General features: G+C 44.9%; 2 protein-coding genes across 2 annotated transcripts; both read right to left on the bottom strand.

Moving 5' to 3' along the window:
• Positions 1-11,224: 11,224 nt before the first annotated feature.
• LOC137520727 (cytochrome P450 4B1-like) lies at positions 11,225-54,844 on the bottom strand. Its single transcript, XM_068239025.1, has 12 exons — positions 54,618-54,844; positions 45,511-45,655; positions 43,960-44,004; positions 38,237-38,364; positions 36,732-36,856; positions 33,536-33,687; positions 30,067-30,173; positions 28,534-28,724; positions 24,044-24,177; positions 20,471-20,535; positions 15,986-16,068; positions 11,225-11,494 (listed from the first exon to the last, which is right to left on the bottom strand). Exons 1-12 carry the CDS (start codon positions 54,807-54,809, stop codon positions 11,317-11,319), a joined length of 1,545 nt encoding a protein of 514 aa, XP_068095126.1. The 5' UTR covers positions 54,810-54,844; the 3' UTR covers positions 11,225-11,316.
• Positions 54,845-65,573: 10,729 nt separating this feature from the next.
• Positions 65,574-87,766, bottom strand: LOC137522376 (cytochrome P450 4B1-like). Its single transcript, XM_068242422.1, has 12 exons — positions 87,572-87,766; positions 85,478-85,622; positions 81,853-81,897; positions 80,581-80,708; positions 79,928-80,052; positions 78,126-78,277; positions 76,812-76,918; positions 74,971-75,161; positions 72,371-72,504; positions 70,110-70,174; positions 67,852-67,934; positions 65,574-66,026 (listed from the first exon to the last, which is right to left on the bottom strand). Exons 1-12 carry the CDS (start codon positions 87,764-87,766, stop codon positions 65,849-65,851), a joined length of 1,548 nt encoding a protein of 515 aa, XP_068098523.1. The 3' UTR covers positions 65,574-65,848.
• Positions 87,767-101,821: the final 14,055 nt, after the last annotated feature.

Below are 101,821 nucleotides of genomic sequence, written 5' to 3'. Positions count from 1 at the left end.
TAAATTCTGTCACTATCACAATGTATGGCGACAATATACAGTGGTGTGAAAAACTATTTGCCCCCTTCCTGATTTCTTATTCTTTTGCATGTTTGTCACACTTAAATGTTTCTGCTCATCAAAAACCGTTAACTATTAGTCAAAGATAACATAATTGAACACAAAATGCAGTTTTAAATGATGGTTTTTATTATTTAGTGAGAAAAAAAAAACTTAAAACCTACATGGAGCTGTGTGAAAAAGAAATTGCCCCCTGAACCTAATAACTGGATGGGCCACCCTTAGCAGCAATAACTGCAATCAAGCGTTTGCGATAACTTGAGTCTTTTACAGCTCTCTGGAGGAATTTTGGCCCACTCATCTTTGCAGAATTGTTGTAATTCAGCTTTATTTGAGGGTTTTCTAGCATGAACCGCCTTTTTAAGGTCATGCCACAACATCTCAATAGGATTCAGGTCAGGACTTTGACTAGGCCACTCCAAGGTCTTCATTTTGTTTTTCTTCAGCCATTCAGAGGTGGATTTGCTGGTGTGTTTTGGGTCATTGTCCTGCTGCAGCACCCAAGATCGCTTCAGCTTGAGTTGACGAACAGATGGCCGGACATTCTCCTTCAGGATTTTTTGGTAGACAGTAGAATTCATGGTTTCATCTATCACAGCAAGCCTTCCAGGTCCTGAAGCAGCAAAACAACCCCAGACCATCACACTACCACCACCATATTTTACTGTTGGTATGATGTTCTTTTGCTGAAATGCTGTGTTACTTCTACGCCAGATGTAACGGGACACGCACCTTCCAAAAACTTCAACTTTTTGTCTCGTCGGTCCATAAGGTATTTTCCCAAAAGTCTTGGCAATCATTGAGATGTTTTTTTAGCAAAATTGAGACGAGCCTTGATGTTCTTTTTGCTTAAAAGTGGTTTGCACCTTGGATATCTGTCATGCAGGCCGTTTTTGCCCAGTCTCTTTCTTATGGTGGAGTCGTGAACACTGACCTTAATTGAGGCAAGTGAGGCCTGCAGTTCTTTAGATCAGTGCTGGTCGTAATGGAGAAAGCTACGCTTACGGATCATTACGCGTAATTTTACGCTATTACGCATTACGAAATTACGCTTACGGCATAGACATTAAATTTCGGTACATGTCTATAATTACGCATAGCACTTACGCAATTACGCGTAAGTATACCGTAATTCAGGTTATTACGTTATAGGGTTACGCGTAAAATTCTACTAGCAATGAATGCGTAAGGTCATGCTGCCAAGCGGAAAAGTTGACGCATGGATCAATGTTAGGTAGCCGCCGACTTTAAGGGTTAATAGCAAAGCCCCCTTAAGTGCTAAGAGCCTCAAATTTGGAGAATATATTAAGGAGATCAGAAGGAATAAGAGGAAAAATTTTTTTTTCAAAAAGACCTTATAGTTTTTGAGAAAATCGATGTTGAAGTTTCAAAGGAAAAATATATACATTTAAAAACCCGCCGACTTTAACGGTTAATAGCAAAGCCTGCTTAAAATTTAGGAACACCAAATTCACAGGGTATATTAAGGGGATCAGTGGGAATAAGAGGAAAAACATTTTTTTCAAAAAGACCTTATAGTTTTTGAGAAAATCGATTTTTAAGTTTCAAGGGCGAAAATGTCTTTTAAATGCGGAAAATGTCAGTTTTTTTTGCACAGGTAACAATAGTGTTTTATTTTCATAGATTCCCCCAAGTGGGAAGAGTTTTACTTACTTCGTTCTGAGTGTGGGAAATATAAAAAAAAACGACGTGGGGTCCCCCCTCCCAGACCTCTTTAACCCCTTGTCCCCCATGCAGACTGGGATAGCCAGAATGCGGAGCACCGGCCGCGTGGGGCTCCGCACCCTGACTATACCAGCCCGCATGGTCCATGGATTGGGGGGTCTCGGAAGGGGAGGGGCAGTCAAGCTTTCCCCTCCCCCTCCGAGCCCTTGTCCAATCCAATCCGATGGGCGGTGGAGGTGGAGGCCGCGATTTCCTGGGGAGGGGTTCATGGTGGCATCTGGGAGTCCCCTTTAAAAAGGGGTCCCCCAGATGCCCACCCCCCTCCCAGGAGAAATGAGTATAGAGGTACTTGTAGTACCCCTTACCCATTTCCTTTAAGAGTTAAAAGTAAATAAACACACAAACACATAGAAAAAGTATTTTAATTGAACAAAAAACATAACCACGAAAAAAGTCCTTTAATATTCTTAATTAACCATTAATACTTACCTGTCCCTTTAAAAGCCAGTTCCCACGCAATATCCTCGGAAATATACTAATCAGTTACAATGTAACAAAGTTATTACAATGTAACAACTTTGTTACTTTGTAACACCACCGCACCCGACGTCACTCGCCGCTCACCCGCCGGCCGCCGCATACACGCTAGTCCCCGCCGGCTCCCGCCGTCCACTCCGCCCACACCTGTCACTCATATACATGCTGGCACCCATGGGTGCCAGCATGTATATAGGTGACATGTGGGAGAGGCGGGGAGGGCAGCGGAGCCGGCGGGGACTTAGCGTCCCTTCACCCGACAGAGCTCTGAGCTATATTAGCTCAGAGCTCTCGAAAGCATCTTTGTATTTGGGCTCCAAGGAGCCCCATTGGTCCTTAGCAGACCAATGGGGTTCCTTCAAATCAGAAGGAACCCCATTGGTCTGCTAAGGACCAATGGGGCTCCTTGGAGCCCAAATACAAAGATGCTTAGAGAGCTCTGAGCTATAGCTCAGAGCTCTGTCGGGTCCTGCAGCACAGACGCGGTGGCGGCAGCGGCGGTGAGTGACGTTGGGTGCGGCGTAGTTACAATGTAACAAAGTTGTTACATTGTAATAACTTTGTTACATTGTAACTGATTAGTATATTTCCGAGGATATTGCGTGGGAACTGGCTTTTAAAGGGACAGGTAAGTATTAATGGTTAATTAAGAATATTAAAGGACTTTTTTCGTGGTTATGTTTTTTGTTCAATTAAAATACTTTTTCTATGTGTTTGTGTATTTATTTACTTTTAACTGTTAAAGGAAATGGGTAAGGGGTACTACAAGTACCTCTATACTCATTTCTCCTGGGAGGGGGGTGGGCATCTGGGGGACCCCTTTTTAAAGGGGACTCCCAGATGCCACCATGAACCCCTCCCCAGGAAATCACGGCCTCCACCTCCACCGCCCATCGGAGGTGGAGAAGAGCCCCTTGTCCTTGGATTGGACAAGGGCTCGGAGGGGGAGGGGAAAGCTTGGCTGCCCCTCCCCTTCCGAGACCCCCCAATCCATGGACCATGCGGGCTGGTATAGTCAGGGTGCGGAGCCCCACGCGGCCGGTGCGGAGCATTCTGGCTATCCCAGTCTGCATGGGGGACAAGGGGTTAAAGAGGTCTGGGAGGGGGGACCCCACGTCGTTTTTTTTTATATTTCCCACACTCAGAACGAAGTAAGTAAAACTCTTCCCACTTGGGGGAATCTATGAAAATAAAACACTATTGTTACCTGTGCAAAAAAAACTGACATTTTCCGCATTTAAAAGACATTTTCGCCCTTGAAACTTAAAAATCGATTTTCTCAAAAACTATAAGGTCTTTTTGAAAAAAAATGTTTTCCTCTTATTCCCACTGATCCCCTTAATATACCCTGTGAATTTGGTGTTCCTAAATTTTAAGCAGGCTTTGCTATTAACCGTTAAAGTCGGCGGGTTTTTAAATGTATATATTTTTCCTTTGAAACTTTAACATCGATTTTCTCAAAAACTATAAGGTCTTTTTGCAAAAAAAATTTTTTCCTCTTATTCCTTCTGATCTCCTTAATATATTCTCCAAATTTGAGGCTCTTAGCACTTAAGGGGGCTTTGCTATTAACCCTTAAAGTCGGCGGCTTTTTTATATTATACGGGAGCGTAATATTACGCGATTACGGCAGACTGTGTAATTTCAATGGGAGTTTACTGTCTTACGCGTAATTTGTTACGTGTAAAACGTAACCCTACGGTCTACGCGTAATTAATTACGCGTAATACCGTAACCTTACACGTAACGCTTACGGTGCATTTGTAGTGAATTACGATGCGTAATTACGCTAATGCGTAATTTCGGCCCAGCACTGCTTTAGATGTTGTCCTGGGGTCTTTTGTGGCCTCTTGGATAAGTTTTCTCTGCGCTCTTGGGGTAATATTGGTCAGCCGGCCACTCCTGGGAAGGTTTATCACTGTTCCATGTTTTTGCCATTTGCGGATAATGGCTCTCACTGTGGTTCGCTGGAGTCCCAAAGCTTTAGAAATGGCTTTATAACCTTTACCAGACTGATAGATCTCAATTACAGTACTTTTGTTCTCATTTGTTCCTGAATTCCTTTGGATCTTGGCATGATGTCTAGCTTTTGAGGTGCTTTTGGTCTACTTCTCTGTGTCAGATAGCTCCTACTTAAGTTATTTCTTGTTTGAAACAGGTGTGTCAGTAATCAGGCCTGGGGGTGACTACAGAAATTGAACTCAGATGTGATAAACCACAGTTAAGTTATTTTTTAACAAGGGGGGCAATTTCTTTTTCACACAGCTCTGTAGGTTTTAAGTTTTTTTTCTCACTTAATAATAAAAACCATCATTTAAAACTGCATTTTGTGTTCAATTATGTTATCTTTAACTAATAGTTAACGTTTTTTGATGAGCAGAAACATTTAAGTGTGACAAACATGCAAAAGAATAAGAAATCAGGAAGGGGGCAAATAGTTTTTCACACCACTGTATTATTTGGGACTATAGGTGTAATTTTTTCTGTCTGGAAGTGTTTTGAAGGAACGGGGGCCTTTGGAAGGGATTCATTTTATATTTATTTAGTGTGAGTGCATGTGTGTGTAATATTTAACTTTTCTACACTAGATAGTGCTAGAAACACTATTCTGATTTCCAGGAAGTGTTCACTTTTTTTTCTTTACACAAACTCACGCATTTACTACTTCCTGTCATTATGAATGGACATGTCCCTTGATTGGGGTCATGTCCATTCATATCTATTCATTCCAGGCATTGTGATTAGTTATGCTGGATACACGTCGACTTGATTATTTCCGAGCATTTCCGAGCGCATTTCGATAATTGTTAGGCCAATTCACATGTAAAGTATGCCAAACTGACCTAACGATCCATCAAAACACGCATCGGACATGTTGAAAATAATTGAGTCGATGCGAATCGAGCAGTGCATCGAGTGCGGGAACGCACCTTGTGTATCCAGCATTAGGGGAACCCCAATCGCAGATCTCCGTGTTCCAGCGGGTAGAATGGTGGGCGGGCAAGAGCGATGCATTAAAACATCCTGGAGCCATTAACAGGCTCCAGCAGGACTTTTTAATGCGGCAGCTTACCGCTACGTGGTTAACTGAGTTTAAAAACTTTTTTCTATAATTTTTTTCAAATCAATTTTCTCAAAAACTACAGAACAAAGTTTCACATTTTCACATAATTAGGCATAATCGATAAATTAAGTTTATGCATGATATTCATTAAGAATTTAACAAAAGTTTTGCATCACAATTTTGCATCATAATTAGGAAATTTTAATGCAAAAGTATGATCATGCAAAATTCAGACTCAAAACAGAAGATGGGGTGGAGTTATTAATTATACAGTGGATAGGGAGCAGTGATGGGCTGACGAGTCCCTAAGGACTCGTCCAATTGGATGCTTGCAAGCTGTTTGGAGCGCAGGGAGGACGACGGACTTATGGGTAACTAACCCCTTGTCATCCAGCCGCACAGCTAAGGCAATTAAGCTTCACTTAAATCACGAATTCGAGTCCTTAGGGACTTGTGGCTACTCGTGAGCCTATTACTGATAGGGAGTTCAACAGAGAATAGGGAGTTCATTATTGGAGATGGAAAGTTCACTTGTGGGTTAAAGGGATTCACTACCATGGAATGGGGGTTTACCAGCCCGGATTAGAATTCCCTAAAGGGGGTACTCTTTAATTACAACTTGTTCTCATCATTTGAAATAGGTACTTCATAGTGGAAGTTGTTTTGTTATGACAGCCATGACAGTCTGATATAAGACCTACTACATTCAGCTGCAACACAAACTGAAGTATAGAGTGCCCAGATACTTCATAATGACCAAGAATCACTATGCAGAGGCGTATCTACAGGGTTGCAGACATGGCTTGTGCCATGGGTGCCACAGCACCATGGGCACCATGCTTGCCTCCTTCTCCAACATGCTCCACCACCATACTGAGGGATGCCTCTCAGGCATCTGTACCTGCTCTTATACTGGAGGACGTCTCTCACTACCTATACTGGGGGGTCTACTTATACTGGTGGACACCTGCCAAACCTATACTGGGGGGGTTGCTTATACTGAGGGGAACATCTCATTACACTATACTGGTGGACTACTTATACTGGGGGAATACCTCTTACCACTTTCTTTGGGTGGTACATTTTGCTAAGAATTATTTTTTTTCTAAATGCATTTTAATGGGAATATTAAGGAAAAAAAAGTGAAAAAAAAAAAAAAAAAGATTTCTCAGTGTTCAGCCATTATAGTTTTAAAAAAAAACATGCTACCATAATTAAAACCCATGTATTTTATTTGCCCATTTGTCCCGGTTATTACACCATTTAAATCATGTCCCTATCACAATGTATGATGCCAATATTTTATTTGGAAATAAAGGTGCATTTTTTTCAGTTTTGCATCCATCGCTATTTGCAAGTTTATAATTTAAAAAATAATAGTAATATACCCTTGACATGTATATTAAAAAAAAAGTTCAGACCCTTAGGTAACTATTTATGTTTTTTTTATTATTATTATTGTAATTTAAAAAAAATAAACATTTTATTTGGGAATTTTTAAGTGTGGGTGGTAAAGAGTTAATTTTAAATGTAAGTGTGGCTCTGTTTCTTAAAAAAAATAAATAAATGTAGATGTAGTTTTACTATTTGGCCATAAGATGGCCTTAGTTTTTTATTTTTTTTTAAGCGTCTGGTTACAGGAAGTGAAGGGGGGATGTGCAACTTAGAATGATCGCGGCTTCTCATAGAAGCCAGCGATCATTCTAACGGGGACTTAGTTCAAGGTGTTTAATGTGTTCCCATTCATTGATTGATCTCCGAGCTAACGGGTGGTGACGCTGAAGCACGCAGCAGCGGGGCAGAAGCCTTTTGGACGTAGCAGCTATGTCCAAAAGGCTTAAAGAGAACCAGAGACGGAGCACCCTCATGTATTTTACTACATTTATCAGTGGGAACATGACAGTAAACACCTACCCTGCTTTTAGTTTCATTCTTCTCTGCTCAATCTGCCTGTTATCAGCTGTGATAAGAATCCCTGACTGAGCATTCAGTCTAGGTTTGACCTGGAATCATTATAGCTGAGTCAGTCTTCTGTGGAGTCTTTTCAAGCCCAAGCCTGCCCCCTCCTGGCTCAGCTTTCCTGCTTTTGCATACTTAGAGCTGATGACATGGGAGGGGCTGCTCTGCTGAGAAAGAAGCTCTGAAACAGACAAGTGTGGCTGTGTGATCGGTGTGCACTGTGAAGTCATAATTATCTGTGCAGTTTCATTCCTATAAGAGACACTTCCTACAGGCAGCTACACAGCATACCAGAATAATAACGTGGAAAGCACACATATGAAAGGCTGCAGCAGCAGCCCTGCTTGTCTATAGTTTCATAGAGCCTAGACAGCACATCCAGAACAGCTCATAACCTGGAAGCAGAAGGGATACGAGACGGCGGCCATATTGGATTTTTCCTAGAGCAATAATGGATAAAAAACACTCAAAAAGGCACACCAGAGTGGCGAAATTATCAGGTAGAACATTTATTCTTTACAAGGTATCGACTGATATGTTTATTTTGTGTGAAACGTTCATCTCTGGTTCCCTTTAATTGGTTCATTTTAAAATACCTGTTTTTTTATGCAGCAAGCTGCTTCAGCATTACAATCCAAACTGATTTGCCGCATCCCCGCAGCAGAACGAGGTCTTTATCCCCATGAAATGCCGGGGCAAAATTTCACGACTTGTCCAGGTCGTGGATTTTGCTGCTCAGGGCAGGCAGAGCTTTGCACTGTATCTCTGCCTCCAGTCCAATCAATCCCCACTGATCTCCACCCCTCTCAGTGAAAGAAGACAGAGGGGCAGGGAGAGGCGGAGATTGAAGCAAGCAGAGGCAGAGCTACTGTGCAAAGCTCTGCCTTTACCTGGAAGGATCCCCAAATTTTGCCCAGGGGTTTTCGGGGGGTTTAAGACCTCATTCATTGGTGTGCCATATCAATTGTTATGTATAGAGTGCTTGTGGGGCCCCATTGTAAAACTTGCATTGGGGCCCACAACTCCTTAGCTACGCCACTGCCAACTGCTAAAAAAAAAAGTGCAGCAAGCAGGGAGGCTGGCCAGCATCTTTATATAAATCCTTTTTAAGTACTGTCTTCATAAGTAATAAAGGTCATGCTGAGTGTGCTGTCACAACAGCCTCCTTTAATGTTATTTAACATTATTTATATTCTTTGTAATAGTATATTCCAGTCCCCCTGCAAGATTTAGTTATTTAGCATTTCCCAACTGTAACTCCCTGCTCAACAGCCTTGTCTAGATGTTTCTGCAACAGTTGAGTTCAGTTAGTGAGGCGATCCTGCTGTGCTTGTAGTCGCATCGTATTTTTACCTATGAATATGCTCTAAAAAACATCTTTGTATGCTTTCAACGCAAGTAAAGATACTACAGATTATACTTGGAGTCATTATTTCATCGAGTAAACTGCCTGTGGAGGTTTCTAAATCAGTGTGGAGTTATACTGCTATACAGACTGGGTCTTCTGGAGTATGCCTCACACATAAAGCGGGAATTTGAAACAGAACACTGAGAATCCCCCATGAAGAGATGGACTAGACCAAAACCTGTCAGTTCTGTCAAGTTTCTACTGCCTACTGTAAGTGACAGCAACATAGGAAAAAAGTAATTTATGGATCATTTTAGTCAGGAAGAAACCTTTTTTTTTGTATGTATTTACATGTATTTCATGTATTTTAAATTTTACAATTTTTCACGATAGTTCTTTAAAGAGGAGCTGTCAGCCATACTATCTCAGAAAAAAAAAACATATATAAGTAGATAAATACTTGCTCTTCTTACATAACATTTGTATTGCACTGTCCAAGTTTTGATTTTAGTGATTTTTCTACAGTAAAAAAAGAAAATCCTTCCCATATAAACTGTGGCTATTTTGAAGCCAATCTTGATGTAATTTCCTCCCTTAATCTCCTCTGCCTGATTTGCCCGCCCTTCACTATAGAAAGCGCATTGTCTCAGCATAATAAATATTGGCCAATCAGAGAGGAACAGAGGTGTGGGAGGGGAATACAGGAGGGAAAGAGGCTTCAGTCAATCAGGCTGCGTTAGTGAAGTCTGAGGGGAACTAGAGAAGCAAAAAAGGACAACCCAGCATGCCCTGCAACTTCCTTTTGTGTGTACCAAATAAGGGAGCTGGGAAAAAAGGGCGCAGGCCGCTAGTGGACAAAAAGGGCGCCGCCATTCACTCCCATAATAAATAGCGTTTAATGGGCGCCGAGTAGGAAAAAAGGGCGCCGGAGCTAAATAAAGTTTACAAACGGCGCCAGGAGCTAAATAAAGTTTACAAACGGCGCCCGGAGATGTTTAATGATTTATAACTGAACTTGTGGTGATTTACGTTTATAAAATGCACCCGTGCCGAATAACGTTTATGAAAATTCTAAACATATTTATCTTATTTAAATAATTAAAACATTATTTAAAGTTTTATCCCTTACTGTTTGTAAAACATTATTATTCACAAAATAAAGCGATCAGTACGTAACGTAAATTGCAAAATATTTTTTGCATGCACAATTAGTAAAACATTATTATCCACATAATAAACTGGGTCTTAGGTTTAGGCACCAACAGGGGGGTCCTAGGTTTAGGCACCAACAGGGGGGTCTTAGGTTTAGGCACCAACAGGGGGGTCTTAGGTTTAGGCACCTATAGGGGGGTCTAGGGGTTAGGGGTAGGTACAGGGAGGGGTACTTATTCAACAACAGGGGGGGTCTTAGGTTTAGGCACCAATAGGGGAGTCTTAGGTTTAGGCACCAATAGGGGGGTCTTAGGTTTAGGCACCAACAGGGGGGTCTTAGGTTTAGGCACCAACAGGGGGGTCTTAGGTTTAGGCACCAACAGGGGGGTCTTAGGTTTAGGCACCAACAGGGGGTCTAGGGGTTAGGGGTAGGTACAGGGAGGTTTACTTAGGCACCAACAGGGGGGTCTTAGGTTTAGGCACCAACAGGGGGGTCTTAGGTTTAGGCACCAACAGGGGGGTCTTAGGTTTAGGCACCAACAGGGGGGTCTTAGGTTTAGGCACCAACAGGGGGGTCTTAGGTTTAGGCACCAACAGGGGGGTCTTAGGTTTAGGCACCAACAGGGGGGTCTTAGGTTTAGGCACCAACAGGGGAGTCTAGGGGTTAGGGATAGGTACAGGGAGGGTTCTGTGTAAGAGTAGGCATAGTTTTAGTAAAATTTTTGTAATAATTACTAATGTATTACAACACTTATTACGAACGTAGTTATATTTATATCATCTTATAAACAATATTTTCAGATTTTATTATAAGAACAAACCATAAATGAAGGTTATTCACAATAATATACAATTATAACAATTAAACATATATTATTGTTTTTTTTATAAACGTAATTATAAGTTTAACTTTTGAAACAGGGAAGATTAACGTTTTCACAATTTCCGATTTCATAAACATTATTCAATGATTTATAATTTTGTTAAACATTATTTGTAAACGAAATATAGCACACTATTTTTATAAACCCTATTAATGATTAATTATTATTTAGAGTTTACACCCCGCGCCCTTTTTGTCCAGGCGCCCTTTTTGTACGTACGCCCAAATAAGAGTCAGGTAAACTGGGGAATGATCATTTAGCAACGAAAAAAGTAATAGTGATTTTAACTTTTGGATTGCCTGGTTAGCATCCGTATTACTTGTTTACCAGATAAAAATAAAGAATTGAGTTTTAAATTTTATGCCCGCCAGTTACACTTTAAGAGTCAAAATCAGGGTGAGGAAAGATTTTACAATGGGCAAACTGACTAAATCATTTATAAATAACTAGTGTAAAATGTAAGTAATTTTATTCATTAAGTTACATTCAATAAAAGTTCCTCTTTAAACAAAATGAGACCACCAAATACTTGAATAGGGTACAAATCACACAGAAGGATTTAGTTGTACATAAAAACACTTCAGGAGTATCACACAAATGACATTCTTGACGTATCTTATAACATCTTATTTTTTCTGAGGTATTTTCTTCAAATATATGTTAACGCCATTCACAGAACGCAGAACTAGCTGAGGGACTTTCTTGGGCTCCTTGGTGGGGTCTGAGCGGAGGTCAAATCTCTTTAGCGTCAGCGCCAGGGCGACTTTCATCTCGTTCATGGCGAAGTTCTGTCCGATGCAGTTTCTGGGGAGTTACAGGAATGGGTTATTTTATGGGTTACACTTTTTATATTGCACTATTCACAGTCTAGAATACAATGCAGACAACAGGAGGATGCCACAAATACATTAAAGTAGACCTGAACTCTTGCAAGGGACAGAAGGAAAACGTAGAGAAATGCAACCTGTTTGTATTTATAGAGTTAAGCCTGTTTACTTCCCCCTCATTTGTGTCTAATCACATGTTGTAATTTGAGCCTCCCCTTGTGTCACATGACTGCCATGGCAGATAAGCAGATAAGTAGAAACTGCTAATTTATTTTAGGATTTGTATCAGCTGTAACAAATACATGTTGTTGTTTTTTGTTTAAAGCAGGAGGATTAGCCATACTATGCTAGGGAAAAAAAACACATATATAAGTAGATAAATACTTCATCTACTTAGGGCCCGTTTCCACTATCGCGAATCCGCATGCGTTGCCCGCATGCGGATTCGCACAGTCAGTACAAGTGGATGGGACTGTTTCCACTTGTGCGTTTCCCCGCACGTTTTTCTGTGCAGAAAAAATCTGCAGGGTAGGGCCCTCAGAATTCGCCTGCGTGTGGAATGCAGGCGAATCGCACGCAATGTATTTAATAGGGAAATCGCATGCGTTTTCCCCATGCGTTTTTTGCCGCGATTTCGCATGCGATTTCGCATAGGTATTAATGTTAATTTACACAGGCAGTGACATGGTTAAATTCGCATACAGCCTTACCTATGCGAAATCGCATGCGAAATCGCGGCAAAAAACGCATGCGGAATCGCACCCGCATGCGATTTGCCTGCGGTGATTCGCCGGCGATTCCGCAACGCTATAGTGGAAACGGGCCCTTACATAACATATGTATTGTACAGTCCACGTTTTGATTTCAGTGAATGTTATATAGTAAATAAAGATAATTCTGTTATTTTGCCCACAGTTTAGGCTAAATCCTGATGTCATTTCTGCCCTTTACTTTTTTTCTTTTCTCCTCCAATCGCTGAGTCACCTCGGCCTTGCCTGTAAACACGAGTGAGCAGGGGATCGTGTTTCAGATAAGCAGCTAGGCAGGGAAATAAATGGAAGAGGAAGAATATATTATAGATAAAAAGAACCCCCAGCATGCAACTGTTTGGCACTGACTACTAAAGGGCCAGTGCTCCTTAAATGGAATCTAAACTGAGAGGGAAATGGATGTTTCCTTTTAAACAATACCAGTTGCCTGGCAGTCCTGCTGAACTCTTTAGCTGCAGTAGTGGCTGAATCACACACCTGAAACAAGCATGCAGCTAATGCAGTCTGATTTCAGTCAGAGCACCTGATCTGCATGCTTGTTGAGGGGCTGTGGCTAAAAGTGTTAGAGACACAAGATCAGAAGGAGAGTCAGGCAACTGGTATTTTAAAAGGAAAAATCCATAGCCTTCTCAAGTTTAGGTTCCCTTTAAGTATGTGATAACTCCAAATCATAACATCAGAAAAAGTTTTGAAAGTTTTGAATGCAGGATTAGCATCTTTATCACTTAATACACTCAGACCAGTTGCTGTTGAAATTTGAATTTTATGGTGACAATCCCGCTTTAAATGTTTTAATGCTGTTATGTAGCTTGCAGAGCAGAGCAGAGTTCTGAGCTCAGGTCCACTTTAATTAATAGTACTTGCACAGTACAGCTGGAATAACCAGCAACATGAGTATAAAATGCATCCAAAGTTCGTGCATGGTATGATAACATTCAACAATACAGGTATCACTGATAAATGTTCTGACTTCATTCACTAATTACTAACCAGCAGAGATCACTCATTTTTTTGTAATCAACGATCATTGAGCGTGTGTACGGGCCGTAAGTGAAGGACCCTGCCCTTGTGAGCTTACAATCTAGAGGGGAGTGGTGAAAAGATGCTACATAACAATGAAGAATTTAGCAGATCTGGCAATGTGTCAGAAGGGGAACCCTAACACACAGACAAGCTTGGGGGGGTACAAAGCGTGGAGCAGCAGCGTGTGTACAGAGCATGCAGCAGCAGCGTGTGTACAGAGAGTGGAGCAGCAACGTGCGCACAGAGCGTGGAGCAGCAGCGTGTGTACAGAGTGTGGAGCAGCAGCGTGTGTACAGAGAATGGAGAAGCAGCGTGTGTGCAGAGCATGGAGCAGCAGCGTGCGCTCAGAGCGTGGAGCAGCAGCGTGTGTACAGAGCATGGAGCAGCAGCGTGTGTACAGAGCATGGAACAGCAGCGTGTGTACAGAGCATGGAGCAGCAGCGTGTGTACAGAGCATGGAGCAGCAGCGTGTGTACAGAGCATGGAGCAGCAGCGTGTGTGCAGAGCGTGGAGCAGCAGCGTGCGTACAGAGCGTGGAGCAGCAGCATGTGTACAGAGCCTGTAGCAGCAGCGTGTGTACAGAGATTGGAGTAGCAGCGTGTGTGCAGAGCATGGAGCAGCAGCGTGTGTTCAGAGCATTGAGCAGCAGCGTGTGTACAGAGCATGGAGCAGCAGCGTGTGTACAGAGCATGGAGCAGCAGCGTGTCTACAGAGCATGGAGCAGCAGCGTGTGTACAGAGCATGGAGCAGCAGCGTGTGTACAGAGCACGGAGCTGCAGCGTGTGTACAGAGCGTGGAGCAGTAGCATGTGTACAGAGCGTGGAGCAGCAGCGTGTGTACAGAGCGTGGAGCAGCAACGTGTGTACAGAGCGTGGAGCAGCAGCGTGTGTACAGAGCCTGTAGCAGCAACATGTGTACAGAGCGTGGAGCAGCAGCATGCGTGCAGAGCATGGAGCAGCAGCGTGTGTTCAGAGCATGGAGCAGCAGCGTGTGTACAGAGCATGGAGCAGCAGCGTGTGTACAGAGCATGGAGCAGCAGCGTGTGTACAGAGCACGGGGCACCAGCATGTGTATAGAGCACAGAGCAGCAGCGTGTGTACAGAGCGTGGAGCAGCAGCGTGTGTGCAGAGCGTGGAGCAGCAACGTGTGTACAGAGCGTGGAGCAGCGACGTGTGTACAGAGCGTGGAGCAGCAGCATGTGTACAGAGCGTGGAGCAGCAATGTGTGTACAGAGCGTGGAGCAGCAGCGTGAGTACAGAGCATGGAGCAGCAGCGTGCGTAAAGAGCATGGAGCAGCAGCGTGCGCGCAGAGCGTGGAGCAGCAGCGTGCATGCAGAGCATGGAGCAGCAGCGTGCGCACAGAGCGTGGAGCAGCAGCGTGCGCACAAAGCATGGAGCAGCATGTGTACAGAGCATGAAGCAGCAGCGTGTGTACAGAGGGTGGAGCAGCAGCGTGTGTACAGAGGGTGGAGCAGCAGCGTGTGTACAGAGCATGGAGCAGCAGCGTGCGTGCAGAGCGTGGAGCAGCAGCGTGTGTGCAGAGCATGGAGCAGCAACTTGGAGCAGCTCTGGGAAACTTGACAGACAACAGAGCCAGGTATGAGCACAGCACTGTGCCTCTGCTGTGTGCTAATAAATCAGGAAGGTGGAACCTTGCAAAAGGCTTCCACTTCCCACTGTATTACAGATGTCTGCAGTCCTTATTAACCACTTGAGGACCACAGGCTTTACCTCCCCTAAAGACTAGGCCATTTTTTGTGAAATAGGCCACTGCACCTTTAAGGCCAAGCTGCAGGGCCGCACAACACAGCACATAAGTGATTTCTCCGCCTACCAAGCAGGAGATGCGCGCGATCTTCTGCAAACTGCAGCCCCAGGACTTTACGCCGATCGGCGTTAGGCGGTCCTGGGGCTGCCGCCGCGGTCACGCCCGTCGTTAGGTACTTAACTGTATTCACTGCCTGCAGTAACACCAAACTGAATATGCTGCAGAGGCCAGTGAATACAGATAACAATGCTTACAATCAGCTGATTTCTGTAGTGATAGGAGAAGCAGCACTGAGGGAGGTCTGGGCAGATAAGCCATCTTTATCACACTCTCCCACAAGTCTACCCTCTCTACCAGGGGCGTAACAATAGGAGGTGCAGAGGTAGCAACTGCATCGGGGCCCTTGGGCCAGAGGGGCCCTGAAGGGCCCTTCCTCAACTACAGTATTAGCTCTCTATTGTTCCTGTGCTCATAATAATCACTTCTATAGATATTTTGAATAGTGGTAATCATTAAAAAATTGTTCCCCATCCCCTTCTTGCACCTGACACTGTAGTTGCCATTGGCAGGTTTCGGTGCACCGTATCAATTGTTATGTACTGTATAGAGTGCTTAGGGGCCCCAATGTAAAACTTGCATCGGGGCCCACAGCTCCTTAGCTACGCCACTGCTCTCTCCCTTTACCCCAGTCTCTCATCCTCCAATATGGCCCTGCAAAAGAGAATATTGCAATCCTGGTCAGGTATCTCCCACCTGTTTCTGGGTTGCCTCCCATTGCCTCTGTCCTGTGCCTCTCCTGTGACACCAAATGTAACTCCTTTTCCTACATCACTGCCTAGATATACTGTACATGCCATAGGAGTATAAATACACTGTCTGACATGAGATGCTCTGGTGAGAGTTGTACCTGGATCCAGCCGAAAAGGGGATGAAGGCATACGAGTGTCTGCTAGACGTACTCTCCGGAGAAAATCTGAAGGGATCATAAACCTGAAAAAGGAATAAGAACCATAACATTGATGAGATTTAATAAAATACACAAAGGTGTAAGTCGTAGGTACAGCATTCACTTCAAACTCTAGGCCAGGTAGAAGGACTCCCATTACATTTTACAGAAGAACTGCATGATGCATTATAGGAGGGCCTGGAAGGGCGAGTGCAAGGAGCTAACAAGGCCCCCCATGGTAGGGCTAGCTATCTGGACAGGCAAGACAGGGATAAGTTTTATGGGCCGGCTTGTTCAGAGGGAGTTACGAGGAAAGGGTGGAGCTGGGAAGCAAGAGCTGGGTCCAAGGATAGAGAGGAAGGGGAGGAGTTGAGGCTGCAGGGAAGGCTAGGGCCTAAAAAAAGTTCCCATCCACCCTCCCTTAGGTTTTATTTGAGTTGGTGTTGTTCTGTCATTGTAGCTGGCGGGGCAAGATTTCTGGAGGATGGTGGTAAAATGGTGTGGAGGATTTCATGCGGGTGAATTTCTCACGGTAAGAGGTCATCTGCAAGAAAAATGGCTTCATGACGGGCATGCAGCTGTCCCAGAGATGGCGTCTGCGTCAGGGGGCCGGTTTATAGCTGCATGCCCAAGGTTTTTGGTTTCGTCATTAACCTCCGGATTCCTTGCTCTGAAAACTGACTGTTTTTTCTCTGGTTTTACGATGTTAAATGTTTTATAAATGTTTTATATTAAAATGTTATAAAGTTTCAATAAAATTGGGCTGCATTGGCCTAAATTTTCCCACGTCAATGGCAGACCTAGTATTTTGTTATGGGGAAAGTTTGGTTAATGGGTACAAGGGCTAAGGTTTTCGGGACAGTAATTGGAAATGCCCATATTATGGACAGTATACTGTAGATATAACATTTGTTATTCATAGTGTTTTGAGTTTTTGTTTTTGTTTATCACTTCATATCCACATATATAGCCACACTATTGAAGGCGTAACCAAGCAAGCGATCACCATCTCTCCCATTCAGGATTTAGGTTACAGGAAAGGATGTGGCCAACATGCCACTCTGCCCTCTCCTGTAGGAGTCTATGGAACGGACCATATGAAAAAAGCCCTAATAGAGGCATTATAAGGATGGTCACCGTTTCCTTCGGGTTAAAAACAGGTCATTTTTTAATGAAGTAAGCATGAGTTATTTGGCAAGAGAGAATGAAAGGATGGGGTTGGTGTAATAAAACAGGAAGTACTCTGCTGAGGTGACAACTAATAACATGAGTACATTACAAACAGTGTGCTTTTCTAATGCGGTAAATCTTATTATAGATAAAAATAATTTACCAACCGTATATACTCAACTATAAGTCGAATTCCGAAATTCCGGTCTGACTCACTATCGGTGTGAACTTGTACATGAGTCGGACCTAAATTTCTGACTCATAGCCGAGGGTGTGGAGGGCACAGTTCTCTCTTAATCTTTGCAGAGAGAGCCCCTGCGGGCAGCATGCTTTATAAACCCCCTCCCATAGTCATCTTTTTGTTGGAAAAGCCCTACTTTGTATAGCTTAGTTTTGATATGAGAAGGTTTTAGAGGCATCCATTGCCTGTGAGACATTTTTACCAACCAATGGTTGTGACACTGAGCAATGTGTGTACTATTAGTGATATTCCCATTTGTACCAATTTACCCAGTGGGTGGTGACACTTTATTGATAAAGAACATGCCAAGAAAACACAGGCCTGAAAGTCCTGGCCACAACAATTAACAATGGACGTGCAGGGGGAAAGATACAGGGCTGCAATGCTTATTCAGCTGCAACCATTCATTTAGACTTATACTTGAGTCAATAAAAGATTCTAGCTTAAAGGATCTCTGTCGCAAATATCTTAAAATTTAAAATACTGTATATTCTGGCGTATAAGACTATTTTTTAACCCTTGAAATTCTTCTGAGAAGTCAGGGGTTGTCTTATACGGCGGGTGTCATTGATGCCGAGTGATACACCCTATCCTGTTATCGACTTTCAGATCTCGCTGCTTAGGACTGTAGTGAAGCGGCGCAGGTGCACATGTGCGAGATCTGAGAGGCAAAGAAGGAGGTAAATAGGATACAAGGTTGGGCCAGAAGGGGGAAAGAGGTGTGTTTTATGGGCACAGTGCAATCTATTCTTCCATACCGCTCTGATAAAGAGGGAGACAAGGAGAGCTGACCAATCTGCTTAGGGAGAGGGAGAGATGACCAATCCAACCTATTGCCTATATACTGTTATATACTAGGTGCCACATACAGTACAGCACCAGTACTGTTCATACATAGCACCAGTATATGATTTTATTTTTAATTTGGTGTGTGTTGGAAGAGGGATAATTTTATACAGCGAGGATACCCCAAACGCTATATTTTAACTGGAAAAGTTGGGGGGTCATCTTATACACCCAGTCATCTTATACGCCAGAATATACAGTATTTATTTATTTACTGTATTTATAAAGTGCCAGCATATTACGCAGCGCTGGATAATTGGTTTAGGTTACAGACAATATTTAGGGGTGACATACAGCAATATGACAATACAGGAATACATGCAAACCAGATCACACAGCACAGTATGAGTACAAGGTAATGCTTAGTCAGTCACTGGATGGAGCATGGAGATTAGGCAAGTTAGGTTCACTTAAATGCATAGCATGGGTTTACAGTAATGGAGGTGCATGATCAGGTAGGACCCTGCCCAAAGGCTTACAATCTAGAGGGAAAGGTAGGGGACCAGAGTTCAGCTGTGGGTTTAGAGCACTTGTGAGGGGTAGTAGGCTAAAATGAAAAGGTGAGTTTTGAGGGCCTTCTTGAAGATGTTGAAGGAAAAGGCTGTCCTAATGGGTGGTGGTAGGGAGCTCCATAGTGTTGGAGCAGCTCTTGAGAAATTCTGGAGGCGTGCATGGGACTGGGTGATGCGGGGGGGCGGTCAGTTCATTGGAAGAGCGGAGTGAGCGGCTAGGTGTGTATATGTAATCATATACAATTAAGAAGTATGTTTCTTCCAGAGTAAAATTAGCCATAAATACTTTTCTCCTATGTTGTTGTCACTTACAGTAGGTAGTAGAAATCGACAGGTTTTGGACTAGCCCATCTCCTTATGGGGAAGGGAGGGGGGTTCACAGGGATTTCTTTATTTTCAAAATGAACTTAGTGAATGGCAGTTGCTCCATCGAACTGCCAAAAAAAGTGTAGGGTGAGCAGGGAGGCTTTATCAGAAAGTGACTTTATAAAGAATAAAGGCCATGCTGAGAATCCCCTATGGAGAGATGGACCAGCCCAAAGCCTGTCAATTCTGTCAGATTTCTACTACTTCCTGTAAGTGACAGCAACATAGGAGAGAAATAATTTATGACTCATTTTACTCAGGAAGAAACGTACTTCTTATTTGTATGCATTTTAAATTTTAAGATCGTCCTTACAGTTCCTCTTTAACCATTTTAGCCTTTTGGACGTCACGTCCAAAAGGCTGCTGCTGCGTGTGTCCACGCGCTCCAGTGCCGCCTCCCGTTAGTTCCCTTTCATTGATCTAAGTCCCTGGCAGAAAGACCGATAGCTTCTTATGAGAAGCCGCGGTCCTTCTGAAGAAAAAAAAATCACTTACTCCTCATACTTCCTGTAAGTGAGAGTGCTCGCTTACAGGATGAAATTTAAAAAAATGACAGTGGCCAAATAGTAAAACTACATGTACATACATTTTTTTTAACACAAAACACAATAAATTACATTTAAAATTAACTGTTTACCTCCCACACCCAAACAAATACCCAAATAACATTTTTAACTAAAAAAATAAAATTAAAAAAAAACATAAATAGTTACCCAAGGGTCTGAAATTTTTTGATATGCATGTGAAAAGGGTATATTACTAAAAAATTTTAATTATAAGCTTGCAAATAGTGATGGACGCATAACTGAAAAAATGCACCTTTATTTCCAAATAAAGTATTGGCACCATACATTGTGATAGGGACATAATTTAAACGGTGTAATAACCGGGACAAATTGGCAAATAAAATGTGTTGGTTTTAATTATGGTAGCATCTATTATTTTAAAACTATAATGGCTGAATACTGAGAAATCGTGAATTTTTTCCATTTTTTTTCTTAATATTCTTGTTAAAATGCATTTAGAAATAAAAATTATTCTTACCAAAATGTTCCACCCAAAGAAAGCCTAATTGGTGGCGGAAAAAATAAGATATAGATCAGTTTATTGTGATAATTAGTGATAAAGTTATTGGCGAACGAATGGGAGGTATAAATTGCTCGGATGCATGAGGTGAAAAACGACTGAAAGCTGAAGTGGTTAAGAAGGTCAGATATTGGAGTCGACTTGTATTCAAGGACATACGGTAATAGAAACCACACTGATCCCCTTAACATGTAATGTATAAATTATCAGTGAAATAATCATTACCTCAGGATCCTCCCAAATACTCGGGCATCTGTTTAGGCAATATATACTCAGCAGCACAACTGTCCCTGTCAGATGAAATAAAAACATTGTTTCAAAACCAAATTTTTCTTTGGGGGGGGGGGGGGGGGGGGAACCATGGGCCTGATCCAATCCACATTTCTTACTCACCTTTTCTCGTAAGATTTCTCCTAGATGATATTTTCACATTAACATAAATTGCCTTTTAAATCACCAGAAAGCAAGAAAATGTTGACAGTATTTTTGTCATCTACTTTTTTGTACTTTTTTCAATTGCAGAGGGCTGAAAGTTATTTTGAAACAGAATATGAAAAATGATCTCCTTTAAAAAAAAACTTTGGGGAAAAAAAGTGAATTGTATAGGGCCAATTGACTGGCCTTTGCATTTGTTCCCTGAGAAGATGCTTCAGCACCATGGAAAGTATCTTATCTTAGGCTAGGTCCACACTAGGCACGGTTGCAGGACTGACGCTGCAGTCCGGGATCAGGGGAAGTACCACCAGACCGCAAACTGATCCGTTTTTCAAAAAAAGTGCATCAGTTTTGCATCAGTTTTGCATCAGTTTCCATTCTGTTTTTTACCCCCCAAAACGGACAGAAAACGTCTCTATGGGAATTTGGCCGTTAGGAAGGTAGTGGGAGGAGTTTTTGGGCCAATAATAAAGTTCAGGCTATCTGTTTTTTTCTTCCGTTTTGGGTGCTATTTTGCCTGTGGAGGTGGAGTTGCATTTCCCATTGCTTTTCACTACCCATCCGTGTATCCGTGGTCCGTAAAAATGCAGCAATTCCGGACCTTCTTCAGGTTTTGAAAACGGGTCCCTGCAAACGCAGACGGATCAGTTTTTATCTTGGGTGAGGACGGCTGCTATTTTTAACATTCGTATCCGGGACTCCGTTTTTCATCAGGGCTGAAAAACTGAGCCACGGATACGTTTCCGGACCTAGTGTGGACTAGGCCTTAAAGTATACCTGACAGGGCCTGTCGGCATGTGCCTACAGGTGCCTGATGATGGAAAGGTGCCTCCCTCGCTCCTTCCCTATGCAGAGTCCTGTTGAGAGCATAAATGAGAGGTTACCCACCCGCTCTCTGCATTCCACTGATGTTATCTCTCTTCAGTCAGGGGCACCTCTAGCTACTTCATATAAGTTAGCCAGGGGTACCCTCAGTATTAAGGGGCACCTGTAGCTACCTATGATGAGCAAGGAAATTATTAAAAAGTCTGGTTTCTTTTATTGTTTGTTATACAAATATGTAAAACAGAGGGAGGTCTCTGTCCAGACGCCTCTGACATAGAACAGTACTGTCTATAAGTGGACCCACGGCAGTACCTATTCTATTGTTAGATGTCCTCGGGGGTCTTTGCTCATCCCCTAACACTCTACACGTCAATATGAGTGTGGTGTGGCTATCTCTTGTCACAAATTCCCCCTACTCCGCTGTCTGTATAGGTGATCAGTATTATAGGTGATTGAGGAGGGCCGCACACTCTGAGCCCCTCAACTGATCCCATATCTGATCTCTATGTTTACAACGGGACGGGCGAATATGGTATATATAGACCAAGAGATAGCTACACCATACTCATATTGACATATAGAGTGTTGGGGGAGGAGCAAAGACCCCCGAGGTCCTCTAACAATAGAATAGGTACTGCCGTGGGTCCACTTATAGACAGTACTGTTCTATGTCAGAGACGTCTGGACAGAGACCTCCCTCTGTTTTACGTATTTGTATAACACCCAATAAAAGAAACCAGTTTTTGTAATACTTTCTTCTACTAATAGGACCTGTCTTGTATAGGACAATTATGTATGATTATTATTTCCCTGGTACCAATTCGGAAAGTTTGCAACTCTATGATGAGCAAGGGAAGTAAGAAAGAAGTGACCAAGCCAGCCTGCACACTTGCGGTGCAGTTCAGCGGGGTTTGTGAGTTCATGGAGGTGAAGTCTAGGGTGCAAGAACATCTGTTTCTAAAGGCTCATGTGATGTAAATCCAGGCCTGGTACCTGAGATGAGCAAAGCAAGAGGCTTTATACTTACTTGGCCCCTTTAGTCCATAAGCTCCATAACCGCTCTCCTGTTTTCCTCACTTGTGTGACGCTGTCAGCCCCATAAAGTCTATGATGCAACTCAGTCGCGAACTACTGCGCAGTTAAGACTAACTGAACTTCTACAGAAGGCTCCCGGCCAGGTTTGAGTGGTGACAGGACCATGAATGTGCAATGGCCCACAACCCAGCTGGATCGCGCACTTCACAGGAGCACAGCGTATCAGCTCAGGAGGACATGGAGGGAGCTGACACTCTGCAGGAGGCTGGAAGAGGCCCCTGGTAAATATAAAGCCTTGTGTCTTCTTCATCTCAGGTTTAATCTAAGTAGGGATTAGGGTTGAGTGCACAGATTTTGCGTAACTCCAAATCTTCCTTTTCAGAATTCAGATAAATAACTTCCATAAAATAAGTAAAGAAAGTTTAAATGTTTGTTTTTCGCATCAATAGTGAAAAACGAAAAACATTTGCGTATTGACATAAGTGTGCTAGTGTTTACTGAGATTTCTCAAGGGACAACAAAGTAAACATTTGCAATATATTCCAAGTTTGCTCTGTGAAGTAATTTTAATTGTTTATTGTTGTAATTCAATCTCCTTGACCTTCCCTAATTTTAAGTAGTAATGACTAGGGATGGTCATTGGTCAATGAGATGCTAATATTTGTGAGCTAAGGTAAATATTAAGCTAAATGTATGCAAGGTTATGCACCTGTTAAAAGGGAAAATCAAATTCATAAAATTAGCATAACATTTGCAAGAACTTGGACGCTTTTGCATCTACATGACCATACCGTCCATTAAATTTGCATGCAAGCTCAAATGATCAGCACCTTACTAACCACCCCTTCTTGAAACTAAGCATGTCAGAATCAGCAGCCACTGTTTACAACCAGCCCTGCCTTAGCTTGAAAATCAGGTTCTAGAACAGAAAGTGTTTGCTTGCGTGCTGACTTGTGTAAGTAGAGTAGGGAATGACTAATTCTAAAGAGGTAACCTCGACGTTGTGAGTTGGTCCAGTATAAAATCATTGCAGTCCATTTTGGAAGCAGAGATCCTCCATTTTGAGAATAATAATGCCTGAAAGGGTTAATAGGTTTAGTTTAATTTTGTTCTGGAGCTCTCCTGCTTGCTCGTTGCTTTATCGCCAATAGCCAAAGATAAAAGGCTAATTTATAACATATCTTCTTGATGCAAGTTAAAGTGATTGCAATTGTATTTTGCTGACTGCAAAGTATCTGATAGAGAACCTGAGCAAGAAGGAAAAGACATATAGGAGGGGACTTGACAACTAGAGAAGGCAGACATCTTCACACAATTCAGTTAGTTTACTATCAGCATACGTGCAGATTACCAGCTTTTACTGTACAACCTGGAGATGGCCTACCAGTGTCTTACTGTATGAGGCTACAATCAAAGAAGCTAAAAATAATAAAATGTTCATAGCCTCTATTATAAAACATTTCAATCATACTGAAGTATCAGAACTCTTAAAGGAGAGCTGACCTTTAGGCAAGCTCCGCCCATCGGGGAAGGTGATTGGTGACATAAGTTCTCGAGCCACTCCTGGTACCGGTGGATAAAGACGCATGGCCTCCTTAATACACATGGTGCAATATGGCATCTTACCCAGATCCTCCCTGGTCAAACACAAGGTGGAGGTTTGCATATTAATAAGTTAGTAAAGGCTGTGCGCACGCGCAGACACACACACAGGTTAGTTAGCTTGCATTAATATGTGGAGTCACAAACACTGGTCTACATGACAGCCCAGGGGCCCCAGGTCTCTCTCACTCACTGGGGCCCCCAAACCACCATGCGACACCTAGAGGGAAGTGCGGGCAAGCCCTGGACCTCTCACCTCCAGGGAACTCACCCCACCACCTCTAAACTGAATGCCAACTGCAACAAACACAATTGCTAACTTCCAGTCAGAGCAATATCCTTCCTCTATCTGGCCAGCAGATGCTAGTCAGCCAATCAGGTGCACTGTCATACACCCTTTGCCTGCTGTACCATACCTAGCAGGAATTACATAGATTAGCATTCAGGTGGGAGGCTGCGGTTGGACGCAATCGTGAATTGCGTCGTTTACAGGGACGCCCCGTGTAGGCACATCTCCCACACGGTCCCCTAAGGGACACGGGGTGTCCCTGTAAAATTCCTGCTAGGTATGGTACAGCAGGCAAAGGGTGTATGATAGTGCACCTGATTGGCTGACTAGCGTCTGCTGGCCAGATAGAGGCAGGATATTGCTCTGACTGGAAGTTAGCAATTGTGTTTGTTGCAATTAATATATGGAGGACAGAAAACCGTACAATTTTGCCACACCTTAAAGCAAACCTGAAGTGAAAATATACTTATGAGATAATGATTGAACAGCTAAAGGGGCCCATACACCTAACGACTTTCCCGCCGATATACGGCCGATTCGATCACAGTGATCGAATCGGCTGTGAAATCGCCGCGCACACCGATGACAGAATGATCGATTTCCGTCCGAAATCGATCATTCCCGTCGAATCCAGTCGATCCGTCCATGCGGAAGATTTTTCTCGATCGCAGGCGGGTCGGGAGTGCGTCGATAGCGGGGTACGAATGCCTGACGACCGTCGCAATACAGCGGGTATACATTACCTGTTCCGCCGGCGCGAGTCCCCTCTGTCTTCTTTCCGCGCTGGGTTCCGGACCGGCTGCAGCTACACAGAACTTCCTGTCCCGGCAGGAAGTTTAAACAGTAGAGCGCCTTCTACTGTTTAAACTTCCCCTGGACAGGAAGTTCAGTAGCTGCAGGAGCGGTCTGGAACCCGGAGCGGAGAAGAAGACAGCGGGGACCAGGGGACCGGCACCAGGGGGGGGGGGGATTGGCGGCAGCAGCGGCAGCTCCACAGATTGTGACCTGTTTCATGCTGAAATCGATTCACAATCTGTTTGCAGTAAAGGAAGCCATACGATCCCTCTCTGATCAGATTCGATCAGAGAGGGATCTATCTGTTGGTCGAATCTGATGGCAAATCGACCAGTGTATGGCCACCTTAAGACATAAAACATTAGTAGCAAAGAGTCTCATTGTTTTCCAGAACAGGGAGAGTTACTGTAGTTTCAATTATTTATGCAAAAGAGCTCCTCTGAGCTCTTCCTCCAAACTTGGGTCTAAGACAGACCATTTTGTCAAAGAAACAGTGAGCGACAGCTTGAGATAAGCTTTTACTGCAGGAACGTTCAAAGGGTCGTTAGCTCTTCTCTGTGTTATAGTATAAAATATAGTGTGGTTTGTAAACTGCAAATATGACAGAATGCTGCAATGTTATAAATTCAGCTATATAACTGAAAATAAAAAATATGAGACTCATATCTTTGCTACTAATGTTCTATTCATTATAAGTACTACACATACAGTTCATTATACAGTATCATACGGTTTTTTTTTTCCGCTTCAGGTTTGGTTTAACATTGCCAGCGTGTTGACCTATGAGTCTGTACACATAAGTGGTTAGCATGGTTACCTGATTGAGGTTGTTACAAGGGACCCATCAGTTATACAATCTTGATTGTACAATCTTACCAAAGCTGTGTAGTAGAAGGGTAAACTGAGTGAATGTACAGTGAATAGATAGTTTAGGTTATTCCCCATATTACATAGAAGTAGTACGATTATACAATTCAAATTGTATCATTGATGGCCACACTCTATACAATTTTTTAATTTGAGAAATACAATACATTTTTAAATTACTGTAACGTATCAAAAATCTGAGCAATCTGACCAATGTGTCACACACGTATTATTCATTCCCCCCCTCTCCCCCCCCCCCCCCCTCCCAATTATGAAAAAAAAATGCTTAGGTCCAGGCATGTCATTACAAATCATGCCCCTCCCCTTTTAAATGTTGTTACCCCTTTTTCCCTTGCCCACCCCTGGTGACCCTCACAGCCTGGGGACCAAACTTGCAAGGGACCGAGAACAAGTGTGGACAAGTGTAGCCTCAAAAACACCTGAGCTGAGGGATGGAGTGCAGTAGTAGTTGGGGCCCCCTTACAGCTCTGGCCCCCCTGCGGTTGCAGGGGCAGCTCCCCTATTAGGGATGCTCATTCGGATTTCACAGAATTGAAATTTCTGAATTTCCGATCGGAACTCGGAAATCGGTAAACTAAACTAAACTAATCGGCAAATTACAGTGTTCTTCTAGTGATTTGTGCTCAGTCTTCTGACGGCGCCCAAATCACTCACTGAGGGCTCGTTCACATTGCGTTCCGCTCGCGTCAGCGTTCACGTTGGGCTTTTTTTGAAGCAATTTTTTTTCTTATTCCCGGAGCTTGAGTGGGCATTGTGTTTTTGTGAAAAGCGCTTTTGTATGCGCTTTTCCTTAGCGTTTTTTTAATTCACTCCCTGACTTAAAGAGAACCCGAGGTGGCCTTGTATTACGTAAGTGGGGCACAGAGGCTGGTTGGGCACACTAACACCAGCCTCTGTTGCCCCATCGTGTGTGTCAAAGACCCCCCTGCTCGCCGCTATACCCCCGCAGAGCTGGCGACACGCAGCGTGTCGCCAGCACAATGTTTACTCTAGCGCTGTCTGTCAGCGCCGCTCCGCCGCCTCCTCCGCATCGCCGCTACCCGCCCTCGTCCCTTCCCTCCCGCTGATTGGAGGGAAGGGACGAGGGCGGGTAGCGGCGATGCGGAGGAGGCGTGGGAGCGGCGCTGACAGACAGCGATAGAGTAAACATTGTGCTGGCGACGCGCTGCGTGTCGCCAGCACTGCGGGGAGTTTAGCGGCGAGCAGGGGGGTCTTTGACACACACGATGGGGCAACAGAGGCTGGTGTTAGTGTGCCCAACCAGCCTCTGTGCCCCACTTACGTAATACAAGGCCACCTCGGGTTCTCTTTAAAGGAAGTGAATTTGAAGGAAGTGAACGCTTTGACCCGGAAAAGAATAATTACAAAATATTTATTCTTAAAAACGCGAATGCAGTCGCTGCACAAAGAAATTGTGAGCGTTTTGCGTTTTTCCTATACCTTCCATTATAGCAAAATCACCCCCAAAACGGTCCAGGCACCGCTTTGCTGCACGCACAGTGCACAAACCACGCTGATATGAACCTTCTCATAGGCATTCATTGCACAAGCGTTTTGGGAGAGATTTTTCAAATCGTCTGTGTTTGAAAGAAGGCCGAAAACGTCTCTAGTGTGAACGAGCCCTGAGTGCTGCTATAGCCGTAATTCCTATTACAGTCTATGGTGGCGCCGGCTGCACCCAAATCTCCTGAGACTACTCAGTAAAAGTTATAGATGCAATAGATCCTCTTGTAAAATAAAAGTTATAATTACCTCCCAGGTCTGTTTCTTTTAAATCACTCCTTGTCGAGCCCCATGTGCGTTAAGCCCCCCCCCCACACCACACACACACACAGCTTATACCTAACCCCTCCTCTAAGTGTCTAAAATAACACCCCCACCTAACCCCTCCCCGTAAGCCTGTAATTGCCTAAAAGAACCTTCCCCCTCACCTAGTGCCTAACCTTAACCCCCCCATCGAAGCGCCTAAAATGAACCGCCCATGTATTGCCTAACCCTAACACACACACACACACACACACACACACACACACACACATTTCTCCAATTTAAGTAAAACAAAGCTTCTAACCCTAGCACCTAAACGACAAATAGCTCTAGCCTTTCCTATACATCTGCCCAGATGACCTGATCCAGGATGAGCCCTTCTTTGAAGATCTCATAACTCTTTACTATTGTGACCTCAGTATCAAGTTCTTCCTACTAGAATCCTTAGTTAGCCATAGCCCAGAATATGCCTCCTTTCTGTACCGTTGTGAAACATATGGAGACAGATAGATAAAGACCAGTAGATCATTCAGCCCCCTAATATTTCCTAAAAAATGTGTGTTCCAGTTCTTGGTGAAATTCCTAAATTTTCAAAGTGGCAACAAAGCTTATTGAGAGGTTTGTCACATGAGCTGGCAATAAAGGTTCTCACCAATCAACTGTGTCTCGGTCCCCCAAGATTTCTCTGATCTCCTCCCGGCATTTCTCTTGGTGTTCTGGGTATTTGGCCATACAGTATAATATCCAGGAGATCCCGCTGGCCGTTGTATCGTGTCCCTCAAACATGAAGGTGTCCACCTCCGCTCTCAGGTCCTCGTCAGACAGACCCCGGCCATTCTCATCCTAGATTAAGAAAACATAGATTAGAAAGCTGTTCAACGTTTTAAAAAAAGAAACAAAAAGCCTAATCCAGTGTGGAAAACCCATGTCCAGTTCTAGCCATGCTTGCGTTTGAGTGCAATATCCCTCTTTGAGAAGCTCCGAACTTTAATAAATCAGTGAAAGGAAGTGGTCACTTATGACCAGACCACGGCCTAATCAGAAGTCTCAAGCAGCCTCCTGACAGGTGAGAGTTCTTAACATTGGTTAGTACCAGTGAAAGTGCCATACTGCAGAAAAGATACATAATAGTGTGCAAAACTATTTCAGAATCATGAATGTTTACATGGCTACAGCTGTGGTAATGGCAGGGGCCTGATGTACGTAGGTGTTCTTTCGACCAACTAAAGTTTGGAAGTATGCCCCCACCCCACCTCCTATCTACATATTTCTTGTGTTCGCTTCCTGAGCTGAGCACAACCATCTCAAATGAACTGAGCTGGAAGGCCAACACCGCCCTTACCCAGAGGAAAGTCCAGCAGAGACTATTCTGCCTCCGCCAATTAAAGAAGTTTGGTATGGCCAAGGAACTGCTGACGAGCTTCTACTCTGCCACAATTGAATCTGTCCTCTGTTCTTCCACCCTGGTCTGGTATGCTGGCTCCGCTGCTAACTACAGACACAAACCACAGAGGGTCATCAGATGAGCGGAGAGGATCATCGGGAAATCCTTTTTCCCCACTGGATCTCCTCTACAACTCCAGTCTGCGCTGCAGAGCACTGAATATTGCCAATGATCCCTCACACCAAGGCCACCGCTTATTCAGTCAGCTCTTATCTGACCGGAGGTTTCAATCCATCTCCACCAGGACCTCAAGGCATAAAAACAGTTTTTCCCTCGGCTGTCAACTGTTTGAACTCTATTCATGCTTCCGTCCCTCCACCCTTGGAGTGGCCTTGGGGGCCCGGGCCACTAAAGGTGCCCATGTTAATAGCCATGATTGGGTTCCATAACGGGAAATTTGGGTCCCTGGGGCATCCACTATTTGTACACACAGTCTATATGTTATTAGTTGAAACGCAACGCTTCAAATTTCTCAAGACAGTCTGCTGCTAATCAATCATGGCTATTAACATGGGTGCCATGACGATGCCCAAATTCTCCTGGTGCCTGCGGCACCCACATTTCCCATTTCTATCCTATATTTACTGCATCATTTCTTCTGCTAACCTTCCTTATGAAAGCTGAAAGGATAGCGGGTGAATGAAGTAGAACTGCTGCCTTCCACCATAGCTCTCTGTACAGTGATCAATATCGATGGGCCAGTCACACTATAACAGGTTTACCGTAAGCTGGTTTTAATACCTTGGCACATAAAAGAATGTCGAGAAAATCCAGATGTCTCTTCTGCTGGATCTTCTCCAGTTCTGTCTCCTGTCTGAGAGACTCTTTACGCTGTTTAACCACATTTTCTGTATTAAAAATGTAATTCATATATATTACCCACACCACACTATAGAAACATTGAACTTTTAGAATGGGTACAAAGACAGTCAACTAAATTAAATCAGAGGGATAGAAGAGCTCACTTACCAAGAACGGTGGGACAAACTGTGTTTATTTAGCTTGGAAAAAAAGGCAACTGAGAGGTGGCCTGATTAACAGGGTCCATCTGAAAATGGCGCCTGCGAATAATGGCGCACGGTGTTGCCGCTAATCCGTTTGGCGCTTATCGCTATTTAACGTTAAAGCCTGATTGTTATTTAGCGTTAACACACAGAACCCTCTCTGTACCTATCCCTAACCCTAAGACCCCCCTGGTGGTGCCTAACCCTAACCACCCCAGTGGTGCCTAACCCTAACCACCCCCTTGGTGGTGCCTATCCCTAACTACCCCCCTGGTAGTGCCTAACCATAACCACCCCCCTGGTGGTGCCTAACCCTAACCACCCCAGTGGTGCCTAACCCTAACCACCCCCTTGGTGGTGCCTATCCCTAACTACCCACCTGGTGTTGCCTAACCCTAACCACCCCCCTGGTGGTGCCTAACCCTAACCACCCCCTGTTGGTGACTAACCTTAAGCACCCTCCTGGTGGTGCGTAACCCTAACCACCTCCCTGGTGGTGCCTAACCCTAACCACCCCCTGTTGGTGCCTAACCTTAAGCACCCTCCTGGTGGTGCCTAACCCTAAGACCTCCCTGGTGGTGCCTAACCCCAACTACCCCCCAGGAGGTGCCTAACCCTAAGACCTCCCTGGTGGAGCCTAACCCTAAATCTCCCCTGGAGGTGCCTAACCCTAAGACCTCCCTGGTGGTGCCTAACCCTAACCTTGACAGTGTTACATTAAATCCATTCACTGTTTTGCAGTTAAATAACGTCTGCAGTTTGGCTTATGTAGGGTGCTATTGATAAATAACGTTACTGTGCACAATAACGTCTGCTGTTTGGCATATGAACGGCACTTTTGATAAATAACGTTACTGTGTGCCGTTTTCCTTCTTTTTTCCCTGTGCGCCATTATTATGCAGTACTAACGACAAATAGTGATAAGCGTATCTTTTTAATGCAGAGGCATTTTTATGCATAGGCGCTGTGCGCCAATATTCACTGATCCGTGATTAACATGCATAAATATATCAGAGGGCAATACAAAAGCTTGTCAGATTAGCTTTTTGTCCCTTGGGTGGTACAACGGACAAGGGGACACGATTTGCGTATGGAGGAATAAAGGTTTTACCATGCATTTAAAAAAAAGGGGTCCTTCACAGTGAGACTGAGTGGTTAAAATCTGGGATATCTTTCCTCAGGAAGTAGTTATGGCAAACTCTACATCTGCATAAAGGATACCAGAGCTGAACTCAGCCACAGCTCAGGCCAGGTGGCCAGAATCTGGCGGTAGTGTGCGGGTGGCCAGTAGCGCTCTGCGTGTGCGCATGACATCAAAATCATTGTGAGATGGGAGGCTGATACTGCCTGGGCTCCGTTGTCAAAGGCAGAACCCTTAAAGGATGCCCGATGTGACATGTGACATGATGAAATAATGATGAAATAGACATGGGTATGCACAGTCCCTAGCACACAAATAACTATGCTGTGTTTGTTTTTTCTTTCTCTGTCTGAAAGAGTTAAATATCAGGTATGTGACTCAGTCCTGACAGACAGGAAGTGACTACAGTGTGACCCTCACTGATAAGAAATTGCAACTATAAAAACACTTTCCTAGCAGAATATGGCTTCTGAGAGCAAGAAAGAGATAAAAAGGGGAATTTCTTATCAGCGAGGGTCACACTGTAGTCCCTTCCTGTCTGAGTCAGCCACTTACGTACCTGATATTTAACTCTTTCAGGCAGAGAAAGAAAAAAGGAACACAGCATAGTTATTTGTGTGCTAGGCACTGTACATACACATGTCTATCTCATCATGTCACATGTCACCTCGGGTATCCTTTAAGCAGTACACTATCAAGCCCCAAATATACTATTGAAGCAAGCAACAACTAATGAGAAACATACATTTAGAGCATGGGGGCAAGCTTAAAGAGAACCTGAACTGAAAATAAAAAGTCAAAATAACCATACACAGGTCATACTTACCTCCTGTGCAGTCTACTACTCAATCTCTTTCTCCTCCCCTGCATCCCATTTGTCCACTGTGATCATTGGAATTCTCAGGCCTCCTTTTTAAAAATGGCCATTACCCCATAGCAGCTTCCTGGTCAGCACACTGATAAACTGTAATATCGCCCATTTGAGAAACATGGACATTACCTTGCACATTCAGTTGTAACTGATAGCTGCTGATATATAACTGACAGCAACTGGTAAATTTCAGTTCTGACAAAATATTGTCAGAACTGGAAGGGATCACTGTAAGAAGAAAATGGTGAGCTTCTGAGAGGAACTGACGGTGAGGCTAGTATGTAACATTCATTTGCAGCTACATCATGTGTTTAATATTTTAAATAATTGTACTTGCTTCAGGTTCCCTTTAAGCCTATAAAGCAGGGTGTGGGGTAGTAACTGCCCAAGGGTGCTTGGAAGTTCTGAGTGGAGAGGGAATTAAGATGTGCCACAGGAGGGCATGCCTGCCAGGAGGAACTGGGAGTTTAGCGGGAGTACTGCTGGGGGGGGGCAGAAAGTTCTCTTGCCCCTGATGGTTCTTGAGGGGATGCCACTTCTGTATGGTGAGCCCCTACAGGAGAAGCCTGAAGAAATGACTGCCGAGGGGTGGTGGGGGGGGGGGGGGAAGTCATGGTGAGCAGTTCTTAACAGATGCCCAGTAATGAGATCATTGAAGTGCAAGCAAGCCTATGCTGGTCTCATCATTCTTACTTTGCTATACTAATGAAGGACAAATGACATCTTTTCTCATATTTTCAACACCAACGACTGAAATTTCACATTTCTCACCAGGCCCGGATTTACCTCACAGGAGCCTATAGGCACAGATGTCCTGGCACCCTAGACTCCGCCCTCCATGAACCTACAAACCCCCCACCAAACTGCACCACAAGTGTGCTGGCTGGCCCAGCTGTCACGTCTCACTTACTCCTCTTGCCAGTCATAGGTAGCTACAGTGCCCCTTAGTATTAGGTAGCCAGAGGTGCCCCCTTAATCAGTAGCTAGAGGTGGTGCCCCCGACTGAATGGAGATTTGGTCAGGGGAATGCAGAGAGCAGGGTGAGTAACCTCTCATTTACGCTCTGCTCGGGACTCTGCATAGGGAAGGAGGGAGGCACTGGGGGAGGGGAGTGAGCCGCCTCCCCATCATCAGGTGCCTGTAGGCACGTGCCTATAGTGCCTCATGATAAATCCGGCCCTGTTTCTCACCCACTTGTATGTTCATGCGCAATCCTCAGTGCCCGGCGGAAACGGAATCCATGAGGACTCAGACTGAAGATGAAATCATTATGGTACGGGAAACATCGGAATCTGTGGTCCACCAGGTAGGAGAGCTCATAGACAGCCTTTATGTATTTACTTTCACTGTATGGAGAGAAAAAGCGGAGACAAATTACCTGCAAATCATAATATACATAAATAGTTACCTTGGAGGCTCAACTTGTTTAATTTGTAAGTCATAAGGGTATATTACTGTTATTTTAGAAAATAAGGGCTTGTAATTGGTGACGGATGCAAAACTGGACAAATACACCTTTATTATCAAATAAAATGTTGTTGCCATGCATTGTGATAGGGACATAATATAAACAGTGTAATAACTGGGACAAATGCGCACATAAAATACATGGATTTTAGTTACAGTAGCATGTATTATTTTAAAACTTTAATGGCTGAAAACTGAGAAATAATGTTTTCCATTTTCTTCTTATTACCGTTAAAATGCTTTTAGAATTCTGCCTATCTGCCTCCTCCTGCCTATCTGCCATCTCCTCCTGGATGTCCGCTAGGTTCCTGAAACTAAATCTAGACAAAACAGAATTTATGATCTTCCCACCCCGGGCCATCCCTGGACCTCCCAGATGTGCAGGTCACTGTTAACCACACTACCATTCGCCCTACCTCTCAAGCCCGCTGTCTGGGTGTCATCCTGGACTCTCCTTCACTCCCCACATCCAAAACCTCACAAAGTCCTGCAACTTCCACCTTCGTAACATCTGTAAGATTCGCCCTTTCCTGACCTCTGCCACTACCAAACTCCTCATCCATGCTCTCATAATTTCCCGCCTCGACTACTGCAATGCCCTTCTGTCTGGTCTCCCTATGACCCGAATAGCCCCACTGCAGTCCATCATGAATGCGGCAGACAGAAATATCCACTCCTCCCATCGCTCCACCAGGGCGGCTCCCCTTCGTGAATCCCTCCACTGGCTTCCTATCCAGTCCAGAATCAGATTCAAGATATTGTGTCTGACCTACAAATCCGTCCACAAAACCTGTCCAACCTACATTTCTGATCTTACTCAGAGATACACACCAAGCAGCTCACTCCGCTCCTCCAATGAACTTCGCCTGATCGTCCCTCGCATCACCCAGTCCCATGCACGCCTCCAAGACTTCTCAAGAGCCGTCCCAACACTATGGAACTCCCTACCTCCACCCATTAGGGCAGCCCCCTCCTTCAACACCTTCAAGAAGGCCCTCAAAACTCACCTTTTCACTCTGGCCTACTACCCCTCACAATTGCTCTAAACCCACAGTTGAACTCTGGTCCCCTACCTCTCGTGTCCCTACCTCTCCCTCTAGATTGTAAGCCTTTGGGCAGGGTCCTCCTCCTTTTGTGTCCTACCTGATCATGCACCTCCATTACCGTGCACCTATGCTATGCATTTGAGTGAACCTAACTTGCCTAATCTCCATGCTCCCCTCCAGTGACTGACTAAGCATTACCTTATGCTCATACTGTGCTGTGTGATCTGGTTTTCTTGTATTCCTGTATTGTCATATTGCTGTATGTCACCCCTAAATATTGTCTGTAACCTAAACTAATGTCCAGCGCTGCGTAATATGTTGGCGCTTTATAAATACAATAAATAATAATAATAATAAAAATACTTATCAATATGTACCACCCAAAGAAAGCCTAATTGGTGGTGGTGGTGGGGGGGAACAAAGATATAGATCATTTAATTGTGACAAGTAGTGATAAAGTTATTGGCAAATGAAAGGGAGCAGCACTGAAAATGTGAAGATTGCACTGGTCCCGGCTAAGGGTAAAAAAAAACCTCAGTGGTGAACTAGCTAAACCACCAGTGGTGGGCCGAAATTTTGCATCGAAATTCGCATTTACGCATCCTAATGTGAAATTTCAGGGAAAATCGTAATTCATTTTGTATGTAATAGTAGTATTTCATAATTTTGCATAATTGTTGTGCAATTTCGCTAAATTTTGTGCTGACTTTAGCGGTTAATAGCAAAGCCCCCATACATGCTATTGCTACCAAAATTGTTGCGTATGTTAAAGAGAATATTGGGTAGAAGTAAAAAAATTTTTTTCAAAAACACAGTTTTAGAGAAAATAGATTTTAAATATGCAAAGAAAAATGGATTTTAACCACTTCACCCCCCCAGTGCTAAATTTCTCCGTCCCTCTGCGCACCGCTTCACCCCCAGGGACGGAGAAAGGCGCACTTGTTTATTTACTTGCTGGGAGTGGGCGGGGAACTCTCGCGCGCACTCCAGCCAGCCCGCACAGCAGGTGACTAATTGGATGTTAGGAACGAGCGTTCCTAAATCCAATTAGCCTCGCCGATTGCGAGTAGAATGAAGACGGCTTTAAACAAAAGCCGTCTTCATTCAAAACAATGTAATGTAAACAAATGTGCAGCGCGCGATCGCGCGCCCCCGCGACCCGCGCGCGCACACACACCCCGGCTCTGCAGTACAATGATTGGTTATGGAGACTCTCCAGTCCCCAATAACCAATCATAGTACATAAATACTACAATGGAGGCAGCGCTGAAAGGTAAAAATAGCGCTGGTGTTTCAGGGGTAAAACCCCTCAGTTGTGAAATGGTTAAACTATTTTTTCGTTTAAAAAAAATGTTTTCTTTGCTTTTTTAAAATCGATTTTCTCAAAAAGTACAAGGTCTTTTTGAAAAAAAAAATTTCTGTCTTGTATCCACTATTCTCCTTAATATATGTAGTAATTTTGGTGTCACTATCATGTATGGGGTTTTGCTATTCACTGCCAAATTGGGTACAAAATTACGCGAAAATTGCGCAAAATTTTAGGCGAAATTACAAATCACTATACGAAATCAATTGAATTTACAAATCGTAATTATGTATAAGCATAAATGCAAATGTTTACGTGAAATTTTGCGTAATGGTAATTAGCGTATTACGATCATCTGTAAACCACGAGTAAGCAAAACAAAAAAAATAAAAATAAATGAATAATAAAAAATACTCAAAATTATGATAGTACTTTTCCATTTGCTTTTTGGAACTCTTTCCATTGCAAAGTTATTCTAAATAGAAAATGAAAAAAGGAGAAAACTCAGGGGAAAAAGTTAGTTGCACATGGGCCCAAATCTCAAATGCAAAGATATTCAGGGACCACAAACCTGTTGAGTTGGCAGTTGCTCTCGTAGCTGAAGGCGCATTTCATGATGGAGTCCAGAGTCATGAGGCTGACGTGATGGAAAAGCTCCACCGGCTTTGTGTCTGAGGTCATCCGTTCCCATTTATCCTGACCAAGGTCAAACAAAATATCCATCTGATTTTACGGTAGCTGAAAATATTTCTGGTTAGGAGTTTTAAATTAGATCCCTCCCTCCTGCTGACCCTCCACTAAAAAGTGGACTAAGCTATGATTGACCACTGGGGGTGTCGTCAAAAATGATATCAGTCACTGCTTTCATTTACATCCCCATTGGTGAAAAACGTGGATCCTGTACCTCTGGCTGGCCACCTATTAGTGTCTTAATTAAAAAGACAAAAGAAAAGACAAACACTTATATAGCGCTTTTCTCCTGGCGGACTCAAAGCGCCAGAGCTGCAGCCACAAGGACATGCTCTATAGGCAGTAGCAGTGTTGGGGAGACTTGCCTAAGGTCTTCTGCTGAATAGGTGCTGGCTTACTGAACAGGCAGAGTCGAGATTCGAACCCTGGTTTCCCATGTCAGAGGCAGAGCCCTTAACCATTACACTATCCAGCCACTAGCCCTAACAACCTCCTTTGTGGTAACCCCGAGTCAGGCTCAGGCCAGAAATCTGCAGCTCGGAGCAGTAACCCCGAGCCTGACTCATGGTAGCACCTGGGAGGTATAAGCAGAGCCTGTGCGCAGTGGGCATTTGCAACGCATCTCTCCTGGGATCCAGACGCTGGCAGCCATTCTTCTTCCGAGTCCTCTGAGGCTCTCAATCCCTCTGGGGGAATTGCCGTCTCTAGCCATGATGACTGACATTTATCTCACTATAGGGGTAGAGTGCCACCCAATGGGCTTCATTCACTAAACCATGATAATTCATATAACGGCCACGCTAGCGGTTTTTTGTGTGCAAACACAAATTTCCACGCAGAAGTTCAGGATTGCACGCAAAAAACAATAGCGCGGCCATGATATGAGTTCTCACGGTTTGGTGAATCAAGTCCAATGGACGGAGGGCGAATCACAACGCTGGATCCAGGGAAGGTGAGTGATGTGCAGGGCTGCTTCAGGTCTCTCTAGCGGCATGATTTTTTTTCCCCCCGCATTTAGGGTCCAAAAGCAAAATATTGCAGTGTTTTGAGACCCTAAAATCCGGAAGTAATCATACAACTATAGAGGTTAACTCTATATTATTTGTAGTCATTTAATTCAATCATTACATATTTTTGGCTTAATACATTTTGTTTTATTCATACTACTATGGGCCACACCATCCCTAAACCCCTGGCCTGGCCATGTTGGCTCTTACTACTGAGGGTGACTAGAGTTGCCTCTCAAATGACAAAATTCACCCCACGGTCAAGCTAGGAGTAATGTTCTGAAAAAACGGATCAGTAAAACACCTAACATAGAAGAGACCATCCAGACACTTCAACTTTTTTTTTGTTTTTAGAAGCCCTTATTTGCTACTTCCTTACCAGCATGACATTGGCGCAGTCTGACATGACTTTGACGTAGGGCTTCAGGACATCATAGTGGAACCCCGGAGTGAGCAGCCGGCGGTGCTGGAACCACTTCTGTCCCGATAGCACCAGTAACCCTTTCCCTGCAGGACCAAAGTACAGAGGTCAGAATAGGAGTGAAAACAAGGGGTACACGATACTGCAGGAGGTGTGCCCCAAAAATAAATTATTTAATAATAACATGGACTATAAGAGGATGAACTAACCTCCATAAAGGAGTCAAGCAAGGTAAGCCACACAATATAATCAACAGCCAGCACTGACAGATTTCGTGGTATTAAATCCACTTCATCAGGTAAGTTCCTGTAAGGTCTGCTGACTGTAGCTAATGGCCCTATTCAGGGTGATGCCCAAAGTGCTCTTGTGCTCATCGGGGTTAGGTATTGGGGTTTGAAATGGATGTAGCATTTGTCCCACCCTTTAAAAGCACACTATCGAGAGTGATGAGCATAGGATCCTAGTGAATAAGGAATCCACACTCTCACAGACTCTCCTCTTGGTTTTCCAGATGCCTTGTGGCTGGGCACATGGGAGGGGTAGCTCACCCATCTTGTTTTAAAGAGACTGTGTACTGTGAAAATCTTACATAAATAAACGTGCCAGCCTGTTTCTTCTCCTACCCCCTCTGTGACATTTTTGCCACTCCTGCTGCTTTCCTGGTGATAAAATCACTGTTTTCTTCATTGTTTTTTTGTAAACAATGAAGATGGCCGCCAAACAGGAAATGCATCATCAGAGCAGGTGCCTGTTTGCAGAAGCTCCACTGAAATGTGACTTGATTGCTGGAATGTTACTCCCACATGTTTCCTTAGCTGCTTGTCTGAGCTCTGCACTGATCTCTCCGCTCCAGGAGCCTTGCAGAGCCGCTGGCTGTGAGCAGAGACAAGCCTGTGACTCATACACACACAGGGGTGCCTGCAGGGGGCATGCATAAATTCACCCTATCACAGCAGAGAAAGTGCATTCCTCTTTGTCTCAACAAACCTTGACAAGAAAAGAAGATTAGATGTATTACAGAGACAGTGCAACTAGAAAAGGCTGCAGTAATTCAGACCACATTAGAACAGGTATAGGAACTTATAGGATAGAAGAAATAAGGCTGAACATTTGTTACAGAGTCTCTTTAAATCACAGACTAAAAAAAGCATACTTGTCACTATTCATTAAAGTGGGACTAAACTACTTAAACTAAAAACTTAATTACCTACTTTTAGGTACATACAAGAACATTTGAAAGCGTCCCTTTGTGTAAAATCCTTACTTTCAATGCAGATAGCAGTACAAATCTAATCTCTCCTAATCTGTTAATGTATTAATTGCTGTCAAGTATAAGCCTTCTACCTGGTCTCTTTATTCTGTTCCTCCTCCCTCCTCTACTGAAGAGATACATCACCATGGCAACAGCTAAGTCACTTTAGTAGATGAGGGAGGGGGAGCAGAGTGACCTGGCAGAGAGCTTTCCTCCGTGTTCAGCTCTATGGAACTCTCCTGCTCTGCGGCAACTGATGAGTAGAGAGGCTAAAAGGATACCAGAACCCAAAGGGTCTGGTAAAATGAAAGCTGCAATGGGTAGGGAGAGAAACCAGGGTTTAGCAAACCTGGTAATGTTATTTTTAGTAACTCTCCAGGACAGGTACACTTCGATACTTGACTCCTCCCAGGAAACAGGAAACATCCAATAGGCCTCTCTATAAATTGAATTAACCGACAGGTGTCCAAAAGTATGTATTCAAGAAACCAAAACAGGTCTAACTACGCAACACCATATTAAAATATTACACATACTTCACATACAGTAATATGTATACATGCATATACACATTATACATAGCTATAAATAGGGTGGGTTAGCCCACCTGTCCTGGAGCGTTACTAAAAATAACATTACCAGGTTTGCTAATCCCTGGTTTTTCCAGTAACGCTCCAGGACAGGTACACTACTACACTTCGAGATGATAAAGAAATAATTCATCACCAACCTTAGGGTGGGCTGACCGCCTGTAGGACTGTGAGGTTTTCTGGGGGCTCCAATCCTATATTCCTATAGGCCTCCATTATTCATAATTTTATCCAATTAGCAATAGTCTTTTTTGAGGCTCTCTGACCTACTTACCTGCCCGAAAAATTTACAAATAATGCCTCAGATTTCCTTAACGACTTAACTTTGTCCAGGTACGCCAAAACTGATTCTCTAACATCTAATGAGTGCCACTCTAATTCCTTGTCATTAGAAGGATTTGGAAAAAAGAAGGAAGTACTATTTCTTGCTTCCTATAGTAAATATCTCCTACCTTATGTAAAAATTCCACACTTGTTCTCAAAATTATTCTATCATCATGAACAATACAATATGGTTCTCTACAAGAAAATGCCTCCAATTCGCTTATTCTTCTTGCAGACGTGATAGACAAAAAAAAAAAAAAGTTTTTAACATGAATAGTCTTAAATCCATAGTATCCAGTGAATTGAATGGAGAACATGTAAGGGCTTTTAATACAACTGAAAGTTCACCAATATTGGTCTGTTCCACTCAATTGATTTAACAAATCTAACGATTAAAGGATGAATAGCCAATTGTTTATCCCAAAAAAAGTAAGAACAGAAATCTGTACCTTGATAGTGCTCAAGACTAGACCTTTGTCTTTACCGCTCTGTAAAAACTCAAGAACTGTAGCAATCTCTGTAGAATTATACTGAGATAGTTGTTTCGATGAATTAAACGTTTTCTAATACTTGAAGTAAATTGCCCTTGTGTTCTTCTTCCTATTTTTCAACAAGGTTTCAATCACCTTGTCTGAAAGTCCATACCCTTTTAAGATTAACTTTTCAGAAACCAAGCTGCCAGCTTCCAGTTGGTTATCTCCAGAACTTCCTGGCCTTGGACAGTTATCGTACAATTGTTTACTGGAAGATAAACTGGGCTCTGTAATTTAATCTTGAGTAATAAAGGGTACCAGGAACTCTTGGTCCAATCTGGTGCTATTAGCATCTTGGTTTGGGGGTCCATCATCTTTCTTAAAACCAGCGACATCAGATTCAACGGTGAAAATGCATAAACTAGGTTGAATGTCCATGGTTGAGCTAACGCATCCACTGTTATGGGTTTGTCTCTGATATTTACAGAATAAAAGGTGGCACTTCGAAATTTCTCAGTTTGCAAAAAGGTCTACCTCTGGACTCTTCCATAGACTCACCAGATCCTGAAATACTACCTGATTCAAAGTCCACTCTGTGTTGGATACTTGAGCATGGCTCAGCAAATCTGCCCGAGAATTGAACTCCCATTTCAAATGTACTGCGGTAAGGGACAAAAGATTTTCCTCTGCCATATCTAGATTCTCCAAGGCCAAGTGTAGTAGCTTCCTGGGTTTCATACCTCCTTGTCGATTGATATATGCTACTACTGTCGAGTTGTCTGAACTTAGCTGAACATGGCAATTTCTCAACATATGGATAGATGCAGTCATTGCCAATTTTACTGCAAACATCTCCCTGAAATTGGAAGACTGATCTCTTATATGCAGAGGCCATATCGAGATCCTGAACGTACGCTCCCCAACCCGAGAGACTAGCATCCGTCATAACCACCATATGTACTGTAACTTGCCAAGCCCTGCCTTGAGTCAAGGATGACAGAGTCACCCACCATTGCAGATCTTTTTTCACAATGTATGAAACCTCGATTATGCGATCCAACGTATTGGTCGTCCTTTGCCAATTCATCAGAATCCATGATTGTAACCTCCTGGTATGCTTCAAGGCCCATTGGACCGCCGGAGCTGTTGATGTTAGTAATCCCAGCAATCTCATAGCTTCTCTGACTGCGACATAATATTTTGTCATAAACAAACTCACTTCCTACATCACTTTTTCTCTTTTTTTCCTCTGGAAGATACATTTTCTCGGATGTGGAGTCTATCAGGACCCCCAACAATTGAATTAACTGTGTTGGTTCTAGCTGTGATTTCTTCCAACTTATTATCCACCCTGCGCGCTGTAGCTGGGTTAACACCATCTCCCGGTGATTCAACATGAGCTCCTTCGAATCTGCCATAATTAAAAGATCGCCCAGATACGGAATCACAGCAATACGTTGAGCATGTAATGACGCAACTATTTCCGCCACCACTTTCGGGAATATTCTTGGTGCAGACTTGTTTCCAAATGGGAGGCAATGAAACTGCAAAACCTGTGTACCCTCTTTGACTGCAAATCTTAGGAATGTTTGAGATTTATTCTCCATTGGAACATGCCAGTAGGCATCCTTTAGGTCTAATACTTAGCATATAACCGTTCTATAGTAACAGATTCCTTATCGAGTAAATCGACTCCATCTGAATTTTAGATACTTTATGTATGTATTCAGAATTAGTATAAGCCGAAACTTGCCCGAGGGTTTTTTGACCAGGAATAACTTGGAATAAAATCCTGCTCGTTGTTCCCAAACTGGAACTTGCGATATCACATCTCTGAGTATCATGTCCTGCAGGATATCTTTCAACGCTGTCAACTCTTCTTGAGACATGTTCAATTCTGTTATCACAAACCTTTCCGGACGTTTTTGATTGAAAGTTATGTGATAACTGGACTGGATTAGATTTAAGGTAAACGGGCTTGTTGAAAACCTTTTCCACTGTGGGAAGAATAGGCCCAGTTTTCCTCCCACTTTTTTTTGTATGTCATTGCTGTGGTTTGGATTGGGAGTCAGAACTCCTGAACAGGATGTTTGGCTTATTCTGCTCCTTGTTAAAACACCAAGGCTTGCGTCTTGTCTGGGGTTTTGGCTTTGTGTGTGGTCTGTCGTCTTCGCTTCTGCCATCGCATAATGATGGGCAGAAGTACACACACTCCCCCACCTCCTCCGGCCTAGTGTCTGCGCTCCACTGAAAAGCAAGTGTCAGATGCTAATCACTTAGTGTCTGATGATTGCTTTTCAGTGGAGCGCAAACGCTAGGCCGGAGGAGGTGGGGAGCGTGCGCACTTCTGCCCATCATGCGATGGCAGAAGCGAAGACGACAGGACATACTGCGCATGCGCGGCACAGTATGTCGGGGTTAGAGGTCAGGCGAGTCACCCGGACACCGGCATCTATTGGAGAAGACGGGCGGCTGACGGCAGGGGAAAGTCAGAAGCGGTAAGTATCTAATTTTCTCTCCCTACCCATCACAGCTTTCATTTTACCAGACCATTTGGGTTCTGGTATCATTTAATGAAGTTTAACTTCAAATTGTGTGCAAACTTAGTGCACATTGTATGCAGCATGGAAATGGGCAGGTCAAAAACTTCAGGAAATTGATTTGATTGGGTCTAATCCCAATCTGCATACAATATAGATCAAAGTTGCATGGATAATTTCCCACATAAGAAAGATCAGGTATCCCATATTAGGGTGTGACCCCGCATTAAGTGCTCAAGGTACAATTGGCCTCATTTCACTAAGGTTTATGGAACACTTTATCAAAGGTTTGATAATTTACCTCATGAGTAAAATCTAATTTTGAATTCACTAAGATGTTATAGATTAGGGAAGGAGGAAGGGAGGCACTCAGGGAGGGGGGAGAGCCGCCTTTCCATCATCAGGCGCCTGTAGGCACGTGCCTACAGTGCCTTATGGTAAATCTGGCCCTGATTGAGGCCAATGTCCATCAAAGCCCAGATGGCAATACAATGATACATACCTATCCATGGTGTTATGAAGTAATAGGCAAAGTTGTCCTTTGGATCTGTTTAAAAAAAAAAAAAAAAAAGTATAAAGATTCATTTATGCCGTTACACTCATGTCATGAAGACTGTTCACTTTCTATAAACAATTACCAGAACAATTGAGAGCTAATACTGTGTTGAGAGAGGGCCCCTTGAGGCTCCTCTAGCTTAAGGGCCCTGGTGCAATCGCAACCTCTGCATCCCCTATTGCTATTCCACTGTTAGCATTAGTGAGGAAGAGGCCATAGGGAAACATGGACACTGAACTGCACATCAGTTGTCCTTTTGGGTAGGAACACACTAGGCAGAATCGCATATCCGTTTTCCACTATGTGCTATGGAAAAGGCACATGCGATTCTGCCCAGTGTGTTCCTACCCTTTAGTTACAACTGGCATCAACTGATTTAGTGTAAAAAAAATTGATAATAATATAGTCCTCCATGAGGAGATGGACTTCCAAAACCTGACAGATCTGTGAGATTTTTACTACCTACTGCCGGTTCACACTAGAGTGGATGCAAAACAGAAACGGTTAGCGCATCCACTGGGTGGATGAGTTCCGTATGTTTCGGACCTGCTTGCTTCAAATTCCCCATCCACTCCACGTCCGCTCCTGCGCCCAGGGCTGGGCGGAGGCAAGAGAGGCTCCATCCTCAGGGCGCAGTGTAGGAGATGGCACACAACTCACCCACTTTGAAGTAGAGAGAAATAAGAAAAGGGAGATACAGGTCAGTGACTACAAGCCAGATAACTAGAGATTAAGATCTTGGGGGCCTCTTAGTCTAATAGCAATCAGTGTGTGACGGCTGGGGTGGGGGGGATGGAGGGGCGCACATTGGTATCTTAGCACTGGGTGCTGGAGTACCTTGTCCCGGCTCTGACTTTGCCAATCACGTCTGCATCGCCGCTCGATCCATCCATATTCAGCCCAGAGGCCCACAGGAGCATGGGGCTCTCCATAGGCTGCATTAGGCCAATTCTCCCTAGCAACAAGGAGAATTTTCATTGGTTCACCAGGAACCAATAAGAATTCTTCATTGGTGAGGATTCCCATTGGTCTTTTGCAGCCAAATGGAGATCCCCATGCTTCTACTGGCCACCAGGCTGTGTAGTTGAGACCGAGTGGCAGCGATGGAACATGTACGTTTTACATCACGGTGGAAATCGAAACGTGCAAAGAGACAGTGTCCGTTCTCATAGGCTTTCATTGTACACATTTTCCCATCCGGTCACATGTGCCAAGCCAGGACTCGGCGAATCCTGTTTTTAACATTAGGATCTGACTGCTTGTTGCGCTAAGCAGAGCTTAAAAAAAAAGTCCCAAAGAGGTACGTAATTTAGGCAAGTGTGAAGCAGCCCTTAGTGCCCGTGACATAGGAGAAAAGCAATTAATAGTGCCTTCTACTGTGGCCGAGATACATATTTTATACATATGCAATTGCATCTAGATGACGGCATGTTAGCAATTTAGACGTAAACAGCATTTATCAGAACTCATAAAACAAAGACAGAAAGCAGACTGTACCTTGTCTGGTCAGAATGGCTTTCGCATAGTCCGGGTGACAGATGATAAGCGAGGCAAAGAATTTTCCCAGCCACATGGGATAGCCGTATCCAAATCTCCTCGCGTGGCGGGCCACATTGTCCAAATCTTGGCCATCTTGCTTAAACTGTTGACATAAAAATAATGGATTGAATGGGAATGAAGCAGAGAAATCAGAGGCTATTCCAACATCAGCCAAATATCCTTTTCTCAGTCCAGGCCAGGGAATGAAACATTAATTTTGACTAATTGATTGATAGTTATTAACCTGTTTTTTCTCTGGTCCAGTTCTCACCTAACTAAGCCTGCAGTTCCTCTTTAAGGTGATTTGAAACACAGCATCTCTTCTCTGTTCTAAAAAGAAATTACAGCTCAAACCTACTAGGAGAAAAACATTGGGAGAAGAAGGGCATTCACACAGCACTTTCTTCTTCAGTTGGAAACTTGAGAGGAACTCCAGTGAACTTTTAAGGGCCCTTTTCCACTAGGGCGTTTGCGACTGCTTAATCGCAAAACCGCAAACCGCTAGTGATTTTAAAATCGCTACGGTTTGCTTTTTAACATAGGAATCGCGGTAGGTAATTTCCACTACCGCGATTCGTTTTTTACTTGATCGCGATCGCGCCGCGGAACTTTTGCCGCGATTTTGCTATGCAGTGCATAGCATAGCAAAATTGCGGCCGCAAACGTCGGGAAATCGCCGGTAAATTTTTAGCTTTTTCGATTCAGCAATCGCTAGCGTTCAGCGTGAACGCTAGCGATTGCTAGTGGAAAAGGGCCCTAAGTGTTGGCAGGTGATGTAGCTGCTGCATGGTTTTTGGCAGTTGGAAAATGCTGTATTAGCTATTTTCCACAATGCAACAAGGTTCACAGACAGGAAACTGCCAAAAAAAGTATGTACTTTTCTTGTGGGAGGGGTTTCACCACAATATCAGTCATACAGCGCCCCCTGATGGTCTGTTTGTGAAAAGGAATAGATTTCTCATGTAAAAGGGGGTATCAGCTACTGATTGGGATAAAGTTCAATTTTTGGTCGGAGTTTCTCTTTAAGGTGTTTGTACACTAATGCGATTTCCCGCCGATAGACAGCAGATTCAATCACTGTGATCGAATCTGTTGTGAAATCAATAACGCAAACGTGGACCTAACGACTGATTTCCATCCGAAATCGATCGATTCTGTCGATCTGCCCAGACAGAAAATTTTGCTTGATCGCCGGCGGGTTGGGGAGCGCATCATTAGCGGTGTTCGATACAGCGGCGACCGATGCAGCAATACATCACCTGTCCGGCTGGCAAGAGTCCCCGGGTCCCCGCAGTCTCTCACTTCTTCCAGCGTCCTCTCTTCACTTCCTGTCCCATTCTGTGAGAAAACGAAATTCAAACAGTACAGGGCGCTCTGCTGTTTGAACTTTCTACTTGTGATAGGACGGGACAGGAAGTGAAGACGGAGTACGCTGGAAGAAATGAGACTGCGGGGATCCGGGGAATGGCGCCGGCGAACAGGTAATGTACAGTTATTGCGGCAGGCCAGGGGAGCAGGGGCGGCGAGCAGGCGGCAGTTCCACACAGGTTGTGAATCGATTTCATGCTGAAATCGATTCAAAATCTGTTTGAAGTGTATAGGCAGCCATTAGATCCCTCTCTGATCAGATTCGATCAAAGAAGGATCTATCTGTTGGTCAATCTGATGGCAATCCACCAGTGTATGGCTGCCTTTATTCAGAGTCGGATCAGTTCATTTCGGCGCGCAACTCTGAGAGCCGAGCTCCGAAGTTGGGCGTGTCAGGAACCGGCCCGCGGCACGCCTGCGTATACGGTTCCCGACTGCGGGTTTGTCCAGATTGAGAGGGGAAGCAGCCTTAGTCAAGCTAAAACAAGGCTGGGACCCCTCAGAACACCTCTCACTGCCACCACTAGTGGTTCGCTAGACACTTCCACTCTGCTGTCGAGTCCTCAGCGCGCACTCCGCGTTTTCGTATTCGGGTCAGCTTTGCACTTAGGCCGAATACGGGAACGCCACGCACCCACACACACACAGTTGCAATCTTACACTGTAGTGAAGCAAAAACCCACTAACAGTCGTTCCGAACGATACTGTTAGCCACTCTGCTGTCGCTACTCGCACTGGCGTTTTTCGTACGTTGGGTCAGCTGCGCGCTTTAGGCCAACGTATGACAAACGCCCCCACACACAATGCAATTACAATTTCATATAGTAGTGTTGCTCAAGCATACAAATAGGCATGGACTTATACACACTTCAATCTCTTCTAGGCTATGAGTGTTAGTTTAGTACGGCAGAAGTCAAGCTTATTAAATAATAATTTAATATTCCAGGGAAAAAGGTGGAACAATGCAGAAGAGAATATATACAAAAGATTACAAAAAAAACAAAGTAAAAAGTTAAAGATAAAAGTACAAAAATAAAAGTTACAAAAATACACACCAAGCAATCTGCTTACCCAAATACAGGGATCCAGATAGAAGAACCTTGGACTTTTGTGGACGGACACAATTCTGGTTAGACCAGGAGTCCACTAGCTTGGGCCAGGAGTCCAGCTGCAGCTACCGTCAGGAGGGGACTGATTTGAGGTATCTGTCCCCTGGTTTTTATAATGAAATATTCGCCTCGAGGCTGTAAGCCTGTGTGGAGGGGGGGACTAGATTTAATTACATCCTCAGTCATCATTGGATTTCCAGGCTTAGTCCATACATAACGCGCGTCATATCCTTTCCTGTGATATGCCACTTTAAACCTTTCCTGTCTCAGTTTTCAGATCATCAAAAAGGTCTTTTCCCCACTCCAGGTGACAATTGATTAAGGCTTCCTCCACATCCCAGCAGGCCTGTCAGATGTAATTTCTAGAGTCTTTTGTTAGCCTTTGAAGTTCCCTGACTCTGTCCTGATTTGTATAATGGGACAATGGGGCTTCTAATTAGCTCCCTGCTCCCAGAGGAACTGAGGGTAATTGTATTCCACACTGTCATACAGACAAGTACAGCTTCCCCAAAGCCAGATGACCACCCATACATACGCATCTGAAGTACATAGCAGACCGGAAAATGAAAATATTATCCTTACATCATAAGCACCCCAGTATATTCCTGACAGGGCGCCCCATAGCAGCAATGCTATGCTGTGCGGGGCGCGTGGTAGTAATTCAAGGCTCTGGCGTCTGCCAGACCCCGAATTGCATCTCCCTCCGAGTTGCGACAACTGAGAGGGGGAATAGTATTTAACTCTGCCTCGGAGTTTAGCGGCAGCGGTGAGAGCCGTCATTCGGCTCTCCCTGCGCCGAACTGAGCGGCACCAAGTTAATATGTACTCGACAGAGTGATTACATTGTCTTTTATTTATATTTCCTTATCAGCCATATTTGGTAAACATTCCTGGCAGTGCCTTATCTCAGCTGCATGCTTCACTGAAGTTGAAAAAGGAGATACGTTTCAAGTCCTACATCATAGAGCCATATTAACCCATGCCATGCACTGATGAGGACCAACTAGTATGAAACAGTTGTATACATGTTGGATAAGTGTGGCACTGTAATATTAACAAGCTGACACATTGTTGCATTCCAGCGGTTCTGGAGGTGTGTTTAGCTTTCCAGAACAAAAAAGGGACGATTTGCATATTCAGCAGTGATGCTCACTCCATCGATCCCATCAATCTGATTGGATTGGTTAGGAGATTTTCATCTGTTAGTGGTCCTAAACGATCGTTTCTGATTGTTCATACTAAGGATCGTTCAGAAAATTGTATCAGTAGTGGCCACCACCATTAGATATAAATACAGCAGCTATGTAATAAAATGCAATGGCAGCTTTCAGGGCAGATAAACTGTACTTTGGAAACTTGTAATTTGTAAATGGACAATAATGCTTGTTCGCAAAAGCAAATATGATAACTGTATGGATAATAAAATAAAATAAATAAAAATTAAATAAAAAGTAGCAAAGCACGTTTTTATTGAATGTTCTGAGGACTTGTGGTAGACAGTAGGAATGCTCATTCGAAGTCTGTGGAATTGAAATTTTCGCATTTCTGATGGGAACTTTGATATCGGAAAATGAAAATCGGAATTCCGGGGAAATCTGATTTACCGCAACTAAACAATTTCACCCCAATAACAGAACTCGGAAGCATTGGACCAATCAGAGACTGCTGAATTTCTATTGAAAAAAGTAAAATTAAAATTAAAAATCGGATCACCGCGTTAATTTCACAAGATTCTGTTTTTTCTGTTTCCGATTTTTTTTGGGGTAGTTTTTTTGCATTTTCTGATGTAACAAATTTACAAATAAAATAATCCTCGGAAATTGGAAAATAGGAAATTAGGAAAATAGCAGTCAGAAAAGTGGAAATTGGAATCGTAAATGGAAATTTCTGATCAGACAGGTATAAAGTTATAACGACAAAACAAAACAAGCCTGAATGACACTTCTGGCACACACTGACACGAGTGACGCCGATGGCCACTGTTTCTCTTCCTTGGGTTGGGTGGGGTCACTTTGTGGGGAAACAATCAAGCTCTGGTATGGTTTTACCAAACTATGGAAAATCGCAAGAGGTCCAACTTTGTGCTACAATAAATATTTCTTGGCTGGATTGGATTGGACATCCCTACAGCAAGTTTATTTCTAGCTTATCTGGTCTCCGATGAAGTGCTTGTTGAACCATGAAACATATGTCGGGTTGTTCTTGGTGATTAAAAAAAAAACCCAACTATGAAAATATTTAGAATTTATCCTTGACGTATATAGAGCCGAGGGATGGGCAGTCCAATTCCAAATCCTCCAGAATTCCTAATTCCATTTAGTAGTACCTGGGTGGTTTAATGGTTAAGGGCTCTGCGTCTGACACGGGAAACCAGGGTTCGAATCTCAGCTCTTCCTGCTCAGTAAGCCAGCACCTATTCAGTAGGAGACCTTGGGCAAGACTCCCTAACACTACTACTGCCTATAGAGCGCCTCCTAGTGGCTGCTGCTCTGGCGCTTTGAGTCCGCCAGGAGAAAAGCGCGATATAAATGTTCTGTGTCTGTTTGTTTCTTAATTCCGAATTTTTATTTCCGTTGATTTCACTAGGTTTGTTAGGTAGGCTAGCAGGAATATTTAAAAAATAAAAATCTAAAAAGACCTTGTCATTTTTTTTTTACTTTTTTTTTAGAAAATGAATTTTAAAAAAATGTCAAAGAAATTTTATTTAAACTCAGCTGCAATACACTTTAAAGAGGAACTGTCGCAAAAATCTTATATTTTAAAGCACATACAAAGAAGAAGTTCTTTTCTTCCAGAGTAAAATGAGCCGTAAATTACTTTCCTCCTATGTTGCTGTCACTTACAGTAAGTATTAGTAATCTGACATTACCGGTAGATTTTGGGCTAGTCCATCTCTCCATGGGGGATTCTGAGCATGGCCTTTATTCTTTATAAGGACATTTCCTGAAAATGATTAATACAAAGATGCTGGCCAGACTCCCTGCACACTATTTTTTTGCAGTTGGACGGAGCAACTGCCATTCAGTACACGACCTCTTGCCCTGGGCTCGCTACATGATTTAAAAAAAAAATTTTTTTTAAAAGTGCTGTGTTGCCCCCTTGCTGCAGGAATTGGACCGGCAAGGGGGTTAATATTCATTTTTCAATCCCCTTCCCACAGTGTGGACTTTTACATTTTGGGCTGGTGCACACCTGAGCGTTTTTTAAAGCGCTTCCAGGGGGAAAACTGCTTGGCTAATGAAAGTGAATGGGCTGGTGCACACAAGATCGGGTGTTTTTTTCCACAAACGCAAACTCGGGGGCTGCAGCAAAAGTATAGGAAAGTGGAAAACCGCTCTGAAAAACGCTAGTTCAGAGCGGTTTCCAGGTGTTTTCGTTACAGAAGCTGTTCAGTAACAGCTTTACTGTAACAATATATGAAATCTGCTACACAAAAACGCTCCAAAAAACGCTAGGCATGTTTAGAAAACCTCTGTAAACATGCCTAGAATCGCTCTGAAATCTGCTACAAAAACCTCTAGCGTTTTGCAGATCTGCTAGATGGTGTGCACTGGGCCTACGCCCTTGTTCACATTGCATTCGGCGTGTCCATCTGCAATGGGCTTTTTTTGAGGCTTCCCCCCCCCCGATTCCCAGCACTTGGGGGGGGGGGGCGATTCGTTTTTGTGCTTAGCGGTTTTCTAAGCGTTTTTTCCGAGCGTTTTTGTAATTCACTCCCTGACGCAAGTCAGAAAATGAACTCTTTGACCCGGAAGGAATAAATACAATTATTTATTCTTAAAAACGCAAACGCAATCGCTGCACAAAGCGATTTTGTGAGCGTTTTGTGTTTCTCCTATACTTTCTATCGAGGCGGAAAGGCCTCAAAAATGGTCCACACACCGCTTTACTGAACACACAGTGCACCTTCCCATAGACATTCATTGTCCATGCAGTCGGGGGGGCATTTTTAAAAACCACACGTGGGCGAAAAAAGCCAAAAACGACACCATGCAATTTTCGGTCAGATAGATGGGTCGAATAGATCATTTCCGACAGATCCGATTTGATTTCTGATCAATTTCCATAGAAGTGATCAGAAAAAAATGTATAGTAGAGCCGATCGGATCTGTCGGAAATTATCTATTCGTCGCATCTATCCGATGGGAAATTGCATAGTGTGTACCATGGCATTAAAGGAATACTGTAGGGGGGGTCGGGGGAAAATGAGTTGAAGTTACCCGTGGCTTCTAATGGTCCCCCACAGACATCCTGTGCCCGCGCAGCCACTCCCCAATGGTTTACTTCTGGAATTTAAGACTTTAAAGTCTGAAAACCACTGCACCTGCGTTGCCGTGTCCTCGCTTCTCCTGATGGCACCAGGAGCGTACTGCACAAGCCCAGTATGGTCTGTGCCTGCGCCGTGCGCTCCTAGTGACATCAGGGGAAGTGAGGACACGGCAACGCAGGCGCAGTGGTTTTCAGACTTTAAAGTCTGAAATTCCAGAAGTGAACCGGAGGCGGGGCTAGAGCATCGGTGAGTGACTGCACGGGCACAGGATGTCTGCGGGGGACCATTAGAAGGCCCGGGTAACTTCAACTCATTTCCCCCCGACCCCCCTACAGTATTCCTTTAAGGTTTAAAGGTATAGAACAGTAGGTAAAGTAAAGCTGTCTGTGGAGTGGTAGAAATGGTGGTCAGTGGGCAAGGTGTCCTAGGTAGGGGAATATGCTTGCCTGAAGAGGTGAATTTACATCTGAATCACATGTGGGGAAGAGAAATGACCGTAATCTGCTGATCATGATTACGCACAATTTTTACATCAAATTTCACAATGATGCCCATACATCATTACACTTTGGACCTTCGATTGATTTCATGTAATTTATTTGTAATTTTATGTAATTTCATGCCGATTTTAGCGGTTATTAGCAAAGCCCCCCCCCCCCCCCCATGTATGCTACGGTATCGTCACCAAAATTGCTAAGTATGTTAAGGGGGATATTGGGAACAAGTAAAAAAAAAATTACACAAAGACCTTGTCGTTTTTAAGAAAAAAAAAATAAGAAGATTTCAAAAATGCAAAAGGAAAAATGTTTTTTGAACTCAGAAAAATGACCAACCAATAGCATACATGGGGGCTTTGCTAAGAGTCGCTAAAGTCTGCACAAAATTACATGAAAATTACGCAAAATTGCAAAATGAAGGTTCCTGATTACGCTTACATACATAATAAAGTTTTTCATGAAATTCCACACATTACGATTTTGCATCGTAATTGCAAATTACAAAGTGAATTTACGAATTTGACATTCGCACTCATCACTAGCAGGGAAACGCTGTGAATTTGCAGCAGTGGGTCAAAGAGTTGTTTTTCCTAACACCAGCTGTGAGTGTAAGGGGCCATTCACACTTGAGTGTTTTGCTGGCGATTTCGGCAAAACGCTCAAACGCGAGCAATAATAACCTATAGGCCTGTTCTCACTTGGGCGATTTGCGTTAATCGCCCCCCAAAAAATGTGTATCCTGCACCATTTTCAGGCGATTTCCCAGCATTCACGTTTAGTGCTATAGAAGCGCTAATCGCGATTGCAGAAAATCGCCCAAAGTGTGAATGGCATTAATCAGCAAAAAAAACGCCAAAGCAAAATGCTGGCAAAAGCGCTAGCGTTTTGCGATCAGCAAGTGTGAATGGGCCCTTAGGCTGGGTGCACACTTGGCAGTGCGGGTAATGTAGCGTTTTGATGCATAACGCTGTGTTTGTGCGTTTAACATGCGTTCTGTGTGAGCGTTTTGCTCTTCTTTCCCTGCACATGCGTTTTTCTTGCGTTGTGTGCGCTTTAATGCGTTTGCATATACAAAACACATACACGTTTGGTGTGCATTTTTAATGCATTTTATGCACATCACTAGGAAGTCAACAGGAAGCAAAAATACATCAAACTTGTTTTTGTTATTTTAAGAAAAACGCATAAAAAACACATGCAAAACGCACTAAAACGCAATTTCTCTGCGTCACCATTGACTTCCTATATGTGCGGGTTTTTTTAAATATGCAACAAAACCAGCATTTTTAAAAACGCAAGTAAATGCATTTTTTTCATGTGGCCCATTGACTTGCATTATGTGCGTTTTGGCTGCGTTTTCCACAACGCCAGCATTTCTGTCTCAAGCTAAACTCTTCTAGTTATTGTCAGGCCTCATCAGGGATGAGCTTCGAATGGATTCTGAATTGATTTCGATTTGAAATCAATCAGAATCCAAATGTTAATTATTGCACCTGAGCGGGTGGACGGGCGAGGGAGGGTTAACTTACCCACGCTGCCATCTTCTTTAATTTGTCTCCAATTGCTTCCCATGTCACGTTCCAAGTCCCGTCACATGACTATCATGCTTCCTCCTTCAACCCAGAAGGAGGAAGCATGGTAGTCATGTGACGTGGGACGCAATTAGAGGCGGATTAAAGAAGATGCCAGCCTGGGTAAGTTAACCCACCCTCACCCACCCGCTCAGGTGCAATAATTAACATTTGTTTTCCAAATAGTTTTGAGTCGAAATCAGTTCGGAATCCATTCGAAGCTCATCGCTGGACCTCATGACCTCATTACCTCATGAGCATTGCCATACAGCCAGTGAGTCTCCGGACCTGGGAATTGGCTGAAGGTCTTCAGCAGATGTCTCCTCGTCAGGTATAAGGAATAGGCCTTGTACAGGAGATACACAACAGAGATCCAGGCAGCCCAGCGGAAGACATCTGAGGCACTCAGAGATACCAGCCCAGGTAACAGAGCGGAGTCCATGATGATGTGACACTGCTGGACTCTACTGAACTCTGCCCTGCATATCATATATAGAGCTCAGTGCAGGGAGGAGGAGAGACTTTATCACTGCAGGTGATAGGACAGTTTACAAAGGAGGAGGACAGAGGGCTGGTGGAAGGTGTGTCAATATAGAAGGTCAAAGTCTTATTTTTTTTTTCTATAGCCTCCAGGAATGAGAGATGTCACAGGAGTTCTTGGTCACACGAGTTTATGTTATTCTCCGCTAGCATGATTTTTTTTCCCATCTGTCCATTGTTAGTGCAGAATCAGCCTTGAGGAATGAGAGATGTCACAGGAGTTCTTGGTCACACAAGTTTATGTTATTCTCCGCTAGCATGATTTTTTTTCCCATCTGTCCATTGTTAGTGCAAAATCTTTGATCAACTTTCTTATAGGGGCCTATTTATTATGGTGGTGAACAGCTTAAAGTGAACCTAAATCTGGAGAAAAAAAACTTAACTTACCCGAGGCTTCTACCAGCCTCCGGCAGCCGCTCTGTGCCAGCGCCGCCACTGAGCAATCCTCCAATCCCCCACAGCGCTCCACTTTCTTCGGGATGCGCGGCCCCAATCTGCACGCCTCCTGAACGCCCTCTGGTGGATGGGAGTAGGGATGGGCTCTGGATGCTTCCGGACGGAATTTGGTGATTCTGGTTCCGATGCGACGGAACGGAATTGTTATAGCTCTAAAACGGAATTCCGCGGAAAAATATAAAATTCCACGGAATTTTTCGGAATTCTATTTTTTTCCCCACCGAACTGATCTCTACCTGATAACAACAATTTCTACTCAATAGACCGTCCTTCCTTCTCCCGGAGGGAGGAGGGTCTCGTCTTCCAGGGAATTGTAGGATTTTAAAAGCCAGCTTACATACCTTGGCCGGGAATTGAACCCAGGTCTGAGTGCTTGGTAGGTAGCTTTCTTCCCCACTATACCACCACCAACACTACATGCTGAAGCCAGCCTAGCATGTACCATTATGATATATCCAAGAGAAAAATGAGCTTGCTTAAGGATTTGTAGTATGTCAAAAGCCAGCTCTCATTGGCCAGGAATAGAACCCAGGCCTACCGCTCTGTAGGCTGCTATCCTAACCATTATACCACCAACACAACACACTACAATGCTACATGCTGAAGCCAGCCTAGCATGTACCATTGTGATATATCCAAGAGAAAAATGAGTTTGCTTAGGGAATTGTAGGATTTCAAAAGCCAGCTTACATACCTTGGCTGGGAATTGAACCCAGGTCTGAGTGCTTGGTAGGTAGCTCTCTTCACCACTACACCACCACCAACTGAAGCCAGCCTAGCATGTACCATTGTGATATACCCAAGAAAAAAATGAGCTCTCTCTCTCTCTCTCTCTCTCTCTCTCTCTCTCTCTCTCTCCTTCTCTCTCTCTCTCTCCTTCTCTCTCTCTCTCTCCTTCTCTCTCTCTCTCTCCTTCTCTCTCTCTCTCTCTCTCTCTCTCTATCTATCTATCTATCTATCTATCTATCTCTCTCTCTCTCTATCTCTCTCTCTCTCTCTCTCTCTCTCTCTCTCTCTCTCTCTCTCTCTCACTCTCTAGGACTTGATGCCATTGAACTGAATTTTCAGCTTAAAACCATCAATGGATACTGGCAGAATTTCACAGGCAATTTCGGAATTCCGCCGGATTGAAAAAGCAATTCCGTTCCGACCAAACGGAACAGAATGACCAATTTCTGCCTAAAATTACGGAAAATACAATTCCGCGGAAGGCGGTGACCATCCCTACGAGAGAGAGAGAGAAAGAGAGAGAGAGAGATGAATCTACATGGCTATCTGGGGTTCTCTTCGGACAACTGTTGAACACAAAAGGCAAGGCCATGCCTGGGTGGGCTTGAACCACCAACCTTGCAGTTAACAGCCAAATGCGCTAACCAATTGTGCCACAGAGACTGTGTACCACGAAGACTGTGCATGCAGTTGCTGTTTAATGATTTTATGGGGATGTATGTGTGTCTTTTGGGGGCAGGAAGTAAGTCTGCTCCAAGAAGTTTCAGCATGTAGTGTTGGTGGTATAATGGTTAGGATAGCAGTCTACTGAGCACTAGACCTGGGTTCGATTCCCAGCCAATGTATGTAAGCTGGCTTTTGAAATCCTGCAATTCCCTAAGCAGGCTCAGTTCTATCCGGATATCTCCCAGTAAAGCTGTGCGGGGGTAGGGGGGGGGGTCAATCTTACCTGACTGACGTCTTCTTTGGTCCGTCCCTGGCACCTTCCACGATGCGCTCCAAGCACCGCATTTACTGGTCACGTGGCTACAAAGACTTCCTCCTTCAAGCCGGACGGAGGAAGTGTTTGTAGTTACGTGACCGACGCATGCAGCGCTTGGAGTGCATTGTGGGAGGCGCCAGGGACGGACCAAAGAAGACGTCAGTCAGGTAAGATTGACCCCGCCCCCCCCCCTTCCCTCCTGCACAGCTTTACTGGGAGATATCCGGATAGAACTATCCGGGTATCTACCGAATTTGGATTTGAGCAAGCCTGTTGCCAAGTACCTCACATACATCAAGCCAAACACTGCAGTGGAGCAGAGTGAGGGCTGGAACCCAAACCCACTAGAGCAATTTTTTGAGCGTTTAGGGAGCGTGAAAAATTGCTAGCAATTCCACAGAAGCGATTGCATTTAGCAAAATCGCAAACGCAGGACATGCAGCATTTTTCTTAGCATTTGCGCTTCAATGTAAAGTATATAATCACTGGCCTAATCACTCATCAAAACTTACACGGAGCGATTTTGCTAGAGTTTTAAAGTTACTGTACACTGTAACAAAATAAAAATTAATTGAAAGGACCAATCAGACTTTAAAATGCTAATCGCTACACAACCGCTGGCAAATTAATTACACTTTTTAAAATTGCTCCCTAAAACGCTCATGAAATCGCTTACAAACTGCTCACACAAAACACTAGCGATTGCCATAGCGTGTTGTAATGGGTTCCAGGCCTGAGAGACAAGACACAGAATGTTTATATTGCGCATTTCTCCCGGCAAAAGACTCAAAGCTCCAGAACTGCAGCCACAAGGGGTGCTCTATATGGATTCTTGCCCAATGGTGCTGGAATTCTGAAGAGGAAGAGCTGAGATTAGAACCCAGGTCACCTGTGTCAGAGGCAGACTGTGATGATCCGCTCAGCTGGCTGCACAGGCAGACAGCTGTTTGTCCATTCCTCTAGTCTGTGGGCTGCAGGTCTCTGGAACAGAGACCTGTCTTTCCATTGCAAGTTTCTGGTCTGTTCTCTTGCTGGGGAATTTACATACATTCGTTATGCAAATCCCCTACCTGCCTTCTTTGATGACTGGCACTATAAGAGCTTTATGTTTCCCAGAATGCTTCGCTGGTCATTTCCCTTCCATGCTCAGTTCCTGATGGACACTGCTGGAGTGTCAGCCATTGCTATCTAGTATAGTTAATTCCTGGGGGTTGCTTTAGGCTCCCCTTCTAGCCCAGTCAGGTTGTATTATCTGTATTGCCTGTTCTGTCTTGTCTTGCCTGTTGCCATTGTCCTGCCCCAAAGGTGGTCGACAGGAAATGGTTCTGATCTCTGTTCTTGGAGTATAGCTGGTGCAGCGGTTGCTACCAGCTATCTCTTCTGTTCTGTCTCCTGGGATCGCGCTAGCTACTTTTTGCTAGCGCTGGGGATCCTTCTGTTCTGCTACTCTGTACCTGGATCACGCTGGCCACTTTTCGCTAGTGCTGTGTATCCTATCTCTCGTTTGTCCCTGTTTTCGTGTGTCTGTCTTGTCCGCTACGCTTGCTGCAGGCTCGGTGAGGTAACCGTTAAGCAAGCGCTCGCGTCCTCTGGTTCATGTTTGTCTGTTAATGGTTAGTTAGGCGTGCTTGTCTCTATTGTGCTTATCACGTGGAGATCGCGCATAACCGCGTGCACTGTTGCGAATGAGTGCGGTGTTCGCGGTTAGCTAGCATTTGTTATTTTCCGTATCTCCTTATTGTATTTGCTGTGCCTTTGCTACCCTCGTATTCTATTCTGATCTGCCTTGTGTCACGTCTGGCGATCGCACCTCTCGCGATCGCGTTCCTATTTCCTATCTGCTGTTGTGTGTGTGCGCGGTCGCGGGGTGGCGACTGGATTGGCGCACACACATACAACCTATCCCTTTGCTCAATCTCATTCGCCTCTCTTGCGATTGCGTTCTGCGCTTCGTACAATTCCTTTCTGGCACTTGTGGAGGTACAGAGGATTGGTTCCTCTGCACTCCCCAGCGCCATCTGCTGACAGGAATTTCCCTCTACAGGTGCGTAGCACCTTTTGCTGGGTGCCTGCAAATATACGCTTGTGGCGGATTTCCGCCGTGTCAGCGCACGCGTTGTGTGCTGATCACGGAGAAAGTTCCACAATCGTTACACAGACCCCTTAAAGCGAACCCAAACCAAACATTTTTTTAATTCAAAATATTTAGTTGCACCACTCTGACACATACAAAGATAAATAAACACTCCTTCAAGGCTATGAGCATTTCAGTGCAGGGGCGTAACAATAGACCCTGCAAGGGATGCAGCCGCAGGGGGGCCCAGAAGCCACAGGGGGCCCCATCCTGAGAGACTGATAACTATAGGTACAGAGAGTAAAACTTTTCTATTCTCTGCACAACTGTTCTAATGACTGCATCTGGTCAGCTACTGATAACAAATCATATAAAGTGTTGTAGACAGAGATTTGTAGATAGTCCCTATTTAGTGTGCAGCAGGCTCCTCTGTACAGCGCCCAGCCCAAAACCTCTCCACCCCTCCCCAAGTGCTGTGCACTGTAGTGATGCTGGAGGAGCCTGCAGAGCCCCACCCCCAGCCTCTCTACCCCTCCCCAAGTGCTGTGTACTGTAGTGATGCTGGAGGAGCCTGCAGAGCCCCACCCCCAGCCTCTCTACCCCTCCCCAAGTGCTGTGTACTGTAGTGATGCTGGAGGAGCCTGCAGAGCCCCACCCCCAGCCTCTCTACCCCTCCCCAAGTGCTGTGTACTGTAGTGAGGCTGGAAAAGTCTGCAGAGCCAGTTCTGCTCCATCAGAGATGGTCAGAGTGAGTGTAATAAGCTGCGGCTGGGAGCACAATCGTCTGTCAGTTTTCCGTATGCGTTTTCTGTACACCATGTGTGTCTGTATGAGTGAAAACATTGCACGTTTTATCACAACTAATGTAATTGATAAAGAAAGTGCCTGCAATGCTTTACTGCTGTCAGTTTTTATCTGCATGGACAAAACATGCTCTAGACAATTGAATAACATTGGTTCTCTGTTTACTTGTGCAGAAAGCAGGGGGTGGGTTGGCGGGAGGGGGCCCCATCCAAAGTTTCGCAGGGGGGCCCAGTGATGTCTAGTTACGCCCCTGTTTCAGTGTCTGCTTTTCACCCTTCTCTTTTCATAACTAGGGTTATACAGGTGGCAGCCATTACCTCTGAGCTTAGTAGGAGGTTTTAGATCATGGGTGTGTTTGTCATCAGCTACCCTCCCTCACATGGGCGTCGTCTATGTGAAATCTCACACAAGCTGAGATCACTTCCCCTGTGACATCATCAGTAGCAGCCTGTGTTTTGTTTTTGTTTTTTATCTCCTCCCCCAGTCTGCCGAATTCTGTCCCGGCAATATGAAAGGAAGGGAGGGGTTCCTCCAAAAAATGTAAAATATTTGTCATCGTACGGCTGAATAAAGGCTGCTATTTATTATTATAATTTAGAAAATAGATTTTATTTCTGAAATCTTGTATTTTTAATTTGGGTCCACTTTAACCAGTACACTATCCAGCCAGTGGTGGGTTGTTGTTTTTGTTTGTTTTTCTTTTGTTTGTTTTTTGGTGGGAGGGAGGGGGGTTGTTTTTTTTCTTTTCACACACCCTGTTGGCCTCTTTTGCTGCAGATCGCCAGTTCCCCACTATAAAGGTGCCCATACATGGTACAATTTTTCACATTTTTTTTTCGTTTTGATAATTTAGTTTCGATTATTCCGTTAGATCAAATATAAGAGTTTTCCAGCATGTCCGATCAGATTTTTCTCGAAAAAACAGGATAATCGTTCAAATTTCTTGATTTAAAAAAAAAATCTTCAATCGAACATTTTTATTGTATCGTGCATGGGCACCATTAGAGGTAACAGGCCTCAGTACTTCTATTCGGAAGTAACGTTCAGGGTCCATTCACACTAGAAGCGTTTTTCTGAGCGTTTTGCGATTTATTAGCGGTTTTTAAAATTGCTCCCAATAACTTTCATTGATATCGCGGTAAAAATCGTGGAAATATCGATGTGATTTTTGCATATGCGTTTGCGAAATCGCTGCGATTTTTACCGCGATTTTAATGAAAATGAATGGGAGCGATTTTAAAAACCGCTAATCAATCGCAAAACGCTCAGAAAAGCGCTTCTAGAGTGAATGGGCCTTCCTAGCTGGTGATCCAGCCTATAATTAGAGAAGCAAGCATATTTTCCACACTTGAGAACAAAAAAGTGATGCTCTGAATTCCGACCGCCAGCATTTATAAATAAGCCCCATGGTGTGTTTTGACAGCCGCAGTAAAGGCCAGCCTGCTACTGTGACATCGAGAGGGAAACTCCCTCTACTGGTGACCATTAACGGTACAATTTCTCCCTAAATGTGATCTTTCAATGCGATTTGAACGATCGTAACTAATTGGAAGGCAATTATCGATTGTTCACATTTACTGAACGATTCTTTCTTCAAATTTCATCAGAAAATCCAACTTTTGGATTGATTTTATCCTATTTAGCAATTGACCAAAGAATCATGAATTTGAAAACAGTGAATTTTCGATACAATTTGATCGTAAAAATCGCATTGAAAGATCACATTTGGCGAAAAAATTGTATAATTAAAGGGGACCTTATACTGGTGGTAGTTAGGATACTCTGGTTGCTGCACAGGGGTTGTTTAATTTTGGCGCCAATGTCATTTCACCGCCATCATTCCGCTAGCTAGGTCCCTGTGATGCAAACTCCTGATGCTTAGCCCAAACTTTATCCCTTAAAGGGAACCTAAACTGAGAAGGATGTGGATTTTTCCTTTTAAAATAATACCAGTTGCCTGACTCTCCTGCTGATCCTGTGTCTCTAATACTTTTATCCACAGCCCCTCAACAAGCATGCAGATCAGGTGCTCTGGCTGAAGTCAGACTGGATTAGCTGCATGCTTGTTTCAGGTGTGTGATTCAGCCACTACTGCAGCCAAAGAGATCACCAGGACTGCCAGGCAACTGGTAATGTTTAAAAGGAAACATCCACATCCCTCTCAGTCTAGGTTCCCTTTAATATATTCCCTTCTTGATACCTAGCTTAGCCCACCCCCTTAATGTAACCTCCTGATGCCTAACTCTAACCTCCCCCCTTATGTTATCTTTTCCTGATGCCTGGGGGCCCTTTCACACTGGCGCGATGCGTGTGTCAAATTGACACACTGCTAGCGCAGCCTAATGTAGCCCTATGGGGAAGTTCATACTTCCCAGGTTGCAGTACGCAGTGCCGTTTTACAGTACTAGCAGTATCTGGTCCTTGAGGGGGCAGAAACTGCTGGTACGGAAGCAGGGACGTTGCTAGAATCCTAGGAGATCCAGGGCACTCCAGCTGAAAAATGGGTGTGGCCATGCACTGTAATGTGGGTGTGGTCATGGGTGGATCCTAATTTACATAAACTTAACAGAGGTCTATGTAGGCCTGCCCAGCAAAAAGTTGGATGAAGTCCCCTCTCCATTAATACAAAAAAATTCCCCAAAATGCAGCATATCACAGCCACTTAAACATAGCTAGGCAGAGTTACCTGGCCTCTGTGCTGGCTGGTCTGGCTTTCTGCTGAGCGGGCTGGCCTGTCGCTAGTCCCCCCCCCCACACACATATAGCCACACACATGACTTAGCCACCACAACTCCCAGAATGCACCCTAGTAGAACCACAGATCCCTGCATTTCTAAAGGCATCACAGCATCTAGCATGGCATCAAAGCAACCAATAAGCCCACATAGAGGCGCCATAGCACCTAGCATACCACCAATGCCATGCTGGGTGCTATGGTGCCTCTGTGGGGCACACTGGGTGCTGTAATGCCATTGCTGGGTGCTGTGTAGTGCCATGCTGGGTTCTTGTGGTGCCTCTGTGGGGCATGCTGGGTGCTGTGGTGCCTCTGCTCTGCCTGGGGGACATCTGGGGCACCCCAGAATAGATCCGGGGCACGTCCCACTGATCTTTGGGGCTAGCAACGCCCCTGTACGAAAGTAGTTAAAATGTAGACAGCCCACAGAGTGAACTGAGTTTGACTTTTTTTTTTCTTTTCTGAACACGATATGATTTCTGTCCATTTGCAGCTGACAAAGTAACGCTGGTGCTGGTTTACTGCTGAGTCACAAGGTAAATATAGTAATGTACAGAAAAGAAGGAGAAAGACCCACATACAACATATTGGCCATCACAAAGGGCTTTGTTGAGGCCGGGGGAGCGTTGTGCTTGTGCAGGTGGAAGGGCTCAGCTTCAATGGAAGATAGAAAAAATTAAATCACTAAGCTTGTATTAGTTTAATAAAGTTCACAAGACTGTGGGAAAAGTTTGACATTCACAGTAAACATGAAGCGGTCTGAAAAAAAAAAAAAACATGAGATGCTTACCAAGGAAGAGGGAAGGCTATGTATAGTCCAGAGGCTTCCTGTGCCCTTCTCACCTGTATTGCTGTGTACAGACCCTCTTAAAACAGGGGCGTAGCTAGAGGGGGCTGATAGGGGGCCGCCATCAGAAATTTGAGGGTCACATGTTGGGAAGAGCTGCCCCCTTTCCCGCATACACCCAAAAATTGGCCAGTGTTCCTCTTTAATCAGACCAGTGCAGTTTTGCACCGCTGTGTGTTTGCTCCGCTGGAAGAACTCTGCAGCGAGACAGGACCTCCAGAGACCATCAATAAAGGACACCTGAGGTGAAAATAAACTAATGAAATAAACGATTGTATCTATCTTCCTTCTCCTAAAAATGACTTTTTAAGACATTCCACAGTTTTATTTTATGTTTAAATCTACTTTTTAAGTTTTCACTGTTTTATTGTTTTTGCTCAATGACACATCCATTGAAGTATGCCAGAGCTAAAATCTATGAACTATTGACCTTTTTATCTTTTTCCTGCTCTCAAAAGCCATTTTCTGCTAGGAAAGTGTTTTATAGTTGGAATTTCTTATCAGTGAGGGTCACACTGTAGTCACTTCCTGTCTGAGTCAGGACTGAGTCAGCCACTTACATACCTGATATTTAACTCTTTCAGGCAGAGAAATAAAAAAAGGAACACAGCCTAGTTATTTGTGTGCTGGGCACTGTACATACACATGTCTATCTCATCATGTCACATGTCACCTCGGGTATCCTTTCACTTGGAAGCCTTAGATCTACTGCTGCTCACCTGCCCCGTCCCCCTTTCAAGCAAGATCTTTTGTCAGGTAGAATAGAAAATGTTGATTGATTCCAGCAGGGAATTGATCAAAATTACAATGTTGGGGTTGTCTAGCTACCCATACTGGGGGTCACATGATCTGGCTACCTTTACTGAGGGAGGTGACCACTTCTGGCTACCGATACTGGGAAAATCCTACCAATACTGGGGGCACTTGTGGCTACTATACTATGCTGAGGTGTACCCTTGGCTACCGACACTGGAGGGCCACACCTGGCTACCTAAAACTGCTGTGTTGGTGGAAGGGGAACAAAGGTGCCTTACCTTTTGGGAGGGGGTGGGAATCAATTTTCTGCGGGGCCCAGGGGCGTAACAATAGACTCTGCAAGGGATGCAGCCGCAGGATGGGGGGGGGGGCAGATGCTTCAGGGGGCCCCATGGGGGGAGAAGTCTCTTTTCCCTTTCCTGAGAGACTGACAAGTAAGGACACGGAGAGAAAAAAAACTTTCTGCTCTCTGCACACTGGTTCTAATGACTGCATCTGCTCAGCCCCTGATAAGGAGTCATGCAAAGATTTGTAGACAGTCCCCTATTCAGTGTGCAGCAGGCTCTTGTGTACAGCGCTTAGCCCCTAACCTCTGCCCCTCCCCAAGTGCTGTGTACTGTAGTGATGCTGGAGGAGTCTGTAGAGCCAGTTCTGCTCCATCATAGATGGACAGAGTGAGTGTAATAAGCTGAGGCTGGAAGCACACTCGTCTGTTTTCTATATGCATTTTCTGCACACCAGGGGTTGGATTCACTAAACCGTGATAACTCAAATATCACACCTTACCAAAGTTAACATGCCTTATCAGAGTAGCATAGCGAGTGCTATGAACTTATGCCTGCTAATTGGCAATGGCACTTGTCCTGCCCTGAGCCTCTGCGGGTTCGTATCGGTCACTGTACTACTCTGATAAGGCGTGTTAACTTTGATAAGGTGTTATTTCTTTGATAAGGTGTGATATCTTTGATAAGGTGTGATATTTGAGTTATCACGGTTTAGTGAAGCAAGCCCCATGTGTGTCTGTATATATGAAAACATGCACATTTTATCACAGAAGCGAATATAACTGATAGAGAAAATGTATGCAGTGCTTCACTGGCTGCCGCTGTTTTTATCGATTTGGGTGGGAGGGAGGCGACCCCATCCAAAGTTTCAGAGGGAGGCCAGTGATTTCTATTTACACCTCTGATGGGGCTCCATCAATTTAGCTACAACTCTGATTGATTGATTGATTGATTGGAGCGATCACTTTTAATAACATAAAACTGTAAAAAGACTTGTGCGTATTTTATAGTAGTTTTTATTATTATTTTTGGTAATGCAAGTGGGACTTCCCTCAAACAAAGCAACTAGTGAGCATGTTATGAAACTCCCGGCACATCACAGATGTACTGTCTGGACACGTCATAGTTTTATTGTTACTCAATCCTACTTAGACAAACAGGGGACATAAAAAAAAACAACGGCAGACAAATCACACAATGTTATAATAAAGCAAATACAAAACGTTGCAGCAGCAGCACCCGCGTGACATTCCTCTCAGTGCATTATATCACATCTTATTTTTCCTGCGGAATTTTCTTCAGATAAATGTGGATGCCGTTCAGAGAGCGTAAAACTAGCTGAAGAACTTTCTTTGGCTCGTTTGTGGGGTCGGGGTGGAGTTGGAATCTCTTTAGCGTCAGTGCCAGAGCGATCTTCATCTCGTTCATGGCGAAGTTCTGTCCGATGCAGTTCCTGGAGAGTAGAAGAAAATGGTTAGCTCATAGTAACATATATATTGTTCAAGGGGTGGGGACAAGCAGGGTCGGCGCTTCCATAGAGGCAAAGGGGGCAATCGCCCTAGGGTCACTGAGCCTGTAGGGGCCCTCCAAGGTGTGTGTCCCCTCCTTCCCAGCTATGGTGACCCCATACATGCTTGCAGGGAATGAGGAAGTGAGGTGCTTTGTGTGTCCTGCCTGGATTAGGTAAGACTCCGCTTTGTGCACACTCTAAATTTGTAGGGGAAAGGAGGAGGGGAATAATGGAGTCCCCAACAATGCTTTTGGGGACATATGATGAACATCTAATGATTTTGTGTGGTGGGATAGGTCCTCTGGGAGTTGGCTTGGGACTGTGGGGGGTGTTGCTAGGGGGCCCCCAAGTTACTTTTGCCCCAGGGCCCTATTGTAGCTAGAACCAGCCCAGGGGACAAGAAAAAGAAACACTGGCACCAAATGCTTGCAGGGAGTGGATCAGCTGGACATGCTGTCCAATATGTTTAGCAGAGGAGGTGATGGAGACAAATTGCAGCCTGACAGCTGTTCCACGAGACTTCGTCAGAGCCTATAGACTGTGTGTATGTGTATAGCCTCTGACAAAGCAAGGAGTCACACGAAACAGGTGTCAGGCTGCAATTTTGTCATCCCCCCCAACCACCACTATCAACAGTTGTATCCTTGCACCCAGCTGTAAATGAAAGAGGACCTGAACTCAGAACTTCCACTCTGAAAGTGTTCCCCAACCCTGTCCTCAAGGCCCACCAACAGTGCATGTTTTGTATAAATCCTCAGAGGTAGTTAATCAGCTCTGCTGAGACACTAATTACCCCACCTGTGCATGTTTGTGGTTTCCTGCAAAACATGCACTGTTGGTGGGCCTTGAGGACAGGGTTAGGGAAAACTGCTCTAAAAGATAAGCAACAGCATAATAACCTTTAATGGAGTTATCAGGCATTTATATGGAACATAAGTGCTACTTACTCGGGGCTTCGTCCAGCCCCAAGCTCCCAGCATGTCCCTCGCCGCAGCTCTGCCGTCAGCCGTTCTCTGTCGCTGTCTCCCGGTCCCCGTGACGTCAGGGAGAAAAACATTTCTTTCTTACAGCTGATACAAATCCTACAATGAATCTGCGGTGTGTCTGCTTAATGCTTTCACAGAAGCAGGCATATTTTTACCATCCTGTGCTTTCAAATTAGCTTATCTTCCGTGGCAGTCAGCTGACACGGGGAGAGATCAAATTATAACTTGTAATTAGACGCAGATGTGGGGGAGTTAGACAGGCTAAACTCTCTAAATACATACAGGGTGGATTTCTCTATCCTTCTGTCCTGTGCAAGAGTTTAGGTGCACTTTAACAAAGATTTCTTTATCAGACACTACTAAAGCATAAAGGGAGCAGGAGCAAAGGGGAAAGATAAGCAAACCGAACGCAGGGAATACATGTGTCACAGATTACACAGTCCATGAAAGGTATACTTCACTGCCACTGGTAACATGCGCAATACGCGGTGACGCAGTGCATGCACGGTGTTATGCCTGACAGATCCGCTGCACTGCTCTGCTAACACGCCAATGTAATCAGCAGCCTTTCAAAATAATTGCATCATGTTAGCAAAGCGATTGTCTGACGCAACGCACCACAACGTATCACTGTGAAAGCAGCCTTAGTGCGCTTTGTAGTGTACTGAAAAAACACTGGTAAAGGCCCCTATTGGCCACCAAAATGACAAGAAATGCCAACATATAAAGTCATGGAGATGTTTATGTTCCCCCAACGTGGGAAGTTTTGGGGAGATTTATACCTGGATCCAGCGGAGAAGGGGACAAAGGCGTACGGGTGTCTGCCTGTGGAATTCTCTGGAGAAAATCTCAGGGGGTCAAACACCTGAAACAGAAGATGCAGAACATGAGGACAGTTTTTAACAGAAATAGAGGGAGATTTGCTATGATGTAAGGAGACATTCATTCCAAACATCCACACATGTGGAGATCAGAATTAGTTTCGATATATTTCTGTATGCCTCACTCACATGTCATCGTTGGACATTTAAAGGAACCCTAAGTAGTGCAATAAAATGGACTACCTGGGGCTTCCTCCAGCCCACCTTAGCCCGTGAGGTCTCCCGGCATCCTCTTGGTCCCCTCCAAGGTCCCGCTGACGTGCCCCCATCGTGCAACCTGCGCGTCATCACGCCGGTTGCTGTAGGCACCCTGCACATGTGCGGTTCTTTAAAGACTAAACTGCGCATGCGCAGGACGCTTACGGCAACCAGGATGATGACGCGGCAGGGCGGGCGCAGGCTACGGGGGGGCTGGAGGAAGCCCCAGGTAAGTCCAGATTTCTTTTTATTGCACTGCTCGGGGTCTCTTTAATGTGAACACTTCCCTCTAATCAATTAGTAACTATGATTATATGCCTCATTTTATATTAGCTACCAAAAGCATAAAGTCATGCATACACGTGCAGATCCAACCATACAATGTGATTATGCCAATCAGTTTACCTATTGGAATTCGAACAATTGGAACCACCAAAACAATTTACACATGTGTATGATCCAAGCAAACCTAGGTCCAACCAATCAAACGGCTATATTCCACTAGCTACGTTTTGCAATCCAATTCCAATTGCTTGCAGATCACAGAATGCTAGGTACTTAAACTGTTGAAAACTCTGTGGGGATGTTTCCATTAGTGCGCTGTGTTTGCGAAAACCCTAAGATCCAAAATGCCACAAAAACAGTTGAGATGAACATTGATTTTAGGAAGCACGCCTCCACCCCACTACCAATCCATATTGATGGAAAGGAAGTTGAAAGGGAGTCCCCTGTGTCCGCCTCCTGGGTACTACCATCTCCAAGGACCTGAGATGGAAGACCAACACCACCTCCATACAAAGGAAAGCCCAGCAGAGGCTATTTTTCCTCCGCCAACTGAAGAAGTTCATTATGGCCCCAACACTTCTGACGAGCTTCTACTCCGCCACCATTGAATCTGTCCTCTGCTCTTCCATCCTGGTCTGGTTTGCCGTCTACACTGCCAACGACAGACACAAACTACAGAGGGTCATCAGATCAGTGGAGAGGATCATCGTGAGACCACTTCCCACCCTGGGCCTCCTCCACCAATCCAGGCTGTGCTCCAGAACTTTGAGGATCGCCAACGATCCCTCACACCCAGGCCACCGCTTCTTCAGCCAATTCCCTTTGGGTAGGAGGTATTGGTCCATCTCCACCAGAACATCAAGACACATGAACAGCTTCTTCCCCTCGGCTGTCAACATTCTGAACTCTCTCCATGTACTCTCCCCCACCTTAGGTCAAACAATATCATGCTTCAATGATGCACATTCTACAAAGTGGCGCTCCAGTTCTCATGTCTAATTATCACATTTTTGGTGAATTATGCCATTTTGATGTGTTTTTCTTAACTTAAGGTTTTTTAAGGATCTATGTTGTTTCTCTGCATGTGAAATGGTGTTCTGTCCCTCAATGTATTTTGCGTGTCCTATCCTGTACTTGAATTCTGTACATGCCAAACCCAATTCCAGGCATGACCATGTCGTGCTTGGCGAAATAAAGATTCTGTTTCTGACAATTGCAATCGTCGTGCCTTCTGCATTTTCCATGAATTTAACCTCCTATACCAGGGGCCCCCAAATGTTTTGGGTCGAGGGCCGGGTCAACATACTTCAGACTGCTGGGGGGCGGAGTATACATAAAATGATGTAGAAGTCTTTGCGCGACAGACAGTGAAGCATACCCAGGTGACAACCTGCAGTCCAATTGGACAACAGTGTCACCTGATGTGGAATTTGATTGGAAACCAGCTAATTACTGCTTTCTGGCTTAATTCTATATGCTGACCACCAATATTTAAAGATGTAGCTGACCGCATCTGTAATACATTTTGTGTGTGGGGGCCGGTAAAAAAGCCTCAGGGGGCCACATTCGGCCCGCAGGCCTTAGTTTGAGGACCACTGTCCTGTATGATCATGTCACATGTCACTTCAGGTATGCTTTAGTAATTTGGCCATGATATATATTGAGAAGCATGTTACCTCTGGATCGTCCCAGATAGCCGGGCATCTGTTGAGAGTGTAGATACTCAGAACGACAATAGCACCTGACAAACAGGAAAATCAAAACAAAGTGTGACAATACAGCCATCATAGCTGTAGGCAAACAGATAAGACACCTCTTTTTCTCACAGTTCATAATGTACATTTAAAAAGGAACAACAATATCACTAAGGGCCCCTTTCTACTATTTCAGTTGTTGTCAGTTATAACTGAATGGATAACTGATGTTCAAGGTAATGTCCCTGTTTCCCTATGGTTCAGTTCACATTATAAGAGTTTTAACTGAAAGCTTTTTCACAATGCACTGCTATGGAAAGTTAAAACTCATCAGTTTTTCAGCGTGTAGTGTAAAAGAGGCCTTAGCATGCAGAACACTGTGACCAACCAGAGCATACACCACCTACAATTAGAAATATGACATGCAAACTGATTTGAGTCGTAAAATAAATTGTGACGTGTGGATGCTGCCATCTTTCCGGTTTTTTAAAGAAAAGTTTTCAAATAATATAACAGTTGGAATGCATAGAAGTCCAAATGAACTTTGGTTGAATTGAAACCCGAGACAAACCACATACTTACCGAAGAAGAGGGAAGCGTCTGGATGCTGCACCACTGCCACAGATCGCCGGGACCCTCCAGAAGATCAGGGTTGCGCTCCACTTCTATACTGCACCCACACAAGCAAAGACATGTCTGCCCAGTAGCATGAAGCTGCTCGTTAAGGAGCGGCTACAGCTTACTGCGCAGGTGCGGTAGTACTTGCGCAGGCACAGTAGAATTCCAGAAGAGGAGCGAGGCCCCAATTTTTTGTTTGGTGGGTCTGTGCTTGGCAACAGGGAACCAGAGGATGACATGGGAAGCCTCTATCTATAGGATCCAGAGGCTTCCATCTTCTTAGGCAAGTACAGGGGTGAAAGAGGCGCCCAAAGTATGATAAAACTGAGTTAAAACCAATAAAAGGAAAAAAACGAGGTGGCTTACCTCAATGAAGACAAGTCGTTAATAAATGACAGTTTTATTATATGCACTAGCAACGTGTTTCGTGGGTGCTAGCTCACTTCCCCAGGCCGATTTGCCAAAGGAGATTCTAATGCTACGTACACACATGCGACAACGATCGTTCGTTAAGAACGACGAACGAACTTTTAATTGATAAAAGAACGACCTAAGTAAAGGTAGTTTTAAAATGTGTGTAACGATCTGATCGTTAGAACGAACGTTACATCACAGAAAGCAACTATTGCGCCTGCGCATAAAAATGAGAAGTTCCATGGAGAAATAGTGAAATGCGCATGTCAAGCCTAGTACGAACGATCGTTTCCAACGATGTACTACTTTTGCAAACGATCGTCGTTGGTTAAAATCCGCCGAGACAGAACTTTCTTTTGTAGCGATTTAGCTCGTTCGTCGTTTGCCTTAATAGTCGGTGGTTCGTTTTTTGTAACGATCGTCGTTGGTAAAGATCGGGGAACGATCGTTACAAACGACTATAGTCGCATGTGTGTACGCACCTTAAGCCAAGAAAAAGGTGCCTCTTTTCCTCTCATGATTGCCTGATTCACAAAGCGGTGCTAACCCAGTTAGCACGCCTAAAAACCTTTAGGCGTGCTAACCTTTGTACCAGCTGAGTTAACACCGCTTTGTGCATCTGATTGCGCACAAAGTTTTGCGCAACGCCCATATGGTTTAATGGGTGCTGCGCGTGCACCGCACTGTGCGCTGCATTATTGCGTGGGAATTTCGCGCGAGTTTCTTTTTATCACGCCTAAACTGAGTTTAGGCGTGATAAAGGGCTTTCCACCAGCGTGCAAACACTTTGCACCGCTTTGTGAATCAAGTCTAAGGTGTATTCTGACCACCCTCCACATTTGCTCTTAGGCAAGTATGTCTTTTTTAACCCAAGGTTCACTCTAGGTCGAAGATGCAAACTTCACCTCTGGTATCCATTAAGAAATATTCTCCCGCTCACTCTGTACATGTGACTATAACTGCACAGCTGACGATTCGCTGACCTTTCAGAAACCCCGCCTACAATATGGTAAGACTTATGTTTAAAGGATGCCTTGTGTTCCACAATTATCTCCAGTCTGGAATTACGCGGCTCACTCCAAACAAGTTTTAAGACCTCAGGCAAGCAAAACTGGCCTGTACCATTTAAAAAACTAAAGGCAAATATTATTTACGTTTTAAAGTCAAAAGAAAACACGTTTTTAGTTTAAGAACCAAGAGTGAGGACTGACCTTTAGGCAAGCTCCGCCCATCACAGAAAGTGATTGGTGAGTTAAGTTCTCGAGCCACTCCCGGCACAGGCGGATAAAGACGCATGGCCTCCTTAATGCACATGGTGACATAGGGCATCTTACCCAGATCCTCCCTGGTCACACACAAGGGAGAAATAAGTGAAATGTTTCTTAAAGGGACAAACAACAAAGGTTATATAGAAGTTGTAGATGGTTTCTGCTTCCACAAAGGCTCACGTATCTCATCAAGATGTCCATTCTGTATTGATAATAACTAACTTGGAAGTTTGGTTTCTCCACACTACCTTGGGATGTTCAAACTCCAACTTGCATTTTCCATTATATAAAGTAAAATAAAAAAAAATCCAGCAGAGGTAGTGAGACTCCATCTGGGGCTTCAGTAGTTGATTTCTCAAGCACACAATTCACACCATTTGGTCCCCAAGAGAGGAAAGATACCAGTAGATGGTTCACATCTCCAACATGCACCAAATGTTACACCAGTAATGTCTGTCTTTTCAGGTGATTATTTATCAAAGAACAGCAATCAAAATATAGAAAGTCTATGAAAGGAATATACAGTATGTGACATTGTCAAAATGTACTGCATCTACTGGGACATTGTTTTCCCAACCTGCCATAAAGTCCAACTATCTCTGATTGGATCAAGGGTGGAGAAGAAGGTAGGTAGGCATCTGCATTGGGCACTATGTCAAAAAGGAACTCCATCCACAAATGTTATTCAGCTTTGTGTAAAATGTGTAAAAGGGTCTGGGACCTGATTGGATATGTTTTTCCTCACTTATCATCTTATGGACTGTTGTCTCAGGAGGACCAGGAGGACAGTGAGGGGTAGTGGAGGAGAATGGGAGAGGGGAGAAGCTGGTGAGCTCAGAAAGATGAAATTGGATGGGGACGGGCATCAGGAGACGCTGAAGGAGGAGAATGGGGGATATGGAAAGCAGGTGACCTCAGCAGGTAAATAATGGATGGAGATGGCCAGTGAGGGGCATTGTGGAGGAGATGGACAGCAATTGGGCTCAGAAGATGAAGAATGGTGGAAGAGGAGAAGCAGGTGGGCAGAGTAGGTAAAGAATGGATAACGATGGGCAGTGAGGGGCACTGGAGAAAGAAAATGGGAAAGAGGGACAGCAGGTGGGCTCAAGGGATGCAGGATGGGGAGCAGCAGATGGGCTCAGCAGGTTGAGAATGGATGGTGATGGACAGTGGGGGTGCTGGCGGAGGAGAATGGGGGATATGGACAGTAGGTGCAATAGCAAGTATTTTCAGCACACCACTTTGAAGTTACAGCACACTCTTTATTGTGCCGATATCCACAGAAAAGTCCAACAATTGTTTTGTGGGCCCCACAGTGTCCCCCGTTATCAAGGCATGTGATAAAGGGGGGACCCTGTGAGGCCCCCAAAACAATTGTTGGACTTTTCTGTGGATACTGAGTGTGCTTCAAAGTGGTGTGCTGATAATATGTTTTGCATTGGATCTAGTGGTAGTGCCTATACCACCTTATCAAGCACCCAGAAACACTGACAGTCTGCCGGCTCCGCTCTTAGATTTCATGGACAGTAGGTGGGCTCAGCAGGTGGAGAATGGATGGACATGGGTAGCAGGGAACCCTAGAGGAAGAGAATGGGGGAGTTGGACAGTAGGTAGTCTGAGTAGACAGAGAGTGGGATACAGGAGAGGGAAGAAATGTATGGAAATGGGTAGTTGGGTCACGGGAGAATGAGAATAGGGTAGAAGAGCAGAAGGTTAGCTGAGGAAAAATGAGAATGGATGGAGATGGGCAGAAGGGGGTATTGAAGGAGTACAATGGGGGAAGAAGAGCAGCAGGTGGGATCAGGAGACTAGATTGAGATGGGTAGGAGTGTAGGGCTGGTGGATCAAAGGAGGAGGAAAAACTTACTGACTCTCTATGGCATTGGCAGCCTTTCTCAACCTTTCTAACCTGGAGGAACCCTGCAAATATTTGTTGGTTCTCAAGGAAGCCCTGCGTTTATTTTGCAGGAGGCGTGGACAGTAAAAGTAGGTGTGGCTGTTTATTTCACTACCTCCTATTACAGTGCCCCTCATTATAGTGTCTCTTTATTCTATTGCTTTTTATTAATGTGCTCATTATGTGCTCAAAGCCATTTCAGTGCTTTTTTTTATACAATATATCCCCTATTATAATAATGTGCTCTTTTATACTTCCCCCCACAATGGGGGAAAATGCCAAGGAACCCTTGCAGAGTGCTCAAGGAACCCTGGGGCTCCAGTTGAGAAACCCTGCTCTATAGGCACTAAAAAAAAATTCAAGGAGGCCAAACCGTTTTGCAGAAACACCAGTGACACAACCTGAGCACATGTGAGATTACTTGCGAAGCAAACTTTTCATGATGATGTTTGAAGACCAGGTTGGAAAGGTCAAAAGTGGCTTGATCTTTACTAGATATACTGTAACATAAATCTTTGGTGCTTTGTGGTACCACCAAAACAGCTTTTATTCCATTAGTCAACGTCTATATGGATAACACCTATTTATTGGGCCAGCCCCACTAAAACTGGTATTTTGGTTGTTACTGTTCGGTTACTGTTCTCACCATTCCACGGTGTCTCGGTCTCCCAGGACCTCTCTGATCTCCTCCCGGCATTTCTCCTGGTGTTTCGGATATTTGGCCATACAGTATAATGCCCAGGAGATCCCGCTGGCCGTTGTATCGTGTCCCTCAAACATGAAGGTGTCCACTTCTGCTCTCAGGTCCTCGTCAGACAGACCCCGGCCATTCTCATCCTGGATTAGAAATCATATACTAGCAAATTGTCCAATTCCATATAACAGAGATCAAGACAATTTCACATTTTCAAAAGTTTTACAATTTCAGAAATCACTAGGCAGAGTTACTAGGAAAACTATATTGCCAAAACGATTGAGACTTATGACTTTACAAACATGAACTTGAATGACATCTCACTCTTAATTCATAGACTTTAATACAGAATGGGTCCTTCCTTTGCAGCTACAGTATAACAGCTACAACTTTTCAAGTTGACAAAGTTTAGGAGTGCATTTGTGGGAATTTTTTAATATTCTGGATGGTGTTTTACATGTGGGGTTCGTAATGTTGCCAATAGTGTTGTCAACAGGAAAAATATTGTAAGGCTGGATTTTTTTTTCCAGAAGAAATGAGAAACCTATACAAAAGAGAAATTATTTAGGAAGGAGGCTAAATAAATTATATTAAAAAGAATACTACGTAGCTGACAACAGAATACAGGGCCTAACAAGCAACAGTAGCTAAAGGTTACAATTGCAAAAAAATTTAAAATTTAAAATACTTGTATATGTTTGAATATGAGTTGACCTCATGTGTAAGTTGAGTTCAATATTTGACCCTCTTTAGCTTGGATTTTTATTGACTCAAGTATAAGTCTACCCAGCAAAGTAATGGCTGCACTTGGGGACCAGAGGAAGTAATAGCTGCACTTGGTGACTAGGAGGGGTTAATGAGTGCACTGCATACAGTATTGCAGCCCTTAACCCTTCCTGTCCCTTAAAAGGGAATCTGAAGTGAAATAAACTTATGATACAATGATTTGTATGTGTAGTACAGTCAAGAAATAAAACATTAGCAGCAGAGTCTAATATTGTTTCCAGTACAGGAAGAGTTAAGAAACTCCAGTTATCTATGTAAAAGAGCTTCACTGATCTCTCTGATTTTCAAGGTGGCAGAGAGCTCTTTCTTCTGAAGTGTATTATCTCAAGTGTCTATCACTGTATTTTAGTTTTTTTCTGCAGAGGAAAGTTCAAAAGTTCATTAGCCTGCTCTGTGAAATCATTTAGAATGCTGAGTGTAGTGTGTAAACTGCAAATATTAGAGAATGATGCAATGTTATAAATATATATTTTTTTCACTTCAGTGTCACTTTAAGAGCAGCCACAAACTCCTAAAGGACCTCAAGCGCAGCAATTATTCACTCACTCCCCTTCCTGCAGCCCAGTATTTTTCCTGCCCCTTTCCTTGTTAATTGTTGCAGCCAGGACTTTCACACCTGTGTTGTCTTGGCACTTCTTTTATCAAAAAAGTGTCACTTAGCACTGGGTAAATTTCTGCAAATGGGAATGTCACTAATAGCACATACATTACCCAGTGTGCTCAGTGTTGCCCGTGACTCATGTATAAGTCCACCCCCCATACTTTTATTTAGTGAGTCAGACTTAAATTGAAATATATAAAGAGTCATATAAATATGAAATGTACATTTCTTCCAGAGTACAATGTACTATGAAGAGCTTAAAGAGCTGACAGATTTTGGACTAGTTCATCTCCATATAGGGGATTTTCACTATTTTCTTTATTCTTAGCAAAAGCCCTTCCTGGAAAGGATCTATATAAAGATGTCAGACAGCCTCCTTACTCATTTGCACACTGTTTTGGCATACCTTGGCATGCAGGAGAATATCAAGAAAGTCCAGATGTCTCTTCTGCATAATCTTCTCCAGCTCAGATTCCTGTTTCAGGGATTCTCTTCTCTGTTTGATCACATTGGCTGTCGAACCAAAAATGCATCACAGTCAGTATCTCCCCTAACACGTCAGCACGATGTCAGCATAAGTGATGAACCCCAATGAGCTTCCTTAACCACTTTACGCCCGCTCCATGCCAATTGTCACGGACGCGGCGGCAGCCCCAGGACTGCCTAAACGCTGATTGGCGTAAGGTCCTTGGGGCGGAGTTTGCAGGCGATCGCGCGTGCCGATGCGCGCGCATCCCTGCTCTGATGATGACGGAGACTGTCAGACGGCGAAACCGCTGTCTATTTACTCGGTAGTCAGCACTGCGATCTAAGGCAGCGCTGTACAGGGGACAGCCGTGTCACTCGGCTGTCTCCTCTGGTGGCACAAAAGCAATCCGCTCTGATAGGCTGAAGCCTATCACAGCCGGTCGCGGTGATTGGCTGGCAGGGGGAGGGAGGGCTGGGGAAATAATTAACAAAAAAAATAGGGAAATTTATTAAGAAAAAACTAAAATGAATATTTATAAAAAATAAATAAACAATACTGGGGGTGATCAGATCCCACCAACAGAATCGCTGAGTTCGGTACATCAGTCAGGAGCCATTTTCGTTGGCTCCTGACCTCCTGATCACTGTGAGCGAATCGTATTGCCTTATTTCTTTTGTGCTAATAAAGAAAAATTTCAAGACACCATTGGCTGTTCTTCAGGAGAGGAAAGTCCACCTCTGCCTCTCCTTTTAAAACTTTTTTTTTCTAACTATTTTATCACCCTTGGACACCTCCACCCACAAGTCTAGTCATGTATGGTGCATCCCTTTAAGAGCACAGCATTCTCTTGATAGGTTAGTGGGGATTACAACTATGTTGTTCAATAGTTAAAAAGTTACATCTAAACTGTTAAGAAATATTACAAAACATCTTTAGTGCTGTCAGGTGCCACTCTAAGGAATGTTTGTTTCTGAGAATTCTGAAGTTAGAGAAAATTATTCCGGATCTACCAGAATGCTCTGGGATAAGAATTCCACAGCCTATGCTAAGCATCACTAGGAGGGCGGGGCTACATACAAACATACAACAATATATAGATATAGGTTAAGTGAAATTCTGATGCTGAAACCAGGAAAATTACCGTAAAAGTGGCTATCCTGAATAATTGACTGCATTCTACTATATGTAACTACAGGGCCTCTTTAATGCATCAATCCCATAGACAGAATTTCATTGGTGGCTGCCACCCACCTGTGTGTCCATGTGCTATCCTCAGTGCCCTGCGCATGCGGAACCCGTGAGGACTCAGACTGAAGATCAGATCGCTGTGATATGGGAAGCAGCGAAATCGGTGATCCACCAGGTAGGAAAGCTCATAGACAGCCTTTATGTATTCACTTTCACTGCATGGAGACAAAATGGAAGAACAATTAAAGGGGAACTCTAAGATGGGTTACATAAAAAACATCCCTCTAGTTGTATCAGTTACCTCAATTCATTTTTAATATATTTATTTAACCAATTTCGGACCGAGGCAGTACAAATCTACATCGGGCGGGGGGCACTGTGGTTCTGACCGGGCGTAAGCTCAACGTCCCATTCACCGTGCATCCCCGCCCGTTCCCGCCGCTTTCTACCCGCCACAATGTGCTGCCCTGCTGCCTCTATGATGGCAGAGCACTGTGAGCCGGGCAGGAGCCGTTTTCATTGTCTCCTGGCCCTGTCATTACTGTAAGCCGTTCCCATTGGCTTACATTGAGTGACAGGGTCAGGAGCCAATGAAAGCGGCTCCTGACCGGCGCACAGCGCTCTGCCGTCATAGAGAGAGCAGCCAGCGGCGGGGGCAGAGCAGCGTGACCGGCGGGAGCGACTGATTATTGCAGCGATTCGTTGGTATGCAGCGTTTTAGCGTACCAGCAGCCTCTGGTCTTTAACCTATTTTGGTTCCTGGACGTAGAAACTACGTTCAGGAACCATGCGCGCTGCTGCGCGTTCCTGCGGCCGATCGCGCGCGAGCACGCGCGCTCCTGGCCCGCGGTTCGTTAGCCAGGCAATCAGTGAATCGGACTATGGTGCCCGATCACTGATTGCTCTCCCCCGCTGAAAAAGCGACAGCTTCTCTCGGAAGCTGTTCTTTTTCTGGCTGTCGTCTCCCCCATGCGTCACTCTAAGCGTGTGTTACGCTTAGAGTGACGTCATGTAAACAAACTCATGGCCGCCATCTTATGGCCAAAAAGTAAAACTACAACTGAAAGTAAAAACTTTTTAAATATCAATGTAAAGATGAAATATTTCTATATTTTTTTTATTTTAAACTTGTAAATAGTGATAGATGCAAAACGGAAAAAATGCACCTTTATTTCCAAATAAAATATTGTCGCCATACATTGTGATAGGGACATAATTTTAACGGTGTAATAACCGGGACATATGGGCAAATACAATACGTGAGTTTTAATTATGGAGGCATGTATTATTTTAAAACTATAATGGCTGAAAACTGAGAAATAATGATTTTTTTCCGTTTTTTTCTTATTCTTCCTGTTAAAATGCATTTACAGTAAAGTGGCTCTTACCAAAATGTACCCCCCAAAGAAAGCCTAATTGGTGGCGGAAAAAACAAGATATAGATCAGTTTATTGTGATAAGTAGTAATAAAGTTATAGGCTAATCAATGGGAGGTGAACATTGCTCAAGTGAAAACGACGGAACGCGAATGGGTTAAGGGGGCAGAGGCTGCTGGTACCGAAGTGGTTACTATAATATATGTATAATAATATTATTATTTGTTTTGGGGGGGGGGGGGGGCAGGTTGAATGTATCATACTTCCTTCTCCCACAAGGGGTTTGAGTCAACGCCCCAGCTGCCAGCCAAGAGGTGTCCACGTTGCCCATGCTGGGTGGGTCTGGGAGTCAAACCCACAACCTTATGCTTGGTAGGTAGAAGCAGTACATCTGGGCTTCTCAACTGGCTAATATATATGTCTCTTCTATCTGTTTTAAAAGATTAAACATTTTTATGAAAAGCACATTCAATAATGTCACTTTCTGACCTGTTAAGCTGGCAGTCGCTCTCGTAGCTGAAGGCGCATTTCATGATGGAATCCAGCGTCATAAGGCTGACAAAATGGAAGAGCTCCACTGGCTTCTTATCTGAGACCAGATGCTCCCATTTATCCTAGAATGATTAAAAAAAATACTTGTCACATTTTAAAAGTACTTCCCAAATAGCGATGAGCATAATTCCATAGAGATAATAGAGTTTCCATGGAAATATGAAAATAAGGCAATATTTTTTTTTTGGTGGGGGGGGGGCAGGTTGAGTGTATTATATTCCCGAGTGTTGCACTGGGTACAGTAAAGCATACAGTCGATGAAAAGTATGCTTCACTTTTAGGGCCCTTTTCCACTGCTAAGCGCGATCACAAGTGCCATTGCGTCCGTAGTTAAGGAAACGCGAAATTTCGGCTCAATACTAATTCCACTCCTCTTAGCTTGATGGTACTCTGAATATTGTCCTGAACCACTGAAAACCTATGTGTAGTGTGGGGTTAAAAGGGAGCCTTGTCAAACCCCTGTCTCCACAAGGGCTGTCAAATGGTCCCAGTCCGTCCCCCCCTTGCTGAGAGCATCCCATTTATTCAGGCATGTGCACAGTGTTACTGGCAGCCCTACACAGCATTATTCACTGATGTTTGTTCCTTACCAGCATGACATTGGCGCAGTCTGACATAATTTGAACATACGGCTTCAGGACATCATAGTGGAACCCCGGAGTGAGCAGCCGGCGGTGCTGGAACCACTTTGGCCCTGACAGCACCAATAATCCTTTCCCTGTGGGACAGAAACACAGCACAGAGATTAGACCGGCAAGGCATATGAGTCAGTAGGGTTTATTCACAAAACCTAAAGTAAAACTAAAGCCATCTAACCAACGTAGATCCCATAGACCCTTCCCGTTCCTCTCGTTGCCCCCCCCCCCCCCCAACACACAAACTCACACATTGCAGTCAATTGACCAAGTGGTTAAATGCCCCTTCGGGAGTCCTCATAATTTTTTAGAAGTACTCGTGTTCCCAAGTACTTCTGAATACTGATGGTCATGTTTAGAACTAGATGGAGAAGCATGTGATCAGTTTGGTCAGGTGATAGCTAAGTAAGTCTTTGATTTGCTAGTTGTGATCATGTGCTAAAGCAGGATGCGATCACAGCAAATCAGAGCTTTAGCTGATTAAACAAATCACATGCTTCTCCATAAGTTCTCCTAGGCGTGACCATCACTACCTCTGAAGACGAGAGGGTCCATACTGAACAGGCATGAGTCCGGGCTTGTGCATGTGCTGTATGAATGTGCCCATCTTGGTAAACACTCGGGGAATGTGCCTCTGAAGTCTTCCGAGGACTCCCAAATGAGCTGGAATTCAACGGGGGACAGCAGTGGAAAGACAGGACAGAGAGAGGACCGAAAAAACTCAATTGGATCCAGAGCCTTTTTGCTACATAGGTGAGTATCTAATTTTTATTTTAGGTGGCTTAACATTTTCTTTAAGCTTCTACACATGCTAGATGGTGGTCTTCCAAGGCCAGTGGTCTGGGCTGCCTCTGCTAAAAGCGTAGCATGTGCACAATGGTCCCTAATCTCCCATGGGGCATCGCCAGCGATCAACCTGGTGGATCGAATGTACCAAGTGCAAGCCGAGCATTGTTATCCTCCTCCATGCTTCTCCATTGTGCGCTGTGCTGCCAGCCCTTCTCCTCTCTGCATAGTGACAGAACACATCGCTAGCCTGGAATCCTGATCACGCCAGGCGACAGTTCTCATAAGTGTGTACAAGACTTTACCTCATGAATTATCTCTCCTTAACTTAACTAATGACTTATCCCTAATTATCTACGTTATGTCATAAATTATTTCTCTTCATCCATTTGTCTTAACGGACAACTATCATGAAAAGCTGTAACGTTTTACGGTACATACCAATCCATGGCTGTAGGAAATAATAGGCAAAATTGTCCTTTGGATCTGTAAAAAAAAATAGAAAAAAATTTGATCATATTACTAGTGTGACATACGTAGTAATAACATTCACATCTAAACAGGGACGGTTCAAGCCCCAATGGGGCCCCAAGGCTAAGTCAACCAGGGGCCCCCTTCCGACACCCATTCCCAGCAAATTCGGCACCGAAGTGCTGCGGGCCCCCCACTCTGCAGGAGCCCCTCCATCCCAGATCTCCCCTGGGGCCTCTGTATAATTTGTGTAAGGATTACAACTCACCTGCTCTGGCGGTGCCAGTCTCTTCTCAATGACCCCATGCATCACGTTATTACAAAATAATATGATGACATCCATTGCTACAATTACTAGGTAATGCCCAATAATGTTGATCCAGGGATTTTATCTGATTGCCATCTGGAGTCGAGAAGGAATTTTTTCGGGGCTAATTGGACCATGCCTTGTAAGGGTTTTTTCGCCTTCCTCTGGATCAACAGGGATATGTGAGGGAGCAGGCTGGTGTTGTACTTGGTTCTCTGGTTGAACTCCATGGACATATGTCTTTTTTCAACCCAAATAACTATGTAAGTATGTAACATGTGACAGGTCTGAAGAATATGCAGGCACTGGCAGCGGGGATGAAGCCAGGAAGGAAGCAAGAACGGAGCAGCGCACCAGAACAGGTGAGTCAGGGCCATTGTCAGTGCATCACAAGGAGGACTGCTGTATGGGGACCGAGTGAATCTGGGGCACGGCAAACAGTGCTACACATGGGCCCCAGCTGAAGTCTGTGTCTTTCCTTGTGGCTGTCCATTAATGTCATGAAAGGTGCCGGGAGGCTCCTCCAGGAGTTACCTTAGTCAGTTAGTGATTAAAGTAAACCTGAGATGAATGGAAGAAAATTATTTTTACTTACCTAAAGGTCCGTACACACGCCTGATCAAAGGCAATGACGGGTCCGCCGTCAGGACGGATCGCTCAGAAACAGCCTAATCAGTCCACCGACAGACTGTACACACGCTGTACTGTCTGCTGAAAACACGCCCAGCAGGAGGTGACAACGGACCTTATGGCCTATACTCACGGGCAACTTTTTGGGCCTGTCGCCAGCACACGTGAGCGTGTGGGCGACAGGCCGGCGACAGCTCCTCGCCAGGTTCCTCTGCGTACACACACGGAAGAGGGACCAGCGGCGCGATGGAAGCTGTCGCCGACGTTCCTCCTCCCCCCGCCGGAAGTTCCGTATTCCTCAATGGAGGTTGCTGTCGCTAGTCCACGTACTCACGCGGACTAGCGACAGTAGCGGCGGAGTTGCGGCGGTTCAATCGCCTGGCAACATTAGCGACGAGCGACAGTTCGGGGTGCGCGCTCGTGCAACGGCGCATACTCAAGGGCGACCTGTCGCCGCAACACGCGCACGCCGCATGTTGCGGCGACAATTGTAGCCCGTGCGTATGGGCCATAAGGCTCCTTCCAGCTCCCTGCAGTTTGTCAGCTCCCTCGTTACCCTTCCAGTCCAGTTAAGCTCCTGTGAAGTCCACACAATCCAGCTGGGGTGCGGGGCACTGCGCATGCACTGTTCCAGGCCGCATGCCTCCCCCATCGTGCTCTCATAGCTGGTAGCGTCCTGCGCAAGCACAGTTATAGTCATAATGAACTGTGCATACTTAGAACCCACATGGCCATGGGAGAACGTGAAAAGTGGGCTCAGACCTTCAAATACTGTGATTGGCCATGTGGGGGCAGAGGGGAGTCCAGTAGGTTTGCCCAGTATGGGGTGTGGGCGGGGCCCAGTATGGGGCTCAAAAATTTCTGGTGGCGGCCCTGAGGTGAGTTGTAATCCTCCGGCCCTGAGGCAATAGCCCCCTTTGCCTGACAGGTAGTGCTGCCCCTGCACCTACAGCAAGTTTACCTGGCTTAATGGTACACTTAATGGTACACTAGCTTGCAATGCCAGGTCAGAGCAAAACCTACATGTGCATGCGCAATTACCGTATATAAAGTATATACTGGTGTATAAGCCAAATTTTTGGGACCAAAAGAGTGGTCCCAAAGTGGGGGTCTCAGCTTATACACGAGTCAATGCACGTTGTAGTCCCCCCCCCCCCTCCAGGTGCCCACGGCTTATGTAGAGCATCTGTGTCCACTTCCCCCAAGTGCCCCTCCTCCATATGCAGCTAGAATTTCGGTATGGGTGGAATTTGAGTGTTCAGTGTGCTGCGGTGTCCTCCTTTATCCCCCAGCCAGACCAGAGCAGCATGTAAGTGTCGGCTGTGCCCCCTTCCTCCACGGCATATGCAGCTTGTGCGCAGTGGAGCTTTCACTTACCAGCCCAACCTGCTGGGATTCCTTGTTAGCTTGCCTGTTGTAGTCTCTTTCCTATGACGCTCTCTAGTGGTGCCTTGCATCAGTGCAGGCGTGTAAGAGCCCTTTTCTACTACCTTTCATCAGCTTCAAAAAGCGGATCACAGTCGTTTTAAAGATCGCAGACACACCGCGATTTACATCTAATTTTTCACTAACGCGCGTTTTTATCCAAACTCAATCGCGCACGATTCTTGTGCTCTGTTCCCGACAACTAAGACGCAAAATGTGGCAAGTGGAAATTGATGCTTGCGTGACCGCAACACATTGCAATGCACTTGTAATTGCGCTTAGCAGTGGGAAAGGGTCATAAAAGTGAAACATACTTGACTGTATGTTTCACTGTACCCAATGCAACACTCGGCTACGTGTGGCGCCGTTGTCCCGATCTGTTGCGTTGTGTTGCTGCTGCCACAGGGAAAGCAACGCAATGTCCCACACTGTAAACCTAGACTAAGGGCCTGATTCACAAAGCGGTGCTAACAGTTAGCACGCTGGTGAAAATCCCTTTATCATGCCTAAACTCAGTTTAGGCATGATGGGCTTGATTCACAAAGCGGTGATAACCCAGTTATCACGCCTAAAAGACTTTAGGCGTGATGACCTTTTCACCACTGAGTTATCACCGCTTTTTCCTGCTCTTCGCGCGAAGTTACCGCGCGTGAGCGCGTGCGCAAAGTCCCATAGGGTTTAATGGGAGCTTCGCGCGAAGTGTCGGGTGCTGCGCGCGCGCTTACGCGCGGTAACTTCGCGCGAGTTTCTTCTTATCATGCCTAAAGTGAGTTTAGGCGTGATAAGGGCCTTTTCACCAGCGTGCAAACACTTTGCACCGCTTGGTGAATCAAGCCCGATAAGTTTAGGTGTGATAAGTTTAGGTGTGATAAGTTTAGGCATGATAAGTTTAGGTGTGATAAGTTTAGGCATGATAAGTTTAAGCGCCAACTGCGTTAGCACCGCAGTGCACAGCTGATCAAAAGTTTTACGCTAGCAAAGTCTGGTGCACTTCGTATAAAGTTTAATGGCACTGCTTTGCGTGCGGGACTTTGCAAGCGATCTAAACTTATCTAAACTTATCATGCCTAAACTTATCACACCTAAACATATCATGCCTAAACATATCTCACCTAAACTGGCTTTTCACCAGCATGGTGCAATGGTTATCACGCCTAAAGTCTTTTAGGCGTGCTAACTGGGTTAGCACCGCTTTGTGACTCAGGCCCTAAAAGGGAAAGGAGTGAAGTTTACCTTGTCTGGACATAATGGCCTTTGCATAGTCCGGGTGGCAGATGGTCAGGTGAGCCTGGAAACTCCCCAGCCACATAGGGAAGCCATATCCATATTTGACTGCATAGCCCGCTATAATGTCCAGATCCTTGCCATCATGTTTAATCTGTTGACATATAGAAAAGTAGGCATTATAATCTCTTCAGAATCTCCTAATGACAATGAAGCTAAGAAAAAGGCAGCTGCTCAGACAGCAGCCGATCAGATCTCAAGATTGCTTTGTTATGACAGCGTCAGCAGCCAACCAGAATTCAGGGTTGCCTTTTAAAGTCTACTTCAGGGAACTAAAGATTAATATTCACAGATTGGTATAGCAAAAGGAGAGCAGAGGCACCAGCAGGGTAAGGGCTGGTTCAGACGGGCGTTTTTGTGGCGTTTAACACAGCGTTTCAGACGCAGCGTTTTTGGGATCTACTGCCATCCCATGCAAGTGAATGGGAGCGTTTAGAGCTGGCTTTTGCAGGCTTTCATGAAAGCCTGGCAGTAGATCCCAGCGTTGCGTCTAGTCTCAAAAGCAACATGCTGCTTTCAAAGGCAGTAAACGCGAGGAAACAATAGCAGAGACCAGAACTGCTAGCCTTGAACGCTTTTCAAAAGCTTTCAAAAGCTAGCTTTTAAACGCTGGCGTTTAAACGCTGGCGTTTGAACGCAATGCCAAGCAAAAGCTCAGCAGACGCCCGTGTGAACCAGCCCTAAAAGTGGATAATACCTTTAAAATTTGCTTGGAGGAAGCGGTGGACTTACCTCCATAAAGCAGACACGAAAGACTGTCTGTATAATAGTAATCACATTTATTATATAGTACCCCAAAAGTGCAGGCCACGCCCGCTTCATCAGGCAAAAAACGTGGGGACAAACAGAATTTCAGCAGTAGCAGGAGTAGAGGCGTGCAGTTCCGCCGGGTCCCCGCGGTTAAATCGTCCTCCCGGACCGCTCCCGACCCCGCAGCCCTGGTCGGGCTCTCCTGCCTCTAGCAAAATGGCCGCCAGAGCTGGCCGCGGCTGCGCAGTCCGCACAGACGCGAGTGTGGCTGCGCAGCTCTAAGGCCTCCCCCCAATCCACGCTACAAGCTGTTTCCTGTAGCGTGGATCGGGGGGAGACCCGGGGGGACGATTTAACTGCGGGGACCCGGCGGAACTGCACGCAGGGCACGGATGGTGTCCTCCGTGCACCCAAATTTCAGGCAGGTACTTAACTTTCTTTGGGGGGGCTCATAAGTCCTTTAAGTACAGCGCTCCACAAATGTTTCTCCACATTTTCTGCTCTTTAATTATCTATGTGAAGAACACAATTGTGCAGTGCATAAAAATACTTTTGCATAACTTTCTGAGTTCACATTCTTATGCTAAAGTGGAAACTGGTAAGTGGTAAGGCTAGGAACCAACTAGGGCGATTTTGGCAGCGTTTTGGGATGACCCACAATCGTCAGCGATTCCCAAAAACACTTTGCCTATGTAAGTGAGTGGGGGGTTAACCCATTAGTGCGATTGCGATTACGGGTAGTCACAATTGCAGGACATGAAGCATTTTGAGCATGTTTGCGCTCAATGCAAAGTATATAAGCGCTGCCAAAATCGCTTATCAAAGTGATTTTGCAGCACTTTCATGGGCCGAGCAAATACACTTTTAAAAAAATTTATTATTCTTACCAGGTCTCTGTATTTCATTCATCCGTCCCTAGCCCCGCCACGTAAAGGAAGAGGTTACAGGCACGTAAGAAGCACCTATGACTTATTCCTTTAGCGGGCGGTGCTACGGATGGAAAAAAGATGCCTGGTAAGTATAATAAAGTTTTTTACAAGAGAAAAAAAAAGTGAAAAGCTAACCGGAATCTCTGTACAGTTTACTGTACCGCTCTTCCTAGCGTCAGGGAATCTATGTCGAAATTGCATTAGGAATCGCTGAACACAGCACTGTTGCGATTTTAAAGCGATGCAGCGATTCCTAGCAGGTTCCTAGCCTAAATCTGTGCGCCTGTCCCCAGCAGAGCTTAGTGAGGTACTTTTTTTTATCTCGTCATGGCTGAGTTCATTATCAGGATGCACTAGGCCTTACCACATGAGTATTGCCGTACAGCCAGTGGGTCTCCGGACCTGGGAATTGGCTGAAGGTCTTCAGCAGATGTCTCCTCCTCAGGTATAAGGAGTAGGCCGTGTACAGGATGTACACGACAGAGATCCAGGCAGCCCAGCGGAAGACATCTGAGGCACTTAGAGATACCAGCCCAGGTAACAGGGAGGAAGAAGACATTGTGCACAGTGTGTACAGAGCTGGACTCTACACCGTTGTAAGCAGCTCTCTCTATTATATATACTGGCAGAAAGAGTCCATGTCCCTAATCACAGCTGATAAGGCAATGGAAGAGTCCAGAGGCCAGAAAGAAGGTGTGGCTATGTAAAGCACTTATGATTGCATTACGTACAATCCGAGAAAGTAACAGGTGCGCAGCACAACCAATGCAGTCTGTTAAAGGGAAAATCTACATAGTAACAAACATACCTCCCTACTTTTTGAGATGAGAAAGAGGGACACTTAAAGAGAAACTCCGACCAAGAATTGAACTTTTTCCCAATCAGTAGCTGATACCCCCTTTTACATGAGAACTCTTTTCCTTTTCACAAACAGACCATCAGGGGGCGCTGTATGACTGATATTGTGGTGAAACCCCTCCCATAAGAAGCTCTGAGTACCGAGGTACTTCTGGCAGTTTCCTGTCTGTGAACCCTGTTGCATTGTGGGAAATAGCTGTTTACAGCTGTTTCCAACTGCCAAAACAGCAAGCAGCAGCTACATCACTTGCCAGCAGTAAAAATGTCACCATGTAATAAATGTCAGAATATAAATCAGGGATCTATTTTACAATGGGCAAACACTGACGAAATCATTTATACATAATTATTGTAAAAAGCACTTTTTTGTTACATTATTTTCACTGGAGTTCCTCTTTAAGCCACACCCCTAATTACACCCCTGACACACGTCTAGTTATGGATACTGTAAAGACTTCCTAAGAAAAATACGTTGTTTTATAATTCAAACCACACTAGTCCTTTCTATTCTGATGCATTTTCCTTCATATTAACATTTTAAAATAAGTAATATATCAATTTAAAGGATGGGAATAAAGTTTAGAGTCAAACACATTTTTTAGTAGAGAAATATATATATTTACATAGAAAGAGGGACAAAGTCCTGAAAGAGGGACAAATGAGGAGGAAAGAGGGACAGAGGGACAGGGATTCCAAATAGGGACTGTCCCTCCAAAAGAGGGACAGTTGGGGGCCTATGCAACAATGCATGGCGTGAGAGTATACCCCATTGTTGTATTAGTAATAGAAATAGCTTTATTTCCCCTCACTGAGGCTGCATTCACAGTGACTATAGCAATGCGTTCCCTGTGACCTGCGCATTGTGTCGCATACAGTGAAGCATACAGCCAATGAAAAGTATGCTTCACCATAACCAGGGATGTAACTAGGGGGCAGCAGCCCCTGCAACTGCAGGAGGGCCCAGAGGTGTGGGAGGACCCCAACTACTAACCTTCCCTTCCTCTGAAACTCCACATCAGGTGTTTTTGTGTCTACACATGATCTGGGTGTGAAGAGTCTGATGGCCACACTTGTTTTATAGACACACAACATTTATATTGCGCTTTTCTTCTAGTGGACTCAAAGCGCCAGAGCTGCAGCCACTAGGGCGCCCTCTATAGGCAGTAGGGAGTCTTGCCCGAGGTCTCCTATTGAATTGCTGCTGGCTTTATGACCCATGTATGATAAACCCCCATGCTGTGAGGGCTACCGGCAGACCTCCCAACCGTCACGATTTCAGTGGTACTTCTCCGGATTGGGAGGGTCTGTCCCGCTGTCCCGGGGCATCCCACCTTGTGTCCCGGCTGGGCAGAGAGGAGGAAAGAAAATGATTGAGGCACCAGCTGTGTGCCGATGAGTAATGCAGGGGATGCAGGGAAGGGGCAGACATTATTTCACCGGTCCTCTTCATGGTCCCCCTCTAGTGTCTCCTTGTAGAGTACTGGCGCAGCGGTGCAGGCATCTATCTCACCTGTCCATACATTTTGACGGCAGGCTCCTCTCCACTCCCTGTTTCCCATGACGCGTCATGCTCTGCCTGAGACTGCGGGGGAGCCAGCAATGGAACTCTGGGACCATAGGAGTAACGGCAATGCTCTATAGGAGCCAGAGCCTTCCCTCTCCTTAGGTAAGTATCAGGGGTTTTTTTAATCGAGAGAAATATGGAGGCTGCCATATTTATTTCCTTTTAAGCAATACTGGCTGCCTGGCAGCCCTGCTGATCCTCTGTCTCTAATACTACTGTTGTCAAATAGATCAGCAGGGCTGCCAGGCAACTGGTATTGCTTAAAGAGAACCCGAGGTGGGGTTAAGACAATGTAATCCACATACAGAGGCTGGGTCTGCCTATACTGCCCAGCCTCTGTTGCTATTTCAATCCCCCATAAGCCTCCCCTGCTCTCTGCTATCCCCCATAAATCACAGCCACGCTGTTGACACACAGCGTGTTGCAGCGGGCTGTGTTTATCCCTGTACTGTCAGTCTGCCGCTCCCCCTGCCTCCTGCATAGCTCCGGTCCCCGCCTGCGTCCCTTCCCTCCCCGCTGATTGGAGGGAAGGGACGCGGGCGGGACCGGAGCTATGCAGGAGGTTGGGGAAGCACGCAGAGTGACAGTACAGAGATAAACACAGCCCGCACAGCGCGCGGCTGTGATTTATGGGGGATTGCAGAGCGCAGGGAGAATTTAGGGGGGATTGAAATAGCAACAGGGGCTGGGCAGTATAGGCAGACCCAGCCTCTGTACGTGGATTGCATTGTCAGAACCCCGCCTCTGGTTCTCTTTAAACAGAAATAATATGGCAGCCTCCATATACCTTTCTTCAGTTATCCTTTAACACTGCTGGTCTGTCTCTATATAAATACCTCATAATAATATGGTAGCACATTAGACTATGACTATGGTAGGGATTAGACTGTAAGCTCCTCTGAGGACAGTCAGTGACATGACTATGTATTCTGTAAAGTGCTAAAGAAGATGCCAGTGCTATATAAATACGTAATAATAATATGGCAGGACATTAGACTATGTTTATGGTAGGATTAGATTGTGAGCTCCTCTTCAGACAGTCTTTGATATGGCTATGTATTCTGTAAAGTGCTGCAGAAGATGTCAGTGTGCTACATAAACACATAATAATAATAATAATAATATGGTAGGACATTAGACTATGACTATGGTAGGATTAGATTGTGAGCTCCTCTGAGGTCAGTCAGTGACATGACTATGTACTCTGTACAGTGCTGCAGAAGGTGTCAGTGCTGTATAAATAAATAATAATAATATGGGAGGATCTTAGACTAGGACTGTGGTAGGATTAGAGTGTGAGCTTCTCTGAGGACAGTCAGTGACATGACTATGTACTCTGTAATGTGCTGCAGAATATGTCAGTGCTATATAAATACATAATAATAATAATAATAATGCAGGACATTAGACTATGACTATGGCAGGATTAGATTGTGAGCTCCTCTGAGGACAGTCGGTGACATGACTGTGTACAGTGCTGCAGAAGATGTCAGTGCTATATAAATATATAATAATAATATGGTAGGAAATTACACTATGATTATCGTTATTATGGTAGGGATTAGATAGTAACTGTAAGCCCCTATGTGATTGAGGACAAACCCATAATTTGGAAACATAGCTCAGTTATGTCATTAGACAACATAAACAGTATAAACATTGGACAATCACATAAATATTATTCCTATTCAGTATCCAGTCCAATTACACCATGTAGAGTCCTCCTTTAAATGGCAGAGGAGATTGTTGCTGAGTTAGTTTATCTTGTTTGACAAAATAGAGTAAAAGTGCTCAGTTATGGCCGAGAAGCAGTCTTGTGAAGTGAGTTCTGATTGGTTGCTGCTGATGTTGCACTTTCTACTTCGCCCTGCACTGTTATTAGTCTGGAGGTCAGTGGAGTTGTATGATAATTACTCCTGCACGTCTTCATGGAAAGGAAGGGAAAGGTAAATCATGCAGGTAATGTTAATCCCTCATCCTTGTGTATTACTGAGCATTACATATTATATTATCAATTTCCCTTATCCTGCCTGAATTTTCCCCTAATAAAGCAGACAGACGGTGCCACTACTGTAAAAATCAATGCCTGGCAATGGCTGTAAACATTCAAGGTCCATGGCCTGCTTTAAAGAGACACTGAAGCGAGAATAAATCTCGCTTCAGTGCTTATATTCAGCAGGGGCATGTGTGCCTCTGCTAAAACGCCGCTATCCCGCGGCTAAACCGGGGTCCCTTACCTCCCAAATCCCCCCCTGCAAAATCAACAACCAACTTGGTCGTAGATTTTGCTGCTGTGGAGGCAGGGCTAACGGCTGCAGCCCTGCCTCTCAGCGCTGTCTATCAGCGGCGCATCACCACCTCTCCCCCGCCCCTCTCAGCGAAGGAAGACTGAGAGGGGCGGGGGAGAGGCGGAGATACACGCGCTGATAGACGCGCACGGAGGCAGGGCTGCAGCCATTAGCCCTGTCTCACCAGGAAGAGATCCCCGGGACTCCACGAGGGGATTTGGGAGGTAAGGGACCCCCGTTTAGCCATGTGATAGCAGTGTTTTAGCAGGTGCACACATGCCCCTGCTGAATATAAGCTCTGAAGCGAGATTTATTCTCGCTTCAGAGTCTCTTTAATGAGAATCTGTAACTAAAAACAATCCCCTGGGTGGATACTCACCTCGGTAGGGGGAAGCCTCCGGATCCTATCGAGGCTTCCCCCATCCTCCTGTGTCCCACAGCGGTCTCGCTTTGGCCCTCCGAACGGCGGGGATGTAAATATTGACCTTCCCGGCTCCAGCGCAGGCGTAGTAGTGGCTCTCCGCTCTGAGATAGGCGGAAATAGCCGATCGCTGTCGGTCCGCTCTACTGCACAGGCGTAAGTCTCCTGCGCCTGCGTAGAAGAGCGGACCCGACAGAGATGGCTATTTCTGCCTATTTCCGAGCATAGAGCCGCACAGCGCCCCCTGCTGGAGCCAGGGAAGGTAAATATTGCACAGCCTGATAAATTGTCAGCTGTGCGTTCCGTGGGCTGCAGAGAGACCGCCGTGGGACACAGGAGGACGGGGGAAGCCTCATTAGGATCCGGAGGCTTCCCCCTACCGAGGTGAGAGTACCCACCCAGTACCCACCCAGGGGAACTATTTTTAGTTACAGAGTGTCTTTAAAGTTGACCTTCCAAAGAGAAAAAGCCAAAATGACACTTACTATGATTGTCTTCATTACCTATTGCAGCAATCGTTGACTTCTTCATTAACCTCCTTGCCGCTTATCCCGAGCTCAGCTCGGGGTAACCTGCGCAGGAGGATTTCTCAGGCTTCGCTGGGCCGATTTGCATAATTGTTTTTTTCCTACACACAGCTAGCACTTTGCTAGCTGCGTGTAGTACGCGATCGCCGCCGCTACCTGCCGATTCGCCGCTACCCGCCAGGCCGAGCCGCCCCCCGCCCCAGACCCCTGCGCAGCCTGGCCAATCAGTGCCAGGCAGCGCTGAGGGGTGGATCAGGATTCCCTGTGACGACCGGGGAAGCCCTGCTGGAAATCCCATTCTGAACGGGATTTCCTGCTTACTCAGATTGCCGGAGGCGATCGGAGTGGGTGGGGGGATGCCGACGCTCAGCTGCTATCATGTAGCGAATAAAAATAAAAAAAAGTGCTGCGCTGCCTCCTTGCCGGTGAGAATTGGACCGGCAAGGAGGTTAAAAGGAATCTGAAGTGAAAATAAACTTATGAGATAATGAATTGTATGTGTAGTACAGGAAGAGTTAAAGAGACTCTGTAACATAAAAAAAAAGTTCCACCATGCTCCTCCATCCCACGGTGGCACCATTGCACCATTCAATATTCCATGCCCCCCCCCCCCCACCCTGAAAGCACAGCCAACAAAATGTCGAGCTGTGGCGCAGGTGCAGTAGTGCCTGCAATATTTACCTTTCCCGGCTCCTGCGCAGGCACAGTAGCGGCTCCCCGATGGGAACTGGGATCGGCTATTTCTGCCTTAGCCCGAGCCGAGAACCGCTACTGAGCCTGCGTTGGAGCCAGGAAGCTTAATATTTACATGCGCGCCGTTCGGGGACCTCTAGTGCTGCCACCATGGGACGGAGAAGGACGGGGGAAGCCTCCTTTTTTGGCCTAAGAAACATTGTAAAAATTAAACACTTCCTGCCTCCAGCAGAACTTCCAACCCTTGTTCATGCCTTCATCATCATCAAGGCTGGACTACTGCAATGTTCTCTATGCAGGCCTTCCAAACAAAGGCCTGCACAGCCTGTTGCTAGTACGGAATGCTGCTGCAAGACTGCTAACAAGCTAACTCGCCATTGCCACATAACAGCAATCCTTCTATCACTCCACTGGATTCCCGTAAATGGAACATCCTCTTGAAGAGAACTGGTCCACCATGAACCAATAATTCTACCTGGTTGTAGGCAGTATTCCCATTGGCCTTTTGCAATCCAATGGGAACTCTATGCTCAGGGCTTGCTGAGGCAGTTTTCGCACGCGTTTTCTGCACAGAAAAACTGAGAGCTATGGGCTAGTTCATACTTAACGGGCCAGTATGGCGAAAAATTGTAAAATTTAAAATATGTGCAAACATATACAAATAAGAAGTACATTTTTTCCAGAATAAAATGAGCCATAAATTACTTTTCTCCTATGTTGCTGTCCCTTACAGTAGGTAGTAGAAATCTGACAGGAGCAACAGGTTTTGGACTAGTCCATCTCTTTGTAGGGGATCCTCAGGGATTTATTTATTTTCAGAAGCACTTAGTGAATGGCAGTTGCTCTGTCCAACTGCCAAAAAACTGTGTAGCGAGCAGGGAAGCTGTCCGGCATCATTGTTTAAATCATTTTAGGGAATATCTTTACAAAGAATAAAAGACTTGCTGAGAATCCCCTATGAAGAAATGGGCTAATCCAAAACCTGTCACTTCTGTCAGATTTCTACTACCTACTGTAAGTGACAGCAACATAGGAGAAAAGTAATTTATGGCTCATTTTACTCTGGAAAAAACATACTTCTTATTTGTTTATGTTTGCACATATTTTAAATTTTCCATGTTTTCGCTACAGTGCCCCTTTAATATTTTTTTCGCACCTATAAAAAAAACTGACATTCTGCATGATGACTAGTATGCACATTTTGTCAGTTTTCTCCATCAATTACCTCAGCTGCCGTGAAAAACACATGTGTTTTCCTGCATAGTAACACACTTAGCGCTTGACTCACAAAGCCGTGATAACTCATCAACGTTTTGCGCACGCTATAACATGCGTAACGGTTTTTGCGCGCAATTGGGAATTTGTGTGCGCTAACGAGAATTTTCATGCAAAAATGAGCTCGTTTTCGCACGAACATTCACGTTAGCGTGAGCAAATTCGCAATTGCATGTGAAAATCATAAGTGTGCAGACAAGTATGCAGAAAAACGCACACAGAAAACTGAAAGACAAGTGCGTTCCCTGCCTCGGATCCGGAAAGATCTGGGGCACTCTGGAGCACAAAGAAAAAACACACATGAGATAGCAGCTTTTTTTCACATGATGTGGTGGAAAGGAGAATATCATCCTGGATGTGCAGATGATAAACCGTCAGAAGCTGTGCAATGCTATCATGTTAATATGGACCAAATCTCTGAGGAAAGCCATGAAGAATTAACCCCTTGAGGACCGTAGGCTTACACTCCCCTAGTGAGCGGGCTATTTTTTACAATTTAGGCCACTGCAGCGTTAAGGCCTCCCTGCAGGGCCGTACAACTCAGCACACAAGTGATCCCCCCCCCCCCCCACCACCACCACCTTTTCTGCCCACCAACAGAGATTTCTGTTGGTGGGTTCTGATCCCTGCCGGCATTTTTGTTATTTATTTATTTGTCTTTTTTTTAAGAGTAACTGTTAGCCCCAAAAATGAAATTTAAATCTCTATTGCAATGTTTTATTTACTTTTTAAGGGAGCCAAAAAGGCAATGCAGAAGTTAAAAATCAATCTAATTTTTTTACTATGTAGCCTTTTCCCCCAGCTCCGGACGCAAAGCCGCATATCAGATACTGCTGAGCATGCAGAGCATGCCCATGTCTGCCCGACCCCCTCTCCCCCCCAGGACCAGGTGCCGATATATTCTCACCCCAAACAGCTGACACGGAGAGAGAGCGGGAGCGGAGTACATCTACACACTTCCAGCGCCGCCACCGCCTCTGCGGTGGCGGTTACTCTTTAAATAAATTTTCCCTTTTTTTTAAAATTATTTTTGTATCCCTCCCTCCCCCCGCCAGCCTATCACAGCGATCGTCTGTGATAGGCATCAGCCTATGACAGCCGATCGCTTCTGTGCCTCCCAGGGGGACAGCCGTGTGACACGGCTGTCCCCAGTAAAGCGCTGCCATAGATCACAGCGCTGTACAGTGTAAATAGATGGCGGTGTCGCCGTCTAACAGTCTCCTAGCGGGAGACTGATAACGGAGTGGAGCTCCATCATTCAAGTGGAGATGCGCGCGCATCGGCGCACGCAATCCACTGCAAAACCCCGCCCCAGGACTTCACGCCATTTGGCGTTGAGCGGTCCTGGGGCTGCCACCAGCGCCGCGTCCACATCAATCGGCATGGCGCGGCCAGCAAGCGGTTAATGCAGTTCTGAATGAAAAAGGCGTGCAACTCAGTACTAGCAAGACGTACTGTACGTAATAAAGTTGACAGTGAAATGAAATATCAATTTTCCTGTCATTGTGTTTCTTTTGGAGCATGTAGTAGCATACTATTTAGTAATCATGAGCCCCCAGAATGACAAATGCTGAAACAATAACTCCAAAGTATCAAATGCAGTCTTTATGACCATTAAATAATAAATGCAGCAAACGTTACCTTCCACACATAGAATGCAGCAAATTTTACCTCCGACACATGAAATACAGCAAATATTACCTCCCACACATGAAATGCTGCAAACAATACCTCCAATACAGGAAATACAGCAAATGTTAACCCCCACACATGAAATGCAGCAAAACTTTACCTCCCACACATGAAATATAGCAAACATTACCTCCTACACATAAATTGCAGCAAACGTTACCACCCACACATGAAATATAGCAAACATTACCTCCTACACATGAAATGCAGCAAACATTACCACCCACACATGAAATGTCGCAAACATTACCACCCACACATGAAATGCAGCAAATGTTACCTCCCACATATGAAATGCCACAAACATTACCTCCAACACATAAAATGCGACATACGCTACCTCCAACACATGAAAGGCAGCTAATGATACCTTGCACACACAGAGGGCTTGATTAACTAAACCATGATAACTCATAGCAAGGCCACGCTTTTGCACGCATTTTCGCATTTACGCGCGCAATCATGAATGTTCACGATTGCGCGTGAATTTTTGCAGACGAAAGCACAAAAACGCTAGCTAGCTGAGTTATCACGGTTTAGTGAATCAAGCCCAAAATGCGGCATACGTTACCTCCGACACATGAAATGCTGCTAATGTTATCTCCGACACACTATAGGAGCCAAATGTTACTTATGCCCCAAAGCAATGTGCCAGCCTATGCTTCTGCAGGGGCTCTGAGCCATATACTGTGCTCGTCCCCAAGCCTAGCAGCAATGCCAGGAACTGTTGAGGACCCCAACGACAACAGCTTCAGCAGTGAACCGGGTGTGCAATGGTTGTGAGTGAGAACATCTCGCTGGACACGGGATATGCTATAAACGCATTGTTGTGCAGCCGGCATAGCGTGGACTTAGCCTTACACAATTTGGGCTCTGGATACCTGAAGGATTTCTTGCGTTTGCATCACACCTCCCACAATCTTAAATCAACAGTTCTTAGCTAACTTAGTCACCTGCAGAGTCCACCTCAAAAAGTTGTGGAGCCAGAGTCTTCTGTCATGCTGCCCCTACACTTTGGAACTCCTTGCCACACCAAATCAGAACATCTCCATCCCTGAAAGGATTTAAAGAGACTCTGTAATGTTTCATCCTTATTTCTTCTATCCTATAAGTTTCTATACCTGTTCTAATGTGGTCTGTCTAACTACAGCCTTTTCTAGTTGCACAGTGGCTGTATTATCGCTGTTATATAATCTAATCTTCTTTCCTCTGTCGGGTCTGTCGGGCTCAGGCAGTCAGGCTGGAATGTGCTGTGCTACTTGTGATAGGATAGAAGCTATACACACCCTCTCCAGGCCCCCTCCAAGCTCTGTATGACTCACACACTGAGCTACTCTCAGCCTATCACTTGCTATGTCTTTTGTTTGTAAACACTGCATAAAACTGGCAATTACAAGCCAGGATTGCAGCAGGGAGTGGCAGAAACAGCACAGAGGGGCCCAGGAGAACATAATGAATAGAATGGTATGCTTTTTGCTGTAAGCATTTTACAGTACAGATTCTCTTTAAGTCCAAACTGAAAAGTCACCTATTTAGTCTGCCATTTATGAACACTTTACTATTTCCTCTGTAACAAAATCCACCCTGTGAGGCTGTGACTATGTATTGATCTGAGACATATCTATGTGCTTTGAGTCCTATGGGAGAAAAGCGCTTCACACATGTTATTGTATTATTGCGTCTATAAAGAGGAAATCAGCTCATTAACAACTGAAAGGACAATAATATTCCTGAAATCAATATTGACAGTAGATAATATAAACACTGGGAGTTGTTGTGTAAAATGGGATTTTTAAAAATGTTTTAATAGCAAAGATTTCTTTTTTTAGTGCATACATTTTTGCAATGTGCTTGTGTGCTTTATTGAGTACTAGCTGATGTATTTAGTTGTTGGTGGCATCGCCAATTTTTTCTAAACTTGACACACAGTCACTCAATGAGAAAGTTTGTGACCTTCGGGTTTCCCTGACATCAATGATTTAAATGTACCTAGTGACCAGTGACCAACTGTGGCAAGTTTGAGAACCCTGCCAATAACAGTGTCAGAATGGCTGCAGTTTACATTTTCCAATTTAAAATGAATGGCTGAAATTTGATTGGCTGTTTTATGCTCCGCCCACTTTTCCTGGATTTGTAACCTCGATCACCAAGTGACCAACTGTGCCAAATGTGGACTCTGGCTTGATTAATGTGAGAGTGGCAGCCTTTTACATTTTTTCCATTGACATGAATGGGTGAAATCTGATTTGCTGTTTGTAGCTCCGCCCAGGTGTGCAGGGGGGACGCGAGACCCCCAGAACGTATCATCCCAGGTAGTAAGGGATCGGTATACCAAGTTTCGTTCAACTCTGTAAAGGCGTTTTCGAGTGATGAGAACACGCACACGGTTTTATATATACAGATATTGTAAGGAACTTATCTGTTTATGCTGAAAGTTGCGCCGAGAGCCGGGCTGAGAGCTCTACTTCCGGGTCTCGGCGCTTGTTCACCGCTCAAGACGTGCAGGCTGGGATACAGGCCGCACTTCCTGATAGGTGGAGGGCGCGTTCTCAGTGCGCCCTCCTCAAAGGTAAACAGTAGTCAGCTGACTGCGGTCAGCTGACAGCGCTGGGTCAGCTGATATTTACAGCTAACACTTAGGCAGGACACCGATGTTTGATTGGATGTGCGGAGTGTGGTCAGCCGCTGATTGGATGAGAGTTGTATTTAAACGTACTGAGTGCTCCCAGTCATCGCCCGTGATAGCATAGCTATGGCTAGTTGCTGGGTGCGCACTTAGTAATATTGTTTATGTCGAATTTGACCCTTGGCTTGTTTTCGACCATTCTTGTCTGCTGCCTGTACTGACCTTTGCTTGTTACCTGAATACTCGTGCCTGCTGCCTGGACTGACCTTTGCTTGTTACCTGGATACTCTCGCCTGCTGCCTGGACTGACCTTTGCTTGTTACCTGGATACTCTTGTCTGCTACCTGAACCGACCTTTGCTTGTTACCTGGATACTCTTGCCTGCTACCTGAACCGACCTTTGCTTGTTACCTGGATACTCTTGCCTGCTGCCTGGACTGACCTCTGCTTGTTACCTGGACATTCTTGCTTGCTGCCTGGACCAACCATTGCCTGTCACTGGATATGCTTCCTACCTATCACCATTGTGGGTCTCATCCTCATCATCAAGGTACTATTACAGTTTGACACTTCTGAACTCTTGAACTTTGTTGATACTTGCCTCAGTGGGGCTCTGGGGGTTATTGTCCACTCTACTTCAGTCTGTATGCCTTGCACATTAAGACCTGGGGGTAACCGTAGTCAGGAGACAAATAACGTGTCCTGTTCATGCTGGGGCTTGTCTATAGGTGAAGACCGTGGGCCAGGCTCAGAGTCACGGCACTAGATTGGGGCATAGAGACTGATTGTGGACATAACCTGTCAAGCCTTACAGATATTAGCTGCTTTAGTCATTTTCAGAGTTTCCCAATTCTTTATTTACAGAATGGAAGGTAAAGGTGAGCACATGGCGGATACGGATATCATTCCCTGTACCTATCTCTGACTCCTGTACAGACTGGATAACGGTTTTATGCCGGATCTTGACTCTTACCCCACTGCGGCAGATCATTTTGCTGTCATTCAAGTTTACACTATGTAAATAACCACAGAGCAAAGTCTTCCAGAGGCAGGTACTGTAGATGGGAATAATTGTTAGTGATGCAACATCCAAAACACACCGTGCAAGATCTAGATGAAATCCTGCAAAAATGAGTGATGTGATGATGCATAGGAACAGTGGCGCCGCGTAGCTAATGAGCTATGGGCCCCGGTGTGAGTTTTACATTGGGCCCCCAATATCCTATACATTTCATACAGTAAACAATTGATACAGCGCACCAAAATCTGCCAAAGACAACCACAGTGTCAGAGGTGTAAGAAGGGGATGGGGAACAGTTTGTTAAGGATTACTACTATTCAAAGCATCTATAGGGCCCCGATGCGGTCGCAACCTCTGCACCCCCTATTGCTACGCCCCTGCATAGGAACGTTTGCATCACAGCTTAAAGGGATACTGTAGGGGGGTCAGGGGAAAATAAGTTGAACTTACCCGGGGCTTCTAATGGTCCCCCGCAGACATCCTGTGCCCGCGCAGCCACTCACCGATGCTCTGGCCCCGCCTCCGGTTCACTTCTGGAATTTCAGACTTTAAAGTCAGAAAACCACTGCGCCTGCGTTGCCATGTCCTCGCTCCTGCTGATGTCACCAGGAGCATACTGCGCAGGCACAGACCATACTAGGCCTGCGCAGTACGCCCCTGGTGACATCAACGGGACCGAGGACACGGCAACGCAGGCGCAGTGGTTTTCAGACTTTAAAGTCTGAAATTCCAGAAGTGAACCGGAGGTGGGGCCAGAGCATCGGTGAGTGGCTGCCCGGGCACAGGACATCTGCGGGGGACCATTAGAAGCCGCGGGTAAGTTCAACTCATTTTCCCCTGACCTCGCTACAGTATTCCTTTAATGACCACTGCTACAAAAAGGAAATAATTTTCACATTTAACGGGTACCTGAGACCATATCTCAGGTTTTATACTTACCTGGGTCTTCCTTCAGCCCCCTTGAGGCCGCTCGGTCCCTCGCCGTCTAACCGGGCTGCTTCTCTCTACCGCTGGGTGGCTCAGTACTCGATCCACGCACGTGCAACGAAGTGTGACTCGTCCTGACTACCGTGCCATCCAGTAGGAGACAGAAGCGGCCTAGGGAGACAGTGAGGGCCCTAGCGGTCTAAAGGGGGCTGAAGGAAACCCCCAGGTAAGTATAAAACCTGAGACTTATTTGGTCTCAGGTTTCCTTTAAATATATATCCCAAATGGTATTTTTATGGCATTGCGAGTCTCTGGAGAAAAAGTCAGATACTTACCTCGGTAGAGGGAAGCCTCCGGATCCTCCAGAAGCTTCCCACGTCCCCCTGCTGACCACCGATGGACCCTCTGGAAGTTTACGGTCACTGTCCTGTCCATAGCATGGAGTCGCTCAATATAGGCTTTTTCCATTGAGCCTGAATGGCTCCGTGCTACTGAGCAGATGCAAGGTTCATGGATAGTGGCGTAGTTTCTGACATTGATGCATTAGGGCCTGAGCCCACTAACGCAGTTGTACGCAGTTGTGTCCGCTTTTCAGCAACAAATCAATGTTACAGATGCTGAAAAGCGGACAGAAGTGGATAAAACTTCGCACAACTGCGTTAGTGGGCTCAGGCCCTTACTGTCGAGCAAATGAGTTTTCAACCCTGAGGCCTCCCGATCCT

The sequence above is a fragment of the Hyperolius riggenbachi genome, chromosome 6 (genome assembly GCF_040937935.1).
Source record: "Hyperolius riggenbachi isolate aHypRig1 chromosome 6, aHypRig1.pri, whole genome shotgun sequence".
Classification (NCBI taxonomy): Eukaryota; Metazoa; Chordata; class Amphibia; order Anura; family Hyperoliidae; genus Hyperolius; species Hyperolius riggenbachi.
The sequence above is the reverse complement of the archived record's forward strand: the minus strand, read 5'-3'. Positions and strand labels throughout refer to the sequence as shown.

Bases quoted from the DNA above. Each gene is read 5' to 3' on its own strand.
- LOC137520727 (XM_068239025.1), bottom strand. From the start codon at position 54,809: ATGGACTCCGCTCTGTTACCTGGGCTGGTATCTCTGAGTGCCTCAGAT. The intron at 30,174-33,535 runs GTGGGTGAGAAA...TTTTTAATACAG, and splicing joins GATTGCGCATGAACATACAA to AAAATGTGGTTAAACAGCGT. The intron at 28,725-30,066 runs GTATTAAAACCA...TTCTTAATCTAG, and splicing joins ACATTCTTTTATGTGCCAAG to GATGAGAATGGCCGGGGTCT.
- LOC137522376 (XM_068242422.1), bottom strand. From the start codon at position 87,766: ATGTCTTCTTCCTCCCTGTTACCTGGGCTGGTATCTCTAAGTGCCTCA. The intron at 76,919-78,125 runs GTGGGTGGCAGC...TTGGTTCGACAG, and splicing joins GATAGCACATGGACACACAG to CCAATGTGATCAAACAGAGA. The intron at 72,505-74,970 runs GTGAGAACAGTA...GTGTGTGACCAG, and splicing joins GACCGAGACACCGTGGAATG to GGAGGATCTGGGTAAGATGC.